Consider the following 144,179-nt stretch of genomic DNA (forward strand, 5'->3'; position numbering starts at 1 on the left):
TGCCGTGTTTAGCAGGATTGTCTAATACCAACTCCCAGCAATACGGAGACCATGACAAGTTATGTATTCCTTGACCAATATCAATTGGACAAATAATATCACTCTCTAAAGTTTTAAACCTCCCAAAATTTCTAAGTGGAACCATCAAATGCGTTAATACATTAATCTCATCTTGACTTGGACGGAAGAGACCTGATCTAGCAAGTTTGCAATGGAGAAAATTTCATCACAACCAATTGGGGCCCTATTGCCGACAATGCTACGAATCTCTAAGGAGTTTCTTGCTAGCAGGTACTCACTTGCTAAACCTCTGCAAAAAATCTCACTGTCGCAGCTAATGAATCTAGATACATAATTGATCAATTAATCATGTAATCTTTGTATTAGTCACTGCAAAATACAAAGTGATAGGGTTAATTTCTTGCTTGCTGGATTTCCGCTGGTTATTGACTCTATGCATTCCTATTACGTCGTCTAATAAATCAAGATGTTCATCTGTTCAATTGATACATTAAATTTGTGAGTGTCTCATGATGTTTTGTGCCAGCCTAATGTGTGTGTGAGAGGGAGATGGGAGGCTTCATGTGGGGAGTAAAGGACAGAAACATTGCATCTCAATTCTCAAATAAAAGACAATGGCTTTGTTTATTGAGCAACTGAAAATGTTGTTCTGGTGGATATCACTCTGTCACTCCGTAATGACATTGTGAAATCCACTAGTAGTTTGGTTTTTATCCTTGCCTTATATATATATATATATATATATATATATATATAACAAAAACAATTCACTGAAGCTTCTCTTATTTGTCAACTAAAGCTACATGGCTCCTGTCAGTATGGTTCTATTGTCTACACTTCATACTAATTAAAGGAGAACTTAAAATTCAGAATCGAGATCTTTACTGCCCAAAGATGCCAACGAGATATGTGGCAAGAGTGCCCCTCACAAATTTTTGGTAGGAAGAAATGTTTGTTTTTTTAGTTGGCAGCAGAACTCTCTCGGGCAGAGCCCTTTGGACCCCCCCTAAGGTACAAATTGGGAATGCTACATCCGGCCCTACAGCTACAGTACTAGGTTAAGTCAGGCGATATAATGGAGAGTTGGAGAGTCGAACCCTAAACATGTTAGAACCAAGGCCCTCTCCTTACCGCGGACCAAACCCCTGGGGCCTGGTAGGAAGAAATGTTATGAAGCTTAACGAGGACATAATTTAAGAAGTATGGCGTATTCACATCAACTAATACACACGAGAGCTTTCACATTATAATGGGCCACATCATTTAGTCAACCTTATCTCTTAAAGGTGTGTTGTCGAATTTTTATTGGCCCTATTCACGTTACAACTAAGCAACTTCAAGTGACAATATTTGAAACTGTGTTAAAGGGTGAAATTATCTTTTGCCTTTTCCGGTGACCTGATGGGGTGAATTGCAACAAAATAATAGTTTAGAGAGGTTTCTTGTAGTTCAGAAGGGTTTCTTGCAAAACCACAATAGTTCAGGGAGTTTTTTACATTTAACCCTAATAATAATAGTAAAATTATCTTTATATACATATATACCCATGTATATATATAAACCACTATCCATGGATAAATATTCATACCCATAAAAACTTCTATCCAAGTAGTCCATGCAACCCATTGAATTGGTCCATTACTACTATCCAAATTCATATCCTTTAAAAAATATAAAATAAAATAAATATTAAATTCCTAAATAATTACACAAAATCGTAGAGCATTTAAACAATCAATTTTATACAACAATTAATTAAAAATACACCATTTAAGCACACAATTAAAATAAACAAATAATTCAATTAAAACACATAAACAATTAGCCACGTAATCAAATAATAAATAAAATAATTAAATAAATCCTAAGACTATATTGTGTCATTTTTTTCATGTATATGAAAATGTTCAACATTCCAAAAAAAAAAAAAAAAAATGGTTAAAAAATTTGAAAAACATATGTATTGATGTGGCAATTGCTGCAAGCAAAAAATTTAATTTATGGAATAAAATCATAAAAGTAGTGTATTTTGGTAGAAAATAGTATACATATTATTTCTCTTATAATTAGTTATTTAGTGAAAATCAAAAGCTTGACCACTGGAATTACAACTTTGAATGATCAGTCACATTGGTGATGGCAAAACCCACAAAGCTTAGCAGAAAATAAACAAGGCAGAAATTAGTCTTAGAGGGAGGCAAAAGTCTCTGGTTTGACTTCCTTTGGCTGTGTGTGTGGACCTAATTAGTGGAGACGAAGACCATTTAACCAAAGTTTTAAACCTCCCAAATTAAGTGGAACCATTAAATACGTTAATACATCAATCTCATCTTGATTTGGACGGAAGAGACCTGGTCTAGCAAGTTTGCCGTGGAGAAAATTTCATCACAACCAATTGGGGGCCTTTTCTTTTCTTTTTTTTAAAAAAAAAAAAAAAGGCTGGTAATTCTATTTTGACTTTTCATATTTGGAAACTTTTAAAAATTCTTTTTATGTTTCCTTCACAATTCTCAACTCTACAAATATGAGTTTTGATTTTGAAATACTGTTATCTTATTATTTTTTCAAATGAGAATTAAAGAAATTTAATTTTATTATTTTTCACAATTAGAGAAATAATAAATAATAAATAAAATCAAAAATGTTATTTTATTATTTTATTATTTTTCAATTATACTCAAATAATAAATAAAATCTAAAAATATTATTATGCTCGAATAATAAAACTAAAAATGTTATTTATTAATTTTCAATTATTCTCGAATAGTAAATAAGATATTATTATATTATTTTTCAATTATACTCAAATAATAAATAAAATTAAAAAATATTCATTATACTCGAATAGAAAAATTAAAAGTGTTATTTTATTATTTTTCAATTATACTCAAATATTAAATAAAAAAGTTAATTTAAAAAATAAAATAAAACCAAACAAATGTTCTTACTCTCTTTTCAAAAATGTAATTGCCGAGAAGGTCACAAAGCAAATGTAATTTGAAAAGGCTCGTATTACAGCATTTTTGCTTATTGTGACTTCAACCCGTAAGCTTGATTCACTTAAAAATTACTAAATGTGTTCTGAATGAATTTCTTAACAACAGAACCATCCCAAAAAACCTATTTTTCACATAAATTTAAACTATTGAGACTTCAAACCTAATTTCTATAATATTCTTTTTTATAGCAGAAGAACTCTAAGAAATAGTCCAATAAAAAAAAGGATTTGAAGACAATATTCATCACCTTCATATATAATAAATATATATATTCTTGGAGTTAATTGACAAGGATGGAAGGTTGACAAACTCAGGAAAACCTCACCAAAAATGGCCATCCCAAAATCAACTCCTAAATTAAAGTAAAATTTACCGGCCTTTTGAATCAGTTTTCTGTTTGAAAAAAGAAAAAAACAAAAAAAACAAACACACCAAATTAGTCTCAAAATTCGTTTAACTGACAATTGTGTTGAATTCAATACACGAGGGGAAAAAATTTAAGAAAAGAACCAAATTTAATAAAATATTTTGGTTCGTTTGGGTTATTGTGGTTATCAGTCCTCTTCTTAAAATTACTGTTTGTTTTTCAAATTCTTATGAGTTATTTATGTATATTTGGACTAAAAACAATCTGAACATCTCAAATTTTCTTCTAGTTATTCGTGAATTCGAACACATATCTTTTCCAACTAAAATAAATTGTAGTGTAAATTTGAAAATTTCCATGTAAGGGGCTTCCTAAAAATTTTGAAAAGGAAGAAAAACAGTTATTATTGTGGCTTCCTAAAAATTTTGAAAAGAAAGAAAAACAGTTATTATTGTGGGGAGAACAAAAAAAAAAATGGAAATGCATATTACCTACCACCCAAAATAAATAAAACAAAAATGAACAAAATAAAGGGGGAGAGAGAAGAAAAGAATTTCCCTTCCTAATGAAAAGAGTTTGACTCCGGTGGTCTACGTCAACTTGCATTATTACTCGTGTTCTTTAAAAAATCAATAAATTTATTAAAAATCGATTAAGAAAAATAAATTCACAATTAGAATAATTAATTTTGTTAGCTTACATTGATTTGATTTTGTTATATCCGGACCACAACTGCGACTATAGTGCAAATTTCGAAAAAAAATAGGATTGCAAAAAAGGAAGACCTCGACACCAGTGTCTAAGTCAACTTGTGTTATATCATTTTGTATTATTATGGGTGTTCTTTAAAAATTCAATAAAAATAATTAAAATTTATTAAAAATCCATCTATATATAAATAAATTTAAAAAAAATAAAATTACAATCGCTATAACTTAAAAAAAAAAAAAAAAGACCTTGACTCCGGTGTCCAAGTCTCCTCCACACAAGTCTTTTTAAGTCTCTTGAGCATGATGATGATTATAAGCCCATCTGTTGCATGCAATTGAATCCGATCAAATAAAACTTAGAATCATGTTATCCTCCAATTCCAATTCCAATACCAATAATCTATTGTTTGTTATATGGTCTGTCTCACTCTTTTACTATGCTACTAATATTATTTTTACTATCTCTATACCTTATGTGGTGGCAGGGTCCACATCATCGGCATCGTCAAGAGAATTGGAACTAGAAGCTCTGCATAATAGTGGGTGGTGGGAAAACACGTCAGATGATCATTGTAAATGGACTGGTATAGTTTGCGATGAGGCTGGAAGTGTCATCCAGATTAACCTACCTCACTGGAATACATTGGAAGATAAATTGGGGAAACTCAACTTCTCTTCCTTCCCAAACCTGGTCCGACTTGACCTCAGCTGCAATATGTTGTATGATGATTTTACACTCTCTGAGTCGGGTGTGCTAGATCAAATAGGTACACTTTTAAAACTCAAGTACCTTAATTTGTCCTCTAATCGTCTCTATGGCAACCTACCTCTTTGGCTGACTAATCTGACTGAATTAGTAGAGCTTGATATTTCTTGGAACGATTTTATATTTGGTTCCATCCCCCCAGGAATAGGGAATCTAAAGAATTTGATTTATCTTGACCTCAGTCACAACCGTCTCCAAGGAACAATCCCAACGGCTCTTGCCCACTTACCCAATCTGATTGAGATAAACCTTGGTTACAACCAACTCACTGGCTCCATACCTTCAAGTCTGTGTGAATTGTCCAAATTGACATACTTGTCCCTTGCTTCAAATCATATCAATGGTTCCGTACCTGATGGTATCGGGAATATGAAAGGCTTGATTGCACTAGACCTTTACTATAACAACATACAGGGTTCCCTGCCTCAGATAGCTAAGCTTCCTTCGCTATCATACCTAGATCTCTCATACAATAACCTCTCTGGCATCATTCCATTTCCCCCATCTCTTATATGCAAAACATCCATCATTTACTTGTATGGCAATCCTTTTCTTGAGAATATTGATTCATGGTACCAAAAATCTTATTCTGTTTCTTGCCATCCATCATCTTCCAAGAAAAGAATTGCAATTTTTCTTCCAATTGCAATTTTCATTGTCTCCATAATTCTAGGATATTTTTACTACTCAAAACGCAAGGTTAAGAAAACCCAGTCTCAGTCCAGAGTGACAAAGCATGGAGATTTGTTCTCGATATGGAATTATGACGGGACAATTGCATTCGAAGATATAATCGAAGCAACGGAGGACTTTGACATCAGATACTGCATTGGGACCGGAGGATATGGGAGTGTTTACAGAGCACAACTGCCCAGTGGGAAAGTAGTTGCCTTGAAGAAACTCCATCGCCTGGAAGGCGAAGTGCCAGCTTACGATAAAAGTTTCAGGAACGAAGCACACTTTCTATCACAAATACGACATCGGAACATTGTGAAACTCTATGGGTTTTGTCTACACAAGCAATGCATGTTCCTGGTGTATGAGTACATGGAGAGGGGAAGCCTTTTTTTGGTCTTGACAAGTGAAGTGGAAGCTATGGAGTTGGAATGGACTCAAAGGGTGAATGTAGTGAAAGGCATTGCCCATGCTTTGTCTTACATGCACCATGATTGCACTCCACCCATTCTTCACCGTGACATTTCGAGCAACAACATTCTATTAGATTCAGAATCCAAAGCTTGTGTGGCTGACTTTGGCACTGCTAGATTGCTGGATCCTGATTCGTCTAATCATACCGTGATAGTAGGCACTTATGGATATGTTGCTCCAGGTACAACACTGCTCTTTATTCCTTAATGTTAACTATATCTACCATTCTTTCCGTCTAATAAAAAGGGAATATAATTAACAAAATTGCGTATTATAGCATTTTTTTTTTTTTTTTAAGTTTTTGGTTACAATTTAACAGCAAAATTGTTTTAGTTGGTAAAATGTTTTCTATTCCAAGAATGATTTACTCTTCTACTAGCTGCAAGTCATTTTAGGACTTTTTAGTTGAAGGATCTCTGAGTATGGAAGAGACTGTGGTTTTACTCTCTCTACATTTTCCAACAAAATCATAAGGAAAAATTCAAAAAATCTCACCATCTGTACAAAATCAAATCTCACTATCTGTACAAAATCATAAGGAAAAACAATTAAATGTGTCTGTAACTGCTTCACTATGGATGAAACAAATTGATGGACAAATTCCATAATATTTAATTTTGAAACAATCTCGTTATTTATTTATTTATTTTTTTCTTACTGCAAAGGATAAAGTAAAAGTTGGTTTCCTCTTACATGTATATTTCTTGTTGATGCATCACTTGCATAATTCTTTTTGTTGATGCAGAACTTGCCTTCACCATGGTTGTGACTGAAAAATGTGATGTTTATAGCTTCGGAGTTGTGGCACTAGAAACACTCATGGGAAGGCATCCAGGAGAACTTCTCCAATCATTAGCATCAACATCAACTCAAAATATAATGCTAAATGATGTGTTAGACGCACACCTCCAAGCTCCAGCAAGCGGAGTGGTTGCACGGGATGTTGTTCTGGTTGCTACATTGGCATTTGCTTGCTTACATCCTGAACCAAAGTCTCGGCCGACAATGCTACGCATCTCTCAGGAGTTTCTCGCTAGCAGGTACTCACTTGCTAAACCACTGCAAAAAATCTCACTGTCAGAGCTAATGAATCCAGATACATATTTGATCAATTAATCCTGTAATCTTTGTATTAGTCACTGCAAAATACAAAGTGATAGGGTTAATTTCTTGCTTGCTGGATTTGACTTTATGCATTCCTATTACGGCATCTAATAAATCAAGATGTTCATCTGTTCAATTGATACATTAAATTTGTGAATGTCTCAAGATGTTTTGTGCCATCCTAATGTGTGTGTGAGAGAGAGATGGGAGGCTTCACGTGGGGAGTAAAGGACAGAAACATTGCATCTCAAATAAAAGACAATGGCTTTGTTTATTGAGCAACTGAAAATGTTGTTTTGGTGGAAATCACTCTTATGTCACTCCGTAATGACATTGTGAAATCCACTAGTAGTTTGGTTTTTATCCTTGCCTTATCAACTATATATATATATATATATATAACAAAAACAATTCACTGAAGCTTCTCTTATTTGTCAACTAAAGCTACATGACTCCTGTCAGTATGGTTCTATTATCTACACTTCATACTAATTAAAGGAGAACTTAAATTTTAGAATCGAGATCTTCACTGCCCAAAGAAATGTTATGCTTAACGAGGACATAATTTAAGAAGTTGTAGGGCGTATTCATACCAACTAATACACACAAGATTGTTTCAGAAGACACAGAACCAACAGTGAAAAATTAAAGGTAGCTATCAAAACCATCTCATATGCATGCTCTAACTGAAACTTAATATAAACACTATATGGGAGGCAAACTTGACAACCATGGTGCTTCTAACTTCTAAGTGTGTATCAAGCCATACAAAATTTATTTTTGCACAGTTTAACCCTCATAGATAGAGATCGAGTGAGAAATTCCCGACACAAATTTTAGGTCTCAGAGTGGTGACAACACAAAATTTCAAATTCCATGGAATCGTGTTGATTCTACGGCTGTATTTTCAAAATCTACATAAAAAGCATAAAATCGCATTGAAATATACAAAAACACACACGTGTTTATATATATATACACACACGTGAACACTTGTACAAACGTATTCAAATCAAGACTCAGATTTGGGTATAAGATTTTCAATTGCGAAAGGGTTTTATAGATTATACCTTTCTTGAAAATCTCCTTCTCCTTGTTCGATGATGAGAGCTGCAAAAGCATTTTACGAAGTACACCACAGTAGACCTTGCAGTGTTCAAAACGTCGCGTTTTGAACGATAGGGTCGATAGGCTTTCGCATTGAGTTCGTTTTATCACATCTCACGGGTGGGTTAGTCGATCCGCATAACTCTCGGTAATAAATCGGATTCAAATTGGATCGATCAAAACCATATCCGATTTATTAAGTAAATGAATCATTAAATTCGGATCATTAACGAATTCTCGAATGCCTCAATCCATATTCTATTTACCTCAGACTCGGATCGAATTAGATACGAATTCGAATTAAAATCATATTTACTAACATATATAATTATAAAAAGTATGATATTATTAGTATGTATATTAAAAGATTTATTAGTTTGTGGATGTGGGTCACTATTGTATATATAACATTATAATTTTTTTTTTTTTTTTTTTTGAATTTTTGGGTTACCTCTGATACAATTCTAATAAGAGTATTGATATATATATATATATATATATATATATATATATATATATAGATATATATATGTAAAATTATTGATAAACAATTATTTATATATATAATTAATCGGATCCGATCAGTATAATTCATATCCGATTTGTTAAGCTAACAGATTATCAGATTCGGATCGTAATCGGGTTATCGGATTTTTTGTTCAATCCATATTCGACTAATCGGATCGGATCGGATCCGGATCAACATCCGCTCCATTGACAGGTCTAATAACTCTCACCTCAAATCCTGTTTAAATTCCTTATACTGTGTTTGGCTGCAAGGTGTATTGAATATTATATATATATATACATATATATATATATTTTATAACAAAACATTTCTACAAAAACATATAGGAAAATTTTATTTTCTTTAAAAAACTATATAAAATTTCAATTATACTCATCTTTTTACTTACTAAAATAAAATGTGTTTATACATAATTTTTTTTATAAAAATATTATAATAATTATATCTCTCTTTAGGTATCCTATAAAATTTTATTATTTATATTCCTTTTATTTAAAAATAAAAAATAAAAAATATTTATTAAATATAAATTTATTTAAATCTATTGTCATAGTTAACAAGAATATAGACAATTTAGGTAAATTATAACATTTTTTATTAGTTTTCATGCTATCCAAAATATGAAATGACTTTTTTTATGCTAATTAAATGAATTTCATGTTAATCAAATGAATCCTTAAAATTTTATTTTTCTTTTCTTTAGTTCACTTTCTTTCACTATTTCCACTGTAGATTTCCATAAAACCAAAAGATCCTTAAAGCCACTCTAGAATTTATTTTTTATTTTATTTTATTTTTTATAATAATTGTCAAGTGCACTTGTAACAGAAAACTTTCTATGTGAATTATGTAATTACTTAATACATGTGAAATGAAGAACGGCATGTGTAATGCGCTAATTATAAATATTAGTTGTAATGTGTAATATTATATTTAGTCACTCAAGTTGTCTAACAGAAAATATAAAAGAAAAACATATCATCTTCCAATTAGTTCTAAAGAAGTTAAGGAGAATTTTGTCATATATCAAAATATTTTTTAATAGGAAGTACTGTATAAAATGTTTTGTGTGGACCTGTGTATGTTCAGGTAAGTACTCACACTTTTGCATACTTCGGGGCTCGAACCCCTCCCCTCATCTTGAGGAGGGGAAGTTATACCATACCATGGGGCTTGAAGCCCTTTTTAGTTACCATGCATGAAATGTTTATCCAAGAGAATGCCAAGATTGCCCACGTAGTCTCTGATCCATGAATTTGTGATAATCATGTTTTGTTTATTTAGTTTTGAATCCTGATGGCTAAAAATGTTGCGGTATTCTTTGTGGTGGCTATATTCTGCTATGAACCATGTAGATGGTTGATGTGACTGTGTGGATTGCCTGAATAAATGTGCTATGCTTCTGTGAAAATTTTGGCATCATAATTATTTAGAGCATTTAAATTTTTATTCGTTTGAGGATTATGCTCTTAAAATTATGATTCTTGATGTAGGTGTGCGGGAATCAAAGTGCAGGGAGAGAGTAAAGCGCTTTCATTGGCAAGACTCGAGGGAATGGAACTTGATGCAAATTGGTTTTTTGATAACGAATGGAAGAAGCATCGATGGCATTTGTTGGACTAGTTATATATCTGAAGTTATGGAGTTGAAGCATGTTAAATATAAAAGAGAGAACTCTGTATATTGTATTGATGTGAAATAAGATGTATATAAGAGAGGTTTATATAGGAAGAGTTATGTGTGATGAACAAGTAATTCATATATGTATATGGTAACTATACATATGGTAATCTTATACATGGTAAACCTATATATAGTAATCCTATATAAGGTTAAAATATATTATACAATATAATAATAATATATTCTAATAGTCCCCCTCAAAATCAAGGTGGATTAAATGAAACCAGCTTGAGTTTGGAAATGAGATCTTGAAAGCGGCATAACGGAAGCGATTTGTGTAATACCCCTCGATTCTAGAGTCACGGGTGATCAAGTTCGAGCACAGATCTAAGGGATACCAAACAATTAAGTATGTAAATGAACACAGAATACAAAAAGAATTTAACAATAATTAATTAAATAAGCTGAAAAAGAATTCTAATTAAAAAAACCTAGAAATACTAATTATATAATCCTCCAATATAAGTACAACTCGGGAATCCATCTAGTGGACCCCTATTAAAATCCCAACTAAAAGTAAATAACTAAAATGAAATCCAAAGCAAAACCATGAAAGGAAATCCTACGTAGTCGAAAAAGTGAGTAACTGTCTTTGTTCAGCACGAACAAGTTCTAAAACTAGAACTGTCCGATACCTGAAAAATAATAGTGGGTTAGGCCCACGAACAAGTTCTTCTCTAATTATAATCCAAACAGAGACCCGATACGCAAATACATCCTAAATAACTCAACAATAACTATCTAGTCCATAAATATATATATATATATATATATATATATATATATATATATATATATATATATATATATACACTAAAGGACTCTCACTGGATTACATAGGGGGTTTCAACCTGAATAGAAGGTAACATGCAAAACGCACCTGAAGTGGGCATGAGTACCTAAGCCTAACAGGGTATACCTCAATCTATCATAGCCAGTTATGCATCCCACTGCATATACGCGCCCTAACCATTGACTCTAAGACTCAAGCTTATATCGCTGTACCATAATTATATATTTAAATTCCATCCAAAACCATAGTAGTGCCGCTCAACTGTTCGTTGCTATGACACGAAATATAAGTAGGATTTAAATGTTATAATTAAATCTGTTTCCTTAATCCAGAATAGGTAGGAGTTAACGTTTTGATCTAATCCGTACCTAATATGCCACCGTCCCATACCGGTGCATATAATCCACAAAACAATTCAATAATTGATAAAACAGATAAAATAGTTCAACAATTTGAAATCCAGAATAGGTAGGAATTAACGTTTTGATCTAATCCATACCTAATATGCCCATCATCCCATACCGGTGCATATAATCCACAAAATCCATATAATTGATGCAATAAATGATAAATTTAGCCATCAACTAAAATCCAAAGCATGATATAATGATAATCAGAAATATAAACTGAGCACATTATATTAAATTATTCAAGAATATATCCATGTTATTCAACTTAACTTGCCAGTACAAACAACAAACAATTAAATCCTCCATAAACATTGACACTGCAATACCCCTAATTTTAAAAGGATAGTCTTACCATTTTAATTATTGTTTTATTGCATTTTTGTGTGACTATTTGCTTATTTGTTTAATTGTTTAATGGTTTTAATTATTTATTTGATTTAATTGTTTAATTATGTATTTAAATTGCATTAATTGAATTGTTTAATTATGATTTCTTGTTTTTCTTTAATTGAATTGTTTGATTTAAGTGTCTTTTGTATTTTCTTTGATTGGATTACTTTAGTATTATTAATTTTAATGTGTAACTAAGTTTAATTAAATGTTGTATTAGATTAAATTTGTGTAATTAGATTAAATTAGTAACAATTATAATGAATTAAATTAGTAACATTAATAGTGTTAAACAATAGGGTTTATTTTCTTTTAGAATGCACGTTGTGGCCGACTAAGTTTTACATTAGGGCTCTATCTCTAATTATACATGGATTAGGGTTTTTATTGTTCTAAGCCTATAAATATAATATTACGGTGGTTTAGGGTTTTACAAACATAAACAGAGTTCTATTCACATAAAACAGAGGGTTGAGAGAACGGAGACACTGTAAGGGTTGTCAAGGAGAAAAAAACAAAAAGGACCAAGGGAGTGTTGTTGTGGATTAAACTAGAACTATAGGAGGCTTAAAGGTATTCAGTGGTTGTCGGAAATTTAGAGACAACGCCGGGATTTCATAACTGAAATCACAAGCAAGTTCTTTTCTTCCTCTCTCCCGTTGGCTTGTGTTCTGTGCACCTAGATAGTCTCTAGGAGATTAATTGGACATTAATTGAACTATACATGATTATTATGTGTTAAATTGATTATCTGTAGTCTGTGGAAATTTATCTGAAGTAATTCTTGCATGTATGGTTTCATCATCTGTTTTTAGTATAAAAAGTCGCCACTGCTTTAATCTTTGTATTGAGTCTTACTGTTATAAACCAAGGTCTGGACTAATACTAGATGAGATTTAAGACACTTAAGTTCAATTTCGAGGAAGAACAGTAAGGTTGGAATGGCCGGAGACGGAGCAGATAGGCTGAAATGGAGAGAAACTGGACTGGAGGCTCTCAGAGGAGAAGAGAGCCGGCTCCATAGAAGTGGGAGCCGGCTCCCACACTCTTAGAGCCGGCTCCAAGATGCATGGAGCCAACTCCAAGCACAAAAGAGCCTGCTCCTAAGTTTATGGAGCAGGCTCTCTTAATTTTGCCTTTTCTGAAATTTTTTGACACACTGTATTGAGACTGTTTGAGGTTTGAACTATTCTGATTAATTCTGGGACTTCACAGAGGGATTAAGTAGTTAATTTTGGGTGTTATTAAGACCTCTAATTGATTAAGCTTTACCTATATGTTAATGGGACGAACAGTATAAAATTAAACTATTTTTTATGCTGTTAACGGATGGAAGGAAATTAATTGCCTGGCTTAATTTTAGCAATATAATGGGATATAGTATAAGTATAAAAGTTATTGTAAATGCATGATAGGGTCATTTATTTATTAGTTTTGATCTATGCATGCTCTGGATGCTAATTATTGAAATATTAAACATGTTTCTGCAATTACATGGATTATCGCTTAGATTTTAATTGCTGAAATATTAGACACTCTTCTGCAATTATTTGGATAATGGTTTTGTACTATAAATTGCTAAACTATTATTTATGTGTTGTAATTTACCTGGATATTGAGGATTGTATGCATCGGTATGGGACGGTGGCATACTAAGGATGGTTTAGCTTAAAACGTTAAGACCTAACCTATCGGATTAAAGGAATGGATTGTAAAATATTGAATCCTAATTGTGTTTAAGTCAGATCAATTGACTAAGTTGAAAGACTACCTAGATTAGTTGGTTGTAGTTAAGTCATATCAACTGAATAAGTTGAGTGACTAACTGGATTCTATATTGTGTATCAGTTCAATGAATAATTGAATGACATACTCTGGTTTTGGATGGACTATAGATATATGGTTATGGTACCACAAGATAAGCTTGAGTCTCAAGCTCATTGGTTAGGGTGCGTATATGCAGTGGATGCGTAGCTGGCTATGATAGGTTGAGGTGTACCCTGTTAGGTCTAAGTACTCATGCCCACCTTTAGGTGTGTTTTCGCATGATGCCTTCTATTCAGGTTGAGACCCCTATTGTAGTTCAGTGAATGTCCCTCAATGTGGATATATATAAGTATGGACTAGATAAATATTGTGAGGTATCTAGGGTGTATCTGCGTATCGGGTCACTGTATGGATTGTAGTTAGATTAAAACTTATTCATGGGCCTGACCCACTCTTATATTTCTTAGGTATCGGACAGTTCTAGTCTTAGGCTTAATCGTACTGAGCAGAGACTATCATTCACTCTATCGACGACGTAGGATTTCAATCTATATTTTAGATTTATTTTTATTTCCAGTTATTTTATGTTCAGTTGGGATTTGATTTAGGGGTCCACTAGATGGATTTCCGAGTTGTACTCTTGGAGGTTTTGGAGAATTAGATTCTATTATTCATTATCGTTTGGAGGATTTTATATTTAATATTTCTTTCGGTTTCATTATTTAAGTTTCTTTTTGTATTTTGTGTTCGTTTTAAAATATTAATTGTTTGATATTTCCCTCGGGTTTGGGTTTGGGCCTGATCAACCCGTGTCTCGGATCTGAGGGGTATCACAGACACCATGCAAATCAATATATAACTTCATGATGTCCAATTTCAGTATAATAGCATAGACTAACAAATCCTGGGATTTTAACATGTTTGTTTAATTTATTTAAAACCCCCTAACAAAACCCAGAACCACGTTTCTGTAATACCCCTAGTTTCAAAAGGATATAATTGGAAATTAATTGTTTTATTTTATTGTATTTTAGTTGTTTGTGTGGCTTCATGTTAATTGTTTAATTGCCTATTTATTTTAATTAATTGATTCCTTGTTTTATTTATTTGTTTGAATTGTTGTTTTGTTTAATTGTTTCTTTCATTGTATTTTAATTCATTTAATTGAATTTCTTGTTTTAATTATTTTATATGGTTTATTAGTTCATTTAAATGGAACGAATTGGATTAAATTAGTATTTTTAATTGTAATGTTAAATTAGGGTTTTAGTTTTTATGGATCACGTTATTGGCCGACTAGGGTTTAGTTGGGTTTCCATCTCTAATTACAAGTAAACTTAGGTTTTATATTTACCTATATATACTGTTATAAGTCTGCCAAGGGTTTTTAGAACCCTATTCGCGTACAGAGACATAGAGAGAAATAAAGAGGGAATTGTGAGAAAAACTAAGAGAACAGGGCTAGGGTTTTGGCAAAGGTCCAAGACCCGACCAAGGAGGAAGAAAGTGAGGCTATGTGTAGGCTGGAACAGTTCAGCAGAGGGCTTCGACGGTAATTAGAGTCGCCAAAAAACATAGTAAGATGACGCTAAGGTTTCAAAACTGAAATCAGAGGCAAGTTCTTTTTTTTCTCTCGCCCGTTAGCCTATGTTCTGTGCATGCCTAGGTAGTCTCCAGGGTTTTAATTAACGTTAAAACTGATCTTATAAGTATGGTTTTAGTGAATTTAAATGCTTTGAATTAAAAGGTTTAATGGTTTATACATGTTCTTGTTTTAATCATGATTTAGTTGATTTTTAAACTGGTTTTAATTCATGTTGATGTATGAAATCTGCATATAATTAATTCTGTGACATAAATTGAACCCTAGATAGTTAAATAAAACAATACGGAGGGTCTGAACTTCGCTGGAGGCGAAGAAGATGAGAAGTTTTAGAGAAGGCTCCCAAGTGAATGGAGAAGGCTCCCATGTATTGATACGTTCTGGGTTTGTTCGGGTGCACTGTTTGGACGGTTTAAGTGTTTTGAATTGTTCTAGAAATAAACTGGGGGTATTTAACATTTAATTCAAGTGTTATTAAAAGCTCTCATTGCATAGTTTATACAGTTATGCGAATAAAATGATCGATATGAAATTAAGTAACTATGCAGGCTATTTACGGATGGAATGGATTTAATCGCCTAATTTTAATTTAGCGATTTAATGGATTATGGCATGATCTTAAATCTTGTTTTAGGTGCACAGTAGGGTCATCTATTTATCAGACTTAACCTATGCATATTCTGAAATTTTAATTGCTGAAAGATTTAAACTTGTTTCTGCGATTACATGGATTAAGGCTAGGATTTTAATTGCGGAGTTATTATACACTAATCTACAATTAACTGGGTTATGGTTTTGGATTTTAGTTGCTAATCTACTATTTATAATTCTGCAGTTTATTGGTTTTGGACTTAAATTGCTGAACTAATACTTAGGTTCTGTAATTTACATGGAAGTTAACCTGGATTTTAATTGAGGAATTATTTACTTATATTCTGTCAATTATCTGGATTTGTGTGTTGGATTACAATTGCTGAATTTTTTTATTAAATTCTTTCAATTGTCTGGATGTTATGGATTATAAGCACTTGTATGGGACGGTGGCATACTAGTGATGGTTTAGCTCAAAATGCTAGAACCTACCCTATTGGAATAAGGAAATGGATTATAAAATATTAAATCCTACTTATATTTAAGTCAGATCGACTGTAAGTTGAGTGACTATCTGGATTAATTGTTATTTGTGGTTAAGTCAGATCGACTGAGTAAGTTGAATGACTACCTGGATTTATTGTTATTTGTGGTTAAGTCAGATCGACTGAGTAAGTTGAATGACTACCTGGATTTATTGTTATTCACGGTTAAGTTAGATCGACTGAGTAAGTTGAGTGGCTAACCGAATTATAAGTCATATGTCAGATCAACAAAGAATTGAATGACATACTCTGCTTTTGGACAGATTTTAAATATATGATTATAGTACCGCGATATGAGCTTGAGTCTTAGGATCGTTGGTTAGGGAGCGTATATGCGTTGGTATGTGTAACTGGTTATGATGGTTGAGGTATACCCTGTTAGGTCGAGGAACTCATGCCCACCTATGGGTGCATTTTTGCATGTTGCCTTTTATTCAAGTTGAGACCCCCATTGTAGTCCAGTGAGAGTCCTGTAGTGTGGATGTATATATATTTACGGACTATATAGATATGGTTGAGATATCTAGGATGTATCTGCGTATCGGGTTTCTATTTGGATTGTAGTTAGAATAAAATTTGTTCGTGGGCCTGACCTACTATTATTTTTTTCAGGTATCGGACGGTTCTAGTTTTAGAGCTTATTTGTGCTGAGCAGAGACGGTCACTCACTCTTCTAACTGCATAGGACTATTATTTATATTTAGTTTTGGAATTTCCTTATTTAGTTTAGTTTAACTTTAGTTGGGTTTTGAATAGGGGTCCACTAGATGGATTCCCGAGTTGTATTCATGGAGGATCAGTTGTATCAGAAGAGTTTATATATTAATGGAATTTTATTCTGAGGTTTCAGTTTCTGGATTATCATTTTAATTTCTTTTCAGAAATTTTATTTATTTCTGTTTATCTTAATTGTATTATGTGTTCTTTTTAGAAATTTTATTTATTCCTGTTTATCTTAATTGTATTATGTATTCATTTATTACCAATTCGTTTTGATATCCTCGGTAATCGGGTGTGGGCCTGGCCAACCCGCATCTGGAGATCCGAGGGTATCACAGTTTCAGCCCATGGAGTTCAAAATTTTCCAAAATCACACCTGTAGGTGTGTTTTAGCAAGGGAGACGGCTCCCCCCTAATGGGAGCCGACTCTCTCACTTAGGGAATCGGCTCCTTCCTTTAGGGAGTCGGCTCTCTCTCTTACAGAGAGCCGCGGGCTAAAAATAAAGGGAGTCGGCTCCATCCCTTGGAGAGCCGGCTCTGTCCCTACTTCCCATCATCTTCTTCACCTCCGACGATGATTAAACCTCTTTGTAATGTTTTGTTTGGGTTCCCAGAAGTCTGTCTATGTTCCATAACTATCCCAGAAACTTTTTAAAACATAGTATGCATTATAAACAACAATTAAAGCATAATATGAATTAATTTATACAAGAAATCAATTTCAATTAATCAACACATAATATAGTTTAAAGTCTGAATTAACATGCATACTTAATCAATTTTAATGTCCGTTTAGTTCCTGGAGACTATATAGGCATGCACATAACACAGATCAAAGGGAAAGAACAAGAAATAGAACTTGCCTTCGGTTTCAGTTTTGAAACCTTAAACCATCTTCTCTAGTAATTTCAGTGACTTTAGTTGCTTTCACCGATCTCTGTTGCTCCTGGTTCAACCCACGAGCAACACCCCTTCGTTCTCTCCTTGGCTCAGCCTTTGTCTTAGCCAAACCCTAATTTTTCCCTCTCTCTGTTTTCTCTCGAACCTCTCTGTTCGTAAATAGGTTTTAACCTTATACAGACATATAATGGTATATTTATAGGCCAACTTAATTCGATTCACATGAGAAGCCGGAACAGAAAAAGAAAATATATAACAAAATAGATACATGTATATAAGTCGGCGACTTCATAAAATATATATAAAACCCTAAACCATATAATACATATATATTAAATACTGACACTAACGTAATCATCAATAATAAATAATAATTAATTAAATAATTTAGTTAAACAAAACAATTAGTTCAATTTTCACATAAACATACATAAATGAAACAAATAATTCAATTAAATAAAAACAATTACGATAAATAATTCAATTAAATAAAAATAATTACATAATTAAGCAAATAATCAAATAATCAAATAAAAATGCAATAAAATAATTAATTAAAAACACCGAGACTATCCTTTTAAAATTAAGGGTATTACAATTTGGTGAAGACATCATGTGAAGTGATGGACCGCAATTGTAAGGTCTTCTGAAGAAGATGATGACGAACAAAATAACAGTCAATCTCAATATATTTAGTGCACTCATAAAAAACATCATTATGTGCGATTTGGATTGCACTCCTATTATCACAATAAATGGGAGTGGCAGTGGATGAAGAAACTCCCATGTCTTGAAGGAGCCAACGCAACTACAGAAGCTCAGAAATAGTATTAGCAAGAGCCCTGTATTCAGCTTCTGTGCTAGATCATGCAACCGCAGTCTGTTTCTTGCTGCACCAAGAGATAAGTGAATCACCAAGAAAGAAACAATAACCTGTAGTGGAACGACGATTTGTAGGATCTCCTGCCCAGTCTGCATCTGAATAGGCCCGAAGAATAAGCGATGATTGGGAAGAAAAATGCAGTCCATGAAACATAGTGCCTTTGAGATAATGAAGGATGCAATGAATAGCAGCATAATGAGTGGACTGAGGGGCATTCATGAACTGACTAACTATGTGGACGGCATGAGAGATGTCGGGACGAGTGACAGTGAGATAAACCAAACTACCTACCAATTGGCGATACAAAGTACCATCTCGAAGAGATTCTCCATCATGTAGATTAAGTCTTGTATTGCACTCAAGGGGGGTATCAACAATCTTGCTGTCAGTGAAACTTGATTTCGAGAGAAGATCAGATATGTATTTCGCCTGAGTAAGATAGTAACCATCTGTAAATGTAGTTATCTCAAGACCAAAAAAATAACTGAGAGGTCCAAGATCCTTCATCTCGAACTTACGATTGAGAAACTATTTAAGCTCCTGAATGCCCATCAAATCATTGCCAATAATGGTCATATCATCAACATAAAATAAAAGGAGAATGATACCTTGATTGGTGTGTCGAACAAATAAGTTAGAGTCATATGGACTAGCAGAGTAGCCAAGACGAGAGATAGTCTGACTGAATTTGGCAAACCAAGCTCGTGGTGCCTGTTTGAGACCATACAAGGCACGTCTAAGTCTGCGCACCTTATTAGAATGATGAGGAGAACCTGGAGGAGGCTGCATGTATACTTCCCTGAGTAAATTACCATTGAGAAAAGCATTCTTAACATCCATCTGAAAAAGTCCCCAATGACGAGAAGCTGACACGGCAACAAGAGTTTGAACAGAGAAAAGACGTGCAATAAGAGAAAATGTCTCCTCAAAATCAATGCCATATTCATGTGTGAACCCTTTAGCAACAAATTGAGCTTTGTAATGCTCAGCAGACTCATATGAATGAGTCTTGATCTTGTAAACCCATTTGCGTCCTACAACAGACTTTCCAAGAGGCAGATCAACTAGATCCAATGTATGAGTTTTGGATAGTGCATCTAACTTTTCTTACATTGCGTGCTGCCATATGGGGTTAAAAGATGCCTCACGAAAAGTTTGAGGTTCATGTAAGATAGCAAGAGCACGATAACAATGAAAATCACTAAGATGTGCAGGTAGATTTCTTACCCGAGTGGAATGAGGGTGAAGATGTGTGGTAGGTGCACTCTCAAGAGTGACCAGATGAGTGGGACTCAGCTGGTAAAAGGTTGACTATATCAAATGATTCTGGAGAATCAGGAAAGAGATCTACAGAGGTGTCAAATGGGGGAAGAGGAAAAGCCTGATCATGAACACCACTAAACTTAGATAATGTATAAAACAGTTTATGCTCCCAGAAAATGACATGACGAGAAATTTTGAGGCGTTTATCAACAGGATCATAACATCTGTACCCCTTTTGTTCAATTCCATAACCAAGAAAATAACAAAGTCGAGAACGTAGTTGTAACTTATTGTGCTTATAAGGTTGAAGAAGAACAAAACGGGCATACCAAAGACTCTAAGATTACTGTAGTCGGGAAGTTTTCCATAGAGACGTTCATAGGGTGTTTGATTTTGTAAAAGTGGTGTAAGAACATGATTCATGGTATAAACAGCAGTAAGAGATGCTTCACCCTAAAAAGATGAAAGCACAAAAGCAGAAAGAGTGAGTGAACAAGTTAAATCTAAAATATGTCAAGTTTAAGTTCAGCTCGACCATTCTATTGAGATGTGCCAATACAAGAAGTGTGAAAAATTGTACCGTAATGTTGAAGAATTTTTTGAAATTCATGTTGTCGATACTCTTGAGCATTATTAGACCGAAACATTTTGATTGGTTTGGAAAACTGAGTAGCAATCATTTGAGTAAAATCACAAAATATTTTAAGTAATTCAGAATGATTTTTCATTAAAAAAATCCATGTGAATCGTGAAAAATCATCAACAAAAACAACAAAATATCGTGAGCCTCCCATAGTAAATATAGTCGAATGTCCCCAAACATCAGAATGAATAAGATCAAATAGAGCAGAAGCAAAAGACTCACTTTTATTAAATGGTAAAGCAGGCTGTTTTCCCAATTAACATGAAATACAATCAAAAGACTCAAATTTAACCTGACCTAATAAACCCGTAGATGCAAGGGTTTTGACACGAGATAATGACGCATGACCCAAACGAGAATGCCATAACTCAAGATTAGGAGAGGTGGATCGTGTAGAGGCAGCAAAAATAGTGGTAGTAGGCAGATGTAATGAAGAAAGTTCAAACAGTCGTCCTATCTTATGGCATGTCCCAATGATCTGTCCTGTCCGAGGATCCTATACAACACAACCATTAGAAGAAAATGTTATGATCAATCCAAACTCAGTTAATTGTCTAACAGATAAAATATTAAGAGAAAGATTTTGAACAAGATAAACATCGGGCATAGATAACTGAGATTGAGAAACAGTTCCTATGTGACTAACAGCCATAGTGGAACCATCGATTGTGTATATGACAGGAGAGTGAGAAATAGAGTCTGAGATATGAGTAAGGTAGGATCAGGTGTTATGTGATTACAGCAAGTAGAGTCAAAATACCAAGAACTATGTTTACCTGGTGTAGTAGAAAGAACAGTGGAAGATGCACCTGGTTGAGAACTGCCTCAAGGTCAGTGGCAAAGAAAATAGATAAGGCAGGTGTAGAGTTGCCAGAAGAGTTATTGACTAGAGTTGAAGACGGTGGTGACAGATATTCGGTGTTTGCCACAGTTATAGTGGAGAGTCGAGCACGAGTACGATAAAAGTCAACGTTATGCCCCGGAAGCCGACAGAAAATACAGTAAAGACCTGAATAGTCCTTTTTGTTGTTGGATTGCAAAGAGCCAGATCGATTGTTTTTGTTGAGTCCAGTAAAGCTAGACTGACTAGTATTTTTGCTTCCATTTTGTCGGAAAAATGAGGTAGAACGAGCTGGTGCTGACTGAGATGGCACTGTCTGAGGAGCTGAAGATGGTGTGGCTAAAACAGTGATAGGATTCTAAGAACGATGAGTTTGTAAGCTTGTCTCTTCTCGAACAAGTTCATTGAGAGCTTGATCAAGTGAGGGAAGAGGTGAGCGATGGAGAAGTTGACTACGTACTGGTTCAAAATCATCATGAAGACTCATCAGAAACTGATAAAACCAGATCTAGTTGTGATACTCGAGAAATTTCTTTGCTTCAAAAGGATGTTCCCATGTCGGTTCGGAAATAGCTAATTGATCCCATAAGCATTTCATCTGAGAGAAGAATTCATTAATTCGCTAACCTGATTCTTGTCTAAGAGTAGAAAGTTGAACCATTAATTGAAATTAGCAAGCCCCATCAGAACCAAAGTAGTGAGAGACAAGCATGTCCCAGATCTCCTTGGTTGTCTCGTAACTCCCAAATTCCATACCAATGGAAGAATTGGATGTGTTACGTAACCATGTAATAATCTTGTGTAATACCCCCATTTTTCAAAATGATAAAATTGGAATTTAACGTTTATTTTTGTGCATTTTTAATTGATTTTTGTGTCTATTTGCTTATGTGTTTAATTATTTTATTTCTATTTGATTTAATTGTTAATTGTGTATTTGAATTGTTTTTACGTGATTAATTATTCTATTTAATTAGAATTAATTATTTAATGGCATTATTTGTTTTATTTGTATTACTGGATTTAATTAAATTATCTGAATTGTTTTTATTATTTGTGTGTCCTTGATTTATTAATATAGAGGTTCAAATTTTTAATTACGTTAATAAAGTCTTTAGGGATTTCATAACTGAAACTGTTAGAAGTTCTGTAGGTGGAAGCAACAAAGTTTCTAACGAGGGTTTTATCCTATAGGCCGACTAGGGTTTAATTTAGATTAGGGTTTCTGTCGTGGATTAGCATTGGAATTAGGTTTTATCTGTGCCTATATATATATGGTTATAGTCTGAAGGAAGGGTTGGAAAACCCTATTCACGTATCAAAACACAGAGAGATACAAAGTAAAGGTTTGAGAGAAACAGAGCAAGTCTGTGAGGTTTCCGACTGAGGCTTCAAAGTCAGACCTAGGAGAAGGGAAGAGCAGAAGTAGAAGGAGGCTAGACAGTAACTCGGTGTTGCCGGAACAGTGGACACGACACCAGGATTTCAACTGAAATCATAGGCAAGTTCTTTTCTTCCTCCTTCCCTTTGGCTTGTGTTCTGTGCACCTAGGTATGCTCTAGGGTTTTAATGGATCAATAACTAAATTGTGCATGTTTTTATATGTCAAATTAATCATATTTTTACCTTGAATTAGTTCTGTGATGATTTTTGGAAAGTTTGGTTACAGTACTTGTTTGTATAAGCATACTATAATCGGTAGGTGTTAAAGGATTTTAGTAATGCTATTTGGTATGAATAATGAATCTGGATGATACTGGACATACTTGGGACATTTAGGTTCAGGTTTAAAATAAACAGAGAGGATTGGAAGCAGCCGGAGTCGGGGACGAAGGTCGTAGAATACACAGAATCGCGGACGGCTCTCAGAGAGGGAGAGAGCCGGCTCCAGAAGGAGGGAGCCGGCTCCCCCCAATTGTAGAGCTGGCTCTAGGAGAGGTAGAGCCTGCTCTACCCTCTTGGAGACGGCTCCAGGAATTCTTGGAGCCTTCTCTTTTGTTTTTTGGAGACTTCTCTCTTTTTTTAGAGCCTTCTCCTTTTTTTTAGAGCCTTCTCCTTTTGTTTTTGGAGCCTTCTCCTTTTTGGTTTTAGAGTAGTCTCTCACGAGGATTGATTTTCTGAAGTTTTAGGTGATGTTTGGATGTTTTTAATTTGGTCTGAACTGTGTGGTGAGCATACTGGGTTCTTAATACTAATTTCAAGTGTGGTTAAAGCCTCTTGTTGCATAGTTTATGTCTTTACACTAAAGGATGGACAGTATAAAACTATACAATTTAACATACTGGTAACGAGTGGAAGGAATTGAATTGTTCTGAAATTTTGGGACTTCACGGAGGGATTTAATGGTTTATTTTGGATGTTACTAAAACCTTAGATTGATCAAAGTTGGCCTCTGAGTCAGTGGGACAAACAGTATTAAAATAGTAAATTTTCTATACTGTTAACGGATGAAAGGGGGATTAAGGGGGATTAATTGCTTAACTAAATTGTAGCAATTTAATGGGATTTAGGATGTTTATAAAACTTATTTTTAAATGCATGATAGGGTCATCTATGTATTTTTTTTTATCTATACATGCTTTGGGATGCTAATTGTTGAAATATTAAACTTTTTCTGCAATTATTTGGATTACTGTTAGATTGCAATTGATAGAATAATGAAATGTTTTCTGCAATTATTTGGATAATGGTTTGGATTGTAAATTACTAAATTATGATTTATATATTGTAATTTACATGGATATGGAGGATTGTATGCACCGGTATGGGACGGTGGCATACTGGGGACGGTTTAGCTCAAAACACTAAGACCTAACCTACCGGATGGAAAGTATAGATTGTAAAATATTGAATTCATTAATATGTTTGAGTTGAATCAACTGACTAGGTTGAATGACTCCCTAGATTAACTGGTTGTGGTTAAGACACATCAGCTAAATAAGTTGAGTGCTTATCTGGACGGTATTTTTGTATGTCTCTTATTGAATAAGTGAATGACATACTCTGGTTTTTTGACGGACTTTAGATATATGATTATGGTACCACGAGATGATCTTGAGTCTCAGACTCGTTGGTTAGGGTGCGTATATGCAGTGGATGCGTAGCTGGATATAGTAAGTAGGTGTACCCTGTTAGGTCTAAGTACTCATGCCCACCTTTGGATGCGTTTTCGCATGATATTTTCTATTCAGGTTGAGACCCATATTATAGTCCAGTGAATGTCCTTAGTGTGGATATATATATACTTATGGATTAATTAGATATTGTAAGGTATCTAGGGTGTATCTGCGTATCGGGTCTCTGTATGGATTGTAGTTAGATTAGAACTTGTTTGTGGGCCTGACCCACTATTATTTGTCAGGTAACGGACGGTTCCAGGTTGTAGATCTTGTTCGTGCTGAGCAGAAACGGTTACTTATTCTTCCGACGATGTAGGAGTTTTCTTCATGGTTTAGCATTGGAGTTCTTTAGTTATTATTTTTCCAGTGTTGGAGTTTATTAGGGGTCCATCAGATGGATTCCCGAGTTGTATTAAAAATGGAGAAGTTGGATGTATCAGAATAATTCTTTATTTATAAAATTTATTTTGAGGTTTCAGTTTTGGTTTATCATTCTAGTTTCTTTTCAGCAGTTTTATTTATTTCTATTTATCTGGATTGTATTCTGTGTTCATTTATTGCTAATTGGTTTGATATCCTCGGGTAGTCGGGCATGGGCCTGGCCAACCCGCATTCGGAAATCCGGGGGTATCACATCTTGTGATTGTTACTGTCCTAGTCTTCAACACGTGTGGCATAGGCATTTGATGTCCTGTTGTGGCTTGAGTAGGTGTAGTACGATCTACAGTGACATAGGACTATAACTTACGACCTTTCAAAAAACTGTGCATAATTTGACTCCAAAAAGAGTAATTGTCACTATTAAGAATAACTGAAATAGGGTTGGTTACCTCATTTTCGGCCATTTAAAAATTCCAAATGCAAAAGCGGACTGTGAATTCGGAATCAGCGTGAAAAACTGGGCTGAATAGGTATGTTCAGAAAAAAAAATTTGACACTAACGCTAAGGTGGCAACGATGACGTAGCACTAATGACATGGCACTGGATGATGTGGTAGCTGACATGGTAGTGCTGGCGTGGCTTGTTGACGTGGCTTGCGCGCGTGGATCTGACGCACCTGAGCGCGTAGCGGTGCATGGAGGACGAAAAAAGCTGGTTGAACCTTCTGGCGGTGCATGGGGGAGCGTGTAAGGTGTTTTCCGACAATTTGTGGTGGTGTTGGGATGATTTGAGTGTTGTATTTCACCTGGTATGCTCAGAAGTGCGAAAGAACTTGCTGAAAACTCAAATTCTAACCCCTAACAAGATGTATGCTTGATAAACTTATTGAAAGTCATCAAGTAAAATATATATATATATATATATATATATATATATATATATATATATATATATCTCTGTTGTGGAAATTTCACATCTTTATAGATAAAATATACATATAACAATGATTCAATGAAAATGAACAACAACAACAACGAATAATCAAATAAAATACTTTCACAAAATTGTATAATACATCAATTGAACAACATAGATATAATGATGAATAAGAACTCAACATGATAAATAAATGAGATTAAAATAATAATAGAAATTAAGAATGAAAATAACAATAATAAAATAGGTAAGAAAGAGCTGGCCTGAGTGTTGAGGCATGTGTAAACACATTGACCTAAAGTTGATAGTCCTCCCCTTCGAGCGGGTATTGGTAAAACTAGTCAATTTCAAGATACAACCCAATCAGCTCGCAGTGGTGTCTCCTCCATGTGCACGACCACAGGAAGACTAGGTCCAAGTCTATATAATTCTAGTTGCTCATAAACTCAATATTTAAATAACTCTCGAAGGAAAAAATAGAATAGGCTTACAACCCTTACAAAAGTGTCACTCTATGATCTTGCCAAATATTCAAAAAGTCCTATAGATGTTTTATATATAGAGTATATATAGGGAGTAAAATATGTAACCGCTAAGGTATAATAATGATAGAAATAATATACACCATAAGTATAATTTAATTAGTGGAATAAAATCCCATTAAACCATAATTAATACAATATAATTATATTTTTATTAAAATATTCTCAACAATCCCCAACTATTTTAATAAAATAATAAGTAAAATATTTATACTATGCAATCAGCGTAGGTGCTTTGTGGGCTTGAACCTACACTTAGTGTGATAGTCTCCATTTGAGGAACTTGAATGAACTAAGTCTTGAATTCGGTTCCTTAAACCAAACCTTAACATACCACACACATAGTATTGACAATAGACTTGGTTTAGCAGGTTAGCGCGATTAATGGCCTTGCACTGGTATCTTGATTCTCATGAAAGCTCTAGGGAACAGCCTAACTCCCACAGTCGCGGCCTCACGACAACTTTCACTTAGGTGAATCCTCCAAGGATATATGTGACCTATACCTTGCGAGAGTATGCTCGCCTCGAATTCATTTAGAGCAAAGCCCTTCCTTAACATCACATCACAACACTGATGCCATAGAGATGAACAGGAAAGAATCTCCTCGGGAAACCTCCTAAAATGAGTGTTATTAATGACTCCCTTGGGGCTTAGGCCCATCGCCCTCGACATATATTGGATTATGTCCTAATAAGACACTTGGTCTTTTTAATTTTCTTTCTTTTCCTTCACAACCCAACTCTTGAATTTTTTTTTTTTTTTTTTTTTACTTCACTTCACTCCACCACTTCCTTCTTTTTCTCTCTCATTTTCATTTTTCTTTTTCATCATTTTCTTATTCTTCAACCCACCACTTACTTCCTCTTTTTTTTTTTTTCCTGTCCAATAATTCATCACTGATAATATCTCATTTGAAAAATCAGAGATGAATAATTTGTTAGCGCTTCCAGATGCATTTGCTTTTCCATTATGTTAGTTGCAACATTGCAAAGTAGCAAATTAGGAAGTGGTAAAATTGAGAGAGATGCAAGCACACACAAATACAAACACACACACATCGGATGAGAGAACCCGGGCAAGCCCGTGCGATCTCCCTCCACTACACAAAACTTTAATTTTATTATTTGTGACCAACCAGACAAGCTCACCTGCCAAGGTCAAGGTTATATTACAATATACTACACCTCGTATTTTTTTTTCCCTTTTACTACAGTAAATATTTACTTTAGTGAATAAATATGTTGGTGATGCTTAATTAGTTCTTGTGCTTTCTGCTACAAGCCTCTTGGAAGATATTCAACCCCACCTCATGAGGAATCTGATTGTTGATCATTGTTACTCGCATATATTCTTCCAATCATATACTTTGTTCTTTAGCTAAATGAATTAATTTAATAACCCATTGAATCTATATTTTTTTTTTTTAAGAGAAAAACCCCATCATGTAGCGGCACCTGTTCACCGCTCCATGTTGATAGATTAGGTAATTCCCATTTTAGTTTACTACACCAACTCTGCTTCTCTGCATGTTTAGCTATCCAGTATCTATACCCAAAGACTACTTCTATGTGGATGGACAATATATATCCATGAATCTAATTAGCTCCTTGAAATATATAGCTTTACACCTTCCTTGATTGGAATTTTCAGTTCTGCAATTCTCTCTTCCTTTTTAAGCAGGAAGCATCCACAAAATAGTCATCTTCTATCATGTGAACTCTGTATTGGCGATGGGAATTTTGTCCTTTCTTTTTCCAGGTCGTCTTCTTCAATAGCTAGATTTTGGTTGTATTTTCGAGTTGCTTCAGTATTGTACCTCGTGAAAATAGAAACATATTGTGTGAGAAACCAATATATCATTGAAGATGCAAGAAACTCCTTCTATTCTTTCTCTCTCTAGAATTCTTACACCTCAACCCGAATCAAGATCCCCCTCCTCTTCATTCCAACTCCTATTTATAGATATTTACAAGATATTTACAAGATATTTACTAATTGCTGGACCTGGGCCTATTCCTCAGTAAGCCCTGGTCACTCTTGATGGGCTTACTCCCGCTCGGCCCATATGGCAGTGTCTTTTTATGGGCTGACCCAGCTGTTCGGACTGAAGGTTGTGTTTTGCGAGTCGGACCTGGCCCATGTCATCCAGGGCCTCCTCAACTGCCCCCATGATTGCCCCTTATTTAATAAGGGGTAATTATTGATGGCGTCTCATCATGACGCTGACGGCTCGAGATAACCACGTGGGGGAGCGAACGGTCAGATCCAGAATCAATGTTCCGGGGTTCGAGGGATTTCTTGCCTTCCCGACGCTTCGGCCCTCGGGCCCCCTTGCCTATATAATGCTCTCGAATTCCACTTCACTTCCCTTTACCGTCTCCATCATCAGCCAAATCTCCCTCTTTCTAGAACTGTGCTAAGCCTTTTCCGGTGAAATCCTTCGAGAGTCATTCTCCCAGCGATCTTGCAGTCCTCCGAGGTTAGTTTCGTTTTTTTTACTTTCGGCAGGCTTCCATTTTCCCTCTTTTAGATTCTTCTTGCACTTCCACCATGGTTGTAGATCTGGGTGTCCTTCGCATGAGACTTAGGCTTCCTGACAACATCGTAGTTAGGGTTTGCCCCCAAGACGTTAATATTACGACCGGCGCCGGCCTCCTGCCCGGCGAAGTCTTATTCACAAACCTTCAACTGAATGTTGTTAGGTTCCCTCTGCACCCTTTCTTTAGTTATGTCTTCAACAGATTGGGGATATCCCCTCTGCAGGTCAACCCCAACTTCTTTAGGATCATATCTGTTATGCTCTTATTGATGCGTGACAGAAATCTGGACCTTGACCTCATAGACCTCCTTCTGTGCTATAAGGTCAGTAAGATCCGTACTAACGAGCCCTTCTACCACCTCTACCCGTTCGAGAAGATGTCCATATGCACTGACACAATAAAATCTGAAAAGGGTTGGAGGGATAGCATAGTGGGTATTAGTGGGGCTTGGTCTTCACCGGCTGCAGAGGATTACCCTATCCCGAGCGCCTTTGGTGTCTGCTCTGTCTCCTCCTATAAAAAATTCAAATCCCATAAACACGACTGCCCCTGTGAAACATGCGTTCCTCGTTTTTGCACTTACTTATGCCGCTCCTTGGGAATACCTTGTGATGACTTGAGCTACAGTGTTTGCAGGGATAGGATTAACTACTTGAAGAGATACGTTCTGAACGATATTCCTTCCTGCTCAGATCTCCTCACTTCAGACAACCTCTTTGCGCTCTCATCACTCGGCTACAATATGAGCAGACTGCAGATTCCCTCTTTTGGCAGGAGGAAAAATACTCCCCCAGTCATTCCTGCTGCTGGGGCGACCTCCTCTCCAGCGTCGGCTTCTTCTTCAGCCACCATATCTGACACTGTCCCGAGCGCAGTGGCTACTAACCCGGCGGCCAGCGCCCCTGCGGCCAACCAGAACGCGCCCTCCCCAGCTACCATAGCTCCTGCTGCTGCGGGGGGCGGTCGGGACAAAGAGCGAGGCAAAAGGCCTCATCCTGACAGTGAAATCGACCCTGAGGAGGAGCCTCTTATTAGAAGGACCCGAGTCTCTGGGCCGGGTACTCTCTTGCACCGAGCGATCAGAGCTCCTTCTCAATCTGGGCCTCCTGCAGCTGGTGGCTCTGCTTCTGCTTCAGGCCCCCCTTCTATCCCCAGCTTGCCGCCATGGGCCCCTCGGTACACTCGAACGGATGGGACGTTCGTGAAACCGAACGAGACCATGCTGAAGGATGGCCAGACCGCTATGGCCTACTACAGGAGCATGTGGACTCCGAAGGACATTGAGGCGGCAAAGGGCCTTTCCCAGAAGGACGTGTTCAGTCGCTTTCCCCAATCTGCTATGGAGGTGACTTTTATTTTCTAACTCATGAATTCTCTTATATTACTTGGTCTTGCCTTCTCCCGTTCTGACTATTGGTTTAACCGTTCTTATTGTGCACCTATGCAGACATTGTTTGGGATGATGGCCATGCAGAAGCAGGTGGAAATGGGGAACGCCAGGGCCCGAAAGTATTCTGACAGCCTGGAGGTGGCTAATAAAGAGAACGACCTCCTTGCCATGAAGAATACCGAGGTGCTGGTTCGGCTTGACAAAGCCGAGCAAGAGAGAGATGTCCTGAAAAAGGAGAATGATTCCCTTCAGGATGAGAAGGACGCCCTCCAGCTCGAGAAGAGCGTCTGGCAGACTGAGCAGGAATCACTCAGAGAAGAGAAGGCAGAACTCCAACGTCTTCTAGCTGATGAACAGTCTGCTCGGATGGCTTTTGAAAAAAGAGCTCTGGACGAGCGTACCGCTCTGATCGACGTTATCAGCAGAGTGGGTGGTGGGATGCTGGCCCTTCATGCTCGGTTCTCCAGGGTCGGTGCTCTTCGGTATGCTCAAGGATTCCGGGAAGGCTTCGCCGACCGGGTTCCGGATGAGGGACAGACCAGCTCCACTCCGGATGAGGTAGACAAGGATCTGGGGATCGAGCCTCTGGGGGTCTATGTCGACCCAGAACCCACCGAAGCGGAGCGTATATTTGATGAGTGCCAGGACATCGCATCCTCAAGGATCATCACAGCTCCTCCTACCGCTCTGCCACTGACCGCTCCCCAATCGTCAACCGTGGCTCCCTCTGTAGCCACTGCTGACGCTGAACCCCAGCCGAACGACTCAGTTATTCACCTGGATTCCCCACCTCATGAAGGTGAGGCGGCTGATGGGGCCGAGGAGGCGAGTCGGCAGGACCAGGATGCTGTTGGTACTGAGGCGTCTAGCTAGGGCTCCTTCGAATTCTTCCAGTTCATATCTTCTTGTAATGATGGACACCTCTCTTTTGTAAACTAAATGTTCAATATTAATGAAATGGCCGAACTCTTTTTCTCTATGTGTTGTGCTCTGTTCAACTTATCTTCAGTACATATATATCTTTTCTCTCTTTTTCTTTTTATACTAGTTTTGCTGTGTGTTTGTACGGCAAGTGCCTGGCGCTCGGCTAGAATGCCACTTGCCACTTGGCTTTAAATTTTTAGCAAGTGTCTGGCGTTCGGCTTATAGTGCCACTTATCTTGCTTAAGTGCCTGGCGCTCGGCTAGAATGCCACTTGCCACTTGGCTTTCAATTTTTAGCAAGTGTCTGGCGTTCGGCTTATAGTGCCAGCTGCCACTTATCTTGCTTAAGTGCCTGGCGCTCGGCTAGAATGCCACTTGCCACTTGGCTTTCAATTTTTAGCAAGTGTCTGGCGTTCGGCTTATAGTGCCAGCTGCCACTTATCTTGCTTAAGTGCCTGGCGCTCGGCTAGAATGCCACTTGCCACTTGGCTTTCAATTTTTAGCAAGTGTCTGGCGTTCGGCTTATAGTGCCAGCTGCCACTTATCTTGCTTAAGCGCCTGGCGCTCGGCTAGAATGCCACTTGCCACTTGGCTTTCAATTTTTAGCAAGTGTCTGGCGTTCGGCTTATAGTGCCAGATGCCACTTATCTTGCTTAAGTGCCTGGCGCTCGGCTAGAATGCCACTTGCCACTTGGCTTTCAATTTTTATAGTAGAACATTGGAAAAGAAAATTCTTCTCTTCTTTTTTTGTAAATTCCGGTAACTTGCTCATTCATATGTATTTGATTAACAACAAATAACATCCAATTAAAACCAGAACTTAGCTTCTATTGATAGTACCTCTTCAGAGACGTGGCGTTCCAGGGCTTGTTGACCAACTTTCCCGCCATGGTTTCCAACGTATATGCCCCTTTGCCAATGACTTCTGCAATTCTGTATGGGCCTTCCCAGGGTGGCATCATTTTTTTGACCATCCCCACCTTTCTTTTCAGAACCAGATCGCCCGGGGCAAAATCCCTGTGTTTTACTCTCTTATTGTGACTATTCGCCAGCACTTGCTGATACGATGCTAGCCTTATAGCCGCTGCGTCCCTCCTTTCGTCTATCATGTCGAGGTTCAATCTTAACATCTTGTCGTTCTGATCTCGACTCCATGCTAAGCTTCTGATAGTGGGGACTAAATGCTCAACCGGTATAACTGCTTCGGTACCATACGCCATTGCGAACGGGCTCTCCCCAGTCGGCCGCCTTGGGGTGGTTCTGTAAGCCCATAGAACGTTCGGGAGTTCATCCAACCACTTCCCCTTATGATCTTCCAGCTTCTTCTTAATGCAGGCGAAAATGGTTCTGTTTGTGATTTCTGCTTGTCCGTTAGCCTGAGGATGACTTACTGCAGCCAACTTCTGGTTGATTCCATACTCCTCCAGCAGCTTTCTTACTTGCCTGCTGTCGAGGTTTGTGCCATTGTCCATGACTATTGTTCTGGGAACACCGAAGCGGCAGATAATGTTGTTCCAGATAAATCGTCTCACCTGAGTCTGAGTCACGCTAGGATACGGTTCTGCCTCCACCCATTTAGTGAAATAATCCGTGGCCAGTAACACATACTTGTTCTGAGCTCTTGCAGTTGGCAGAGGACCGACCACATCCATCCCCCATTGCGCGAAAGGCCACGGCGAGGCCATTACGTGCAATTCTTCAGGTGGTTGGTGGATCATTGGTCCATATCGTTGGCACTTATCGCACCTTCGAGAGAACTCCTCCGCATCTCTTGACATGTTTGGCCAAAAATACCCTTGTGTCATTGCTTTATGCGCTAACGATCTTCCCCCAGAATGATTGCCACACACACCCTCATGAATAGCTCGCAATACCTGCTGCGATTCCGCGGGGGTGACACATTTCAAGTACGGGCCAGAATAGGACCTTCTGTACAGCTGGTTCCGCACGATGGCGTACTTGGCAGCATTCTTTTTGAGTTTCCTAGCTTCATCCCTTTGCATAGGCAAAACGCCATCTCGAATATAGGTAATGATTGGGTCAATCCAACTCGGTTCATACGGTATGACGTTGACTTGCCAAGGGTCCGAGACCATCGGTTCTTCGAAAATGGACGGCTGGGTCACTATTCCCACTGGAATCACCCTCGCCAATGTTTCACCACAACTTGAAGCACTGCATGCTAAACGGTCTGCATCTGCATTCTGTTCCCTCGGCAACTGTATGAATTCAATCTTTGCAAAGTCCTTGGCTCTACGCAGAACGGCAGAACGGTATGCCCCCATCATGTCATCCTTGGTTGCGTACTCACCATTTACCTGCCGAACAATCAGCTGCGAGTCACTATACACTGTCAAACTTTTGATCTGTAGCTCTTTGGCCAACTTTAATCCATTTAGCAACGCCTCGTATTCCGCTTCATTATTGGTGGCTCGGAACTCAAGTCTGAGTGCTTGGCTCAAGGAAGTACCTTCTGGGGTTTGCAGTTTGATCCCAATCCCAGCCCCCGTCGGGTTAGAGGAGCCATCCACAAAAAGTTTCCAAGAGCCGCTTCTAAGGTCCTCTTCCGTATCTTCGGCATCACATTCTAGTAGGAAATCGGCCACCGCTTGCCCTTTAATAGCTGTTCTCGGCTCGTACGTTATGTCAAATGAACTCAACTCTATGGCCCACTTTGTCATTCTGCCCGAGAGCTCTGGCTTGTGCATGAGCGTTCTGATTGGGAAAGTTGTTAGAACAGCTATGGGGTGGGATTCAAAATAATGCCTTAACTTTCTTTTTGCATTTACAAGTGCAAGTACCACCCGTTCGGCCTTTGAGTATCTTTTTTCTGCCTCCATCAGTGTCTTGCTTACATAAAATACTGGGTATTGCACCCCTTCCTTGCAACGAATCAGAACGGCACTCGTCGCGACACCAGATACTCCAAGATATAGAAATAACTTTTCTTCCGGTTCTGGGGCTGACAGGACTGGCGGATTCTGCATATATTGCTTCAAATGAGTCAATGCCTGTCGTTGCTCATCCCCCCAGACCTGCCTTCCATGGCTCCGAATCGTGTCAAAGAATGGTTTGCAGTGGTCTGACAACTTTGAAATAAATCGACTTAATGCAGCTATTCGTCCTGTTAGGGCTTGCACCTCTCTGATCGTCTTTGGCTCGGCATTCTTAATCAAAGCCTCTGCTTGAGCGGGGCTAACTTCGATGCCCCTGCGGTTGACCACGTGTCCCAGAAACTGCCCGGAACTCACACCGAACGAGCACTTGGTCGGATTGAGCCTCATCCCATATCGCTTTAGTACATCAAATACATCTTGCAGATGCTTCAGATGATCATCCTTTTTCCTACTTTTCACCACCATGTCATCAATATAGGCTTCGACAATCTTACCCATTTGATTCTTAAAAACTTTGCTGACAAGTCGTTGATAAGTTGCTCCCGCATTCTTTAATCCAAAAGGCATAACCTTGTAGCAGTACGTTCCTCGCTCGGTGACAAAAGAAGTTTTTTCTTCATCTGCGGGGTCCATAGGAATCTGATTATAACCTGAATATGCGTCCAGAAAGGTTAAACGCTCATACCCCGTGGTGGCATCCACCATTTGATCAATCTTAGGCAACGGGAAACTGTCCTTCGGGCAGGCTTTGTTTAAATTGGTGAAATCAATGCATACGCGCCATTTCCCATTTTTCTTCTGCACCACAACGACGTTGGACAACCACTCAGGGTAGTGCACCTCTCTGATAAATCCCGCATCAAGCAGCCTATCAACTTCTTCCGTTATGATCTGATTACGTTCTGGAGCAAATCTTCGCTGCTTCTGTTTCACTGGTTTGAAATTAGGATTGACATTCAGGGAATGACAGGAGACGGAAGGACTAATTCCAGGCATGTCGAGATGACTCCATGCAAATACGTCGACATTGTGGGATAAGAAATCCACTAGCTCTTGCTGCTCTTCTCTGGTCAGTCTTATACCCACTCTGGTAGTTCGTTCTGGCCTGGACTGATCGATCTGCACATCCAGAAGGGGCTCCTCGGTCAAGTCGGCTGACTCCTCCACCCTATTCTGCTCGAGTGGAGGTTCCTGTAATTGCTATCTGGGGCTTGTCGACCGGACGGGCGCCTTTCCCTTCCCTGCATGCTTTAGTGTGACGGAATAACACTCTTTGGCTGCGACCTGATCCCCCCGAATGTCTATCACTTTATCTCCATCGGGCCCGAGGCACCTCATGACCTGATGCAGAGTTGAGGGTACACCTCGGACTCTGTGAATCCATCCTCTTCCCATCAGGAGATTATACGAGGGGTGAATTTCCACAACCACAAAAGTTTCCATAAGAGCTCGCTCTGCAGCTTGAACTTCTACTTCCACCATCCCGACGGGTTCCACCCTCTTCCCATCGAACCCTAATAAGGGATTTCCGGTGGGCTTGAGCCTCTCTGGTTTAATGTCGAGCCTGTCAAATGTGTCCCTTGGCATAACATTCGCACTGCTCCCAGGATCGATCAGAACTCTGCGCACCAAGCACTCTGCCACTGTCAAACTGACTACCAACGGGTCGTCATGAGGCAGTTGGACACGCTGCAGGTCTGTCCAGTCGAACTTTATCTGCATTGACGGGCTCTGTTGGTGTAGAGTGGTCACATTGCCGACCCTTTTCTTCATCTGTGCCTGCCGCAGGCGCACCCGTAGCAGCTCATCTGGCTCTTCACTAGGCTCGGGTCGACCATGGATAGCATTGATTATACGAACTGGTTGCGAATTGTGGGAGCTTTGTTTATGACTCCTTTTTATTTGTTCCACTGGTCGATTCTGCTCCATCGCCGAGCCTTGAACATAACTCGCAAACTCCCCTCTAGCTATCAACATCTCCACTTGCCTCCTCAGGTTCCTGCATTCGTTAGTCTGATGTCCGAAATCAGAATGAAAAGCACAATGTTTAGTTTGATCCCTCTGTTCGAGGGGTTGTCTAATTGGCAGTGGTGGATGAAACTTGTCCTTGTTCTCCTGATATAACCTCGCCAGAGTGACCTTCAGCGGAGTAATCAACTCTTCCTCCCTGGACCTTTTTTCGGCCTTCCAAGTGGTCTGACGTTGCGGCTGAGCCTGCTTCTGCCTGATCTTTGCCTTGGACTTTTCCTCGGTCGACACAAGCGACGTTGTCCGAGCATTAGCTGCCTCCTCTTCTTCGAGGCGCACAAAGCCATCGGCTCTCTCATTGAGTTCGTCCATGGTAGCTGGCGTATTCACTACCAGACTGGTGTGAAACGGAGTTCCGCGTGTCATGGCTAACTTGAAGGCTTGAACTGCCGTAGTAGGATGGCATTCGATTACCATACTCTTAGTGAGATTAAACCTGGTAAGAAAGGCCTGGAGCCGTTCATCCTTGTGTTGCCGCATCGTGAACAGGCTCGAGATGTCCTTCGGCGGGCGTTTGTTCCCATAGTACTGGCTTATGAACCGATCGCACAGGTCCCTGAAACTGCCAATGGAGCTCCTAGGCAAGTTTTTGAACCAGCTGAGCGCCGGTCCGGCCAAACTTGTAGGGAAGCATTTGCACATTAAAGAGTCGTTTTCCGTGTTCAGGGCCATTTTCAACTGGATATGATACACATGATCGATCGGATCGGTTGTTCCGTCAAACAGAATAAAGACTGGCATAGCAAACTTCCTTGGATGCGGCGCATTCAAGATCTCGTCGGTGAATGGTGAATCCACCGTCCGAGCTGCGGATCGGAGAGCTTCATTCTCTCTCTGGAGTCCGGCGGTAGCTCTGTGAGTTACGGTTCTGCCCTCCGAACCGTGATGAGTGACAGTAACCATGGAGGGCCGGTAAGACGGATCGAACGACCGTTCCTCTATGAACTCTCTCTGCCAAGGCGACGCTACTCGACGGCGATCTACCTCCATCACTTCCTCTCGGTCAAACCTTTCCCGCTGCGGATCAACGTGAGTCGAGCCTTCGTGATCTTCAACTCGACGAACATTTGGCGGCGAATTGTCCATCATCCTTTCATCACGGTGGTGAGCTGACTGATTGTTCTCGTTCTGATCGCCTTGATGCGCGATACTAGATGGAACACCTCCTTCTCCGACCGGAAGCGGATGCGAGACTGCGGGTATTTGCCGATGCTGCAATCCAGCTTTCAATTCTGCATTTTCTTTTCTGAGAGCTTCAATCAAATTCATCAACTCTTCAAGCTTTGTTTGCTGGACAGCCTCCATCGGATTGGAGCTTTCACCTATCATTATTCCCGAACGGAGTAAAGGCATTAATCTCAAGCTCGCGAGTAGATCTAAGCTTCGTGAGTAGGAATTTTTAGATCTGGCTTCTAATTCTCCGAATTATGCTCACTGTTTACAAGATCTGAATTGCCTGGACTCTAAATCCGTCAGATCCTGTCACAATCGAGCAACTCGCGGTTGCGTAGATCTGAAGTCACTCCTGCCAAAGCTTCAAGAATCGTAATTCCTCCAGAGTAGGTCACAATCGCTCAGATCTGGATTCAAATCCGCAAGATCGAGTCTCGATCAACCGAATTGGTTTGAATCCATTCGATCCTCCTCATTGATCAACCAAACTTTTATGCGTTTCCCACAGACGGCGCCAATTGAAGATGCAAGAAACTCCTTCTATTCTTTCTCTCTCTAGAATTCTTACACCTCAACCCGAATCAAGATCCCCCTCCTCTTCATTCCAACTCCTATTTATAGATATTTACAAGATATTTACAAGATATTTACTAATTGCTGGACCTGGGCCTATTCCTCAGTAAGCCCTGGTCACTCTTGATGGGCTTACTCCCGCTCGGCCCATATGGCAGTGTCTTTTTATGGGCTGACCCAGCTGTTCGGACTGAAGGTTGTGTTTTGCGAGTCGGACCTGGCCCATGTCATCCAGGGCCTCCTCAACCATAGATTTTAAAAAATTCGTATAATGAAAGTAATGAGATGAAGAATTTGTATATAACGAGTGCACCATTAGCAACTGCATATAATCATTTCCTTCTTTAAAGATATGCAATGAGTTTCTCACTTTATAATGGTTAAAGAATTATATAGATAGCATTAAATTTTCATTCAATTAAAACTGCCATATAACCTAATTTAAATGATAACCAAATCCTTTTCCATTTATTTATCAATTTTGATAGCCATTTCAAAAGTCAAATCCCTACAAAGTTAACAAACATAGTTCCCAATTTCTAGTCCTCTTGTTATTTTTCTGTAAATACAAAATCCCATGGATATTTAAATGGCAATATGATATCCAGGACAACATAGTCATCTGTCGCCACTATGTTAAATGGTGGAATACTTTCAAATTTGACAGGATTATTGGGTATGTCAAAGATGATTATCCCAAACAATCCTCAATCCAAGTTACTTCACAAAAACATGTCATTCCTCCAACAAAGCAAGTCAGTCAACAGAAACAGCCTTCCCCTACTGGTTCTACTATTTCCACCAAGTCCCGGAAACATGCTCCATAGTCAGAAATAGAAGAGCTCAAGAAGATGGCAGCCTCACTGACTGATCGCATCCAAGAGTTGTCTAAAGATGAAGAAGAAGCAGATGATGCTTCCTCTGCTGCTGAATCAAGTCACCTAGTAGTCAATTTGTATAGCGACTCTGTGTTCCAAGATAGTCAAAATCCATACCAAGATCCATTCAATTGAAAATTGATATGGAAGAAAAAGTCACTATTTGGTCAAAGTTACTATTTGCTACAGTAAAAGTCAAGAATGCTACGTAACTAGTCAAAGTCACTATTTCTACAGTAACTGTCGGCAGAATCACTGTTTATACAGTACCCCGACAAGACACTATTCATCCACAGTGAAAGTTACTATTCATCTACAGTAAAAGTTGTCGAAACCAAAAGTCACTTTTCAAAAAGCCAAGATTCACGCTAAAGCATCCTCTAACAGTGCAGGAGCCCGGTTATAAAAGCAGTGCTCAGTCCCATTGCAAAACAGGCTTCATTCGAGAGATTTCAGGCTTCATTACATTTTCTCAGTTTCAAATTATAATCTTCAGTTTGGTTTTATTTATCTTTTTTGAGTGTAATACTACATCAGTATGCTGTATTTGTCAGACTACTATCAGTAATTTGTAAGTTATTTTCTGTTATTCTCTGTTGTAATATAAGCTTTATTTCAGTTTCATTTACTTTCATATTATATATCTATATTTTGGTCGCATATTATATACCTATATTTTGGTCGGTTATACATCGCCTTATTTATCTTAATGTTTTATCTGTTTTAAGTTAACGTGCGCTTTCCCTTTGGTATCAGAGCCACACCTTAGGCTTCTCTTTTAGATTTGGACCATTACTAAAATAACATCATCAAGATGTCAAATATTATTACAAACCAGTTTATGTTAATTCAATTTCGTAACATCTTTTTAAATATAATTTGCAATGCAATTAAAGTCAAAACTAAAACCATCAATCAGTTACATGGTTAAGCAATTAGTGAAAAGTAGGTATTAAAACCAAAACAACGGCTAGCTACACAAATTAACATGTTAATATATAATTATATATATATATATATATATATATATATATATATATATATATATATATTTTAAAATGAATAGAAACATTTCCCTCGTCAGTTTCAATTTTTTTTAAAAATTCATTGAATGAAATCAAGAGTGATTTATACTATATGCCACTTGCATGCATGGTCAGAATGTAACATACCAACATTAAATAGAATTAAATATAATTTAAGAAAATGTAAATAACTCAGTTACTATAAATAATGGCCGTTACTAATTTTACTCATAATAGATTAATAGGTAACTCATTATTTACAATAATGAAAGAGTACCAACACATAAATAGAAAACATAATATAATAGTATTGTCGTATTATATTAAAGTAAAGACTAACCATATATGATAACACCATTCATATACGAAAAACAGTCACACAAAATGAATGCAATCCTTTTAAAGAAAATTCTATACCATGGATCAAATATACTAATAAGTAACTTGCCTAACCCATGTCAATTTTTTAGAATAAGAGTATGTAAATTAAACTAATTACCATATATATGGAGATGTATACCCAAAAACATACTACCACAAATAAGATTAATAATACTTTATAAAGAATCGACAAATATTAAATCAAATAAGGGAATACACATATTAAGGAAATATCAACTTTAGATTGTTGTGAAAATTTCACATCTTTCTAGATAAAATATACATACAACAATGATTCAATGAAAATGAACAACAACAACAACGAACAATCAAATAAAATACTTTCATAAAACTGTATGATACATCAATTGAACATCATAGATATAATGATGAATAAGAACTTAACATGATAAATAAATGAGATTAAAATAATAATAGAAATTAAAAATGAAAACAACAATAATAAAATAGGTAACAAAGAGCTGGCCTGAGTGTTAAGGCATGTGTAAACACATTGACCTAAAGTTCATAAAACTGTATGATACATCAATTGAACATCATAGATATAATGATGAATAAGAACTTAACAGGATAAATAAATGAGATTAAAATAATAATAGAAATTAAAAATGAAAATAACAATAATAAAATAGGTAACAAAGAGCTGGCCTGAGTGTTAAGGCATGTGTAAACACATTGACTTAAAGTTGATAGTCCTCCTCTTCGTGCAGGTATTGGTGAAACTAGCAACTCCAAAATACAACTCAATCAGCTCACAGCGGCGTCTCCCCCATGTGCACGACCACAGGAAGACTAAATCCAAGTCTATATAAGTCTAGTTGCTCATAAACTCAATATTCAAATAACTCTCAAAGGAAAAAATAGAATAGGCTCACAACCCTTACAAAAGTGTCACTCTATGATCTTGCCATATACTCAAAAAGTCCTCCTATAGATGTTTTATACATAGAGCATATATAGGGAGTAAAATATGTAACCGTTAAGATATAATAATGATAGAAATAATATACATTATAAGTATAATTTAATTAATGGAAAAAATCCCATTAAACCATAGATACCATGTTAAATATAAAAGAGTTCTAACTCTTTATATTGTATTGGTGTGAAATAAAATGTATACAAGAGGGGTTTATATAGGAGAAATTATGTGTGATGAACAAGTATGCCATATATGTATATGATAATTATATATATGGTAATCCTATATAAGGTAAACCTATATATATGGTAATCCTATATAAGGTTAGAATATATTATACAATATAGTAATAATATATTCTATCAAAGCATAAGTTTCCTGCAACCTCCAAAAGTTTAATATTTTGCTTACTATGGATTGTTAGTTTTGGGTACCTATTTTGTAATTATGGGAAGTCTATGAAGTGCTCGACTGAATAGGCCAAAACAATATCACTTTTTGTAGATCTGTAACTTCAAATTTCTTATGTGAATGGAAAGAAGATAAAACTACTGATATCTTTCTTGTGGTTGATCTTGGCTTTATTGAGAAGCTCTCACAAAAAATGTTTCTATCTTCGTTTTTATATTTAGCCTTTGAATGTGTTTTCCTTGTCTCCTCAAAATCTTCAATTAAACTTTCAAAATTAAGCATTTTTAAAAATTCATTTTCAATTGAAATCAAAGTTATTCCATTTAATCTTTCTTCTGACATAGTTGATCGCAAGTAAGATTTTAATAACTTTGATTTTGAAAAACTTCTTTTTGCATTGACTAAGTTAGTATTATCCTCATTTTCATCATCTTCAAGGCGTACATCATCAACATCTTCTTTGTCATCAATAGCATCATGACCAAGATCATTCGCTGCATCTGCATATTCCTCCACAATATTTCCATTATCATTCAACTCCTCGACATCATTTTGTTGTTCATTAATTGAAGATTGTGGTTCTCTAACAATGAACCTATCAAGTGCTTCTCTTTGAGTTTGAGTCAACTTCTCAAATTTTTTTTTTTTTTTAGGCATTTTTCATGTTCAAAAATGTATTTCCTAGTGGGAGCCATTTTAATAGTCCAAGAAAAGTTTCAGAGTCAGAGCCCGGGTACTCTTGCAGACTTGCAGCCTTGCTGCAACAAATCAACTTAAATGCTAGATTTACAAACACAGAACACGTGGAATATGAAAATGTATATGATCAATACAACAGAAAATTAGTCATATATATATATCAATCACTTAAACTAATGCTCGATTAGCAATTTAGCAAAGCATAAAGTTTAATTTTCAATACAATATAAAATTAGTCATATAAATATATATATATATATATATATATATATATATATATATATATACCAAGAAGAGAGATAATTAAACAAAGATCAAAGAGCAATGAGACAGAAAATAATAAAGTGAAAAAGTTTTCTTTTATTCACTTGTCAAGTCCGCCTTTCAAACGCAAGCTCACGTGATCTATATATAGCTTCAAAAATGGGCTTCTTCTATAAGACCATCTCCAATGCAAAATGTCATTTTTGAGTGCCAAATCTATATTTTGAGATGAGATACAGTGTCAAAATGCTATATTTTAGCAATTCTACTCCAATGGTGCATTTCATCCAAAATGCTATTTTTTGACACAACAATCATTATTTTTCAACTACCATTCCCACTACAATTTTCAACAACCAATTTTTTTTTTTTTTTTTTTGAGTGTTTGCATTTTATTTAGCTTATTTGTCTTATTAAAAATAAATTTTGAGAGGAACTAAGTGTCAAAATGTTATCTTTTAGCAATTCTGCTCTAATGGTGCATTTCATCCAAAATACTATTTTTTGACACAACAATCATTATTTTTCAACTACCATTTCCAACTACAATTTTCAACAACCATTTTTTTTTTTTTTTTTTTTTCTTGTGAGTATATTTTATTTAGCTTATTTGCCTTATTAAAAATAAATAAATAAAAACACTGACATATATATATATACATACAAGCACAATAGACACACACACACACATATATATTCCTGAATGACATATATATTTATATATACACATACAACAGACATATACATATATATACACACAACAGTGACATATATATATATATATACAAGCATAACTGACATATATATATACACAAGCCTAACACCAAATTGGCAGCCCAACACCAAATTGGAAGCCTATGCGAGAGAAAAGAGGGAAGAAAGCAATAACAGATTTGGCAATAGTTATATGTTGTGTTATATTTTGGCAGCCCATTTGGCAAAGTTATATTTTGGTTGCCCATTTGGTATATTATTGGAGAGTCCATTTTAAACTCACATACTATATTTTGAAAATAGCAACCCCTTGAAGTTGCTCTAAGCTAAGTAAGGAGCTTCTCTTGTAAACTAGATAATGAGCTTCCTTTATAAGCTAAGTAATGAGCTTCTTCTATAAGCTAACTAAGAAGCTTCTCTTGTAAGCTTATATTTGGGATAAATATGAGTGGATCTCACTTACATAAATATATATAACACTTCCCCTTGGAGTCCACATCTCTATACTACACTAAGAATATGCCTCGTTAAAACTTTATTAAGAAAAATCCAAACTAATGCTTGATTGGCAATTTACCAAAGCATAAAGTTTAATTTTCAATACAACAAAAAATTAGTCATATATATATATATATAATCATCAAACATTCAAACTAATACTTGATTAGCAATTTAGCAAAGCATAAAGTTTAATTTTCAATACAACATAAAATTAGTCACATATATATATATATAAACATTATTGTCTGGTACAAAACAATTATCAAACTAATATATGCTTCAAATTATAGGGAAAAAAAGTGAAATTTACCATTGCCATACGACTCCAATCAATGGAAAAGGGATCCTTCACTCCTTGGTCTCTAATCACTATCAGTAAATCAACGTGCATGGGGTATAAACTTTGACCATTCTCTCTCCTTTCTGTTCTCTCTCACCTTTAGGTTAAAATAGTATTTCATATTTTCCTCCACTTAGATTGGGCCTAAGTTTATAAAAAAAAAAAAAAAAAAAGTTACAAGTTGGCTGGCTCAATTGGGCCGTATGGGCTGCATTAAAAAGAAGCCAGATTAAGCTGTATTCTCTTCCACTCAGATTGGGCCTAAGTTTAAAAAAAAAAAAAAAAATTAAGTTACAAGTGGACTGTTGTAGACACTCCATTTTTCCCAAACTATATGTCGGGAAATTTCGATAAAATTTAACTAAATGTTTTATTTCTGTCATTATTTTATACATATATACATATATATTCAATAGATAAACTTGCTGGTGAAGCTATGAAATTTAGAGAATGTGACTGCAGAATTATAAAACAAATGTCACCATTACACCCAAATCATCCCAAAAACTTTGTACACTTGGCGTCGAATTCGTAGCTCCACTTTTCGGCGCTTGATCAAGAAAGGGATAAAATCGTAATTTTACACCTCCGGCACGGCACATTCAAGTTTCAGTAGAACTTAAGGGGACACCAGTTTAATCTTCAAATAAACAGATTATACTATTGTGTGCGAAGTGCATCAAAGCATAGAGTAAGTTAAGTAAATAAATATTAGTAGGCATGTAATGGTTGCCCAGTATCATGGTCTGGTACCCCACCTTTATATAGGTTATAATTATTAGGAATGAATGGTTGATAAAGAAAATAAATATATGAAAACATTATTAAGCATATAACTTACGACCACACCTGTTATGTGTTATACTTTTAAGTATGGAAACAAATGAACATAAGGATACAGGTAATAAATGGTATATATATATATATATTATATATCAAGTAGAGTCCTGAAAATTAGATTGCGGCTCAAGGTAGGCAAGAGTACTATTATGCTCTCCTGTCAACTTGTTTAGAAAGAGGTTATACTCTAAGAACCCTGAATGTCATCAGACTTGATCAAGCTCGTGCACATTATACCATGCTGGGCTTTGGTCATAAACCCTTTATTTGACACTTACTTTGATAATTTAATGTGTTCCCAAAATCCTAGTTTAGGTTATTTTATGTTTGAGCCTGTCATGTTCACTTCAATTCTAGGATCTGATTTTATGATGTATTGACACTCACTTTACACCAAATTTAGAAATTACATTAGGTTGGATGATAAAATGATTCCAGTTGGTGTTTTAGATAAAAGAGGTTATAGATCTATGGCTGATTTTTTGATTTCTAAGTTCAATTTTAATAATTGGAAAATGATGATAGGCAAAATGAAATTAGGCGAGGTTGAAGATTCTAGACAACTAATAAATGATAGGGCATAATTGTTTTTTTTTTCTTCGTTCCTGAAATGAAATGGAACATGATCAATTTAAAATTGCATAATTTCTCAGTGAAGGAGACTCTGCGTTCTCGTTTCACTAAGTCTGAAATGTCTGCTAGTTTAGTTTATTTATTGTCGAGACCAGTCTGTTATGATGATGGTGAAAAGATTTCATTAATTGAAGGGATTAGTAGAGATAGATACACTAATCACACAAGGAAAATCATTCAAGAAGCTTTTCCTAGAAGTCAACAGTATGATTCAATAATTAGGGAAATGATGGATTTGATCTCTAATAATTTCTTTCAGGAAACTGAATACATACAAAGAGGTTCAACTAAAATGAGGAAAGTTATAAGCGATTGATTTGTGTAAATGGTTTAACTTAAAATTTCAGAATTTGACTGATGCCAAGTATGAACAGTATTTTCTTATGGCAAAGAAACAATTGCCTTGGCTATGCGACACTGGAAAGGAAACTAAGGAATTATTAAAAGTGGATTCATCACTTTCCAAAATAATCATTGAAATTATATTTTTCAAATAAATAATCATTTCTAAAATGTCGTATCTTTTCAAAATTAATATTTTTGCTTTAAGTCAAAGGTTTACTAAAAACAAGTTTTTCAAATCTCCTTAATAATATCAGTTTATCAAAATCTCCTTAATAAATGAAATTGATTTTTTTCAAATCTCCTCAATAATCTCAGTTTTTCTTGTCATCATCAATTTGCAAATATCATTTATAAATACGACCTCAGGGAGAGGGAAAAGGGGTCGGCTTTTCATTTCACAAACACACATTGCTAAATTCTTCCTCTTAGTTCCACCAACCTTTCGCCGCTTTTTGTTGGCAATCCAAAGAAATCAAAAGGTAAAAGCAAAGTCGAGTACCAAAAAAATTCCAAATTGCTTCGTTTATTTTGATCTTTATTTTTTCTATAAAAAAAAACTACGAATTCCATTGCATATATTGCTTTCAGTTATGTGCATATTTGTTTACTTCGTGAATATTGTGGCCATCTGACACCTTCGTTGTCACATTGGTCTTTTTTTTTTATATATAGAATTTCTACAATAGTTACATGACACCTTAATTGTCATGATAGCTATAGTTGTTTTATTCATCATTTTTTTCTTCAAGTATTTGATTTTTTTTGAATTCTACTGATACAATTGTTTCATGACACCCTAGTTGTCATGTAAGCCATAATTCCAAACCATGAAGACTGTCACAGGGCCATTAGAACTTGGTGATACTCTCAAAGGCACAAACCTTATTTACTCCTTTGAGACATGGTTATAGATTCACAGCCTGGGTTATGCATTGTTTTACACACACACACACACACACACACACATATATATACGTAGTATATTATTGATTACATTTTTCTAGCAGCTAATTAACTTTGTTGCGGATCCCATTGACAATAATGTAATAAGTCCATCTTTCTACAATTGTTAACCCATGCTTCCTTTTCTTTCAGTAAAAGGACATCCCATTCCATAGTTCCATTTAAAGTATTTGTTTCTTACAATCAGACTTCCGAAACAGATACCAATGGAGTTCACTTCTTTTATTTTAAAGCTCATATGATCAAATATATGTAATATACATCAATTATGGCTTATCAAAGCACCCACTAAATATATACACTATGTGATTAGAGATTTAACTTGAGTCCTTAAAAGAACTCTCACTGATTCTTAATCATCTTTTTAAAATTAAATCTAAATATCATTTCCTTCGCCAAAAATAAAAGAATCTCTTCAAAGCTCTTAAAAAAGCAAACCCTATATATATATTTTCAAGTCTCTTTAAGAACTTTAAGTTCAAATTTTCTAAAACCTATATGTTTAACTATATATATATATATATATATATATATATATATCTCAAAGTCTTTTTTTAAAAAAAACACGTGCTTACGAAAGCATTGATCTTTTCTCTTGTAGATAAGGATAAGCTTCAAAAGCCATATTTAGGCATCTTTAGATGCTATATATATATATATATATATATATATATATATATATATATATTTGGAATGCAACATAGAAAGTAAGTTAACCATGTTTCTACGGGTGTCATGGGTGTCTAACACCTTCCCCATGCACAATCAAATCCCCGGATTTTTAATCTAGTTTTTCGTAGACTAAAAAAATGGATATCAAATAAAAATATTTAACTATTTTCTTAAGACCGTAGACACCCTAAGGTGACCTAACACACCAATAAAATCCAATGTTAAGTGGCGACTCTAAATAAATAATAATTTGACCATAGTCACTCTGTCGTATTAAACTTCTTTTCTGACCCATTAGGTGTTTAGTATGACCCTGAGAGAGGCCAGAAAAAATCCGGGCACGACAATTGTATTAAAAAGAAGCTGTATGAGCTACAATTCATTTTATAAATAAAATATTTTTCACAGTATATATACTATATATACAGGCTCACAAAAAAATTTGGGGGCCCCCCAAAATTGGGGGACTATGTGGTGGCACCACCTAAGGGCCGGCCCTGGACGCGTGGCAATAGCCATAAGCCAAAACGGTTACCTTTCCCATTATATAGCTAATAAAAAAATAAAAGAGAATATTGTGTTTAAGTAAGGGTATAATAGTAAAAGTATGTTAATCATTAAAAAATAGGGAAAATTACATATAAATGGAATCAAAGTTCCATATTTACTTAAAGACTGAGTCAAAGTTCCATATTTCTCTAAAATGGATTGCTGAGGTGGCACGTGGTTTTTTACTGTTTAGAAAATTGTGGTGCCTAAAATGCCCTTCCCTAACAAAAAAGTAGTACCTTCAGTGTAAAAAAGTAGTACCTTCAGTTCAAAAAAGTAGTACCTTCGGAGAAAAAGTAATACCTTCGCGGGTGTTTAAAAAACATGGTACCTGGACGCCAAAAAGTAGTACCTTCAGTTCAAAAAAGTAGTACCTTCGAAGAAAAAGTAGTACCTTCGTGGAAGGGTATTTTAGGCACCACAATTTCTAAACAGTAAAAAACCATGTGCCACCTCAGCAATCCATTTTAGAGAAATATGGAACTTTGACTCAGCCTCTAAGTAAATATGGAACTTTGACTCCATTTATATGTAATTTTCCCTAAAAAATAAAGGGCAAATTACACAAAGGACCTTTCGGGTTTTCAATTTGTACATATAAATAGAAGATGGCCACAATATAACATAAAGGCCCAAATTAACTGTTTGTGATTAGTGGATTGATATGAATTTATATTTTTGTCCTTAGAGAAACACTATTTGTTTAATGAAAAAATTTAAAAATTTTTGTGTATTGTTAAAGTTACAATTTTACCCCTAAAAGTCCATCACAATAGACACAGACCAAATTGCAAAAATCACAAAACTATCTGTAACAAACCAATCACAGACCCAAATCCAACCACAAAGCCACAAATCATTCCGACCTCATCACAGCCGAGTGGCCCAAGTCCTCTGTTCCAAGCTCGCCGGTCCGTCACCACCATTACCACACAGCTCTCCATCGTCTGAGCTCAGCCTCGCTCACTGCATCTAAGCTCGCCGCCGCTTCCATCACAGCCGACATTCGCCACAACCAAGCTCATCCCATCCGAGCTCGCCGCCGCCTCCATCACAACCGACATCCTCCATGGCCGAGCCCATCAAAGCCGAGCTCGCCGCCATCATCCTCGAGGTCACAACCAAAGCAACAACCAGCCCATTGCCGTCACAGCCAACCAATATCCACCTCGGTGTGCACAAACTGTCATGCACTGTCGCAGTTCATCTACAGTCGCAGCTGCTGTGAGTCATCCACAACGATTCAGTTCTACCCTCGTTCAGACCCACCGCTGCATTTCACTGCCGAGAGTCCTTTTGCATTTTAAACCCATTTCATACCCCTCTGCAACTTCACACATCAAAAAGGCAAAAAAAAAAAAACCATTTTGTATGTGTGTGTATATATATATATATATCCGGTGGTGGTAATCGGCAAGGAAATAGTGGCAACGGCGGTAATGAGGAACGGCGGTGTTGTTGATGATGAGGTAGAGGTTTGTCGGTTGTGTTGTACGGCAGTAAAACAACTTTGGGCTTTCGCCGGCGGTGCTGATGATGGAGTTTCTGGCCCTCACCCTCCGGTAAAGTGAAGGACCAGAGATTTGGTCAAGGACCGGAGATGGCAGAAGACTACTATTGCTGAAGCGTGTTACGCGTGGAGGTGCCAACATCGGAGGTCTGTAAGATCTTCCAATTGCAGCATTGTCCTGTTCTAAATACATAAAAAAAACCTATAATGAATTCCAAAATTGCTAAAGAGAGAACCAATTCAACAATTCCATCTTTTTCACATGCTTCAAGGCCCTGGCCCTCATCTCCTCCACCACCCCAAGCACTTAAGAACTCCTAAGGGTTAAGGTCCTGGTCATTGTGGAGGGTTGTACCCAGGGGCAAAAATAAAACTTCCTAATATATATTATCTTTTAATTTTTTCATTAAAAATAAATACTTTAATTTTAAGGTCAAAAGTGTAAATTTATATTAATTTTTTGTGGTCAAATGGTTAATATGGACCTTTTTGTAATATTGTTATAACTTCTATTTACATGCATAATATAGAAACCTCGTGGGTGGTTTGTGTAATATGCCTAAAAATAAATGTCTGATAGGGGCGTTAGAGCAATTTTTCTCCAGGTTTAGTCTGATTGTAATAAAAGCAAACCTAGAGGGGTGTCTCTCTAATTGCCTATTAAAATTCATTTGAGTTTTTGATTTGGAGGGTTTCAACTTTTAAAAATTCACCTAGTTGAACTTTGAAAACGGTAAGTGTAAGTGCAAAATTTTAGAAAGAGGTGGGTTTGTATCAGTTAAGTTATTATTAGTACTTTTTGCATTCTCAAATAATATTCGATTCAATACTTCATTTTTCTCTTGGACGCGGGTGTAAATGAATCTTTTCAATTTTTTGCACTTACATTGGACTATGATAAATTTTGATTGGCTTACATGATAATTTTTTTGGAACAAGGAAAAATCTTTTCATTGGATTCGATTATCCTCATGTTCACCCTACTCTCTATAACGCAAAACCAATTTTTTTTTATTTTTTTTTAATTTTTTATAAGTTGTAACGCAAAACCATCAAAACACATTCTCTCTCTCTCTCTCTGATTCAATCTCTCTTTCCCTCTTGGATTCAGTCATTCTCTCCCTATGTCTGACTATGTTTCCTCTCTATTTGCTAGGGAGGAGGGAAAGCAACCAAGAACAAAAGGCCCAAATTTGAAAGCCCTGAGTTAATGAGGAAGACCCCTATTGGATGTTATTAGGGTTTCACACATAATTGAGAAACATAACAGATAAAAAAAACACAAACACATAGGCGGAGCCAATTAAGGCCCAGAGGGGACACGTGCCCCCCCTCACTTTGTTACAACTTAATATACATAGGTACATATTTTTGGTATATGCATATACTTACATGGTAATTTTAAATAGTGTCCCCCCTCAAATTTTCAAATTCTTCTAATTTCCTTTTGAAAAAAAAAAGTTACATATATCGCTCCTTCAAGAATACAATATATTTTTCCTTTTCTAATTTTTGTTTCCTTTTTCAAAAAATTTATTTTTTCACTTATGTATAATTATGTATTTTTGTATTATTTTAAACTTATTCCTTTTTATCGATGACATTTGTGATTGTATTTAATTAAAATATTATTAATTAATATTTTGATTCTTATATTTGTAACTATATTTTTTTTACAGTATTTATTTAGCATATTATTTTACAACTATTTTTTTTCTTATTTGTCTTTTTTATTTTAAAAAATTATACTTCCTATTTGTCATGTTTATTAATTTTTTTTTTTATAACAAGTGCATTGTGCCCCATCTGAAATAAAATTCTGGCTCCGCCCCTGCACACACAAGCAAAACGAGATTTACATGGTTTGACAAATTGCCTAGTCCATGGGCGAAGAACAATTAACTTTACTTCAAAAAAACTTAATTACACTCTCTTTTCTTCCTCACATAATCTCAATTAATTTTTTCTCTCTAAACTCACCTCTATTTATAAAGTCTTCAAAACTCAATTCCTTATTGGACAAGTATTCCCCAACTTGTCTATAAGGAGTTACCTTATTCGTTAAATTATTCCCAAATCTTCAATCTTTTCCCCAAGTCTTCTGGCTTCCAAAATCAATTTGGAAACTGTTTCCCGGAACTTCCAATAACCCATCGTCCAAGTTGAACTCGTTCAGTCATTTGAATCGGTTCAACTTTGGCAGTAGATAAAGGTAAGCCATCGGTTCAACTTTGGCAGTAGATAAAGGTAAGCCAAAATCAGTAAGTTCAACCTTTCAAATAATTCACTTGCTTTAACATAGTTCCATCTCAAATAAGAATCTCTTCATAACTTCACCTTAACTAAATATTTCTCCATTTCAAATAAAGCTCCATTATAAAATTGAGAAACATTCTAACAAGATAAGGCAACCCTTGGTAACTTATCATTTTGTTCTTCCCTAAAATTTTCTCCACCTCAAATAAAGCACCATAATAAAATTAAGAAATATTCTAATAGATGAGACTATCCTTAGAAACTTATCATTTCTTTTTTCTTAGCTCATTTTATTCTCCAAAATAAGTATGGTATATTATGTAAAAATGTTATTTATCACTGTAAAAATGTTATTTATCACTTCATTAATTTTTATATAATTTTATAAAGAAGGTATATCAGTAAAAGAATATAAAATTTTAATTTTATTAAATTAGTCGACCAAATTTCAAATGGTCCAAATAATTAATTAATTTCTAGTATCCTCACTCATCCTTCGTTCAGTCTTTTCCGCCCATTTTTCTACAAACGGCTAAATCAAATATTCCTCTCATAAGGGTATTTTTGTCCTTTTACAGTAGGTTTAATTAGTAAAGGTAAAAGTATCATTTTGTTGCAATATTTGTAGAGGCCCCCGTCTTCCACTGTTATACGCGCCATTCCGTCCCTTTTGCCCTCCTCTCATCATCTCTGCGGATTCCCCGTTTTCTACATCACTGCAAGGTTGCCCCACATTCTTAGAGGTATCTCTCTCTCTCTCTCTCTCTCTCTATGTATATATACACACACTGTCATAGTATCTATTTTGTTGTTGGTAGCTAGGGTTTTGTTTGAGATCTCTCATGGTATCTGTTATTTCTCTAACTAGGGATTTGTGTGGTAGCTTTTTATTCTCTAACTAGGGATTTCTGTGCTATTTATGTATACTTCCCCTAGTGTTACTGAATCAGTGCTCTTAGGGTTTTATATTCACTGTAACTGACTTCCAAATCCATTTCATAGATTCTTAGAACAGTGGCCATGAAAGAGAAAGGAAAATCAACCCATAAAGAAGGAGACAAGCATGAGTCTTCAATCACAGATCTTCCGAGCCCTATAATCTTTGATATTCTACTAAAGCTCCCTGTAAAGGGTATTCTAGTTTGCAAGTGTGTCTGCAAAAATTGGTTCACTATAGTTTCTGACCCTCAATTCGCCAAGCAGCAGTTTGCACAGGCAGAGCCCTGTGCTCTTCTTCGGACCTTGGATTCAACACATGTTCCAGACTCAAGAATACTTTACTTGGTTGAGCCGAAAGACTGTCATAATTTCGATCTTGGATACTGCATATGTGAAGACGAGGCTGATTTCAGATGCGACCGTCATATGGAACTTGACAACAAATTGAAGATCCCATTGCGCAATGCCGAAATGGTGCTCAGTAGTGAAGGGGGTGATGCACAAATGGGTTGCCGCCCTAATGGCCCAAATTTCAAAATTGTGAATTCGTGCCATGGTATGCTCTGTTTGTCTGAACCGGAGTCTAATGAACCTGTGGCTGTGTGTAATCCAGTCACGGGTGAGTATATAAGCCTTCCTATGACTAAAAGGGCTGAGGAGAAAACCCAATATTTTGTTGAGTGTGGGTTTGGTTTTAGCCCTCAGACTGATCAATACAAGGTGGTTAGAATGTTTGAACGGTGGAGTGGTGATCCGGTTATGGGTATGGCATATTTGAACACAGCTGCTTCGGGCCCGATAAATTATAGTAACGGGATTGAGATATACACTCTCGGCACTGCAGGATCATGGAAAAGCATTGGGGATGCTCCCTTTTTATATTCTAGCCTAGCGTTTTCCACTTATCTGAAGGGATGTATCCATTGGCTGATCAGTCTTGAATTTAGTTCTACCGATTATATGTTTTCTTTTGGCAAATCTAGTTCTACTGATTATATAGTTTCTTTTAACTTTGACACTGAGCAGTTGCAATTGTTTCCATCGCCTCCTCATGAATATGATAATTCTGATGAAGATGATGACATCGGCATGGTTGGATTGAGTACAAAGCATAATGTGTCCATGGGAGTGTTGGAAGACTGTCTGTGCATATGTGATGCGAATTATGATCCCATTTACATATGGGTCATGAAGGAATATGGTGTTCGGGAATCTTGGACAACGTTGTTCTCTATTGATAATCAACTTGATCAGGGGTGGCCTTATGGTTTATATCAGCCAATAAATTACCTGAAAAATGGGGCAGTATTGATGTTTCATTATCTTAAATGTGCTGTGGTTTGTTATGATCCCGAAAGACCAACATTAAAATATCTTACGATTCATGGTGCTGAATCAAATTTTGAAGCAATTGTTTATGTTCCCAGTCTCATTTCACTTAAGGACGCCATCATTGGAGATAATGTTGTCGTGCTGAACGTCAGTTCAAGGTAAGGATTTGCTTGTTCGCAATTTACATTCACTCTAACCGTTCAATATATTTATGGTTCTCAATGATGATATCTGATGTTCACTTCATAAACCTCATCACTAATGTACTCTTGGAAATTATGGGAAACATATATAAATCTTTTTTCTTGCTAATTTTTTTCCCCTTTTGTTTGGAACTTGCATTCAAGAGCATTTCTTTTTAAGCAGTCATTTTGTGTGTGGACTTGATTTTCTTGTCTTTTTAAGTTGATCATCTCTATTGATAATGACATATGGGTAATGAAAAATGAGCTGTTGGCTTTTTTCTTTTTCCTTTTCTTGTTCAGGTGTGGGGTTGTGTAGGAATGAGTTGAGGGCCTGCACAGGGTACTAACACGGTTCTGAGAATGAATTTATAGTTAAAAGTGGCTTAACGGTTTTGGTGTTTTGTCTAGATTTTGTTAATACTGAAACTTAAATAACATCACTAGTTTTCTACTATACTGAAATTCAATGTAACTTGTTTGTAATCAAGAATGTTGTTACAATTGGTAAGAAACCTTATAGTCCACAGCTCAAAATCATTAGTCTATGGTCACAGCGTTCACAAGTTTTGCAACTGAAAATGACTCATAAACTATTATGTTCGACTAGTCATTGTGTCCTTATACTTCCTAGACATGATACATATACATTTGCCCCCAAAGAAAAATAATTGACCGAGTCTCTGATTTTACACCCTTTTGAGAGGTAGTTCAACCTTCTTAAAGCATATATGATTACTGAAAGATTAAATTAGAAATGCATGATGACTGATTGTGTCATGTATTACTTTTCAAGTGTATAGCATATAGAATGTTAGTGTTTGGATGTGGAGATTAGCTTCAAATTTGGTTATTGCTAATGCATATGTGCACGCACAAAATACCTGGCATTGGTTTGGGTTAACTATTCTTTACTTCGTGAACACTTTCACTTGACTTGTAGACAAACTTTATTGTTATGAAGCAGTTGGGAGCCTGTTTGTTTGTTTGTTTTTTTAAATGTTGTATTTGATTCATTCTTGTTTGGATTTTTTGTACGTTTTAATTTAATTTGATTCCATTATATAATGTTTTCTGTATAGCTTTTTTAACTTATTATTTCAAGGTTGGCTACCTAGGTGTTCATACGATCTTGGCATTGGTATTGTTTGGTCAATAAGATTTAGGTTGACACTTGAATCTATATTTTTATTTTGTTTTCAGTTAGATTTTTGAATGTTCATTAACGTCAACTTAATTACCTCTTGTACCTGGAAACAATCGAAATTCATGGGTATAAAGGTAAATTTGATAATCATATATGCTGTCACCCAATTAGGTTCATGCATTCATCAATTAGGGTTTCATGTAATTCATGTTTGATTCTGACAAATCCATTTTTGTTCAGATATTTGTGTTTCTGGAAACTACGAAGTTTGAAGAACCTAAGTATTCAAGTGCAGGGAACTTCGATTGATCAAATGATTAATGGAAGTTCATTGGATCAAAACTCACTAGACTGGTTTAGATTGACAGACTCTCTGCTTTGTAGAAAACCGGTTTTCTTTTCTGTTTAAAACTCTCAAAACCCTAATTTTTCTAGGTGCCTATGCTATCTATTAATATATCTAGTTTTCATCATTAGGCAAGAAAGAGTGCATGCATTTTATAGCTATTTTATACAGTGTTTCTGAGAGTATTCTAGCAATCTCTTGTTAGAGTATTTTTTTTTCATTCGGCATTCATAATAGAGTGGTGAGGGAATATATTGTATGTTTGACCTCATTGTTGTTGTCGCTACAACGAGTTCATGACAAGCAAAGATACTTTACAAGGATCAGATTGTACGACTGGACCAGTGATCAAATTTTGAGAGAAGCAGATGGTGCGAAGAGCAGATTGATTGACAGAGTGGAATAAAGGCCCGAACACTCGAGTGGAGGGTTTGACTACAGTTTGTGTCAGGAATTAACTAGAGGTTTCAGGGTCTTGGAACTTTTAACCTAGTTGTGAATTTCCTTTCTTGTATAGTTGGTTTGATCTGATATGGACTAGGTCCCATGGATTTTCCCTCTGGGGTTTCCATTTAAAATATCTGTGTCTATTGTGCTATTTACTTTGTTACTTTGCAAGATTGATTCGTTTTATGTTTGGATGCATGATGGATTGAGTAGTTTAATTGCTATTGTGGTAATTTAGTTTTCGAATAACTATCAAATTTAGTCAAAATTCAGAAATTAGTTGAAGTTAGTGAACTTAGCTTTCAAGTTCTGTTCACCCCCTCTAGGTCTAGATTATGGCCCTTGCTACTCTACATGAAAGCCTAGTGTTATGTTACTATTCTCATGTATGCTTATTCATATAAATGGGTACTGGTCATCTGGATATATAACTTTATGGCTCTTTACCCCATGTATAGTTTTGTTAAATATCTTAGATTTGCGGTACCTCGTTTACCAATTTGTTTTATTTTTTCTTTTCATTTTGATGATACTAATTTCTTTCTGTTCATGCCTTCATAATGCACGATAACACATCCTATTGACGTGTACGGAGAAAACAATACGTAAAGTATGTCAACTTATTAAAAATAGTTTTGGAAGAAAAAATACGGTGACAAAGTGTGTTCCTAATTCTTTTTTCTTTGGGATATTAAATATCTTATTAATTTTAGCAAGAACAATAACTCTTTTGATTGTGCCTTTAATCCTGTGATGTGATGTGTATTCTTTATTAACGTCTTCTCTCTTCTTTCTCCTTCTCTTCTTCAACTTCTACATCAATAGGTGTTAAGAGCTCTTCTGCGTCATGCATCAACTAGTCCAAAAAATGAAAAGTAAAAATAAAATATAAAAAAATTATTTTTAAATTGTGTCATTGATAGTAACCCGTTGGGTTGTTCATATCAAAGTGGAGATGAAATTGTATTATCTTATAAAACTAGCAACTTCTTTTATCAATGTTTCAATTCATAAAATAAAAAAAATAAAAAAATAAAAATACTGCAGTCATGTAAATAAAAAAAACCTATATTTGGTTCTTGAATATAATAGAAAAGGACTAAATTAAGTTGCAAACTCTAAAGAGAAGTTTTCTGATAAGTAAGAGGAAGTTCACTGAGAAGCACCTAAAGGGCTGCATCCCATGTATACACGCACAAGAAGAATATGTATTTCTATCAAAATGCAACAAGAGAAGGAAAAACAGGCCTCATTGGTTCCTCTAATTTAGAATAGTATAATCTTACACATTTTGTAAGAAATTGTTTAATTTCTTCTAAGTTTGCAATATATTTATAGTTCAAATTGAGAATTGTGCATATTGTATTTCTTACATGTATTATATATTACATAACGTGGTCAAAATGCTATAGTATTTTTTGGAAATACTTTGGAAGTTCAATAATGGGTTCATTAAGGTGGGCCAACTGGGAGCTAGAGACAATTCTAGCAACACTTTTAAGAAATTTGATACTTGACTACTTGAGTTCTCTAAGCTGAGGAGATTCTAGCTCTTGTGGAAAGTCTTGATGGTGCTTTTGGATGTAGGGCCTTGGCAATGTTTTATATAGGGAATTCTGATATTGTTTTTAGATGGGTGGCATGGTAATCCATAGGCTAATGGCATATAACCATTTGATAATAGAGGTTGTTGACCTATTCACAGTTTTTGAGATGGTGATTAGATGGATTTAGAAGTTGATGGATTACCGGGCCTGACCCGAGAGCTTGAAGACCACATGGCCCACACCTACTATTGGAGACGTGGGAAAGAAAGATAGAATTAGGGATTTTTGTTTATTTATTATTATTATGGGATATTTTAGCAATTTAGGGTTTTATTTATGGTAATAGGTTGATTAGGGTTTTTCTTCGATGCCTATTTATATGTTGGTTTAGACATTGTGAAGGGCAGCTTTTGATGATTATTATTGATATTGAATTTTGAGATTATCGTGATTTCTTCTCCCTCTGAATTCTTCTTCTCTTCTAATTCCTCTTCCCTCTATTCTTCTTCCCTTTTTCTCTCAATCTCTTTCTGATTCTACTTGAATTCTAATTTCGAATTGGCCCTACCCGCTCCTGCATCAGAAGTCTTGTAACAATTAAATGGATGCTTCAAGGTTTCAATGGCCTCGTGTAAGGCCACTGTGACCCTCAAGCTCCGAACAGGTACGGGAGGCTCAAAGTAGTCTATTTTTGTTGGTATATCTTCTATTAACAACACCGCCCCGCCCCCCCCCCCCCCCCCCCCCCCCCCCCCCCCCCCACTTTTAAAGAAAGAGATGTAATAACTCTTCAGGCAGATTTATTTATTATTTTTTTTATTTATTCTTGTTGTTTGCAACTGTCATAGTTGAAAATTTTCACAAGGATTTCTGACATGTGGAAAATGTAGAGAATCATATCTGAAATTATTGATTCACTTTCTAAGATGATGTTTTAAAATCTGATGATCCAAAAATTCTTCTCATGTTCTTCGTTGTGTAGATACCTAAATGTTGTCTGACGTCCCTTTATCTTTAGATTGTTGCTGTGATTGTGTGGATTGCGTGAATAAATGTGCTATGGGGTAGTCTTTTGTGAAAGTTTCGACGTCATAATTATTTAGAAGATTATGCCTCTTAATATTATGATTCTTGATGTAGGTATGCTGGAATCGAAGTGCAGGGAGAGACTAAAGCTCTTTCATTGGCAGAAGTCAGGGAACCGGAACTTGATTCAGATTGATGGTATTCTGATAACGAATGGAAGAAACATTGGTGGCAACCTCCTAAAGTTTGATATTTTGAATCGGAGCTGTATCTGGAGTTGCGGCGTTGAAGTATAAGTTTGCTGCAACCTCCTAAAGTTTGATATTTTGCTTACTATATATATCTGGTGTTGTGGTTATGGGAAGTGTATTAAGTGCTTGACTGAGTAGGTCACAACAATATCACTTTTTGTGGATCTGTAACTTCAAATTTCTTGTGTGAATGGAATGTATATTAAGAACTAAGCCAAGATGTTAAAACTAGTGATATCTTTATCATGCTTGATCTTAAGCTTTACTGAGAAGTTCTCATAAAACTGTAAATGATCCTAGCTGGTAGCTGTGGAGAACTTTTAAAGAAAAATGCTCCAAGGCTTTCATCATCTTGCATTCTCCTCATGTTCACCTACGTCCAGACTGTCCGGTGCCCACTGCCCACTTCTCTCTATGGCGAACCATCAAAACACATAGGGCCTGTTTGATATGCGTATTGTTTGATAAAAACTGTTTTGTTTTATACAGTGCTGAAACATTTCGTGCATGGTGGGAAAAAATCGAAACATCAATTTGGTGATTTTGTATGTTTTCACATTGTAGCGTTTGGTACTGTAGTAATGAACAGTAAAAAAATTACACTAATTATGTTTTTATGTTTTTACTTTAAAAAATTTTGAAACATATGGACGTTACTAACACATGCTTTCGATTATTATTCAAAATATTTTATAACAAAACACTAGTTTTGTTTTGAATTAAAACAAAACTATATATCTCTAGAATTCACTCATTGTATATCTCTCTCGTTGTCTCTGTTTCCTCTTTATTGGTCGCCGACTGACCAAGGAAAGCAACCAAGAACAAAGATCCCAATTTTAAAGCCCTAAATTAATGAAAAAGACCCTAGTTAGATGAGATCCCAAGTTAAAAGCCCTAAATTAATGAAAAAGACCCTAGTTAGATGAGGTAACCATCGTAACTTAACATCATTTTATTCTCCAAAATTGAACCGAAGAAAGGAGGGATGTGGAAAATAAGTATGGTATATTATGTAAAATGATGCTACTACACTTGATCAAATTTTGTAAAATTATATAATAAAGGTATAATGATAAAATATATATATATATATATATAGCACTACTTATTTTCATTCCTCTTATCAAACAATCAAATGTGTCATCTCATTTTACTTCTCTCCATTCAATTTATACAATTATTAAAAGTACAGAAAGTTTCAATTATTTTTATTTTTTATAATGCATTTTAATTTTTTTTTTAATATTATTTATTTTAATAAATATATAGAAGCATAAGCTTTCTTTGAACAAGTGTTTTTTTTTTTTAATCAAAATTCCTCTCATGCTACTCTTAAAAACTAATAATAAAAATGCTCCCATTAATCTTCATCTTTTAATCATTAAAAAAAAAAAAAAAAAAAGTTCTCATACTAGAATTTTGCGGAATTTGGTTAATTATGTTCTAGGCACTATTGAAGGAGAGTAATTTCTCACCAACTTTTTGCAAGTGTTCTCGAAATTGGATGCAACATGTCTTAAATGGATTGAATATTTTTGTTAGAAAGAGACATTCCTGATTTTAATGGTCTTGTGAAACCAGAAAGTAACACACTTCTCTCAATAACCAATAGGCCAGTGGCCTAGCGGTACTAGACTCTTATTTTTCAAAGGAAGGTTCAGAGTTCGAGTCTTAGAAGAGACATGTGTATGTGAGTACCAACTCACACTTCTCTCAATGGTTATTTGTGGAATAATCAATATAAAATTATATAGTTTGATAATTTATTTATTTATTATTGTTTAATTATATTTAAATTTATTATTATAAAAATATTTAATTAAATAATAATTTGCAAATGGTGAATACAATGTTCCTCTTATGAGGATATTTTTGTCCTTTTAGAGTAGGTTTAATTTGTAGTAAATCATTTTGTTACTCCAATATTTGTAGAGTGGTCCTCACTGTCTTCGACTGTGATTTTGGAGTGACTCGCTCGACTCAACACCTGCGCTCCTTTTGCCCTCCTCTCACAATCTCTGCGGATTCCACTGCAAGGGTGACCACATTTGTAGAGGTATCTCTCTCCCTCTCTCTCTCTCTCTCTATATATATATATATATCTCATAGTATTTATGGTGTTGTTGGTAACTAGGGTTTTGTTTGAGATAATTTCTCTCTCATAGTATCTATTTTGTTGTTGGTACTATGCCATGGTTCATGCTATCTGTTATTTCTCTAACTAGGGATTTGTGTCATATACTCTAGCTATTTGTGTATAATTTCCCATATTTTACTGAGTCGGTGCTCTGAGGGTCTCTGTCACTGACTTGCAAATCCATTTCATAGATTCATACAACAGTGGCCATGAAAAGAAAAAGAAATACAACCCAGAAAGAAGGGTATTCTAGTTCAATAACAGATCTTCCGAGGCCTATAATGGTCGATATTCTACTAAAGCTCCATGCAAATTGTATTCTAGTTTGCAAGTGGGTCTGCAAAACTTGGTTCAGTATAGTTTCTGACCCTCAATTCACCAAGATGCAGTTTGCGAAGGCCGAGCCCTGTGCTCTTCTTCGGACCGTGGACTCAACACATGTTCCCGACTCAAGAACGCTTTACTTGGTTGAGCCTGAAGACTGCCATAATTTCAATCTTGGATACTGCATGTGTGACGACAATCCCTGTTTCAAATGTGACCGTCATATGAAGCTTGACACCAAATTGAAGATCCCATTGCGCAATGCCGAAATGGTGCTCAGTAGTAGTGAAGGGGGTGATGCACAAATGGCTTGCCTCCCTAATGGCCCAAATTTCAAAATTGTGAATTCTTGCCATGGTATGCTCTGTTTTTCTGAACCGGTGTCTAAAGAACCTGTGGCTGTGTGTAATCCAGTCACGGGTGAGTATATAAGCCTTCCTATGACTAAAAGGGCTGAGGAAAAAAACCAATATTTTGTAGAGTGTGGGTTTGGCTTTAGTCCTCGGACTGATCAATACAAGGTGGTTAGAATGTTTGAACGGTGGAGTGGTGATCCCGTTATGGGTATGGCATATTTGAACACTCCTCCGGGCCGATAAATTATGGTAAAGGGTTTGAGATATACACTCTCGGCACTGCAGGATCATGGAAAAGCATTGGGCATACTCCCTTTTTATATTCTGACCTAGCATCTTCCACTTATCTGGAGGGATGTGTCCATTGGTTGATCACTGTTGATTTTAGTTCTATTGATTACATGTTTTCATTTAACGAATCTAGTTCTACTGATTATATAGTTTCTTTTAGCTTTGACAATGAGCAGTTGCAATTGTTTCCATCGCCGCCTCATGAACATGATGGATCTGATGAAGACGATGACATCAGTATGGTCAATTCGTGTGTGAAGTATAATGTGTCCATGGGAGTGTTAGAAGGTTGTTTGTGCATATGTGATGCTTCTAGTCATGATTTCATTGACATGTGGGTTATGAAGATATATGGTGTTCAGGAATCTTGGACAAAGATGTTCACACTTGATAATCAACCTGATCAGAGGTGGCCTAATGGTTTATATCAGCCGATAAATTACCTGAAAAATGGGGCAGTGGTGATGTTTCGTCAATTTGTTAAATGTGCTCTAATTTGTTACGACCCTGAAAGGCCAAATATTAAATATCTTAAGATTTGTGGCGCTGAATCAAAATTTGAGGCAATTCCTTATGTTCCCAGTTTAATTTCACTTAAGGACGCCATTGTTGGAGAGAATGTTGTCGTGCTGAACATCAGTTCAAGGTAAGGATTTGATTGTTTGAAATTTACCTTCACTTTAACCATTCAATATATTTATAGTTTTTAATGTTGATATCTTATGTTCACTTTTTCATATATTTCATCACTGATGTACACTGGGAAATTATGTGAAACATATATAAATCTTTTATTGCTATTTTTTTTTCCCTTTTCTTCGGAACTTGTTTCAAGAGCGTTTCTTTTTAAGTGGTCATTTTGTGTGGACTTGTTTTTCTTGTCTTTTTAAGCTGATCATCTCTATTGGTAATGACATGTGGGTTATGAAACATAAGTTGTTGGCTTTTTTCATTTTTCCTTTTCTTGTTTGGGTGTGGGGTTGCATAGGAATTAGTTGAGGGCATGCATAGGGTATTAACAAGGTTTTGAGAGTGAATTATGGTAAAAAAAAAATGGCTTAATTGTTTTGCTATTTTGTCTAGATTTTGTTAATGATGAAATTTAACAAACATCACTAGTTCTCTACTATACTGAAATTCAATGTAACTTGCTTGTAATCAAGAATGTTGTTACAATCGGTAAGGAACCATATAGTCCACTGCTGAAAATCATTAGTCTATGATCACAGCGTTCACAAGGTTTGCAACTGAGAATGATTCGTTAACTATTATGTTCAAGTAGTCATTGTGTCCCTAATACCTTCTAGACATGATACATATACATTTTCCCCCAAAGAAATATTATTGACTTATCTCTGATTTCCACCTTTTTGAGAGGTAGTTCGACCTTCTTAAAGCAGATATGATAGCTGAAAGATTTAATTAGAAATGCATGATGGCTAATTGTGTCATGTATTACTTTTCTAGTGTATAGCATATACTTGTTATTGTTTGGATGTGGAGAGATTAGCTGCAACATTTGGTTGTTGCTAATGCATACGTGCACACACAGAATACCCGCCATTAGTTTGAGTTTACTATTCTTTACCTCCTGAAAGCTTTCACTTGCCTTGTTGGCAAACTTTATTATTATGAAACTAATATGAATATTACAAACAGTTGGGTGCCTATTTTGGTTTTGTTTTAAGAGTTATAATTGATTCATTCTTGTTTGGATTTTTTGTATGTTTTAATTTAATTTGATTCCATTATATAATGTTTTTGTTTATGTAAAATATGTACAATTCAAGAGAGAGAGAGAGAGCTGATGGATATGAGAGAGAGTACAAAAAAGAGAGGCGCAGCCCTCTTGTTCTCTTATTTACTATAACCCTAAACATAAAAGGGTATATATAAAATACAAGAAAGGCCTATTTGCATATTGGCCACAAACCCTATATATAATTACAATCTGACCCCTACACTAATATGTATTTACATATGCATGTTCTAACAGTTTAGCTTTTTAAACTTATTGTTTCAAGGTTGGCTACCTAGGTGTTCTTCAATCTAGGCATTATTGTTAGGTTAATAAGAATTTTTTGTTAGTTACCTTTTGCCCATGTAAACAATCGAAATTGAAGGGTATAAAGGTAAATTTGATACTCATGCAGTCACCCAATTAGGGTTCATGCATTCGTTAGGGTTTCATTTAATTCACGTTTGATTCTGAAAAATCCATTTTGATATTGATATTTGTATTTCTGGAAATTCCTAAGTTTGAAGAACCTAAGTATTCAAGTGCAAGGACCTTTGATTGATCAAATGATCAATCAAAGCTCATTGGATAAAAACTTACTAGACTGGTGTAGATTGACGGACGTTCTGCTTAATCACTCGAGTTTTGTAGAAAATCAGTTTTCTTTCCTGATTAAAACTCTCAAAAACCTAATTTTTCTAGGCATCTATGCGATCTATAAATACATCTAGTTTTCATCATTTAGCAAGAAAGAGTGCATGCATCGTATGATTCGTATAGCTATTCATTGTTGTTGTGGCCACAACGAGTTCAACACAAACAAAGATGGACTGCACCACTGATCAAATTTGGAGAGAAGCAGATGTTGTAAGGAGCAGATTGATTGACAGAGCAGACTGAAGTCCTGAACACTCGAGTGGAAGGTCTGACTATAGTTTGTGCCAGGAATTAACTAGAGGTTTCAGGGTTTTGGAACTTTTAACTAGTTTTGAATTTCCTTTCTTGTATAGTCGGTTTGATCTGATTTGGACTAGGACCTGTGGTTTTTCCCTTTGGGGTTCCCATGTGAAAAAATCTTTGTGTCTATTTTGCTATTTACTTTATTACTTAGCAAGATTGTTTCGTTTTATGGTTGAGTAGTTTAATTGTTATTGTGGTAATTTAGTTTTCGAATAATAATCAAATTAAGTCAAATTTCAGAAATTAGTTGAAGTTAGTGAACTTAGATTTCAAATTCTAAATACCCCTCACCCCCTCTAGGTCTTAGATCATGGGCCTTGCTACTCTTCACGAAAGCCTAGTGTCATGTTACCATTCTCAGGTATGCTTATGCATATTGATGTGTACTGGTTATCTGGATGTTTAACTTTATGGCTCCTTACCCCATGCATAGTTTTGTTATCTTAGATTTGTGGTACCTTGTTTTCCAATTTATTTTAATTTCTCTTTTCATTTTGATGATACTAAATTCTTCTTGTTCGTGCTTTCATAATGCACAATGACTCATCTAATTGATGTGAACGGAGAAAACAATACTTAAAGTTTGTCAACTCATTAAAAATAGTTTTGGAAGAAAAAATATGGTGACAGTGTTCCTTTTTCTTTTTTTCTTTGAGATATTAGCTTGTTATATTTGAAACTTATTTATTTTTATTATTATCCTTTTGTTTGTTGTCATTGATTTTTATTGAATTTACTTGCATTATTTGCCAAACCTTTGTTTTTTTTTTTCTTCTTTTCTTTTTCTTTTTTATGTAAGTTAAGTATTATAAACAGCCCTCAAAGGGGAGCGCAACCCAAGAACCACACAAGGGCCAAAAAAGGGCCCCTAGACACTCAAAGTATCCCCAAAGTCCGCTATCTCCCCTATAGATTTACACATTCTCCCCCAAATCCAAAAAAATAAAGTTTTAATATTTGCCAAACTTCAATAATTTACCAAAAGTTATTATTGTACAGAGAGCTGGTGACTAGTGTATAGAGTTCTAGTTGACAATGGGCCTCATAAAGTATTCAGAAGATATACTTAAATTTTTAAGGTAATTTAATCAAATAAAGTGTCTACTAAAAAATTGAAATGCATAAAAGTGAATTGATTTCATTTACAAAGAGAGAGAGAGAGAGCGAGAGAGAGAGAGTTATTTATATCAAGAACAACCTTATGACTGTGCCTTCAAATCTGTGATGTGATCTGTATTCTCTCTTATTTCTCCTTCTCTTCTTCATCTTCTACATCAATAGGTGTTCAGAGCTCTTCCATGTCATGCCTTGATCTGTATTCTGTCTTCTTTCTCGTTCTCTTCTTCATTTTCTACATCGATAGGTGTTAAGAGCTCTTCTGCGTCATGCATCAACTAGTCCAAAAAAAGAAAAGAAAAAAAAAAAGTTTTATCTTGACATCGTGTCATTGATAGCAACCTGTTGCATGGTTCATATCAAAGTGGAGATGAAACTGTATTTTCTTATAAAACTATCCACTTCATTTATCAACGTGTCAATTCATTAAAAATAAATGTAGTCATGTAAATAAAAACAACATATAGTTAGTTCTTTAATATAATAGAGAATGACTAAATTAAGTTGCAAACTCTAAAGAGGAGAAGTTTTTTGATAAGTGAGAGTAAGTGACTGAGAAGCACCCAAATGGGGTGCATCCCATGTATACACTACAGAAGAAGAATATATATTTCTATCAAAATGCAACAAAAGAAGGAAAAAAAAAAAAAAAAAAAAAAAAAAAAAAAAAAAAAAAAAACAGGCTTCAATTGGTTCCTCTAATTTAGAATGGTATAATCGTACAAAATTTGTAAGAAATGGTTAATTTCTTCTAAGGTTGCAATATATTTATAGTTCAACTTGAGAACTGTGCGTATTGTATTTCTTACATGTATTATATATCGCATAACGTGGTTAAAATGTTAATAGTGTTTTTTGGAGATACTTTAGAAGTTCAATAATGGGTTCATTAAGATGGGTCAACTGGGAGGTAGAGACAATTCTAGCAACACTTTTAAGAAATTAGATGCTTGAGTTCAATAAGGTGAGGCAATTTTAGCTCTTCTGGAAAGTCTTGAGGTTGTTTTTTGGATGTGGGGCCTTGGGAATGTTTGATATAAGAAATTTTGATACTGTTGTTAGATGGGTGGCTAATGGCATATGACCATTTGATACTAGAGGTAGTTGACCTATTCACAACTTTTGAGAAGGTGATTAGATGGATTTAGAAGTTTTGTAACAATTAAATGTATGCTTCGAGGTTTCAATGGTCTTGTGTAAGGCCACTGTGACCCTCAAGCTCTGAACAGGCACGGTGAGGGTCAAAGGAGTCTATTTTTTGTTGGTAGTGACTATTTTTGTTTATTTTTTGTTGGTAGTGATTGGAAAATTTTCTTTTATTATGGATATCTCTATCCTCCCTAATAGCATTTTTATATCTTCTATCTTTAGTACTCCGTATTTGATTTCTCGGTCCCCCTCTTTCTTAAAAAAAGAGAAGTAATAAAACTATTTAAGGCAAGTTTTTCTTTCTAGAAACCAGTGGTGTTATTTCAATTGTACTTTTGTAATAAAGAGTATAAAAAATTTAGTAGAAGTTTATTATTATTGTTTTCTTTTTCTAACTGTCATATTTGAAAATTACCACAAGTAATTGATTGCTGACATGTGGAAAATGTAGAGAATCATATCTGAAATAATTGATTCACTTTCTAATGCTCCAAAACTTATCTCATCTTCATTGTGTAGATGATACCTAAATGTTACCCAACATCCTTTATCTTTAGATTATTTATTTATTTATTTGTAATTCTTCTTTGTGTAACATTTTGAGTAATTGGATATTAATATTCTTCATTATTCTACTGCATAATAATGTAGATTGCTTGCTTTTTTTGGTTAAATGTATTTACTAATGTGGTAGCTGCCTATAACCATGCAGCAGGGGCAAAACTTTATATTTTATATTTAGTCACTCAAGTTGTCTAACAGAAAATATAAAATAACATATCATCTTCCAACTAGTTCTAAAAACGATATGGAGAATTGTTTAATATGTCAAAATAAAAAAAAAAAATTTATGTGAAATTTTTTTTTTTTTTTTTTTGTTGATGTTGCTGTTGATATATATATTTTTGGTTCAGGTAAGTACTCACACACGCTTTTGCCCACATCGTGGCTCGAACCCCTCCTCTCTGAGGGTGGGTAGGTTATATACCATTGGGCTAAAAGCCCTTTTCGATTACTATGTGTGAAATGTTAAGATTGTCCATGTAGTCTGGTCCATGAATTTGTCATAATCATGTTCCGTTTATTTAGTTTTGAATCCCTTTTGAATATTCCCCTGCTGGTTAAAAATGTAATGGAATTCCTTATGGTGGCTATATTATGCTATGAACCATGATTGCTTTCATTGTGTGGATTGCTTGAATAAATGGGCTATGAGGCAGTCTTTCGTGAAAATTTCGACACATAATTATTTAGATCTTCTAAATTTTTATTCCCTTGAGGATTATGCTCTTAATATTATGATTCTTGATGTAGGCATGCAGGAATCAAAGTGCAGGGAGAGACTAAAGCTCTTTCATTGGCAGAAGTTACGGAAATGGAACTTACTTCAAATTGATGGTCTTCTGATAATGAATAGAAGAAGCATTGGTGTCATACGCGGTGATGCAAAAATGTCTGCTAAATTTAATGGACTAGTAATATTTTGCTTACTATGTTCTGGTGGTTTTGGGTATTTTTTTTTGAAAGGTCGGGTACATTTTTGTTGTAATGGGAAAACCTATCAGAATGCTTGGGCACAACAATATCACTTTTTGTAAGGACAATTTATATAGAAACCCTAAGAGTGGTATTAGCACTCTTCCATTCACTTTAAAAGAGTGCTCAAAGCAATTCCTACAATTCCTGCAATTCCTGCAATTCCATACACTTGGGCTTAACACTATTGTAGTGGGCTAGGAATGAGGATCATCTTTGGGCCCAATTCTTCCTTGAAGTATCCGAATTTCAGACCCTAGAGTCAAGAGAAGAAATCAAAGCAATTATCAAACCAAGGCAAGAGTCCATAGCCTCTCTCATGCTTGAGAGACACTGTGCCATAGCAAAGATAAGGAGTAAATTGCAACGATGACAATTGCAATTTCTCAACTCATCGACGAGCCCTTTTTAATTCTTTGCAAATAGAGAGTTCATCTTCTGTTACCGAATTAGAACTAATGAAAATACGGTTAATCCATGATTCATTTAGGTCCGCATATGAATACCCATCATATATGTGAACCAACCTGTATAATTATAGTACACCCCAATCTATCTCATTAATTGATTTGTATCCATCATTCACCTTATATACGTAAAAAAAAAAAAAAAAAAAAAAAAAAAAAAAATTTAACCATTGTCAAATACATTCCACACAATTACTATATAGCACATACAAAATCCCAACAGCGTGTCTATTGAATGTGTTTTCTGGACACTGCTACGTTTCTAGATGTCTTAGAATAACAAAGGGGAGTTTGTTCCACATTGAATTCGAATGAAAAAGTAAATGGGTATATATGAATTGAGTATTAGTCCCAACTAATAACTTAAATTTTTGGATTAAATCGCGTAACACTTGGTCACAAAAAGAAATGAAAACTCATCCTAATGAAAATAAATAGTCCCTTCAGTTGCCTAATTGATTTATATTTTACAGGATTATCACAACTTGCTTCTTGTCTGGATTTAGAGCTACTGTTTTATCACGTGATTCTTTGGTATATTTAGATTAATAATAATAAAAAAAAATGGCCCCTCTAATTGCCTATTAAAGTTGTTAGTATGAGCTTTTAATTTTGAATGTTTCAACTTTTGACAATTCGCCTTAGGTGGACAACGACAAATTTTGATCCTGTTACAAAACAATTTTTCGGGACAAGGACGCATATTTTTCTTGCATTCGGTTATCCCAATGTTCACCCTACGTCCAGTGCCTAATCTCTCTATGGCGAAAAAAAACTCTTAATTGAAAGGGTTGCAGTGATGATTTGTATCACTAACTTATTAAATAAAAATAAAAATAAAAATATTTTTATTTATATCACATAATATAATTAATTGATGACACAAATATCAAAGTTTTAAAAATTTAAAGAAAGGAAAGCAAGAAATCTATTTAACCCGAGTTCACATAAATCTGGCTGAGGCCCATATGCGGAGTTACAACATTAAGTCAATTTTGGGTCATGTAATAGCTCAGTTTATTATAGAGGACATTTAAGATATTCTGCCTTTTATTTTTTATTTAAAAAAAAAAATAGTTATAGGGGGTAGTTTTGTAAATACATAATGATATTGGGTGAAAAATGATTGGAGGTGAAATGCAAATTATGCAAGGAGGTAAGTTGTTCACTTTTGAAACTACATGACTAACTTGCTCGCTTTTATACCACAGGGATATTGCAAGTTATTCACTTTTGAAACTATAGGACTAACTTGCTAGCTTTTATACCATTTATTGTGTTTTGCACTTTTGCCTTATTTATTTATATATAAGAATTAATTTCTTCCTCAAAAATGAACAATTAATTTTATTCACATCTTTTACAGTGATCTTTAGATTAAACAGCCGTATTTCAAACCCACTTATTTTCTTTCCAAATACAACAAAACCACTATCTTTATTCTAAATTTGTACAATTAATAGTACTGATTAAAGTTTAAAAAAGCAATTACCAAAAATGCATTAGAATATTTTAAAAACCTTATATGTGTCAAACCTCAATGCAGCCAAAAATTCATTTCCAAGTAATATATTTCGATTATGGAAGGAGATATATAGTAAAGGGTGTTGGTGGTTTTGCTGCATTTAAAGTGGACTAAAAGCCCGAACACTATCGTGGAGGGTTTGACTACAGTTTTTGTCAGGAATTATTTTAGGAATATTCAACATCCATCCGAACTGTTATTTTAGGAATTTATAAACATTAATTAAGGGTGAGGGACAAATCAATTATTGAGTTTTTGTGTGTAGAGGAAAATATAAACAAAAGACTACCACACAAGTTTAGTGGGGCCAAACATAAACAAAAACGACCATAAGTCAAGTAATGAGTTCTTAGCGTATTTAATTATTTGAATGGGTGGTATTCCAAACAGGCCTTAAGTATTCAAGTACTAATTTCTTTCGCTTCGTGCTTTCATAATGCACAATAACTCATCTAATTGATGTGTAAAGAGAAAACAATACTTGAAGTTATGTCAACTCATTAAAAATAGTTTCGGAAGAAAAAATATGGTGACAAAGTGTGTTTCTTTTTCTTTTTTCCTTGGGATATTAAATAGATTGTTACATTTGAAATTTTTTTTCATATATATTCTTTTTTATTTTCTCCTTGATTTTTTATTGTATTAATTTGCATTATTTGTCAAATTTCAATAATTTACCAAATGATATTATTATATACGGGGGCTTGTGATTAGTGTATAGAGTTCTAGTTGTCAATAATGTGCCTCATGAAGTATTCATAAGATATACTTTATTTCTTAAGGTAATTTAATTAAATTAGGTGTATTAAAAAAATTAAACTGCATAAAAGTGAATTATTTCATTAACAAAGAAAAGAGCAAAAAGAAAAAGAAAAAGAGAATTAATTTTATCAAGAACAACAACTCTTATGACTGCGCCTTTAATTCTGTGATGTGATCTGTATTCTTTATTAAACTCTTCTCAACTTCTACATCAATAGGTGTTGAGCTCTTTTGCATCATGCATCAACTAGTTAAAAAACAAAAGAAAATTTTTACTTAGCGTAGCTTAGGGGTGCCAAACGGGCAGGGTGGGTCGGGTTTGGATAGGATTAAATGTGGGCGGGTTGAATATGAGTCGTGATTCATATTCAACCTACTTGTAACGGGTTAAATATGAATTGGGTAAAAATAGGTCTGGTCAACACGTCATAACTCGCCAATCCGTTTTAGAGAGAAAAAAAAAATTTATTATTTTGGATAGTCTTATTATTATAGTTTTTTTTTTTTTAGATGGATAAAAGCTTGTAAAAATATGTATAGATAATTGTAAATCTTTTAATTTATTTTAGAAATTCTTTAAATTTATATTATTTTATTTTGTAACTAGACATGCATAAAGGTAAGATATTATATATATATATATATATATATATATATATATATATATATATATATTATGAAATCATCTGTTAAGTTTTTTATAGAATAAATAATTAAATGAATAAATCAGGTTGTTCTACTTTGACATACAGATGTAAACATAGGTTTCTTTCGAGCCGTAGTATTACATACACGAGAAGTTTAGGATACGAGAGAATCTTAGGGAAAGAATTTTAGAGCGAGATAGTAGGAGAGAAAAAATTTGGTATCGTGTGAGAGAATTTTAGAAAGGAAGAGGTGAATTTGAATCAAATAGAGGTTGTGAAACTGGGTCTTTTATATAATGGATGAAATATGGGTCAAAATGGATGACCCATATTCAATCCATTTAACCTTCTATAAAAATGGGTTGAATATGGGTCACTCATTTTGGCCTATATTTTTAAATGATTCACCCATATCTATTTTAAAGTAGACGGATATGGACGGGTTGGTAGGTCATGACCCATTTTGTCACCCCTACTGTCATTGATAGCAATCCATCGGGTTCTTCATATCAAAGTGGAGATGAAACTATATTATCTTATAAAACTATCAACTCAATGCATTTCGGGAAGAACCAGTTAACTCTGGTTCGAGTGGCATTTCACCTTAACCACAACTTGGTTGATTCTTCAACATCAATCGGTTCGTTTCTTTTATCAATGTGTCAATTCATTAGAAAAAACTGTAGTCATGTAAATAAAAATAACATATAGTTGGTTCTTGAATATAATAGAAAAGGACTAAATTAAGTTGCAAACTCTTAAGGAGAAGTTGTTTTCTGGTAAGTGAGAGTAAGTCCACTGAGAAGCATCTAAATGGGGGGTGCATCCCATGTATACACTACAGAAGAAGAATATATATTTCTATCAAATTGCAACAAAAGAAGGAAAAAAATAGGATTCAAATTTTGTAAGAAATGGTTCAATTTCTTTTAAGTTTGCAATATATTTATAGTTCACGTTGAGAACTGTGCATATTGTATTTTTTACATGTATTATATATCGCATAGTATTTTTTGCATGGTCAAAATGTTATAGTATTTTTTTTGGAGATACTTCGGAAGTTCAATAATGGGTTCATTAAGATGGTCACTAAAGTTGTCTAACAGAAAATATAAAATAACAACTTATTATCTTCCAACTAATACTAAAAAAGTTATGGAGAATTATGTGATATGTCAAAATATTTTTTAATAGAAAGTACCTTGTGAAATGTTTCTTTTTTTCTTTTGTGTGCGCGTGAATGTTTTCAGGTAAGTGACTCAACAAACTTTTGTCCATTTGTTATACTATTGGGTTAGAAACCCTTTTTGGTTACCATGTGTGAAATGTTGCCCCAAGAGAATGTCAAGATTGCTCATGTATAGTCTGATCCATGAATTTGTCATAATCATGTTCCGTTTTTTTAGTTTTGAATCCCTACAAGTTAAAAATTTAACGGTAATCTTTGCGGTAGCTATATTATGCTATGAACCATATATGTTGCTTTGATTACGTGGATTGCTTGAATAAATGGGCTATGGGGTAGTCTTTTGTGAAAATTTTGACTACATAATCATTTAGAAGATCTAAATTTTTATTCGTTTGAGGATTATGCTCTTAATACTTTTTTGGTTAAATGTATTTAATAATGTTGTAGCGGCCTATAACCATGCAGCAGGGGCAAAATTGTATATATAATATATTATATTTAGTCACTCAAGTTGTCTAACAGAAAATATAAAATAACATATGATCTTTGAACTAGTTCTAAAGAAGTTATGGAGAATTATGTAATATGTCAATATATATATATATATTAATAGAAAATATTATGTGATTTTTTTTTTTTTTTTCCTTTTTTTGTTGCTGTTGCTGTTTATTTATTTATTTTTTGGGTTCAAGTAAGTATTCACACACACTTTTGCTCACATTGTGGCCTGACTCCCTCCTCTCTTTGAGGATGGGTAGGTGCCCTTTTCGGTTATTATGTGTGAAATGTTAAGATCGCCTATGTAGTTCGATCCATGAATTTGTCATAATCATGTTCTATTTATTTAGTTTTGAATCCCTTTTGAATATTATTCTGCTGGTTAAAAATGTAATGGAATTCTTTATGGTGGCTATATTATGCTATGAACCATATATGATTGCTTTGATTTTGTGGATTGCTTGAATAAATGGGCTCTGAGGTAAACTTTCGTAAAAATTTCGACACATAATTATTTAGATCATCTAAATTTTTATTCATTTGAGGATTATGCTCTTAATGTTATGATTCTTGAGCTAAGCTTTACTGAGAAGTTCTTGCAAATATTACAGCTCTAACTTTTTACAAAATTATTATAGCAAGACATATTAATAGGCAAGTATTGTTTATATATTTTGTGACAAATGAAAAGTTTATTGCTCACTGTAAATGATCCCAGTATATATATATATATGTATATCACATGTATTGGTCAAGAGTTCCATTTGATTGGTAAAAAGTGGTATTACTCTTTTGTTATTTATTTATTTTTATTTATTTATTTTTTTCGTTCTCCATATAATTAATTTTACATTTTGATTTTGGTAAAACCTAATTTGACCCACAGTCCATTTTATATTCATCATTTCATTACTTCTCCTTTAAATTAGCACCAATTTTAACGGATCAGGATCATCACCTTTGCAAATTTAGGTCAAGATACGCGTAACAACTTTGTAGTTTTACTTGCCAATCGGATTTTGATACTCAAAAATGTGAAAACTGTTCTCTGTTCTTCTTCTCTGAAAATTATTCTCAAAAATTAGAAACACAAAACTGATCCAAGCGTATTCAAGTGCAAAAAAAAAAAAAGAAGAAGAAGAGGGGGAAAACCTAAAAAAAAAAAAAAGAAAGAAAAAGAAGAAGAGGAAAACATAAACAAAAGACTACCACACAAGTCTAATGGGGCCAAACATAAACAAAGACGACTATAAGTCAAGTAATGAGTTCTTAACATATTTAATTATTTGAGTAGGCGTATTTAATTATTTGAGTGGGTGAGCTTTACAGTATTCCAAGAAGGCCCTAAGTATTCAAGTACTAATTTCTTTCTCTCCGTGCTTTCATAATGCCACAATAACCCATCTAATTGATGTGTAAGGAGAAAACAATACTCAAAGTATGTCAACTCATTAAAAGTAGTTTTGGAAGAAAAAATATGTTGACAAAAAGTGTGTTCCTTTTTCTTTTTTCCTTGAGATATTAAATAGATTGTTACATTTGAAACTTTTTGTCATATATATTCTTTTGTTTTTTCTCCTTGATTTTTTATTGTATTAATTTGCATTATTTGCCAAATTTCAATAATTTACCAAATGATATTATTATATAAGGGGCCTGTGATTAGTGTATAGAGTTCTAGTTGACAATAATGTGCCTCATGAAGTATTCATAAGATATACTTTATTTTTTAAGGTAGTTTAATTAAATTAAGTGTCTACTAAAAATTAAAGTGCATAAAAGTGAATTATTTCATTAACAAAGAAAAGAGAAAAAAAGAATAGAAAAAGAGAATTAATTTTATCAAGAACAACAACTCTTATGGATGCGCCTTTAATTCTGTGATGCGATCTGTACTCTTTATTAAACTCTTCTCAACTTCCACATCAATAGGTGTTAAGAGCTCTTCTGCATCATGCAGCAACTAGTTCAAAAAAAGAAAAGAAAAGTCATTTAGGGGTGGCAAATAGACGGGTTAGGTTGAATTTGTATAGGGTCAAATGTGGGCGGGTTGAATATGGGTCACAACCCATATTTAACCCGTTTGTAACGGGTTAAATATGGATTGGGTAAAAATGAGTCTGGTCAACACGTCATGACCCGCTAATCGGTTTTAGGAAGAAAAAATAAAGTTATTATTTTGGATAATCTCATTATCATAATTTTTATTTTTATTTTTTTATTTTTATTTTTATTTTTATTTTATTAATATTATTATTTTTTACTTTAGATGGATAAAAGCTTGTAAAAATATGTATAGATAATTGTAAATCCTCTAATTTATTTTAGAAATTCTTTAAATTTATATTATTTTATTTTGTGACAATGCATCCACGAAGGTAAGATATTATATACATATATATTATGAAATTATCCGTTAAGCTTTTTATAGAATAAATAATTAAATGAATAAATCTGGTCATTCTACTTTGAAATACAGATATAAACATAGGTTTTTTTCGGGAAAAATTACATATAAATGGAGTCAAAGTTTCATATTTACTTAGAGGCTGAGTCAAAGTTTCATATTTCTCTAAAATGGATTGCTGAGGTGGCACATGGTTTTTTACTGTTTAGAAAATTGTGGTGCCTAAAATGCCCTTCCCTAACAAAAAAGTAGTACCTTCAGTGCAAAAAAGTAGTACCTTCAATTCAAAAAAGTAGTACCTTCGGAGAAAAAGTAGTACCTTCGCGGGTGTTTAAAAAACATGGTACCTGGACGCCAAAAAGTAGTACCTTCAGTTCAAAAAAGTAGCACATTCGAAGAAAAAGTAGTACCTTCGCGGAAGGGTATTTTAGGCACCACAATTTCTAAACAGTAAAAAACCATGTGCCACCTCAGCAATCCATTTTAGAGAAATATGGAACTTTGACTCAGCCTCTAAGTAAATATGAAACTTTGACTCCATTTATATGTAATTTTCCCTTTTTTTCGAGCCATAGTATTATATACACGAGAAGTCCATGATGCAGAGAGAATTTAGAGAAATAATTTTAGAGAGAGATAGTGGGAGAGAGAAATTTTGGGATCGTGTGAGAGAATTTTAGAAAGGAAGAAGTGAATTTGAGTCAAATAGAGGTTGTGAAACCGAGTCTCTTATATAATGGGTGAAATATGAGTCAAAATGGGTGACCCATATTCAACCCATTTAACCCTCTATAAAATTGAGTTGAATATGGGTCACCCATTTTGACCCATATTTTAAAATGGTTCACCCATATCTATTTTAAAACGGATTGATGGGTCATGAGTCATTTTGCCATCCCTAATGTCATTGATAGCAACCCATTGGGTTGTTCATATCAAAGTGGAGATGAAACTGTATTATCTTATAAAACTATCAACTCAATGCATTTTGGGGAGAGACAGTTAGCTCTGGGTTCAAGTGTCATTTCACCCAACCACAACTCATTCGTTGATTCTTCAACATCGTTCGCTTCTCTTATCAATGTGTCAATTCGTTAAAAAAAAACTGTAATCATGTAAATAAAAATAACATATAGTTGGTGGTGACTTTTTTTGTTTTTTTATTTGTTCTCTGCCTTCTTCATTTGTGAGGATTGGTGATTTTTGTTTCATTTCATTTTTTTTTTTTTTTTTTGGGTTAAATGTATTTACTAATGTTGTAGCTGCATATAACCATGCAGCAGGGGCAAAACTGTATATATAATATATTATATTTAGTCACTCAAGGTGTTTAACAGAAAATATAAAATAACATATGATCTTCAAACTAGTTCTAAAAAAGTTATGGGGAATTATGTGATATGTCAAAATATACATTTTTTTTTTTTTAAATAGAAAGGACTAGCTATGTGATTTTTTTATTTTTTTTTATTTTTTTTTTGCTGTTGCTGTTGATTTTTATTTTTTATTTATTTTTTTGGAGTTCAGGTAAGTACTAACACATATTTTTGTCTACATCTTGACCCCCTTCTCTTTTTGAGGATGGGTAAGTTATACCATTGGGCTAGAAGCTCTTTTCGGTTACTATGTGTGAAATGTTAAGATTGACCATGTAATTTGATCCATGAATTTGTCATAATCATGTTCCGTTTATTTAGTTTTGAATCCCTTTTGAATATACCCCTGCTGGTTAAAAATGTAATGGAATTCTTTATGGTGGCTACATTATGTTATGAACCATATATGATTGCTTTGATTGTGTGGATTGCTTGAATAAATGGGCTATTCGTAAAAATTTCAACACATAATTATTTAGATCATCTAAATTTTTATTCGTTTGAGAATTATGCTCTTAGTATTACGATTCTTGATGTAGGTGTGCGGGGAGAGACTAAAGCTCTTTCATTGGCAGAAGTCTGATAACGAATGCAAGAAGCATTGGTGTCATACGCGGTGGTTTTGGGTACTTTTTTGTGGTTATGGGGAGCCTATCGAGTGCTCGACTGAGTAGGGCACAAAAATATCACTTTTTGTGGATCAGTGACTTCAAATTTATTAGGTGACTGGAAAGCGTATTGAGAACTAGACCAAGAAGATAAAAACTACTGGTATCTTTCTGATGCTTGACCTATGCTTTACTGAGAAGTTCTTGTAAAAATTACAGCTCTAACTTTTTACAAAATTATTATAACAAGACATACAATAGGCAAGTATATATTGTTTATACAATTTGTGACAAATGAAAAGTTTATTGCTCACTGTAAATGATCCCGGTATGTATATATATATATATTTCACATGTATTGGTCCAAGAGTTTCATTTGATTGGTAAAAAGTGGAATTACCTCTTTTGTTATTTTTTTTATTATTATTATAATTTTTTCGCTCTCCAGGAGGAGAAGGAGGAGAAAAAAAAGTAGGAGGAGGGAAGACCTCAGTACCATTCTATTACCATAGGAACATTCAAGTTCCATAGATTTATTATTTTAGGAATTGCCAAACATTAATAAAGAGCAAGACAAGTCAATTATTGAGTTTTCGTGTGTGAAAGAAAACATCAACAAAAGACTATCACGCAAGTTTAGTGGGACCAAACATAAATAAAGACGATCATAAGTCAAGTAATGAGTTCTTAGCGTATTTAATTATTTAAGCGGGTGGGCCTTATCATATTAATTATTTGAGTGGGTGGGCCTTATTATATTCCAAACAGGCCCCAAGTATCCAAATACTAATTTCTTTCCGTTCGTGCTTTCACAATGCAGAATAACTCATCTAATTGATGTGTACTGAGAAAACAATACTTAAAGTATGTCAACTTATTAAAATAGTTTTGGAAGAAAAAATATGGTGACAAAGTGTGTTCCTTTTTCTTTTTTCCTTGAGATTTTAAATAGATTGTTACATTTGAAACTTTTTTTCATATATATTCTTTTGTTTTTTCTCCTTGATTTTTTATTGTATTAATTTGCATTATTTGCCAAATTTCAATAATTTACCAAATGATATTATTATATACAGGGCTTGTGATTAGTGTGTAGAATTCTAGTTGACAATAATGTGCCTCATGTCATTTTCCGAAAAAAAAAAAAAATATAATGTGCCTCATGAAGTATTCATAAGATATACTTTATTTTTTTTAAAGGTAATTTAACTTTTAGCTGGTAGCTGTAGAACTTCCTTTGGCTTCTTCAATTTTCACTCTAAACAAAATAGTTTAACTTTTAACCGTTTCAACATCTAACTCCAGATTTTCTAGAATAAAAATAGTTTTGTCTTCTTTTTATAGTTAGTACTATTTGTTTTGTTTTGTCAAAGAGTTACCATTACTCTTTGTTATTTCATTTGACTTTTTTTTTTTTTTTTTTTGGTTCCCGGGAGAATTAATTAATTTTACATTTTGGTAAAGCTAATTTGACACCAAACCGTCAATCCTTTCTTTATATTCATGATTTCTCCTTTAAATTAGCGCCAATTTTAATTGATCAGATCATCTCCTTTGCAAATTTAGGTCTTGTGTTGTTTCAACAATACAACAACTTTAATGATGAAATTATCTTTAGTGTTGTTTAAATTTCATTTCATCATTGACTGACCTACTTATGTTATCTTGCGTGTGATTGTACAAATAAAATTTTATGTTGGAATTTTTTTAAATAAAATTATTTTGTAATTTTATACACTAAGTTTTCTAAAATAGAACTTATCAATACTTAGTGGATTGGGGTTGTGAATTTATGTAATTAGTATTATGTTCATTTACCATTAAAATGTTTTGAAATTTGAATATTTTATTACGACATAGATATATATTTTATTTTGAGTTAGATGTCATAGAAACATCTAAGATCCAGTAATACTTTTGTAATTTTTTTTTTAAAAAATAGATTTAATGCAATTTTAAATATATTAGGTGTTAATTAGAATAATAAAATAAAATTTTAAGGATAAAAAATATTTAGCTCTAATTTTCGAATTAAAATCCCAAATTTCCTTCTTATGAAAAAAAATCCAAACCTGGGTTCGGAATATGTCAACAAGGCAGCCAAACACAGTATACCTAATGTGGTCAAACCTCAATTTTTCCGAGGTAGAAATTAGAATAATGTTTTCGTTATTTTCCCTTCTCACAAGGGTCAATTTTGAGTACTAATTCAACAATTTCATTGGCCTGTGATGTATTCATATCACAGGCAAGTGACTTACTGGCTACCCCCAAATGTAAAACCCTTCGTCAACACTGTCTGCAACAAATTTTTCTCACTCAAAACTCAGTGCTCTTGTCTGCTCCTTCAATGGCGGCTTCTCATCTTCTTTCTCACTCACCAACTTTTCCCAAATTCCTTAAATACCCTTCAAACTCCACCACAAACCCATTTGTTAGCAAGCCCATTATCACCTTCAAACCCATCTCAAGAACCCTAAACCTAAGGGCGGTCCTGTCCCAAAACCCTACAAAAACCCTAGCATCTGACCCACAAACTCAAAGTTTTCAGCACTGTTTCACCAAATCTGAAGATGGGTATTTGTACTGTGAGGGCCTTAAGGTTGAGGATGTCATGGAGACAGTGGAGAGAAGGCCTTTCTATCTTTACAGCAAGCCCCAAATCACAAGAAATGTCGAGGCTTACAGGGATGCTTTGGAGGGTTTGAATTCGGTTATTGGGTATGCAATCAAAGCCAACAACAATCTCAAGATTTTGGAGCATTTGAGAAAGTTGGGTTGTGGTGCTGTGCTGGTCAGTGGCAATGAGCTCAGATTGGCGCTTCGTGCCCGGTTTGATCCCACTAGGTAAACTAAATTATATGGTATATGCCTTAATATTATTATGCACACACATTTTTAGCTTGGTTTCAGAATATGGTTGTGCTTTGTGTTGGAATTTTGGTATTTAATAGTGTGTGTTAGCAGCTAAAGATTGCATCTATGTAATTCATAGAATCCGCAGAAGTTCAGAGTTTTTTGTCATCTCTCTACTGCTCGTGTTGCTTTTGGTATCAAGACTCAGACTAAGTTCATTTTGAGACATTTTTTTTTCTTCATAATTATTCATTTTGAGACATTGACATGGTATTTTTGTCTCCATGGTTGCTCGAGTGATTTGTAATATAGCTGGGAAATGTTGCAAGACGCACAATTTTGATTAGAGAAAGGTTGTTTTGAAATTGATACTGGGTTTTCGGCAGACAGGGTTTGATTAATGTTTGCTTGTTCATAAGTTGTCTGATGTACATTGGACGGTGATAAATTAAGCATCCATTTTGGACCTAAGACAGCTGTTCATTGTAAGAAGTAGTATGTATACATAAAGTTGCAAATGATAACCTAAAAAAAAAACAATGTCTTTTGTACAATGCGATTTTCTCGCTTATCAAGCAGTTTAAATTGTTTAATTCTGCATTATTTTGCAAATGCTTTTGTAGAGGATGCCATGTGTTCATTTTTATTTTTTATTTTTAAAGTGATTAAATCTTTGATAAGTGGATAAATATGATATAAGACTTCATACAGAAAATTGAAAAGAAGAAAAAAGTATTTTAAAATTTAAATGCTTTCCACTCTCAAAATTTCTAAGACTAGGGATGGAAGTGTGCAATACAGTTTTTAGAACTTCCAAATTCATTATATAGATATAAAATTGCTTCATTAGTAATACACAAGGTACAGATGCCATGTTTCTATATAAGAAAAATGAAAAAAAATAAAATAAAGGAAGAGAATAGGGATTTCTTTTTGCAGATTAATGTCATTACCAAATTGCATCTTGCAAAATATTTTTGGCAATATAAATATGCTGTATAAAAAATTTAACCCGTCTCCCTATTAATTATTTCATTCTTGGTTTAAGTGTAATTTTGGGATGTGCTTGTTAGTGCCCCATGTAGTTTTAACTTGTTGCATTATGTTTGGAAGAACAGGTGTATTTTTAATGGAAATGGAAAGCTCTTGGAGGATCTGGTATTAGCCGCCCAGGAAGGTGTTTTTGTCAATGTTGATAGTGAATTTGATTTAGAAAATATTGTATCGGCTTCAAGAATTGCTGGGAAGAAGGTTAATGTATTACTCCGGATAAATCCAGATGTGGATCCTCAGGTCAGTAGATGCCGAATTTTAACTCGTGTTATGATAATGATACGTATGAAGTCTAAGATTCAGTATTATTATTATTAAAAAAAAATAATTCCTATATGTGCATGTATGATTTCTATATTGTCATGTTGAACTGAACAATACTAGTGCATTGTCTTCTCTATCTATCAAGGAAATTTAAATTCTTCAAACACGAAAAAAGAAATAGGGGTCTGCCATTAACGTTATGAAGATTTCTTGAGCTCCAAGATAGAGACCTGAACAGCAAAACACAACTATTACTTTGGTTAATCTTAATCAATCTTGTCACTTCGTTTACTGTTCATAAACCCGATCTGTTCGTAAATCTGTTTTGCTCACAAATTAAACACAGTTCATAAATCTCATCCAAAATTTGCAGTTCATAAATCTCTTGGAGTTCATAAATCGATCCGAGTTCGTAAATTAGGAATCCTTAATTCATAAATTATCTTAGAATTGATTTTGTTGTCCCCTCTTAGCGCATTCCTTCGTTTAACTGGATCTAGTTTTTGTGAAAACATGCAAGTTTTATAAAAACATGAACGATGCAAGGAAGAGAATAGAAGTAGTCTATGCACTTGCTCATTAGTCTTTTCTAGAATTAGTAGGAATCAAAGATGCAAGTTTTATAAAAACATGAATGACTCAAGAAAGGGAATAGAAGTAGATAATAATAATGTCAATCCGCTTGCTCATTAGCCTTTTCCGCCATTAGGAGGGAATCCTAGCGGAGAATGCACTCCCCAGGATATTTATCCTAAAAAGGTCACTTTGTTCCAGTCGGACACATAATGCACTGTGCAAAATTGGGGCAAAGCTTTAAGCAATGGTCTGATTGAATGAGAGCGGAGCAATACAGGACTGATGAAATGAAACATTTCCCTTCTTTTTATGAGTAAGGCTAGAAGAGAGCCCTTTTCATAACACGAGTCATGAATTCCATTTTTAATCACTGGGTTAAGACAGTTTTTGAGATATGTGAAAACTCAAATGAATCTTGTAGTTACTCTCTCAATCCAATAGTCAACAAAAGTGAGCTCATCTCTATTGTAATGAGAGGACTCTCTTTATAGCCTTACTCTCTTTTTATAATGTTTGTGTTTCTAAGAATAATACCAAGCCAATTCTAGGCTTAATCGTACCCTTATTAAGACAGTTTTTAATCACTAGATTAAGACAGTTTTTGAGATATGTGAAAAGTCAAATGAATCTTGTAGTTACTCTCTCAATCGAATAGTCAACAAAAGAGAGCTCATATCTCTTGTAATGAGAGGACTCTTTTTATAGCCTTACTCTCTTTTAATAATGTTTGTGTTTCTAAGAATAATACCAAAGCCAATTCTAGGCTTAATCATACCCTGATAGGCACTTGAAATATGCTAATGTGAAAGGGAAATGATGTGAGAGATGTAATACCGTGCAAATGAGTATTTACATGCATGTCAGCGGGTTTAATGCATATGGGAGTGAGTGAGCTAGTGTGTGTAAATGATTGAGCTGTTGTGCATGTGTTACATTTGTATGTGAATGGACCAGTATGTGACCATGTGCAAGTGTGTGCAGAGAAATCATAATGTATGTTTGTACGTATTAAAACCCAAAATTATAATACAGACGACTGAATTTTTTTAGACTAAAGGCATAGTTAAATATATGGTGTGTTTTATGTAAATATTTGTAGATAAGTTTGAGGAACCAAACTTTGGACTGGGCTCTCAGCAAATCATTGTCAAATTTTAATGTATCTACATTTTATAGTTCTACAATACTAAGGTGAGGTTACCTTTGAAGCTAACTTAAAAATTCTTTTCTGTAAATCTATAGAACCATGCTTTGTTTCATGATAAAAGGTTTACACTGATATGCATAGGGGTTTTGCATAAGCCTTTTGACATTGATTTTTGTGATACATAATCATCTCTATTACCAGAAATATGGTACAGCCACTTACTCCTAACCACTATTTTGGTCACACACTACCAGTACAACAATCCTATGCCACTGCACTGACACCACCACAATAACTATTGCCACTTCTGCTGCAACTGCCCCCTACTGTCACCACTATTAGCTTTAATAATCAACCATCACCTAAGTACCATTTATTGCTTTGACACCCCTGCAACCACCTCGTCCATACCAGTCCACTGCCAATGTCCTGCTATATCACTACACCAGAAGCTCCTCTATCCCTATTAATGGCTATGATATGTACTTTGTCTTGGAAATTTTGCTACCTTTTCTTCTACTTTTTTTTTTTCCCCTGCAATTAGAGGTTGTTCCGTACATAAAATTTTGAAGGTATTAATTTCTCTTTGTTTTAATAGTAAACTTCATTCTTGTTTGCTGGATGCGTATGTTTTCTTAGGTCCATCCATATGTTGCCACTGGAAATAAGAATTCCAAATTTGGTATTAGAAATGAGAAGCTGCAATGGTTTCTGGATTCTGTGAAGGCACATCCAGATGAGCTGAAGCTTGTGGGCGCCCATTGCCATCTCGGCTCTACCATTACCAAGGTACCTTAACAGGACTCTGTTTTCTACTTCATATTTTAGAATATGATTTTGCAATGTTATACTAATGAAATGAACTTGGAACTAGCAGTGCTCACTATAATTTCATTAATGTTTGTCACACAATTGAAAGTTCTTGAAATTTTTTTATTCATTTATTCCTATTTCCATATGTATGACACCAATTATGATTGTATATGTGTTTAGCATTTGGTAAATGAGCAGGAATTTCCATTATATATATGATTTATAGGCTGCTGATTTGAATGTTTTGTTCTTGTGCTAAATGTGAGACATCGTATACCTCTCTTTGTGCAGAGACAAATTTCTCCCATTTTTTTGGCTTCTTTCTGTGCTAAATTAAGTAAAGGGAAAATCTTTGTTTTCAGTGCCCTGGGAAAAATATCTAAGAATAAATGCTAATTTTGAAGATGGATCGACAATGCTTGTGTTGTGTCTGTGCCCGCGTATGTGTGAGAGAGGAAAAATCATATAGGATAAGAAATGATAAGTTATAGATTAAAAAAAAAAGGGTGGTAAATTTAAAACATTGTTTAAAGTTAGTTTGTTTCAGAATTATTTCAATTAAAAAATTCAGTTTCTGTTTTTTATTTTTATTTTTGAATACTCCAATTCCTTATTTGAGAAAGACATGTCATTCTCTTGATGAATGATTAAGAAAAGATTGTACCATTTTAACTGAAAGTATCTCGTAAACTTTTAACAAAAAACAATTACCAAAAAAAAATAGAGAAGTTTTTGTAACGTAAACGAGGAGTAGCTATTGAAATTGTCATTTAACAAGTGACAACTAAAAATATTAGTATATCTGATATCATTTTCATTGGTGGAATTCTTGTCTCCTTCGTCCCGCAATACTTTAGTTTTCCCACCTTCCCACTTTCCCCGAATTTGTTCAATTCGAGTATAGCATATCTTGATAAATATTTTTCTCGTAAAACGCCATCCAATTGGAGTATTAGTATATCTTTATAATTTGTTATGTTGCATCAAGAACAACCATAATAATTATCTTAATTATTTGTTTCACAATATTTGGGCTTTCAAAAGTAAGCTAAAATGTTCAAGTTGAAATTTTATGTGTTTTATGGGGACACAAGTTATTTTTATTTTCAAACTCACTATTTTTGGGGCCAATAAATAAATGTTATGGATTTATTTATTTGTTTATTTATTTCTTTTATTATTATTATTATTATTATTATTATTATTTTTTGGGGGGGGGGGTGGGTGTGGGGAGAGGAAGAGAGTAATTAATTTTTTTCCTAGGGGTGAAGTTAGTTTTTTATTTATTTTTAAATATATATAAAATCACTATTTTTGAGGGGTCATATATATATTTTATGTATCTCCTCCATTTGGATTTATTTTCTGTTAATTTACCTCTACTTTTTTCATTATTGACATTATGCAAATTTTTTGTATCCAGTGTACTTCAATTTATTTATTTTTAATTTTATGCATCAAATTCTCCTATGTTATATGTAAATCTAAAAGAATTCCTATTATTATTTTCAGGTAGACATTTTCAGGGATGCTGCAGTCCTTATGGTGGATTACATCGACCAAATTCGAGCACAGGGCTTCGAAATAAATTATTTAAACATTGGAGGTGGTCTGGGGATTGATTATTATCATGCTGGAGCTATCCTACCTACACCCAGAGATCTTATCAACACTGTGAGACTATATATCTAATTTAGTCATACGATCATATGAAATTCATTCTATAAGGAAAAAGTGATCATCCATGGTTCTTAGTTTGATAGTGAGGATGTTATTTAGTGGGGTAAATATCATGTTAGTTCTTGATACACAGCTAGTTTTGTTTTGCAATACTTTTGTATTAGATAACATTATTATCCAAGTATTGTCGAATGACTTCTGAGTTCTGTCCTCAACACAGTATTCTAATGAGTATAAATGCCACATTCTAAGCTTGGGCAGTACTATTTTACATTTAAATGCCTTAATGGGTCTAAGATGATGGGTACTTGCAGTTGGTACACCACCCTATCAATTGGCAGAATGGTAGTACCACTTGGGTCTGAAAGATTAATATATTTGTATATATTTATATTTATAACGGAAGGTGTCCTCATCGCTTTAGGGGTGTGACTAATCTCTTTGGAGACCGCAATCACCCCCAAACCACAGGTATTGGGTAAGCCCAGGGGATGGGAATTTTAACACTCCCAAGAATTGAACTCATGACCTCTGGGTCATCATGCCAGAGAGGCCTTATGCCTACTCGGATACCGTGTGGGGGTTCAGTCCGAAGAATTAGTAGCCAATATCATCATTCAACTACTTACAGAAGAGAAGACCTAATTTCTCTCCTTCCTAAATTCAGAAAGATATCAAAAGAGATTGTTGTATTAAATTATTGCCTATGATAAACGATAATTGGAAGCCTTCAGATTTAGTTATTCTATTTTATATGTTTTTCATGGTATTGCAGTGCATGCATACATATTACATTTTTTTTTTTGGTGTCTGTGTTTTGTGTCTGAACAATGAAAGAGATTTTATTACTTGACACTTTTAGTTTGTAATTCTTATGATGATAAGGACACAAACTGTAATGCATTGATCATGGCACTCATACATGTGTCTGGTAGCTCCAACTCACCAAGACGCACAAGTCATTTATGGTCTTGTGGGTTTGTGTGCCTTGAAACAAGTATCAGCATACGCAATGATAGTCTCTGGCCTGTATTTTGAAACTAAATATCTACATTTTCTGAATATAGTGATGCCTACTTGCTGGAAAGATTTTTGTGTTAGCAAAGTTGAAAGTCTAGTGGTATTTCATCTCCTTCCAAAGTGAAAGGTAGAGACTTCGAGTCTCCCCAAGAACATTGTGGGAGTTCTTTGCTAGGACATACACAAAAAGAAAAAAAAAACGAAGTCCTTAAATCTTTTTTATGTAACAAGCCAATTGACAACCCTTATTGGATAGTTGAGTTGGCATAGAGACTTTGAAGTATATCTCTGAAGTCTTGTCATCAATTCATGTAGGCTTTAAGCTTCTGCCTTGGTCTTACCTCATACCATGGTTTTGGGGGTGATTGCAGGTATCCAAAGGATTTAATCCCGCTCCTAAAGGGAGAAGGGAAACCATTTATTAAAGCAGTTGACTAATGTTTTTACCACCCAAAAGTCTTAAAGAGGAAGTTGAATTCCTTAGTCAAATTGAAATCAGGATTTATTCTGGGTTCACTCAACGCTGATAGAGATGTTTAAATGATGATTAAAACCTTACCTCCTAGTGTTGCAGGTATTACAGAGATTCAGAGGAATTTATTCTTTGGACTATCTGATGTTCACCATCTTTTCTCTTTATGGATGGTTGCTGCAGGTACGGGAACTGGTCCTTTCACGAAATCTCAACCTCATCATTGAACCTGGGAGATCTCTTATTGCAAATACTTGCTGCTTGGTAAATCGTGTGACGGGGGTAAAAACTAATGGTACAAAAAATTTTATTGTCATTGATGGCAGCATGGCAGAACTTATCCGTCCTAGCCTTTATGATGCTTATCAAGTAAGATTTCTAGTACCATTAGCTAGTCTTATTGCCAAATATGCTGGCTTTTGGGAATGGTGTTTTTTGCACATTCCATGTTATATTTTTTTGGTTTACTTTTGAATATAAAATTTGGATAATTGACATTTTCTCCCTCATAGAATTTTTTTCTGTTTTCTTTGCTCCATTGCAGTGGTTGTAGCCAAATACTTTGGTTCCTAGAAGACTCTTCTTGTGGCATTTTTGCAATGTTTGACATGTTGACAAATTGATGCATTTCCTTGTGGAGCATCATATTGAAAATTTGAAACAACAATAAGAGTTCCATTTTGTTTTGATGTAGCCTTTTTGGGGACTAATATGCATGTTGGGCACCAACACTTGTCCAAGTGTACCTTTTTAGTGAGAGACCTGATAATTACAGCCAGTCTAGGTGTCAACTATATTACATGGACTCGGATTCATGTGTTGGGTTCTGGAATGTGTCTAAAGTGTCGGTTTATCAAAACTCTAAACCCAAGGACAGCTAAATATTCATATTAGTTAATATTTTCTTTTATTTTCTAATGTGAAATAATGTTTTCACTTGTTTTTATGGCAGCAAATGAACCGAGCTGTTCATGAACAACTCGGGCTCAGCTCTGGCTTGTTCGTTAAGTAAACAAGCCAAGTTCGAGCTCATTTTCCAGGTTCGTTTAGTAAACGAGCCGAGCTTGAACAATGTTAAGCTCGGCTCGTGAGCAGGCTCGTTTGCATAAATATATATAAAATTTTATTTTTTATATGTAAAAACATAGCCCATCCATATAAATTTAGTCCAAATACATGTAAATCTTTAATTGGCTCAATTGGATACATGTAAATCTTGAATTGGCCCCAAATGGAAGCCCATCTTGCACCTAAAATCCCATTCAACTAAACAATACAATGGCCCAAGTTATGGTTTCATCTAAGCCATTGGATCTTTTATATACATGTTAAAGGTGAAAAGGTCAGATAACCCTAAATAGCCGCAGCAACAAGACGACGCTCCTCAAGCTCTGCAACTCGTGTAACTCTTCTAGCCATTGCTCCCGCCTCCCTTCGACTCCACCGAGACCAAATATAAATATTACTCTACTCTCTGTATTCCCTCACTGGTTGGCCTTTCTTCAACTCCATCAGTGACCAATGATACTTTGCTCTCTCTCTATTCCCTGTTGGTGGAACCAGAAATTGGTGGAGAAGATGAAGATCTGATTGGTTAATGGTTGAAGATGGTGGCAATCTTTGTGTCTGAAAACTGTTTCTTATATATATATCTTACCCTTCCTGCTTCAGGGGGCCATGGAAAATGCTTCGTTTGATCGATATATATATATATATATATATATATATATATACACTCAAGAGCCCGGGCCTAGCCGAGCTCATCAAAAATCTGCCGAGCCGAGCCCGAGCTAGGCCTAGCCAGGCTTGTCCGAACCCGACCACACTTAAAATTTAGGCGAGCCGAGCCCGAGCAACCTAAAGCTCAGCTCGGCTTGGCTCTGCTCATTTGCAGCCCTACTTGTTTTGAAGCAAAAAAAACAAAGTAAAAGAGTTTTATATATAATAATAAAGTGTAAGTATTTGGATATGCGTGTTTGGTGCATGCCTAATTATGAATGTCAAGGCACATATCCCATACCTATGTTCTGAGTGTTGCGTGTCTGGTTACGTTACATGGACTCTTCAAAAGTGGGTGAAGTACCCGCGTCGGACACACAATATTGGGACATGGGTATGTGTCTGACATTTGCGGTTGGACATACACCTAAAAAAACACATCCAGTTATTTAATTTTATTATATTAATTATTGATTCAAAACGAATGAGAAACTTATATTAGACACTACATAAAGAAATTATTTTTACTCTAAAAGATAAAATAAAATTATTAAATAATATTGATATTCATCAGTGTCCCATGTGTCCTTTTGTTTGGGATTTGACAAGTTCGATGTGTGGATACATATCCATACTGACACACGTGCCCGAGTCTAGGTAACATAGGCATCCGATGTGGGTAGTTCATGCATTTTTGAAGAGTTCTTGTAGCATAGGTTAGTAAATGGCTTTATTTTTTTGACAAATTTCTGATATTTGCAACCCTAATATGCTGTAGGAGTTGGTGATGTTTCTGCTGTTTGTTTTAGTAAAATGCTAAAATTCATCCTATATAAATTTGTCCTGTTCTGAAGATAAGCCCGTCAAGCTTTATTCATTTGCAGCACTGTGTTTTACATAAGAATTTCAATCAAATATAAACCAAAACCCAAACTATCACTTCAACATTGTTCTTTTTTGAAAGCTTGTTTTTTACTTCTGCAATACTAAATTGGTACTAATTACATATATCCTGTTCTGAAGAGAAGACCAGTAAACCTTTATCCCCCTGCAAGTCTGTATTTTACATGAGACTTTCTATCTAATAGAAATCCAAACCCACCTATCCTTGAAAATTCTGTCATTTTTCTTTTCCAGATAACTTGTTTCTTTCTTCTCATCATCTTCATTTATGAGTGCAGCACATAGAACTAGTTTCTCCTTCACCATCTGAAGCTGAGATTTCTACTTTTGATGTGGTGGGCCCAGTCTGTGAGTCAGCAGATTTCTTGGGAAAGGAAAGGGAACTTCCCACTCCAGCTAGGGTATTGCGTTGTACCACTTTTTATGGGATGGTTACAGCAATACTATTATTCTATTGTTCACTGATCAGGAGTTTTACTTTTCAGGGAGCTGGCTTGGTAGTTCATGATGCAGGTGCTTATTGCATGAGCATGGCATCAACTTACAACCTCAAGATGCGCCCACCTGAGTACTGGGTATGCCATTTGACTTCATATTGTATTCACCAACTCTCTAAGTGCCCGAATTCTTTTCCATTTTCAGATTCCAACTCTTTAAAGGGACATGCAATTAATGCATTATTCCTTCTTAAAATTCCAAAACTACCCATTTCAAGTTTAAAATTTCATATGGTAAGTTGTGAGAAGTGTTCAAAAGTTGAGGATAGTTTGTGAAATATAAAATCTTTTTGGATTGACATTTTAATTGGGAGATGAATTTTGGGACTACCAAAAATGGAAAAGGGACAAGAGTTTTTGGATGGGGGAGTAATTGTTATTAATTTTAAATATATATTTTGTTATTGTTAACGCAATGTCAAGAACAATTTTCTCATCATATTGAATGATCAAATTAAATTCTGATAATTTTAGACAGACATTTCTGCATTATCAGTCATAGGGAGTGTAGTTTTATCTAGGTGTTGGTTTTGTTTATTCGAAGGACTTCAAAATTAGAAAACCTTACTAAATTTAAGAGTTTTAAGTTTATTGAATATTAGAGAAAACATGAGGGAGATAGCTTCTCTCTCTCTTTATTTATTTATTATTATTATTTTTTGTCCTTTTCCTTTTCCTCACTAAATCCAAACCAAATAAAGCAACAACAAACAATCAAAAATAAAGCCTTTCCCAACTACTTGAGCTCTGCTATATGAATCCTATATGAATCCTATTTTCCCATTCTACTCTACTTAAGACCATACGCTTTGGTCAAATCACATGTCATCATACCTTTTCTTATTACCTCTATCCATATTAATTTTGGTCTTTTTCATTTTCCTAGCATTACTCTCAACATGGATCATGTTATTGTTCTTTACTGTTGCACTTAGTGATCATCTTTGCCCATGTCCACACCATCTTAATCGAAATTTTTTTTCCCCCATTTTAACTCCAATGGTTGCTACTTCAACCATTTCATGAATTTGTTCATTTTTAATTGTATCATTTCATTTTTAATATAATTTTTACATTTTTTTCACAATCACTTTGTGCATATGTTATTTCTTAGATGCCCCACATTCTTTCCATTAAATAATGATTGGTCTGATAACTTTTTTGTAGAACTTTCATTTCAATCTTAGAGGGACATGTCGATTTCACAATATTTCAGACACTCCCCTTTATTTCCCATCCTGTCTTGACTCTGATTAACGTCATCTCCAATTAATCCATTGTGAATGATTGAGCCTAAATAGGGGAAATGTTCACTTTTTGGTATCTCTTGATTCTCAATCTTCATTGCATCTGTATTTGTATTTCTAGATTAACTAAAAAATTACATTCAATGTATTTAGATTTATTGTAACTTATCTTAAATCCTTCTAATTCTAGAGAGCCTCCTAACCTCCACTTTAACAATTACTCTTTCTAGTTTTATCATTTCAAACAATACCATGGACGAATAACATATACTATAAATTTTCATCCTAAATGTGACTTGTCATTTCTCGCCAATTCATCTATAACTAAGCCAAACAAATATGAGCTTAATATTATTAATCTTGATGTTAGATTAATACAACAATTGGGAATTCACTCATTGTCCTCGGTAGTCATTCTAACTATTCTTAGGCTTTCACCTTTATCATGTTAATATATTCCTTTGTGGTTCCTTCTTTTTTATTTTTATTTCTTAAAAAGAAGAAGAAACTCTCCATATTAGATCTCTCTCCACCCCCTCCCCCTCCCCCTCCCCCGCTTCTGTTTTTTCTTTTTAAGAAACTCTCCATATTAGATCTCTAGATTAGTTATCATAAGCTTTATCTTTTTCTCTTTTCTCTATAATCTATATACTTTCATTAGTCTCCTCAATAATTAAATAGCCTCAATCGACACCTCCCATGCATAATTCCGAATTGATTTTCCAGACACCCGTCTTAATTGGTGTCCAATAATTAGTACAACTTCGTATCCCCTTTTATTATTATTTATATCGATACTACAATACTTTTGTGTCACTCATCAGTATTCTCTTTGTTGTTATTTTCTTATTAAACAGTTTTGACAGCCAAGACACACCATCATCCCTCAACAGTTCTAAACCTTCAAACCAAATAAAGCCTCAAGTGAATATTTTCTGCTTGTTTATAAAGGAGAAGATGAATTTATCTTGTGAACCTTTTTTATTGACTTAACTAGCTTGAGCATTCCCTGCCACATATGATGCAAAAAAGTTTGAAGAGATGACATTTAAACATGAATTTCATATTAAAAGTTTGTTCTTCTTCCTCCGGCATGTTCCTCCTAAACTTAATTCTTCCCGTAAATGAGCACCTGGCTTTTCATTTTTCAATTTTAATCCATGGCGGGGGAAATTTTATGTTCAAATTGGCATTGACTCGTGTATATTTGACTAAATTAAACTTGCGCATATACTTTTTTTGCCATTAGTACTCTAAGCGCAGAGAATTTGAATTGATGTTTTTAGGTCGAAGAAGATGGATCAGTAACCAAGATACGGCATGCAGAAACATTTGAAGACCATATGAGATACTTCGAGGGTCTTTAATTTTGTTTGTAGCAGACGTGATTATTTTTACCGTAGCAGGGTAAGAGTCTTGAGCTTTGCTCTTATGTTTGCAGGGTCTGCTAATGCATGCCCTGGATATTGTGTATCTGAAAATTGTGCCGCTGAATAATGTATCAGTTCTGTTAAACAATCCAGTACAATCTACTTAGAGGAATGGTAAGATCAGGAAGCTGCTATTTTCTCATACATTTGAGTTACAGCTTGAGCCGTGAGAAAGTAAAGGGAAAAAACAATTGTCCATGGGCTCTATATTATTTTTGCCCGATTACGATACTTCTGACTCCAGACTTCCACAGATGATGATGTTGCATTCACTGCTTGGGGTTTGATTTTCATTTCACAGATGGGAATCCTGGTTGAGGCCTAAATTTGGTAATGTTGCTCTTTTAGATTTTGTTTTTGGTTTTTTTTTTTTTTTTTTAATTTTTAGAAATTGACTTTGAACAATGGATTTCTCATGTTTAATCTTAGAAATGATGACAAGCTTAAGAAAATCCTTGAAGGGGGGGCTTATTATTTAGGTGGTAAGCTTTTTATCATTCAAAAAAAAAAAAAAGGTTTTCCCGGGAATGCATTTGTCACTTTTCCCAGTTTGGGTGAATTTTTATAACGTTTGGTTGGAATTTTGGATTAAGGTTTTCTCTTTTCCGGCAAGAAACTCGCACCCACATGCCCTTATGAGAGAACTTACATCTCGAACTTCTACTTTGAAAGATGAAGTACCTATGGATTACAACCCATTCTTCCTTGATGAACCCACCAGACTGACTGATGCTCACACTTGGATTGAGATTGACGCTTGTAATGTCGTTCCAATATCTTTGAGATTAGGTTGGGGCTCCTATGGAAACCTCACTTATGCTCACTTGGATTGAGATTGATGCTTGTAATGACGTTCCAATATCTTTTGAGATTAGGGTGGGGGTCCTATGGAAACCTCACTTATGCTAACACTTGTATTGATATTGATGCTTGTAATGGCATTCCAAAATCATTGAGATTAGGGTGGGGGTCCTATGGAAACCCCAAACATGCGTAGGGTGTAAATCTTTTGGTCATTCTACCAGATATTGTCCCCACTACTAAGCATAAACAAGAATGAAGAATGAAGGAGAATCTGTTTCAATGAGTGGGAAGCAGTTAGAAAGGTAAGCGGAGAAAATGATATTTATCTTCCTAATAAGGAGAAAAACTTACTTGTGCCGTTGCAGAGTGGCATACGGACTGCCCATGCGCGCGTGTATTACACGAGTAGTAGTGAACGGATGGATGTACCTATTGCACAGTGCAATGGTTGTAAAAAAGTTTTTCCCTAATAAGAGAATGATTACATGGTCAAGCCAATCACCACCATATGACACATCTATAATTAAAAAAGCTTATTAAAACTTACATGATGCATTTGCTATTGTGTCGCATGGTGATTGATCCGTACCAAAAAAGCTATAACTATGCTTTATTGTCAAAACGTATTTGGATCCTTTACTTCTTGTGAGGTATCTTCAATCACATCTTCTAATTGACTTGGTTGCACATCTCTCAAACGTATTTAAGGGGCCTAAATGAATTCAAGAGGACTCTTCCGACATGGAAAAGATTTAAAATTCTTGTGAGTAAATGACAAGGTTGGCCCCGATGAGAGGCAACATGATTTCGACAGAGGTCCAACATGAGGTGAAAAAGAAAGTAGAACTATTATCATAAGTGAATTAAATATATTTTTTTTAAAACCAATTTTTACTAAAACTGAGGTTTTCATCTATACGACTAAACCCTAGTGATATTATTTTGAGAGATTAAGGGTGAGTGTATTTACCGATTAAAAATAAGGAAAAATAAATATATATATATAAATGGAGAGTTTTTGCGTGCCATACCCTTAATCTAAAAACTTGCGAATCTACAGTGAAAAACGAGCTCACGGTACCATCACTCAACTGAGATTTAGGATTTAATTGACAAGCAATATGTGGAATTCTTAATTAAGTTAAAATACAATTTAGCATTACTCCACTAAGATTTATGAGTTATATGTTCTAAATTAAAATATACGTAATCATTAATTGCACATCACCTTCATTCAATCAAAACTTTTATTTTTTCTATTTAAAAGTTCTCTCATATTTCGTTCAGCTTTATTTTATTATTTTTTATATTTTTTTTAGGTAAAATGTAAAAAAAAATCCCGAACTATTGAGATTTTGCAACTAACCCTCTAAACTACAAAAAAAAAAAAAAAAACCCCGAATTATGATTTTGTTGCAATTTACCGCACAAGGTCACTAGAAAAGGCAAAAGACAAATTTGCCCTTATTTAAAAAGGGCACAATTTAAAATAATGTGAACTTAAGTTGCTGATGTGACAAATAGAATCTCACCAACCAATGGGAGAGCGACAACATACTGATTAAAGTGTGATGAAATTAAAAAAGAGACCTTAATAAAATAAGTATACCCCGCGTAACACTTTTACCCCATATTTGAAAAAATATGCAAAAAGCACCCCTAATTTTTTCACATTATGCAAAAATATCTGACATAAATTAGTGTTCTAATACCTGTTTTGTCCTTTTACTTTTTCAAAAATGCCCTAGGGGGTATATATGCTACTAATATCATAATTTAGAGGTGTTATGTGCAAATTATCTTCTTTTTTTTTGAAACTTTTTTCTCTATATATATCTCTAAACAATTTTTTTTTTTTTTTTTTTTTTTTTTAAAAAAAACTTTGAATTTATAGAACAATGATTTGAATTTTTTGAGATTTTAGTTTACTATTTTCTACTATTTATTTTCCTCTTTATTTTATTTTTTTCGGTACCATCACTGTTAAACAAAAAAAATAAAAAAATTCCCAATATTAGCGTGCCCTGGTTTTCGGAGTTTGAAAAAAATTTGTTTTCTTTAATTTCCACTTTAGTTTTGTTTTTTATTTTCTATTTTTATCTTTACTTTTCTTTTATACTTTTATTTTTATTTTATATTTTTATCTTTACTTGTCCATTACAGGCGTTCTCCAATAGTGTAATTTTTGGTCATTTTATAAAATTATTTATTTTTATATATTTTATACAATGGTTCAATAAGAGTAATTTAGTCAGCTTAGGGTTTAAATTTGTCAGAAGGACCTATTTGCACTAGATTGAAACTTTAGGGGTATTTTTTTGCGCGTAGTCATTTTATAAAATTATTTATTTTTATATATTTTATACAATGGTTCAGTAAGAGTAATTTAGTCAACTTAGGGTTTAAATTTGTCAGAGGGACCTATTTGCATTAGATTGAAACTTTAGGGGTATATTTTTGCACGAGAGTGACCTCTTCCAATAGTGTCATTTTCAATCATTTTACAAAATTATTTATTTTTATATATTTTATGAAATGATTCGAGTAATATAGTCAACTTGGGGACTAAATTTGATATAGGAATATATTTGTACCAAATTGAAATTTTTTTGCACGTGAGGGGTATGATATGCACTGTAGGCATACTTTAGGATTATTTTCTGCACTTCACCCACGTAGATATATATATATATATATATGTATGTATGTATATACACACCTTACAATAGAGAGAAATTGAGAGAGTTTTAGAGAGAGAGATGTACAGCGAGAAAGATCGAGTGAGAGTTTTAGAGTGAGAGAGTTGAATAACGATTGGATTCATGCGTACAAGCAGATTTCTTGGTCACCGAACAGGCATGGCTGAAGCGGAAGGCAATTGCGACTGTCGGAGTAGGCAGAGCAATAATATCGGAGTAGGTTGGCGAATAGTTTACCCCAATTCCGAATGAAACCACACAAATCCAATACCACCACCCACACAAACCCATCGCCACCACCCCACAACCACCTACAAACCCACTGCCTCAACCCCACAACCACACCCAAACCTATAGAAATTCAAATAATTCATGTTAAACAACCCAATTGCACCACAAAACCCAATCCCGCTACCATCATCACCTCTACCAACCACACCAAACCTATAAAAACTCAAATAATTCATCCTAAACCATACATTGTCAAACTCAATTAAACCAGAAAACCCACCCCCATTACCACCATCACCATTACCAACCACGACCTTCTCTACATCGTTTTGAAGCTGAAACAATTCAGGCTAAATCACACACCATCAAACCCAATCGAACCTCATAAATTCACTGCCACTACTTCTGTCACAACTTCTTCATCTGAATTATCCCTTCTCCGCCGCTAACAACCTATACACCGTTTACACCACATTGTCGGAGCCTCTCTGTTCGTGAGATTATTGATCGTATTTTCTTGCTTTTATTTTATTTTATTTTATTTTAAATGCCGATCTATCTTCATTATTAAGGAGAAGACCATGTTCGCCCGCTCTGATTTCTGTATCTTGCTCACTTCCTCGAATCCCTTTGGCTCTTGATCGGAGATCATGGATGAGGGGAATAATGATCTGGTAGTGTTTGGGTGTAAGGTTTGGTAGTGTTCGGGTGTGTATAAGTTATTAAGGTGCCTGGGTCTTAGGCTAAAAAAGGGCATTATTTGTAATACCTCTTATTTTAAAAAGAATAGTGTTGGTATTTTAATTTATGATTTTATTACATTTTTATTTGATTGTTTGTCTAATTGTTTTGATTATTTTTATTTAATTAAATTATCTGTTCTAATTGTTTAATAATTTAATTTAATTATGTGTTTTCTTTAATGTATGCTTATGTGGAAAATTTAATTTAATTATTTGTTTTCATTAATTGTTTAGTTAAGTTATGAGATTAATTTAATTATAAATTTTAATAATGTTAAATTAGGATTTTATTCTTTTATGAAATAATGCGTTGGCCGACTAGTATGTAGTTTAGTTTTCCGTCTCTGATTATGATTGGACTTAGGTTTTATAAAGGCCGATAAATATACTGGTATAAGTCTGCCAAGGGTTTTAGAACCCTAATCCCATAATAGTGGAGGCAGAGAGACAGAGCAGTGAGGTTTGAGAGAACAGAGAGAACCAGTAGGGTTTCAACTGTAGATTAAAAGACGGACCAAGGAGGAGGGAAGGTATTGGTTGTGGATTTAAACCAGAGTAGTAGAAGGTTGACAGTGAACGTCGTTAGGAAGACGACGTTAAGGTTTCAAGACTGAAATCTCTAAGGCAAGTTTTATTCTTACTCTCTCCCCTTGACCTGTGTTCTGTGCATGCCTAAATGATCTCTAGGATTTTAATCGGACATTAAATGAATCTTGTATGCATCTTAAATGTTGAATTCATCTTCTAGATGTGTTTAATTTGATCTGGAACAATTCTTGTGAATTTAGATTACATGGTCTGATCTTGAAGCATATAGAATCGTTAATTACTTTCATCGTTGTTATTAATGCAAACTGTTTTAAATAAATGATTGGGATGCTACTGGATACAGTTTAGACTTTTAGGTTCAGTATTAATGAAGAACAGAAGGGTTAAAAGTGGCCGGAGACGAGGCAGAAGGGGTAAAACAGGTTCAGGGCTCTCAGAGGGGGAGAGAGCCGGCTCCATGAAAGTGGGAGCCGGCTCCCTCAACTAAAGAGCCGGCTCCAGGTGATGGGGAGCCGGCTTCCCCTTGTATAGAGCCCGCTCCAAGGTCTAGGGAGCCGGCTCTAGGTGTGGATGGAGCCTGCTCTCAAGTTTTGAGAACAGGCTCTCTTGCGTTAGTGCATTTTGGAAGTTTTCTGGGCACTGTTTGAACTATTTTGTTTTCCCAAACTGTTTTGGGATTTTATTAAAACCTCATATTGCATAATTTATACCTTTATGCTAATGGATTGAACAGTATGAAAGTTTAAACAATTTTGCATGCTGTTAACGGATGTAAGTGATTTAATTGCTTAATTTTATTTTAGCAATTCAACGGACTGTAGCATGATTTTAGACCTTATGTTGGATGCACAATAGGGTAATATACTTATCAGTCTTTAGCTATGCTTACTCTGGATTCTAATTGCGGAACTATTAAATTCTGTTATGTCAATTACATGGATTAATGTTTTGGATTCTAATTGCTGAACTATTAAACTCTGTTCTGTCAATTATATGGATTAAAGTTTTGGATTCTAATTGCTGAACTATTAAACTTTGTTCTGTCAATTACATGGATTAATGTTTTGGATTTTTATTGCTGAACTATTATATTATGTTTTGTCAATTACATGGTTGTGATAGATTGTATGCACCGATATGGGATGGTGGCATACTAGGGATGGTTTAGCTTAAAACGCTAAGTCTTACCTACTTTAGATAGGGGAATGGATTATAAAATTAAATCCTACTTATATTTAAATCAAATCAACTGAGTAAGTTGAGTGACTAATTGGATTATTTATTATTTGTATTTAAGTCAGATCAACTGAATAAGTTGAGTGACTAACTGGATTAGTTGTTACTTATGTCAAATCAATGAACAATTGAATGACATACTCTGGTTTTGGATGGATTTTAAATATATATTTATGGTACCACGATATGAGCTTGAATCTCAGGATCGTTGGTTAGGGAGCGTATATACATTGGGATGCATTGCTGGATATGATGGTAGAGATGTACCCTGTTAGGTCCAAGTACTCATGCCCACCTCTGGTGCATTTTGCATGTTGCCTTCTATTCAGGTTGAGACCCTCTTTGTAGTCCAGTGAAAGTCCCTTAGTGTAAATGTATATATGTATAGAACTAGATAGATATTGTTGAGATATGTAGGATGTATCTGCGTATCGGGTCACTGTTTGGATTGTAATTAGAATATAACTTGTTCGTGGGCTTAACCCACTATTATTTTTCAGGTATCGGACGGTTCCAGTCTTAGAGCTTGTTCGGGCTGAGCAGAGACGGTCATTCACTCTTCCGACAACGTAGGATTTCTTTTCATGTTTTAGTTTTGGATTTTATTTTTCGTACTTTACTTTTTACTAGGATCTTGTTAGGGGTCCACTAGATGGATTCCCGAGTTGTACGTATTGAAGGTTTTGGGAAGTTTGGATTATATTAATCTATAACTTTCGAGGATTTTATATTTAGCTATCTTTCAGCTTTTTAATTTATTTCTTAATTCTTTTTTGTATTCCTGCTTGTTTACATATTAATTGTCTGGTATCCCTCGGATCTGTGCTCGGACTTGATCACCCGTGACTCTAGAATCGATGAGAATCACATTATTGTCCTTTAATGTGCATAAGGGTATTTTAATCATATAATTTTAAAATGTTGTCATGAACAGTATTATTTTAAAATAGTGATCACTAGATGGGGTCATTTGCAACTTTTTTACATAGTTCAGGGGGTTTCTTGCATTTTTGGTAGTTCAGGGGTTAGTTGGAGGTTTCCCCATAGTTCAGGGGGATTTTTTGTATTTTACCATTTTTTTTTTCCCTTTATTTGTTTTTATTATTGTAACTAACAACTGTAATGAGGAATTTTCTTCTTCTTTTTTTATTATTATTATTTTTTTTATTTTTAATTTTAAAAAACTAATATAATATGTTGAAGCAAAATTCAACACGACCTGGGATGACACCGTTTCCCTGCAAAGAAAAGAGATGAACCTTGACTAACACCAGTGTGGTGCCTACAAAGAGCTCTCCAATGATCAAGTCAGTCACCAGAGCTCTGAAATAATTGGAGTAATTTAATGTATTAAATGTCTCATACCTATTAAATGGAAAGGCTTCGTATTTATAGATGGTGTTTTATTTCACATCATTGCAAGATCCCATAAGATTTGTTGGCGAGCTTATCCGCTGCTTGAATTTTAATTTTTTCTCACCTTACCTTTATCTTATCAACTGATTATCGTTAGTTGTGCTACTTTCTCCCAAATTCCCTTATCAGTTGTTCCTTATTTCCTAGTTTAGAACGGACTAGGAAATACTAATTTAATTTTTTTAGCCCTAGGTTACTATTCTCGAGGTGAAAAGTACCTCGGGGGTGCTATCCCTGAGGTGAATAAATTGTTTTTTTGGCCTCTGGTTACTATTTCTGATATGAACAGTAAGGTGGATTATTTACTTTTGCCTCGGATTACTATTACCGAGATGAAGTAACACAGATACCAAATCAAGGTTCTATTTCGTAAGGGTGTGGGTTTAAACCCTTCGATCAACAACTCTTAATGATGTAGGCTAGATTTCCTTTGGGGATCCAACCTGCTATTTTTATTTTTTATTTTTATTAAATAGATTTTACGAGCTTCACTCAACTCGTCCCTTTAGTAAGGGAATAAATTTTATGAGCATCACTCAGCTCGTCCCTTTGATAAGGGAATAAATTTTACGAGCATCACTCAGCTCAAGCCTTTAGTAAAAATATAGGTTTTTCAAGCTTTACTAGTCTAATCCCTTTATTAAGGGAACTTGGTTTCTTATTTGTTTTATGTAAATCATAACACATAGAGTCATTCACAAATAACTGAAAAGATAATATTTTCTGGCATAAAAACTTTTGAACATGACGAATCATCCATCTTATTGATGAAATGAAATGTGAGGGAGCTATCTTCCCTCCAAAGTCCCTAACTAGCATGCCCCCAGTCTTTATTTTTTACGACTTGATGAGACCCCTTCTAGTTGGGAGGCAGCTTTTATCACGTTAGCCTCATGAGCCAAGTTCAATTCACCGTCTCGAGTCTAATAATCCAGAGATAATCCTAATTTCCTCAATTGGTTGATGCCCTAGAGGGCAATTATCGTGGTTGGTACCTTCATTGTCTCCGATAATGAACCTTTTCAAATGACCCATTTGAATTAGATTCTCAAACCGATTCTTAAGGTAAAAACAGTCATCCTTAGTGGCCCCATGGTCCTGATGGAACTAGCAATACTTATCATGAGTTCTTTTTACTGGATCGGATTTCATCCTCTGTGGCCATTTCAAAGACGCATTATCTTGGACTTATAAGAAGATATAGTTTATCGTCGTATTCAGGGGAGTATAGTCGGCATACTTATTTGAGTCCTTCTCACGAGGTGTCCTCTTGCTTGAAGAAGGATTTCTTATATTTGGTTTCTTTCTCATCCCTGGTGCTTAGGACTGACCTCTTCTTGTCTTCTTCTTCCTTTTCCTCTAGTGCATTCATGACGTCTTCAACATTCATGTGCTTTTGTGCTCTGACCAACAACTCTAACATGCTAGTAGGGGGTTCCTTTGCTAAGGAGAATAAGAATCTGGAGGTTTGCACTCCTCCCATGCAGTCAGAGCCACATTGTCATCTACCTCTTTTACCTGCAACATCTCTTTACTGAATCGGGTAATGTATTCCCATAGCGACTCTCCCTTTTTTTGCTTCATAGTGAGCAGGTAGGTGTCCGGCCTCCTATGCCTTTGTCTTGCAATGAAATGGCCTACAAACTGCCTACTTAGTTCTTCAAAGATTAAGATAGTTCCTGGCTTTAGCTTGTTGAACCATACTCGTATTAATCCTTTGAGGGTAATGGGAAAGGCTCGGCACATTATTTCATCAGGAACAGTGTGTAGATCCATAAGAGCTTGGAAAGCCTCTAGGTGGTCGAGGGGATCTTTGGTCCCAATGAAACTTTCAATCGAAGGCATCTTGAACTTGCTTGATAGGGGGTAGGAAGACAGCAGGATTGAACGACAAGTTGGTCCTCGTCACCAAGACATATACGGCGGCATAACCTTTTCATTTCACAGCTTTTTGCGTTGAGATCTTGGATTTGTAGGTTAAAGTGGGTGACTTCCTCTGTCTTTTCCTTGATGCAGGCAGTCGTGTCTGCCCAAGGTTGGGAATTCGCAAAGGAAGAGGAAGAACTAGCTCTCTATATCAGTTTCCAACCTGGCTCTATTCTACCTCATCCTCAGGAGGAGGATTATTTTCTTAGTCCTCCCCATTTTCTCCCCCATCATTCAGATTAGGAGGATCTGGATATGCATCAAGCATTTCTCGTTGGAGTGGTGGTCTTGCCAGGGCAGCCAGGCATTGTGAAATCATTGCATTTTGTTGGACCAACTAGTCCAGTCCTTGGTTCAAGGTTTGGACTTATCGTTCCAATGCTGCGACGTGTTCTCAGTCGTTTGAGGAGTCTAGATGTTCCCCAAGCAATTCCCCTTGACCGGGACCCTACAACGATGTTCCCTCGCCAGTGGCCAGCTCGAATCGCAACTGAACCATGATCTTTCATGAAGAGAACTTTTTGTTCCCACAGACGGTGCCAACTATTGAAGCGAAATTCAGCACGACCCGAGACAACACCATTTCCCTACAAAGAAAAAAGATGAATCTTAACTGATACGGGTGTGGTGCTTGCCAAGAGCTCTCCAACGAACAAGTCAGTCACCGGAGCTTTGAAATAATGGCAGTAATTTAATATATTAAATGTCTCATACCTGTTCGCTGGTTAGGCTTTGTATTTATAGATGATGTTTTATTTCACATGGTTGCAAGATCCCAAGAGATTTGTTGGTGACCTTATCCGTTGCTTGAATTTTAATTTTTACTCACCTTACCTTTATCTTACCAACTGATTATCGTCTATTGTTCTACTTTATCTCAAATTCCCCCTCATAATATAAGTAATTTTTTTTTAAATATGTTTTGTTTTAAAATAAATAAAGCCAAAAAATAAAAAATTTACTCTGTATGTTTAATATGTAATAAAAAATGCAAAATAGAACTTGTTTTCAAAAGGGCTTTTAATGCCCTTATTTTATGTTTCCAATTTATTTTACAACAATTATTTTTTGAATTATTAAATATTATATGAATTTTGAATATTGTACCGTCGCTAAAAAATTATTTTATCGTGTTTAATACGGTGTCCATTGAAGCAAATTTTTTATCCTGCACACACACACACACACACACACAGCCCCCTAGATATTTCATTTTTGAATGTCTTATTGAGTGCCGTGACTCTACGTCAAGGCGTGCAGAAGAAGGGGAATAAATAGGTATGTGGTCATTCATGAAGACATGAACCCACATCCCACATCTTCTTACCTCAGTGGAAACATTTAAATCTACGCTTTACTTACATGCATGCCTTTAATTAGACAACAACCGACCATGGTTGACATATTATTATTTTTAGTTGTTTCGTCAATTCAAATCATCTATCTGGAGAGAATATATATATGTATATATATATAATGTATAATATATACACAAACATAGAAGATGTTCCAAGCATTGTCCTTAATGCAATGTGACGATAGAACCTTTCTTTTTCTAACCCATATTCTACTCAGACTCAGAAGGTTTCATTGGTTCTCAAATCTTGACCCAAGAAAATAAGAGGGAAAATATTATCCAGAGAGTAAAATAAACAAGGGATTTTAGCAATTGATGTGCAAACAAATGAAAAAAGAACCAATTTGGAATCGTTTTTTCCTAGCAAACCTACCCAAAATGTTTGACTTTGCATATATTCATATGGTTTGTTCTTGTTTTCATTGTGGAATATATACACACATACACTATTAAATTTATGTAGAATATGTATGGATTTTTTTATTTTATATGATAAATTATTTAATTTAATTAAAAATATATACACAAGGGACAAAAAGTATTGTTAAACAGTCACTACTTTACCATCAATTCTCACAAACAAATTCCTATTTATATCTATATTTATACTACTAGTAAATGTAAATAGAATTTTTATAACTTTTTAAATTTGTAAATGTATATTATTTATTTTAAAATATATACCTGTGTAGAATTTGTATACATTTATTAGCAATGCATTTAAAGAGAGTGTCACCTGATTATTTTATTTTATTTTTCTGTTTATCATCTTTCAGCTTTTATAGTTTAGGCCTGTTATGCATATAAATCACCATCATTCTTGTTTATTTTGTTATTAAAAAAAAAAATCTTGTTTATTTTATTTTTTATTTTTTTATCTGGCAATGGTCGAAAAGTTAGGAGTTAGTATGGGTTAGAGATCGAGAAGAGAATTGACCCTAAGAGTATAGGGTGTGAATACTTAAAGTCTGGCCTTTTACTAATCGAGCAACATTGTCATCATCATTCTTGTCTTAATCTCATATAAATTGGGTTGGTCACTGAATTGTCCCTCCAATATTTTCTATTATATGTTATTTTACTTACTATATCTAATTTTTTAAAATAATTTTTTAATAACCTCTTCTCTTGTTATTTTTTATTGCTCGGTGTCTCTTACTTTTTTTTTTTTTTTTTACAACTAATCTTCATCACTCAACTGATAGTCTCTAAGTCATCGTGTGTGTATATATATATATATATATATATATATATATATATATATATATATCCAACCGAATAATGCTTGCCTCAGGCCAAATAAGAAGTAACTTCCTTCTTATGCTGAGGTGGCCTAATAAAACTTCAATATGTGTTAAAAAATTTTAAGTCAAAAAAAAAGAAAGAATGACTGCAGATAATAAAAACCCATCCCTTTACTCTCTCACACCAACTCTCATTGCGTTAATATAATAAGAAAAGAAGTATCCCTCTCTCACTGTAAATATACATCTACACATATCTCTATATGTGTGTGTATATATATTTTTTCTATGTGTTGAAGCTTCTCTTATATTAAGATCATTGCTTAAAATCGCGAGATCAAATTTAAAATCAAATAAAGTTATATTCTATCTCTATCTTTCTCTCTCTAAATTTCAGTATCGTTGATTGATTTATAATTTAAATCGATTAATGGGTGTTGTCTTCATCTCAGGGAGGAAGTAGTTGACCATTCTACTACGAGAAACATTTGATTTCGTACACCTCCACTCGTGTTAGTTTCGGCAATGTCGTTTTAAGGCTCCGACAATAAGTTCAGCTCCAAATCCATGAAGCCTAATCGGAATCGGACCGATTCCATGAAATGGGAGCTCGTACGCCGACGGCCTTTCCATCATCGTCGGACTTTATTGGAGAGCCTGTTAATACTTCGAGATAGGAGATAACTTGTACAGTTTTTATTCCCTGTAGTCATCTTCTTCTTCATCTTCTTTTTTATTTTTTTATTTTTTTTTATCTTACAAGTTTAATACATGTTGAAGTTGTATTGGGCAACCTCATTGTAAGAAGGAAGTTCCTTCTAATTATGCAGCCTAAGGCAAGCATTGTTCTATCCAAACCACCTAATCTACTCTCTTTAATTTTTTCACAAATGGGAGTTACACCTAATATTTTTCTTGTTTCCTTTTTAGGGTCCAACACTCGGGCCCATACAAGATAATTGGTTTAATAAGAGTCTTACAAAATTTTCCTTTTAACCTTTGCATTATTCTTTTATCACATAATATTTTTAAATATGAAGATTAATATTATATTTGTATTTACCAAAGTTTAACTTCAAAAATTGTTACCACGGAGGATATTTGTAAGTGATGGTTAATATTTGTACTTTTTAGCCGGAAAAACTATTCAAGGGATCGCAAAGAGGAGACGAGTTACAATTGATGACGACGCTTCCACTATGTATGATGAAGAAGGGATTTATTTCTTAATACCAACTGGCCAAGAGTTGGTTGGAGGGAGTGTGAAGGTTGTTAGAGCAAAAGGTTGATCGTGAGTGATTTTGGAGATTCAATCAGAGTTGATGATGACATGAAAATGATGGTGTGAAGGCACAAGCCCATGAGGAACAAGTTTTGGGACATGCCAAAGAGTGGGTACTAGTTCTCAAGATGGGGTGAGTGTGATAGTATGGAAGGATGAAGGGGTTTGCTTATTTTGGTAAGTATAGAATTGAGGTGATAGAGTGGATGGGTAGAGTGGTAGTAAGTTGGTGAGTGTAACCTTGTGTTGATGGAAGGAAGGAAGATTGTAGAAGATGAGAGAAAATAAACACTTGGATTGTTGAGGTGGAGAGGTCTTTAGCTAAGGTGGAGCAATGGAGGAGCGCGTTGATAGATATAATTTGAGTTATGAAGTCTGAAAAATAGATGACGTTGGCTGGTTGGTAGTGAAAGGACTCTTAGTATATGTATGCCTAAAAGGGGGTGCTGGTTAAAAACCAGAAGTTGCTTTTCTTTCTTACTCTCCCCTAGCAGTGGGAAAGGTGTCTATCTATCTGTTTAGTTTTGGTAGATTTCCCCCAACGCATAAGATCGTCCAAGACATCAACTAGAAAACACTCGCCTTCATATATGGGATGTTGGCTTGCATTGAAGACATTTAGTTTGACCATCATGTTGCAAAATGAGATATCTATAATGCCCGATCGACAATTTATTATGGCATTGACGGTGGCAAGGAATGGTATATCTAGGATGATTGGGATATGGTTTGTAGAATTAGGCATCGATTCGGTGTCAATGACTACAAAGTCAACTGGGAAGTAAAATTTATCCACTTTGATGGAATATCCTTAACAATTCCCCGAGGTTGTTTTATAGATCTATCGACAAGTTAGAGAACTACTGATGTAAGCTTGAGATCGCCTAAACTTAATTGACAGTAGACCGAGTAAGGAATAAGATTAACACTCGCTCCTAAGTCTAAAAAAGCTTTATAAATTTCATGGTTCTCGATGACATAAGAAATGGTGGGAGCATTGGGATCCTTGAACTTTGGAGGAGTGTTATGCTTGATGATTGAGCTCACTTGCTCGGTAAGGAGAACCTTCTTTGGAGCTTGACTTTTTAACTTTTTCTTTTGAGTACACAAGTCCTCAAGAACTTGGCATATGGTAGAATTTGACGAATTGTGTCAAGAAGAGGAAGATTGATTTTTAACTTGTTTAAAAATCTCTATCATATCATTTATTTTTCCTTGTTGTCTCCCGAAAGAAGAATAATCCTTTAAAGCTTGAGGAAATGGAGCCCTAGGCTCATATGGTTTCTCTATTGGTAAGGGAAAATATGATGATGAAATTCTCTTTTTGTCATGATCACTTTCTTTGGATGGAAGAAGAATGGGTTTGGGAATGGGTAGTGGACAACTGTTACAGGGTTTGGACCTTGACAAGCCCCCTGACAGCCATGGGATGTTATCAACGTGCATTGGGGGTGCCTAATGGCATTTTCGTAAATATGGCAAAAAGTGAAGTTTGGAGTTTTGGTTCGGGATCTTTATGGGAGGTACCTTGAGTCCATAGAAGATGGTTGGCATAGACGACAGTCGATTTGGATGTCGGGAAGGGCCTGAAAGGCTATTATGACTCCTCAAACATATGTGATGTTTACTCTTGTCAGAGTGCTGACATTGCTTAGAACTATACTAGGGAGGGGTCTGTTGAGCACACCAGTTGGGCTATAGCATGGCTTTCTTAGAGGGATTAGCCAACGTACATGGACATATGTTGCACCACTCCTAGATGGTTGAACAAGAGGGGAGCATCCAAACTACCGAAAGACAAACAAGTGAGCAGCGACGCGTGCGGGCGTCCAGGCGGGCGCGCGGGCAGGCGTCTAGCTCGGTGTGCACCCGGGCATACAGCCGCGTGCTCATGGGCGTGCAGCCGCGTGCTCACGGGCGTTTAGGTATGGCGCGCACAGATAAGCAACAGCGTGCCCATCGGCGGGGAACAGCGGGCTTAGGAGCGTGCATCCAGGAGTGCCCTCAGACGTGCACACAAGCATGCATGGCTTGGCACTCCGTGCACTCTGAGACATTTATATGTGGGTGATGATTAGTGGGCTTGGCACGGGCTAGGTTCACAAGGTTGGCTCATATGTTGCTTAAAGTATGGACCACACAAGTTATGGCTTATGGAGTTTTTCGTTCATGGAGTTTTGTCATTTGAGCACGTTTGCTCAAATTCTACTTTTTCGGACCCGGCGGGGCTCTTTTGGGGCACTTTTAGGGTTTTCCTATAAAAGGGGGGTGAGACATTTTATTTTTGACCTTCTCCTCTCTTCATGCACGACCAGCAGCTGCTATGGCAGCCCAAGGGGGGTTGCCACCCTTCTTCTCTCAATTAAACCTTTTTCCCTTTGTTAAAAAGTTATAGAGCCTTTGCGTTTTGTATTTGTATTAATGACGTGCATCTTTCACCCTTATTAGAACTCGTTTTTGGCCAAATTTTGAGTTCGGGTTTGAGGTCAAGTTAGGATTTTGGTAGGTCCTCTTTGGAGTTTAATGTTCACCATGTTGTCCCTGACAAAACCCCGAAGTATCGTCAGATTCGGAGTGGTTTCATTTTGGTGGCTTTTGAGATTTTCATCTCAAATCGAGGTAGGGGGTGTCTTAAGTTTATATTAATGTTGTATTGATTGTTTTATCAGCATATACAACTGGTGAGCATGCTTTTATTCAAGATCTAGAATTTAATTTAATTATTTTCTATGTTTAAAATTTAATTCTCATGATGGTAGACACCTTGGAATTAAATTGTGACATGCTAGTAAATTAGGCCTTAGTATGTTTATCAACATATATTAAATTGGGAGCATTTGAATAAGAATTGCAAATTTTATTTAATATTTATCTTTTATGAAAGTTTAATTCACATAATTGTATCAAGCATGAAATCAACTTGTAATGTGATATTAAAGTAAGCTTTGGTGAGTTCCTTAACATATGTTAATTTGAGGATATTTGGAGTTTTTTTAAAAATTTAGAGAAAATTAATTAATTAGCTTAATTAATTTTATTTTACTTGTTGTAGTCACTTAAATTGATTTTGGGTAGAATATATGTGAAGACCATGTTATGTCCTTTTACATATATTAATTTGAGCCTAATTGGAATTTATTTGAAATCTAGAGACTTTTCATGTCAGGATGATAATCTCATGAAATGTAGTGCAATAAATTACCTTGTGAGCATATTACTAATTAGATGTAGAATTAGTACTTGGGGTATCTTAAAATGGTAATTGGACTTAGCATGATATGTGATATCATTATCTTGAATAGCTTGTTTAAATATATCTTGTGTAGGTGTATAGTTTGTTAGAATATCACAATTGTTTACCTTGAAAGCTTGTTACTAAATTGAAGCTTATTTAGTACTTATAGCTTAGGAGGGTAATATGGTTCAATTGTTATAAAATATTCTTGCTTTGTGTATAAATTGTATATTGAGGAAATGACATGTCATATGCTATTTAGACTTGAATTCTAGGACATGGTTTGTGTGGATTCAACCTTACTTGTGCATGGAAAGTGGTAACTTGCATTTTGATTCTGTATAAGTTTTGAACTTATTAATTTTGGAAAACTTGTGAGGACATAATTTAAGTGATGGCTAGGGTTTTGCTCTAGTATGGAGACAAGAGTCTTCTAAGTTGTAAGTGCGCACTAGGTGGTACCTTGTGCGTCGTAATTACTCGAAAATACTTGCTTGGTCTAGTGACCGCATGTCCTAGTCTTTCCACTATTTGATTTCGCATTTAAATTCAAGTTGTTAATCATAGATTACTTGTAACTTGAGAATTGATGCTTGCTTTGGATATTTGAATCCTATTTAGTATACTTGAACTTGTATGTTTGCTCCGTGAGTTTAAATTTCATTTAGTATATTTGTGCTGTATATACTTGTCTTATGTGTATTTTGTTTAGCTTAGTATACTTGTGTTTGTATACTTGTTTTACGAGTACTCTATATATGTCAACTACTTGTGTATGCGAGTTGGATATTGCTTATCTTGTTTAACATGATTTAAGGTACTTTAACATGTATGCTTGTATGTCGTGTATCATGTTTTAATACGGTTTAGTGTACTTGAGCATGTGTACTTGTATGCCGTAGTTCATTTCGATTGCATGAGTAGCTTAGGATGATCCCTGAGTCTCACTTGACATAAACGTTAGGTGGCATGAGCCCCTTTAATATGTTTCACCTTAAGGTGATAAAATTGTAAAATACTAGGTCGATGCATGCTCATTTCCTATGAGTAACTTTATGTTATTCACCCCAAAGTTACTGGGGATTTGTTTCAGGTACGAAGGCTTGGTTCGTGATGCTCATCATTCCTTGGATGACTTGTAACTTTTAAAATTCTTATTTCGTGCAAATGTTAGCATGAAATGTCATTTTGTAGTTTTATATATCAAAACTTGTATCCTTGATTCCAAATATGTAATGTGTACCTAAGTACACTTTTTAGATGCTTATTTTGTATGTATGGCATGAGGCCAAAGGCCATAAAATCTAAAGTTTACAAATATGTTTTTAAAACTTGAGATTTTAGTACTTGGTACTATTTGTCAACTTTTTTTAAAAAAATGTGTCAACCGATTCGAAACTTCCGGGGGTCTTGTGGGTGTATTTTAAGATTGTATTTTCAATTTAGGCACTTTAAAAAGCTCTCGAAGCCCCATTTCCTATCCTTTGGTAGCGGCTTGGAAAGATTTTAAAATTCTTGACCTAATTTTCTTGGGGGTATTATGGGCATTTTACAGTGCATTTTCTTTGTTTCAGTCTATGTTGTCGGGTAGAAAACTTGATTTTTGGGGGGGGGGGGGGGGGGTTCCTTCTTCGTATTTTTCCAGAAAAATTCGTTTGATGGCCCGTTTTTGCTCTCAGTTGCGGACAGATCCTGTAGCAACTTTTTGATCCTCTTGACCTCTTCTGATCTAGGGGCATTTTGGATATTTCACAGTGAGTTTTTTTCGTTTTCCTTCACGTAGTCGGGTAGAAAACTCGATTTTAAGGGGGGGGTTTCTTCTTCGTGTTTTTCCAGAAAAAGTCATTTCGGCTCTCAGTTCTGGCTAGAACTTTTCTTCCCCTAGTATGTCATGGTGCTTGTCGGGGTGCTCGTGGGGTGCTCGTCTCGACGTCGTGATGTCGACTTTTATTTTCGCTCGTTCTCCTTTGTCCGAACTCTAAATCGAGTGAACTTTTTTTTGAACTTGACTAATTTTTCGCTATCTTTCCAACGAGGTGCTTGATTGCACCCAAATCTTCCTAGATAATTACCAGTTTACCCTTTTAGCCTTAAGTGCTCGTTTTTCTTCATTATGCCGTTTCTCCTTCGTCCAGACTCCGAATCATGCGATTCTTGAGTCCATATTGATTAGTTTTTCATTTTTTTTCCAGCGGTGTGCTCGGTGGCACCCGAATCCATAGTTTTAGAAATAACTATTTTGCCATTGGGGCTATTTTTGCTCAGTTTTTCTTATTTTTCGCTTCCGCTACTTTTTTGAGTTTCGTGACTTCATGGGAAGTCATGGATATGTTTCGGGAATGATATATATTCTAGGGACGTCATTTTCATGTAAAATGACTATTTTGCCCCTAGGGGCTTTATTATTATTTTTTCGATCTTTTGGTTTCGCGTTAGTTCTCATTGAGTTCCCCGACCTTATGGAAGGTCATCAAAGTGTCTTAGAGGGGTGTTGTGCCTTGGGGGACCATTGTCTTGTTTCTTGCTTCTGCATTCTGGATTCGTTATCGGATCTTCGTTCGGTTCATCACAGGACGCGCTGACTTAAAAACCAGGGCCGTCACATAACATACCTTAGAACCCTTAACAGTGAAGTGCGAATTTATAGTAGGATTTCTGGGTTGATTCACGTAACAGTGGTCAATTCATTGTTATAGTGCTCGAGCCTTGGAAGCAAAGCTCGAGTCATGGGTGGAAATCTCGAGCCTTGAATGAAAAGCTCGAGCCATGGATAGAAAGCTCGAGCTATCAGGGTAAAAGCTCGAGTCTTACCTGGGAGTTTTCGTAAACATCGTGTAAATGGACCTTAATTGATTTTGAGGGGTCCCGAACATTAAATGGGGACTAGATATGAGTTTAAATAAACTTTAAATAAATTTGATCATAACGATGCATGCTATTTGAATGTTTTAAAGAATGAATGGATTTAATCTTTTTAATTTGTTCTAGCAATTGAGATTAAATGTTTAGAATGAATTGTATTTGGAGAATGCTTACTTGATTGTGAAATAAATTATCAGCATGTTTAAGATTCAGTTGGTGTGGAATACATAATGTAGAAAGCTTAAAGAAATTATAAGTCATTCCTATTTTGTGATAGTATGATATTTTGTTATTATATTAATTTATAGATTATTTGATGTATTACTTTATTTGTTACATCAATTATTGGATTGTATGGATGTAGTGCACCAGCATGGGATGGTGGCATTGTAGGGACGAATTAACTTATCAGTTAAGTCCTACCTATTTTTGTATAAGGGAATGAATTAACTAAAATGTTAAGTCCTACTTATATTCGTGTCAGGTCAACTGAACAAGTTGGATGACACATCGTGGTTTACTTTATATTGGATATGATGGATGTTTTATATATATATATATATATATATATATATATATATATATATATATGTGTGTGTGTGTGTGTGTGTGTGTGTGCCATAATATGAGCTTGAGTCTCAGGATTAGTAGTTAGGGTGCGCATATTGCTAGGGATATGCAGCTAGCGATAGTGTAGTTGTGTACCCTGGTAGGTCTAGGTACTCATGCCCATTATATGTGCGTTTTGTATGTTACCTACTATTCAGGTTGAGGCAACCCTATAGTCTAGTGAGGTTCCTTTAGTATGTATATGTATTTATGGACTATGTAGTTATTGCATAGGTTAACTATAGATGTGTAGTTTCTCCGGTCTTTGTTTGGTTTGTAATAGAAAAAACTTATTCATGGGCCTGACCCACTATAATTTTTTAGGTGTTCGTCAGTTTCAGACATAGAGTTTGTTCGTGCTGAGCATAGACAGTCCACATGATTCTTCTGATTCTACGTATAATTCTTCTTCATTTGTTTGTTTCGGATTATATTTCATTTCAGTTATTTCTGTTGGGATATTATTAGGGGTCTACTACATGGATTCCCGAGTTGTAATGATATCGGAGGTTTTGGATATTTCATTTGGAGGATTATTTCTTTATTAATTTAATGATTTATTATTTAGTTTCTTTCCACTTATTTATTTATTCTTAATTCATTTTGTATTCTGTATTCAATTAAATACTTTAATTATTTGATATCCCTCGGATCTTTGCTTGGACTTGATCACCTGTGGCTCTAGAATTGAGGGGTATCACAGTTGGTATCAGAGCACTCCAAGTTCAAGTGTCTCCAGGAATCTATCGTTTTAAGACTTCCGCATAGCGTAATCTTTTATTTAGAGCCTAAGCTTAGGATTCATTGTATTCCATTATGGTCCGCTTAAATCGTACTGATGTCTGTCTTTCTATGCTAACAGAATAGTTAACGCTAGAAAAGACGGGACAATCAAAGAAACAGGCTGCGAAGGGGATTGGCGCGTAGACCGCAGGATTTCCTACGGTGTCAACAAATGAAAGAAGAACAACAACTACCTAGGTTTCAGAAGGAGGAGTAGGAGGAAGATGGTTAGTTGCACATTGAGCAAGAGAACGAACAACAGACTCAGGAGTCACAGGATCGGGGCTACAATCAGGGCAGGGATCCAGTATATCCTCCTCACATAAACGACCTCATTGCTTGAGCTATAGAAGTAGGTGTAGCCGCTGTACTTCGGAATCAGCCACAAGTTCAACAGGCACCTATACTAGCACCAGGGGTTTAGACAGATCCTTGGGAGAAGACTAGGAGTTCTTTTACAAAAGGAAGCCCACCTAAATTCTTAGGCTCCACCGATGCGAAAGTAACGCACCAATGGAAGAAGGATATCGAACGACATCTTCACATGGTTAAGTGCACAGAGGTTCAGAAGCAGATGCTTGCTACCTTCAAGCTTATCAGAGATGCACTCCAGTGGTAGGAGTCAGTTACCACCGCAGATGAGAGGACTTCATTGACCTATGATCAGTTCAGTGCTCGTTTCGATGAGAAGTACTTTCTATATGTAGTTAGGACAGCTATGAAGAGAGAATTTCTTAATCTAGAATAGGGGACCATGACAATGGCAGAGTATAAACAGCAGTTCACGCGCTTGTCTCTTTTTGCTTCAAATAAGGTAGATACCGAAGAGAATAAACGTGCTAGCTTCATTAATGGGCTTATGTGGTCCATTAAACGATCTATTACAGGCAGTCCAGCCTATACTACTTATGCTCAGGTGGTAGACGTCGTTCTATAGGAGTATTAGTTGACTGTGGACTTCAGTCAGGCTAGTATTGAGAAGCGGGGTGACATAGACTCTGATAATCAGCCAGCTAAGAAACGAAAGGCAATGGGCATCGACACAATGATAAGGTCAGATTCCAGGGAGAAGCACAAGGTTGGTTCGGATGCTTATAGAGAGGGGGCACCTATTCAGAGGCAGTAGAATGGGGGACCACAGGCAGGATAGGGTCAGCCACAGGCTAGCCAACAGAGGAGGAAATTCGGCACCTTCCAGAGTAGTTGCTATACTTGTGGAGAGCCTGGTCACAATTCTAGGCAGTGTCCTAAAGCAGACAGGTTTAGCATGTGCAGCAGGGACAGAGGGCACCATTACCTTTACCCACTCCACAGAATTCGCGCATTCAGGGACAGACTTTCCCGGCTTTACCAGCACCACCACAGCCACAGGGACATGCACCGTAGCAGTTGCATTATGGCAGGGTGTATAACCCTAAGCCACATGATGTTTAGGCACCTAAGGCTGTTGAAGGTATGTTTCCTATTCATAATACATATGATCGTGTTTTATTTGATACGCGTGCTACACATTCATTTGTGTCTAAATTATTTGTTGTATTATCTAGGATGACGATACGAATATGCGATAGACCTCATGGTATTTCTACACCTATAGGCGTTACCGCTATTTTACATGAGAGTGATAGGCCCGCGACACTAGATATTGGTAGACTTAGATTTCTAGCTAATCTCTTGGTTTTGGACATGCATTCTTATGATGTGATACTCAGGATGGATTGGTTATCTCACTACCATGCCCAAGTTAATTGTTATGATAGGTCTATTATTTTCATTATACTTGAACATGATATGTACGTTGTCGTTATGCTACGTTTTAATGGGGTTTCTAGCACGTTTTTGTTTTACATTGAGGAGGAGACCGAAGAGGAGGTTACTGTATCATTGGACATCATACCAATTGTACAAGAATTTTTAGATGTTTTTCAAGAGATTTCAAGGTTGCCACCTAGTCGAGAGATAGACTTTGTGATTGACTTAGCTCCAGGCACTACGCCTATTGCTAGGGCACCATACAGGATAGCCCCAGTGGAGATGTAAGAGCTGAGGGATCAGATTCAGCAATTGCTCAGTCAGGGTTTTATTCGTAGGAATACTTCACCTTGGGGAGCACCAGTTTTGTTTGTGAAGAAAAATGATGGTTCACTTCGCTTGTGTATAGTTTACAAGGAGTTGAACAAGATTACTATTCATAACAAGTACGCTTTGCCCAAGATCGATGATCTTTTTGATTAGTTGAAGGGAGTTACATACTTCTCTAAGATTAATCTGCTTTATGGATATCATCAACTTCGGGTTAGGGAGTAAGATGTTCCTAGGACAACGTTTCTCACTAGATATGGTTCTTATAAGTTTTGTGTCATGCCTTTCGGATTGACTAACGCACTAGCAGTCTTCATGGATTTAATGAATAGAGTCTTTAGGGCTTATTTATATCAGTTTGTCTGATTAATTTATTTTAAGTCAGAGGACGATCATGCTAGACATCTTTGCACAGTGCTACAGACGCTTCGTTAACACCAATTATATGCCAAGTTCGAGAAATGTGAATTTTGGTAGCGAGAAGTGAAGTTTCTTGGTCATGTAGTGTCAGAAAAGGGAATAGTGGTGGATCTAGCCAAAGTTTTAGCAGTGGTAAAGTGGGGACAACCTACTATACCTTCGGGGATTCGGAGTTTTCTAGGATTGGCAGGATACTATCATAGGTTCATTCAGGGGTTCTCGAAGATAGCATAACCAGTCACTCATCTGACTAAAAAGGGTGTACGGTTCGTATGGGATGAACACTGTCAGAAAGCTTTCGATGAGCTAAATGACAAGTTAACTTCTGCACCTGTTCTATCTATTCCACAGAGCGGGATAAATTATCTTGTGTACACAGATACTTCTTTACAAGGTCTTGGGTGTGTTTTGATGTAGGAGGAGCGACCAATTTCGTATGGATCTCGTAAGCTTAAGTCTCATGAGCTTAATTATCCAACACATGATTTGGAGTTGGCAGTTGTGGTCTTTGCCTTATGTATTTGGAGGCTTATCTATTAAAAGAGTCCTTCAGATTATTTAGTGATCACAAGAGTCTACAGTATTTGTTCACTTAGTAGGAGCTAAATATAAGATAGCGCAGATAGTTAGAATTCGTGAAAGACTTTCATTTCTCTATACAGTACCATCCAGGGAAAGCGAATGTAGTGGCAGAACTCAGTCGCCGACTCTGTGAATCTTATTGCATTATTCGCTACTGAGTGGAATACTTTGAAGACAGTTAATGAGTTGTCCGATGCTTTTATGGCGTGCATGGTAGTTACAACTTCGATTATTCACAAGGTATTGAAAGTACAACTCACAGATCAGTAGTGCATCGATAAGGTTGCAGAGATAGCTTCTCGGGATGTTCTATTCTATCATATTGGGACTGATGGAGGCTTGAGGTACAAGAGGCGGTTAATAATACGTTCTGCTGATGAGTTGAGGAAGGATGTGATGACTGAGACTCACCCTTCTGAGTTTTCTGTTCATCTAGGAGGAGACAAAATGTATCTGAATATGAAGTGGCAGTTTTGGTGGGTAGTTATGAAGAAGGACATTGCTATCTTTGTCTCCAAGTGTAGTACTTGGCAGATGGTCAAAATTGATCATTAGAGACCACCAGGTTCTTTACAGCCACTGCCTATACCAGAGTGAAAATGGGAGAGCATTTCTATAGATTTTATGGAGGGATTGCCTAATTCATTTAAGGATCACAATTCTATTTGGGTCATCATCGATAAGTTGACCAAATTAGCTCATTTATCGCCTATTCACGCTGATTACACTTCAGAACAGTTGGCGAGACTTTACATTTTAGAAATTGTGAAGTTGTATGGCATACTATTATCTATTATATCGGTTAGAGATTCGAGCTTTGTGTCAGGATTTTAGAAGAGTTTTTAGCAAGCTTTAGGTATAGAGTTGCATCTTAGTATTGCTTATCATCATTAGACTGATGGATAGACCGAGAGGGTTAATCAGATCATGGAAGATATGTTTCGTTCTTGTGTCCTTAACTTTAAGGGTCACTGGGAGGACTATTTGCCACTTATGGAGTTTGTGTGTAACAATAGTTTTCAAAAGACTATTGGTATGGCACCGTTTGATGCACTATATGGCCGACCTTGTAGATCTCCTGTTTAATGAATGGAGGTTGGAGAGAGTAGATTTTTGGGTTTTGAGTTCATGAAGGATAAATCTGAGAAGATCCCTCTTATTAATGATCGTATGCGCACTACCTAGAGTAGGCAGAAGAGTTATGCAGATCACAGTACTCGTGCATTGGAGTTTCAGGTGGGAGATCAAGTTTTACTCAAAATGTCTCCTATGAGGGGAGTAATGCGCTTTGGGAAGAAAGAGAAGTTGTCACTACGTTTCGTCAGTCCTTTCATGATTACTGATCGAGTTGGAGCTGTAGTTTATTGGTTAGCACTTCCAAATCATTTAAATCGAGTCCACAATGTGTTCCATGTTTCCATGTTGCGAAAATTTCTATGAGATGAAGATCGTTATCAGCATATTGATGTTAGTGAGATTGAGTCGCAGCAGGATGCAACCTATGTTGAACCACTGTATCGTATTGTAGACCGTAGGGATCAGATTCTTTGCAACAAGGTCATCCCTTTAGTGCGTGTCCAGTGGAGTCATCATAATGAGGTTGAATCTATTTGGAAACGTTAGGATGTCATTCGCTCAACGTTTCCAGAAATAATGGATGAAGGTAAGGGCGAATTTTGAGGACGGAATTCCTTTTGTTAGGGAAGAAGAATGTAATACCCCTAATTTTAAAAAGATAGTCTCGGTATTTATTTAATTATTTTTATTACAATTTTATTTATTTACTTGATTATTTGGCTATTTGATTACGTGTTTAATTGAATTTGTAATTAAATATTTTATTTGTATTAAATGATTAGTTGAAAGTATATGCTTAAGTGTTTTATTTAAATTGATTGATTTAATTGATGTGGTTATTTATTTATAATTAATTGTAGATTAAATGATTAAATGCTTATTTTGTTTTGTTTTTTTTTATTTATTTTGTTTTATGGTTATGGTTAGTAGTAATGGGCTAACCAACTAGGTTTCATGGACTACTTGGATATGAGGTTTAGTGGGTATGGATAATTACCCATGGATAGTTGTATATGTATATATATAGATATTTATGTATATACATATATATATATATATATATATATATATATTTATATATAAAAAGGAAAGTAGTTTATTAATTAATATTATGGTATTATTGGTATTAATAAATAATCTGATGTATGTATTTTTATATATTTATATAATAAGGATATACATAATTATATGTATACGTAACATATATTTAGTTACTTTTTTACTATTTTATATATAGATTAACTTTTATCTTTTTTCTTTTCTTTTTCTTTTAATTATACTTGTATTGGGAAAAGGATTAGGGTTATTTATTTCCCTACAAATATATAACTAGAGTTAGTAAAAGGGGGTTAAAAATTAAGTCATGTAGTATATTTTGGAGGAAAAAGGCAGAGAGTTTAGAGAGAGAAAGAATGAAGAAGAAGGAAGAAAAAGAGGAAGAAAAAGGTTAAGATTTTTATCAAATCCCTAAAGGCAAGTTCTTGTTCTACACTTCTCCTTTTGATCTATGATCTATATATCTCTAGTATAATTTTAGGGATGTTTAAAGAACAATTAAAACTGAAATCTATAATTTAATTTATCTAGAACATAGGTTTTATGAATTTTGTTCATAATTATTCTTGTTATATGAATTGATAAATTCATGGATTTAATCTGGTTTCTTTATGGATTTCTACATGTTATAATAGTGAAACTTCATGCTTGTGTGTTGATGGGACTTAGTAACATGCCTTAGAACCCTTAATAGTGAAGAATGGATTTACAGTAGGATTTCTGGGTTGATTTGCGTAACAGTGTTCGATCCGTTGTTATAGCGATCGAGCCTTGGAAGCAAAGCTCGAGCCATGGGTGGAAAGCTTTAGCCTTAAATGAAAAGCTCAAGCTATTGATGCAAAGCTCGAGCTATTGACGAAAAGCTCGAGCCATGGATAAAAAAGCTCGAGCTATCAAGGTAAAAGCTTGAGCCTTACCTGGGAGTTTTCGTAAACATCGTGTAAATTGACCTTAATTGATTTTAAGGGGTCCCGAACATTAAATAGGGGCTAGGTATGAGTTTAAATAAATTTTAAATAAACTAGATCATAACAATGCATGCTATTTGAATGTTTTAAAGAATGAATAGATTTAATCTTTTTAATTTGTTCTAGCAATTGAGATTAAATGTTTAGCATGAATTGTATTTGAAGAATACTTACTTGACTGTGAAATAAATTATCAACATGTTTAAGATTCGGTTTGTGTGGGATACATGATGTAGGAAGCTTAAAGAAATTATAAGTCGTTCCTATTTTGTAATAGCATGATATTTTGTTATTATATTAATTTCTGGATTATTTGATGTATTACTTTATTTGTTACATCAATTATTGGATTGTATGGATATAGTGCACCAGTATAGAATGGTGGCATTCTAGGAACGAATTAACTTATTAGTTAAGTCCTATGTATTTTTGTATAAGGGAATTGATTAACTAAAATGTTAAGTCCTACTTATATTCGTGTCAGGTCAATTGAACAAGTTGGATGGCATATTATGGTTTACTTTATATTAGATAGGATGGATGTTATATATATATGTGTGTGTCATGATATGACCTTGAGTCTCAGGATCAGTGGTTAGGGTGCATATATCGCCAGGGATGTGCAGTTAGATATAGTATAGTTGTGTGCCCTAGTAGGTCCAGGTACTCATGCCCACTATATGTGCGTTTTGCATGTTACCTACTATTTAGGTTGAGGCAACCCTATAGTCTAGTGAGGTTCCTTTAGTGTGTATATGTATTTATGGACTATGTAGTTATTGCATGGGTTAGCTATAGATGTGTATTTTCTCCAGTCTCTGTTTGGGTTGTCGTAGAAAGAACTTATTCGTGGGCCTGACCCACTATTATTTTTCAGGTGTTCGTCAGTTTTGGACATAGAGCTTGTTTGTGATGAGTAGAGACAGTCCACATCATTCTTTCGATTCTACGTAGGATTCTTCTTCGTGTGTTAGTTTCGAATTATATTTCATTTCAGTTATTTCAGTTGGGATATTATTAGGGGTCCACTAGATGAATTCCCGAGTTATAATGATATCAGAGGTTTTGGATATTTCATTTGGAAGATCATTTATTTATTAATTTAAGGATTTATTATTTAATTTCTTTCCACTTATTTATTTATTCTTAATTCATTTTGTTTTCTGTGTTCGATTAAATACTTTAATTGATTAATATCCCTCGGATTTGTGCTCGGACTTGATCACCCGTGGCTTTAAAATCAAGGGATATCACAAAACTCTAAACAATACGATAGAAAAAATGACTTATTCTTCTAAGGCCTTGTGCCTTTTTTATAGAAAAATTAAGGTTATGGCTTTTAGGTCTTCTGGCCCATCTGCAGTGAAATTAGACTTTAAAAAGATAATTCCCGTAACTTAGAAATCTCATCTGTTATGGAGAACTCGAGCTTTAGAAGTAGAGCTCGAGCTATTTGGCACGGGCTCGAGCTTTCTTGAAATATGGCTCGAGCTTCAAAGGATGGTGCTCGATCTTCACTTTTGTATTTAGTCAAATTTCTTCAACTATTTTCCGAAGCGTCTTTTCCATCAACACTTAGAATATTTTTGGGTTTTCTTCCTTTTAACATTGCTCGATCCTTTCTTCCTAGGGCTCGAGTTTTAGGTACAAAGCTCGAGATTTTGGCTCAGGGCTCGAGCTCTGAATGACAGTGTTTGATCCTTTGAGGTCTGGCACGAGGCCTTGGGAGCTTGGCTTTCTCTGAAATCAACTCTTCAAATTTTAACGCCTTAAGCTCGAGCTTTTAGGTAAAGGCTCGAGCACCCCTATTTTGTAGGGCTCGAGCTCTGGAGGTCAAAGCTCGAGCTTTAATGCCTTGGTTGATTTTCTTCTTTTTTTGAAGAGCTCGAGCCTTAGAATTGAGGCTCAAGCCTTGGCACTTGAATTCCTCCAAACTTCACCATTTAAGCTTTCGGCTTGCATTGAATGACCGACAACGACTCTATATGCTTCGATATCAGTCTTTTCATCATAAAGTCTTAGCTTTTACCGTTTATTTGGGATAATACCTATAAACACATAATAAACATAAATCAGTCTAACAATGGATATACGTATCACTTCAGGTCTTAACATACGTATATTTAGGGGCTCGAATATGCAATATTCAGCGCTCATCAAAAACCATAAATAACCATTTCTCTGGGCAAAACTCAACTTCAACATCCTTGATTCAACTTTATAAACATGCTCAGGTGATAAAAATGCAACTCACAAGAATATATCAATTATATTAGCATATATCAGAGGGCTTAAACTAGAAAACATCAACTAATCATAGGTCTAAGACATCAAAATCTACTGTAGCAGAAATATATATATAAACTGAGTTTCTACTGTTGTAAATTAGTAAAACAAACTTGCTTCGACCTCTGGAAACCTCAAGAATGGCCTTAAACTTGGTTTGATCCTTTGAACCAGCCCTCTACACTAGCAAACCAATAACACACAACCATGTATATCATCTTCAAATTCATACTCACACTATATGGATCTCTGAGATGAATTAGCTCACAAATTGTTCTCCAATCTTAGGAATGTTCATCGTTCTTAGTTTCTCGAGAGTGTCGTAATGTAACTTATAAAGATGCTCACCAATGGCTTAAGAGGCTCATTGTTGTAACAATATATATATAGGGTACAATGAGCTGAGATCCTACCTTGATGTGGAAATACATATGGCATTGTTAACCAATCATTGACTAGAGAATATTATGACTTTTTTGTGTGAAAGGACCACAATGCCCCTATCACCTTTTCAATATTTGTCCTCTAGTGCACCAACAAATGACAGATACTATACATATATATATATATATATATATATATATATATATATATATATCAGTTATATAGATCAAGCTTGGTCACTAAGAAATGTATAACAGACCTCATTCTCTAAATCTAGGACCACTGGCCATGTGTTAAACATTGTTATTCATATGCAATTTAACCAAAATACCCCTGAATTGGATACTTATCAACAAATACAGAATTATGTTGCTGCAGTTGTGTATACTCAAATAACTTGAATTTATGAGGAATATAATATAATGCAGTATCCCAGGCATATATATAAATGTCACATACATATGTGAAATGACTGTAATGCCGCTAATAGTGACTGAAACCTTAGAAAACATGGTATACCAGTAACAAGCCTGTGTTTGGTCTGTAACATGGTATGTAATAAAATGTACCTTCCTTAGTCAGTTTTAAATGAGTTCTCTCATATTTAAAATGACTAATATACCTCTGCACATCACTTTAAAGGCATGTGCACACCAGACTCAGTAATATATCATAAAGATGGACCTGTGAGTATCTTTTTGACATTTAACCGGGCAAACCCTAGATTAAAGTTGGGATAAACAATCTCCCCCTTTTGCCTTTGAATGTCAAAAACCAAAAAAGGGTTTTTTGTCATTAAAACAATTAAATAGAAGCAATGTATCGTCAAAAATAGTCCCCAAAACTGTAATAAAAGCATAACATAGGATATATACATCCTTGTTTTAGGTCCATTTCTCCCCCTTTTTTTACATTGAAAGTCAAAAGGTGAAAGGACCAACAATGAAAATCAATAAAAAGGGTTAAAGACAACCTTGAGAAACTCTCTGAGGGTTAAAGACCTCTGTGGAAGTAATGGCTTGGTCATGATATCTGCAAGTTGATACTCAGTAGGGAGATAAGTGATATCAATTAGCCCCTTTTGAACCCTATCTCTAAGAAAGTGGAATTTGATGTCAATGTGTTTGTTTTTACAGTGAAGAGTAGAATTCTTACTGATAGTAATTACACTCTGATTGTCACAGAAGAGCTTTGGAGGACTTGAGAATTGAAGGCCAAGGTCTAAAAGAGTTGTTCTCACCCACATCAATTGGGAACCAGCTTGAGAAGCTGGAATATATTCTGCTTCTGAGTTAGAAAGAGACACAGTATCTAGTTTTTTACTAAACCAAGAGACCATATTACTACCAATGAGATAATAGCAGCCTGAAGTACTCTTTCTATCAGGTAAAGAACCACCCCAATCAACATCTGAATAGGTTATAATAGGTATAGTAGGTGAATGAAGATAGTGAAGACCATAGGAGAAAGTTCCTTTGACATATCTAAGGATTCTCTTAGCTAATTGAAGGTGAGTAACCCTTGGATACTCTAAAATTAGGCTACTAAGACCACTGAATACATAATATCATGTCTTGAAGCTATAAGATACAACATACTTCCAATGATAGACCTGTAAAAAGTTAAAGGAACATATTTCGTGGTACAATAAAGTGTAAGCTTGGTATTTGGACACAGTTGTGCAGACAATCTTACTATCAGCTATATTAAAATTTTTGACGAGCTTAGAACGTATTTTTCTTGAGAGATAAAAATACCATAAAAAGGTTGGTATATTTGGAGGCCTAAAAAGTATCTCAAAGGGCAAGCATTAACATTTCAAACCTTGTTTTCATGAGGTTTTCAAATTCATAGGTTAAACAATAGTTGGAACCACACAACAAGATATCATCAACATAGATTTGAAGTATATGGAAGTGGTTTTTAGAGGACGTTACAAGAAGAATGTCATCCACCTTGCCTCTGTGAAATCCTTGGCCAATTAAAATGTTATAAAGTTTATCATGCCATGATGTAGGAGCTTATTTGAAGCCATATAAAACTAAACTAAGCTTAAACACATATGATAGATTGGTTGTATTTTCAAAACCTTCAGGTTGTTTAATATATGCTTCTTTTGTGAGGTCTCCATTTAGGAAGACAGACTTGACATCCATTTGATACACCTTGACTTAGTTATGGCAGGAAAAAGATAACAACATTCTAATGGATTCCATTTTGGCTACTGGAACAAAGGTCGCATTATAGTTAATCCCTGCTTATTGATCATAGCCTTTACACAGAAGTCTGGCCTTGTTTGTGATCACTGAACCCTTCTCATTCATTTTGTTTATGAAAATTCACTTAGAACCAATGGCATTCTTGTCTTATAGTTTAGGAACAAGAGTCCAAGTATCATTCTTCTGAATTTGATCAATCTCTTCTTATATAGCCACAATTCAATCACTATCATTATTTGCCTCAAGATAGGTTTTAGGTTCAATGGAGGAAAGCATGGCAAAGTGACTATATTTTTCATCTTCTTCTAAGGCAAGTTCACTAAGTTTCTTCTTAGCTCTGGTTTGAACACCATCCTTAGGGTTTCCAATGATGTTTTTAGGTTGAACATGCTTCTACAAAGTGGGATAAGTAATTACTTTGTGAGTCACATGCTTTGAGTATGAAGAACTTGCTTCATTTGACCCTGCTGGTGAACAAGCATCTTCAAGGACAATGGATTGAGGACTTTCATCAAATTTCACATATATGGAATTAACCATCTTGGAGGTTCTGAGATTATAACAACTGTAAGCCTTGCTCTTTTTAGAATGCCTTAGAAAGATACCTTTCTGAAACTTTGAATCAAACTTCCCCAAACTGTCAATGTGATTGAGAATAAAACATTTACTTCCAAACACATTAAAGTAATGGATAGTGGTAGGCCTTCCAAACCACAACTTAAATGGAGTATTGGTTGAATTAGGTTTGAGAAGCATTCTATTGATGATGTATACAGCTGTATTCACAACTTCAGCCCAAAAACCCTTTGTTAAGTCATTCTCAAGAAGCATTGTTCTCCCAATTTCTTAAACAGTTCTATTTTGCCTTTCCACAACACAGTTTTATTGAGGTGTAGCTACAGTTGAAAACTCGTTCTTTATACCTCTTATATCATAGAAACTTTCAAACTCTTTAATTATGAATTCAGTACTAAAATCTTCTCTAAGCTTCTTGACAGTACAACCCTTTTCATTTTCAACAAGATCAACAAACTTGATGAAGTGTGTGATAGCTTTAGACTTCTCTTTCAAAAAATAAACCTAAGTTATTCTACTGAAATCATAAATTAGGAGCATGAAATAATTACTTCCACCAATACTTGTGGTTCTAGTAAGGCCACATAAGTCTATGTAAATCAAATCAAATGCCTTTGAAGTGTTCACCTCATTAGAGGAAAATGAAATCCTGGTTTGCTTCCATTGTTGACAGGTTTTGCAGGTGTGATCCTCCTTGAACTTCAAATTAGGTAAGCCCATGACAGCTCTGAACTTCAGAATCTTTGAAATATTCCTGGAATAAACATATCCAAGTCTTTTGTGCCACATAATACTTTCATCAATAGCAGAGAAATTGCATGGAACATCTTCAATGATCATGTACATATTTCCTGAAGGCTTGTAGCTGAGAAGAGTAGTTTTTATATACTTTGATCAATGACCTTGCACTTGTCTTTGTCAAAACAAACTCTGCTGCCAGAATCAGAAAGATGGCTCACACTTAAACGATTGTGTTTGAGTCCTTCAGCATTTAACACATCTGTAATCTCAGGGAGTTCTTCTAACTTTGAAATGGTGCATGTCCCAACAATTTTAGCCTTCTGATTGTTCCTAAACATAACATTTCCTCCATCAATTTTCTCCAGAGACATAAAATTTGAGTTATCACTTTTCATATGTTAGAACAACCACTGTCAACATGCCATTTATCATTTGAATTGCATGCCTTAAAAGGCTGTATATACCAACATGCTTATAACATTCAACTTCTTTGGTATCCACATCATTTTTGACTTGATGAGAGCACCTTTGTCTTTAGCCTTCAATGACTGATGCAAATCAGATTTCTTCACATAGGTAGGTTGTATCTAGTTTTCTTCAAGGTTGGAATGATACAATTTCTTCTATCAATCCTTAATTTAGTCTAAGCCTTATTTAAGAACTCATATTTGGATCTGGTAGGTTTGACTACAGTGAATGCAACATATACTTTACTAGTCACAGATTTGACAATGGCTGTGTGAGTTTGGTTCACCTTTCCTACAATGTTTAAATTATAACCAATGTATGTTCTCCCAACTTGTTTTGTGGAGTTCTTCCAAATTTCAAACATTTTCAGTGACTTTTCTTCAAGGGCAAGAGGAAGTTCTTCTTTGCATTTTCTAGTACTCCACATTTCATCCTCACTTCTGAGTTTTGAAACACAATACACGGTTAAGGATATAGAACACAAGATTAAGAACTTGACCTTCACATGCTTGATAAGTAAAGCCCTGAATATTTGTAGTTTTATGTTTAGTTTCTTGATTTGAACCTTCTGAGAATCACATTTGACATCAAATCTTTCACATTCAACCAGAACCTCTTTAATATAATCATCATCATTTTCTTCTTCTACATTGTTATCTTCAGAATCTTCTTGTTGAACAATGAATAAGCATTCATCTTTAGGTATCTCTCCTTTATCTTCTTCAGGAGTTGTATTCTAATCAGTGATCAAGGCCTTTTTCCAAACCTGCTTATGTTGTTAAAAGTTTCTGGTTTCCTTTGGTTTTGGCCTTTGTTTAAAGAATAGTTAGCAATGAAGTATCCGGGCTTTCCACGGCCATAACTAGTTTGATTTCGTGCTTAACCTTTTTTCTTGAACCTGAATTTTCTGAATTTATTGGCAAGATAGGCTACTTCATCATATTCTAGGTCATTATCATCAGATTTTTGTTCACTTTCTTCAACAACTTCTTTTGCCTTAAGAGCTTCTTATCTTCTATGTTGAGTTGGGGCCCCAATTCTCATTTCATAAGCTATGAGTGAAGCTTGTAAATCATCGATCTTCTTCTATGATATGTCCTTGCTTTCAAGAATGGTGACCTTTGCATTGAACCTAGGAGTTAAGGACCTGAGAATCTTTTTACATGCATCAGAGTCCTTCACATCTTCACCAAGGGCCTTTATTTTGTTGACAATTTTATTGATCATGAACAAATACTCTGATACAACTTTCCTTTCTTTCATCTTGCAACTTTCATATTAAACTGTCAGAAGTTGAATCTAGTTCTCCTTGATCACATTGTTTCCTTCATGAGCAGCTTTAAGAGAGTCCCACATTTTTTAAGCTCTTTTACAGTTCTTGATTTTAGTGAACTCTTGTTATTTGAAACCACAGAACAAGACATGTTTAACTTTTCAATCATTTGATAGAGCTAACTTATCATTTATAGGAGGCTCATTAAGGTTAAGAGCCACCACACCAATAATGGTGGCATGCTGGACATCATATGATTGTGACATTAGAAAAGATTCCATTCTTGTCTTCCATGAATCATAATTTGATCCATCAAACCCCGGGGCTTTGTTGGTAACTTAACCTTCATCCATAACTTCAAGATCATTTTTGTAGGTTGGTTAAAACCTTTGAATAGCAAACCAAAGCTCTAATACCAATTGATGAACCAAGATAGGGTGAATTGGTTCTTTTACAAAACTTCTTCCAACACTTAGTTAATTTTTAGGTCTTACAAGTGTATTGGAAAGTTATTTGATCAAGTGTATACAATCCACAACCACACAACAGTGACATAAGATGTTTACAAGGAAAACTCCTCTCAATAGTGTAAATCCATTAGTTGTAATACAAGAAGAAACACACTCGGCTGTCTCACTCTCTGCACATACCATAGCTCACGTACATGTGCTCACAAGCACTCCCACTGTCTTAAGAAACCCTGCTTAGACCCTGTAAGCCCTCACTTCTTACCTAATATAAGTGTAAAATAATAATACTCAAGCTATTACACAAGATAATGATGATTACATAACTCAAAGTATCAAATAACAGCTACAAATCCTCATTCTGCAGATTATGTGGTCTAAGGGGTAAAATTGGAATTTCGTATCAAAACTGACTAAAACTTGGTTTCCATGGCTTTATATCTTCAATACACATATGTTCAGATGATGATCATGACGATAATAACAATATATAATAATAACAATACACAAACACGCCTTACCTCGGCAGGAAACCCTAAGTGCTAGGGTTTGTGAGTTAAAAACCATAAATAACCATTTCTATGTGCAAATCTCAACTTTAACAGCCTTGATTCAACTATATAAACATGCTCAGGTGATAGAAATACAGCTCACTATGACGGCCCGAATTTTGAAACCTGGTAAGTCAGCGAGTGACCCGAAAACTGAACCGATAACAAGTCCGAAACGAGGAAGCAAAAAAATAGAAAAGGTCTCTAGAGATGAATAGCATCCCTAAGACAACAAAGTGACTTCCTAGAAGTCACGAGACTCGAAAAGGAAACAAAAGCGGAAGCAAAAATCACATCAACCTCCATGGTTAAAGTGATAAAAAAGAGAGTCAAAAAGGATAATATATGATATACTAATCATATATGGACATTCGACAAGGTTCTAGACCTTAACGGAAAAGATGGCACAAAACAGAATTATCCAGTTAAGAGATACCGTGACCCTATTTCACTAAAACTATCATAACTCATACTATAGTTGGAATTTCTATGTGTGGTTGGTAACATTGAAAAGCTGACTTTAAAATCTTGAAAATGGACTCAAGAATGACCTAATTTGGATAAGAAATAAGTGAGATATGGTTGTTCAAAGTCTCAAGGCTAAGTCTTAAGGAGGATCAGCTGCCCGAACCTACATCTTTAGCCGACCGAAACTGCATGTTCAGCCAGCCGAAACCCAATGTTTGGCTGATTGAAATGGATTGTGAAAAAATAAATTCACTGAAAATGCCTACGAAAGGCTATCCGCCGACCGACAGCCCTTGTCAGACGACTAATGCACCAGATAGTAGCAAAAATAGAATGCTGCAGAATGTGGAAACTTGGCTCGGTCTGTAATACCCCTAATTTTCAAAAGGATAGTCTCGGTATTTTGTTTAATCGCTTTCTGTTAATTACTTGTTTTCTGTTCATATTGTTTTTGAATTATGTTTAATTGACTTTTTAAGGATTTGACTTAATTGTGACTTCTTTGAATTATGGTGTTTTAATTTATTTAATTGATTAGTTAATTGTATTTTTGTATTTTAATTCTTTTAAATGCTTAATTGATTTACATTAGGGTTTAGTTAACGTTTACTTTAGGGTTTTGTTTTAGAAGTCAAGTCTTGGTAGCCGACGTAGATTTAATTAGGATTTTCTATGGGCCGGCTAGGTTCACTGTAGGGTTTGGATTGAATTTAGGTTTTATATAAACTTATAAATATACGTATTAAGTTCTGCCTAGGGTTTTTAGGAAACCCTATTCACGACAGTGGAGGCAGAGAAGGAACATAGGAGGATTACGGCCGTTTGCCGGAGAAATTTACGAAGACGACGTTGGGATTTTTAACCGAAATCTCAAAGGCAAGTTCTAATCCTAACTCTCTCCCTTAGGCTCGTGTTCTTTGCATCTCTAATACAATTCCAGGGATATATAAAGGTTTAAAATTAAACTGGGTTTGCATGTCTGAAATAGCTAAACCTAAATGTGTTTATAAGTTGGTTATTGTTTACTTTGAACTCTTTCTTGTGAAACCCATGTTTTACTCTATGTTTTAATTGATTTTAATTAAATAATTAAGGGTTTAATCAACGCTGGAACACCTTGGGAAAATATTAAACTTAATCTGGTTCGCATGGGTGATCACTTGAAACAGTATGATCATGAGTGAGTAGTTGTTCCGGTTTAGGTCCTTCTTGCATAAGTTGTAGTCTAATTGATGTTGGTTGATGAATTAAGAGTTTAACTAATTCTGGAACACACTAGACCTAGTATTAGATACCTAGGTGCTTTAAGAATGGAGGGCAGACGAGCAAAATGTCAGAAAATAACCGGCGTTGGAGAAGACGGAGGCTGGGAGGAGTGGAGGCGGCTCCACCCTTCAATGGAGGCGGCTCCATTGAAGTGGAGCCGGCTCCATATGTTATTGGAGGCGGCTCCAATAGGGTGGAGGCGGCTCCACTTATTTTGGAGCCGGCTCCAATGTGGTTTTTCCATTTTTTTTAAGTTTCAGCGAGAGTTTTGCTTAGGTACTTGGATTTTAAAGGTTCCAGTTTAATTCAAAGCCTTAATGGGGGTTTTCATAGGTGTCTAAGAGCAAATTAAATCTCCCAAGAGCCTTGTTAATGCATAATTAATCACCTTGTATTATAGTTTGAACATTATAGAATTCTTGCACAAGTTAGTATACTGTTTAAATGTGAAGGTACAAAATTGTTCAACATGGTTTTAGCAAATTTGTCGAGATTGATTTTATAGATTTAAATCATGTTCCAGTGGTGAAATATAAGCATGTCAGATTACAGAATTTAGTATATGCTTATAGAGGATAAATTGATTTATACATGTGATAAATGTAATATCAATTCTTGGATAATTATGTAGCGGTATAAACTAAACATGTTCAAATATATATTTTGATTATGATTAGCACGGATTAAAGGATGTCTATACTTATTCTCTGTGCAATAAATTATGAGAGAATCAGGCAACGGTGGTATAAGACAAGCATGTTAGTTTACAAAGTTCTATTATGCCTCGTATGGAATTAATTAATGTAAACAGTTATTTAGATTTTGCCAATTATTATGGAACAATTGATGCCTACATGTAATATATTATTATCAATTGTGGAATTTATGGATTAGTTGGTATTTACATATATACTTGTATTGTCAACTACTGGATGGATGGAATGTATGCACCGGTATGGGACGGGGGCATACAAGGGGGATTAGCTCAAAAACCGCTAAGTCCTACCTATTCTGGGATTAAAGAAATGGATTGACTAAAGGTGAAATCCTATGGGTTTGTAGTGTCAATGGATTCTGGATGGATTTTAGATATATTTTTATGGTACCTCGATATGAGCTTGAGTCTCAGGATCGACGGTTAGGGAGCGTATATGCATTGGGATGCATAGCTGGCTATGATGGTTGGAGGTGTACCCTGTTAGGCTTAGGTACACATGCCCACTCTGTGTGCGTTTTGCATGTTGCCTCTATTCAGGTTGAGACCGGCCTGTAGTCCAGTGAGAGTCCTTTAGTGTGATTATATATATATACATACAGACTATTAGCTATTGTTGAGTTGGTTAGAATGTACATGTGTATCGAGTCTCTGCTTGGATTGTAGTAGGATAGAACTTGTTCGTGGGCCTGACCCACTCCTATTTTTCAGGTGTACGTCAGTTCCAGGCTTGAGCTTGTTCGTGCTGGGCAGGGACGATCTTCCATTCTACCGACGATGTAGGATTTCTTTCCAGATCTTGGATTTGGGTTTTATCTTTCTTTTTACTTTCATTTAATGTGAGATTTTTATTAGGGGTCCACTAGAGATGGATTCCCGAGTTGTTCAAACTATGGATATTTGGTTTATCAACTTTAAGTATTTAATTATTTAAGGAGTATCTTTTAGTTTCTTTCCAGCTTTAAACTTTCATTTCTTAATTCATTTTGTATTCCATGTTCGCTATAACATATTAATTGTTTGATATTCCCTCGGGTTTGGGCCTGGGCCTGATCAACCCGTGTCTCGGATCCGAGGGGTATCACAGTTGGTATCAGAGCACTCCAGGTTCAAGTGTCTCTAGGATGTTTTCGTATTAAGTCTTCCGCGTAGCGTTCTCTTGAATAGAGCTTAAGTTAGGATTCATTGTATTCCTTATGGTTCATATAGAAATGGTACTGATGTCGGTCTTGTCGTGTTAACAGATGGTTAACGCTAGAAATGGACAGAACATGCAAGGAACTAGGAAGGAAAGGAGAGCGGCACGTAGGCAACAATATCTCCTACAGCGTCAACAAATAGAAGAAGAGCAGCAAATGCCAGGGTTTCAGGAGAAGCAGGAGGAAGTTCAACAGACTCAGGGTCGGGACAGAGATCCAGAGATTCCTCCTCACCTCAATGACCTCGTTGCTCGGGCTATAGAGGCTGGGGTAACAGCTGCACTCCGAAACCAACCCCAGATTCAGCAGGCACCTGTACCAGCACCAGTGGTTCAGACGGATTCTTGGGGAAAGGCTAGGAGCTCTTTCACAAAGGGGAGTCCACCTGTGTTCTCAGGCTCAACCGATGCGAGAGCAGCTCACCAGTGGAAGCAGGACATTGAGCGTCATCTTCGTTTGGTTCAGTGCACGGAGGTTCAGAAGCAGATGCTTGCTACTTTCAAGTTAGTTGGGGATGCACTACAGTGGTGGGAGTCAGTTACCACCTCAGAGGAGAGGATGACATTGTCTTATGATGAGTTCAGTGCTCGCTTTGATGAGAAATATTTTCCCTATGCCGTCAGGGCAGCTATGAAGACGGAGTTTCTAAGTCTGCAGCAGGGAAACATGACAGTGGCGGAGTATGAGCAGCAGTTCACATGCTTGTCTCTCTTTGCACCGGAGGAGGTGGATACAGAGGAGAAGAAGCGCAACAGTTTTGTCAAGGGACTGATGTGGTCTATCAAGAGAGCTATTACAGGTAGTCCAGCCTATACTACCTATGCTCAGGTGGTAGACGCCGCTCTACAACAGTATCAGTTGACTGTGGACATCAGACAGGCTCGTGGTGAGAAGCGGGGAGATAAAGACTCTACTAATCAGTCAGCTGAAAAGGGGAATGGCAATGGTCACCGGCAGAATGACAAAGGCAAGTTCCAAGGGCAACAGCCTTGGAAGAAGCACAAGGGTGGTTCAGATACTCATCGGAATGGGGCACCCATTCAGAGGCAACAGAATGGGGGACCACAGGCAGGACAGGGTCAGCCACAGGCTAGTCGACAGAGGAGGCCATTTGGTACTTTCCAAGGTAGTTGTTACACTTGTGGAGAGTATGGTCATACCACCAAGCAGTGTCCTAAAGCAGGACAGGGACAGGGACAGGGACAGTATGTGCAGCAGGGACAGAGGGGGCCAGTGCCTCTACCAGCTCCACAGGTTCCACGGATTCAGGGACAGACACATCTGGCTTTACCGGCACCGCCACAAACTCAGGGACAGGCACCACAACAGTTGCATTATGGCAGGGTGTATAACCCCAAGCCACAGGCTGTTCAGGCACCTCAGACTATTGAGGGTAAGTTTCCTATTCATGGTTTATATGGACGTGTTTTATTTGATACGGGTGCTACACACTCATTTGTAGCTAGGACTTTTGTTGCTTTATCTGGGATGAGGACGAGGGTATGCACTAGACCTCAGGGTATTTCTACACCATTGGGTGATACAGTTATTGTACATGAGAGTGATGGGCCTGTGACACTAGATATTGGCAGACTCAGATTTCTAGCCAATCTATTAGTCCTGGACATGCACACTTATGACGTGATACATGGGATGGATTGGTTGTCTCACTACCATGCCCAAGTTGATTGTTTCGTTAGATCTATTATTTTTACTATACCTGGTCAGGATATGTACGTAGTAGCTATGCCACGTTCTAAAGGAGGCGGTAGCACCTATTTGTTCCATGTGGAGGAGGAAAAGGATGAGGGGATTACTGTGTCATTGGATAACATACCAATTGTACAGGATTTCCCGGATGTATTTCAGGAGATTCCAGGGTTGCCACCTAGTCGCGAGATCGATTTTGTGATAGACTTAGCTCCAGGCACTGTGCCTATTGCTAGGGCACCCTATAGGATGGCACCGGTAGAGATGAGAGAGCTGAGGGATCAGATTCAGCAGTTACTCAGCCAGGGTTTTATTCGTAGGAGTACATCACCTTGGGGAGCACCGGTTCTATTTGTGAAGAAGAAGGATGGTTCGCTTCGTCTGTGTATCGATTACAGGGAGTTGAACAAGGTTACGATTCGTAACAAGTATCCTTTGCCCAGGATTGATGACTTGTTTGATCAGTTAAGGGGAGCCACATACTTCTCCAAGATTGATCTGCGTTCTGGGTATCATCAGCTGAGGGTTAGGGAGCAGGATGTTCCTAAGACAGCGTTTCTCACGAGATACGGTTCTTATGAGTTTCGTGTTATGCCGTTTGGGACGACTAATGCACCTGCAGTGTTCATGGACTTAATGAATAGAGTCTTCCGGGCTTATTTGGATCAGTTTGTTATTGTCTTTATTGATGACATCTTGATCTATTCTCGGTCGGAGGACGATCATGCTAGACATCTTTGCATAGTCTTGCAGACGCTGCGTGAACACCAGTTATATGCCAAGTTCGAGAAGTGTGAATTTTGGCAGCGGGAGGTGAAATTTCTGGGTCACGTGGTGTCAGAAAAGGGGATCGCAGTGGATCCGGCCAAGGTTTCGGCGGTGGTTGAGTGGGGACAGCCTACATCACCTACAGAGATTCGGAGTTTTCTCGGTCTGGCAGGATATTACAGGAGATTCATCCAGGGGTTCTCCAAGATAGCTGGACCACTCACTCATCTGACCAAGAAGGGTGTACAGTTCGTGTGGGATGAACACTGTCAGCGAGCTTTTGATGAGCTGAAAAGGAAGCTGACTTCTGCACCGGTTCTGGCTACTCCGCAGAGCGGGATAGAGTATCTTGTTTACACGGATGCATCGTTGCAGGGTCTTGGATGTGTATTGATGCAGGAGGAGCGACCGATTTCTTATGGATCTCGAAAACTTAAGCCTCATGAGCTTAATTATCCGACACATGATTTGGAATTGGCAGCAGTGGTCTTTGCCTTGCGTATTTGGAGGCATTATCTGTTGGGTGAGTCTTTCAGATTATTCAGTGATCACAAGAGTCTACAGTACTTGTTCACTCAGCGGGAGCTGAATATGAGATAGCGCAGATGGTTGGAGTTTGTAAAAGACTATCATTTTTCTATACAATACCATCCAGGGAAAGCGAATGTAGTGGCGGATGCACTCAGTCGCCGACCTATTGGTAGTCTTTCTACTCTATTCACTACTGAGTGGAATGCTATGAAGAATGTAGATGAGTTGTCAGATGCTTTTATGGCTTGCGTGGTGGTTACACCTTCCATCATTCGCAAGGTTTTACAAGCACAACTCACTGATCAGCAGTGTGTCGACAAGGTCACAGAGATAGCTTCCGGAGAGGTTCCATTCTACTATGTTGGGGCTGATGGAGGTTTAAGGTACAAGGGACGGCTAGTGGTACCTTCTGCTGATAATTTGAGGAAGGATGTGATGACTGAGACTCATCACTCTGAGTTCTCTGTTCATCCGGGAGGCGATAAGATGTATCAAGATATGAAACGACAGTTTTGGTGGGCAGGTATGAAGAGGGACATTGCTCTTTTTGTTTCTCAGTGTAGTACTTGTCAGATGGTTAAGATTGATCATCAGAGGCCGCCAGGAGCTCTACAGTCACTACCAATTCCGGAGTGGAAATGGGAGAGCATATCTATGGATTTTGTGGAAGGGTTGCCAAATTCTTTCAAGGGGCATAATTCCATATGGGTCATTGTGGATAGGTTGACCAAGTCAGCTCATTTCTTGCCTATTTGCACTGACTACACTTCGGAGCAGTTGGCAAGGCTTTACATTTCAGAGATTGTGAAGCTACATGGCATTCCATTGTCTATTATATCGGATAGGGATTCGAGCTTTGTATCTGGATTTTGGAAGAGTTTTCAGCAGGCTTTAGGTACGGAGTTACACCTTAGTACTGCTTATCATCCTCAGACTGACGGACAGACTGAGAGGGTGAATCAGATTATGGAAGATATGCTTCGGTCGTGTGTTCTGGATTTCAAGGGCCACTGGGAGGAATATTTGCCACTTGTGGAGTTTGCTTATAACAATAGTTTCCAGAAGACTATTGGGATGGCACCTTTTGAGGCGTTATACGGTCGACCGTGTCGATCACCTGTTTGTTGGATGGAGGTTGGAGAGAATCGATTCTTAGGTCCTGAGTTCATTCAGGATACCTCTGAAAAGATTGCTCTTATTCGAGATCGCATGCGTACTGCCCAAAGTAGGCAGAAGAGCTATGCTGATCGTCGCACTCGTTCTTTGGAGTTTCAGGTTGGGGATCAGGTTCTTCTTAAAGTATCTCCTATGAAGGGTGTTATGCGTTTTGGGAAGAAAGGGAAGTTGTCTCCGCGGTTTGTCGGTCCATTCATGATTACGGATCGCGTTGGAGCTGTCGCTTATCGGTTGGCACTTCCGGATACTTTGGATCGCGTTCACAACGTGTTTCATGTTTCCATGTTGCGGAAATTTCTGCGAGATGAGGATCGATATCAGCATATTGATGTTGGGGAGATTGAGTTGCAACCGGATGCAACTTATTTAGAGCCACCGTGTCGTATTGTCGACCGCCGAGATCAGATTCTTCGTAATAAAGTTATTCCTTTGGTTCGTGTTCAGTGGAGTCATCACAATGAGGCTGAGTCTACTTGGGAACGGGAAGATGTCATTCGCTCGCAATTTCCGGGAATTTTGGAAGAAGGTAAGAGCGAATTCCGAGGACGGAATTCCTTTTGTTAGGGGGGAAGAATGTAATACCCCTAATTTTCAAAAGGATAGTCTCGGTATTTTGTTTAATCGCTTTCTGTTAATTACTTGTTTTCTGTTCATATTGTTTTTGAATTATGTTTAATTGACTTTTTAAGGATTTGACTTAATTGTGACTTCTTTGAATTATGGTGTTTTAATTTATTTAATTGATTAGTTAATTGTATTTTTGTATTTTAATTCTTTTAAATGCTTAATTGATTTACATTAGGGTTTAGTTAACGTTTACTTTAGGGTTTTGTTTTAGAAGTCAAGTCTTGGTAGCCGACGTAGATTTAATTAGGATTTTCTATGGGCCGGCTAGGTTCACTGTAGGGTTTGGATTGAATTTAGGTTTTATATAAACTTATAAATATACGTATTAAGTTCTGCCTAGGGTTTTTAGGAAACCCTATTCACGACAGTGGAGGCAGAGAAGGAACATAGGAGGATTACGGCCGTTTGCCGGAGAAATTTACGAAGACGACGTTGGGATTTTTAACCGAAATCTCAAAGGCAAGTTCTAATCCTAACTCTCTCCCTTAGGCTCGTGTTCTTTGCATCTCTAATACAATTCCAGGGATATATAAAGGTTTAAAATTAAACTGGGTTTGCATGTCTGAAATAGCTAAACCTAAATGTGTTTATAAGTTGGTTATTGTTTACTTTGAACTCTTTCTTGTGAAACCCATGTTTTACTCTATGTTTTAATTGATTTTAATTAAATAATTAAGGGTTTAATCAACGCTGGAACACCTTGGGAAAATATTAAACTTAATCTGGTTCGCATGGGTGATCACTTGAAACAGTATGATCATGAGTGAGTAGTTGTTCCGGTTTAGGTCCTTCTTGCATAAGTTGTAGTCTAATTGATGTTGGTTGATGAATTAAGAGTTTAACTAATTCTGGAACACACTAGACCTAGTATTAGATACCTAGGTGCTTTAAGAATGGAGGGCAGACGAGCAAAATGTCAGAAAATAACCGGCGTCGGAGAAGACGGAGGCTGGGAGGAGTGGAGGCGGCTCCACCCTTCAATGGAGGCGGCTCCATTGAAGTGGAGCCGGCTCCATATGTTATTGGAGGCGGCTCCAATAGGGTGGAGGCGGCTCCACTTATTTTGGAGCCGGCTCCAATGTGGTTTTTCCATTTTTTTTAAGTTTCAGCGAGAGTTTTGCTTAGGTACTTGGATTTTAAAGGTTCCAGTTTAATTCAAAGCCTTAATGGGGGTTTTCATAGGTGTCTAAGAGCAAATTAAATCTCCCAAGAGCCTTGTTAATGCATAATTAATCACCTTGTATTATAGTTTGAACATTATAGAATTCTTGCACAAGTTAGTATACTGTTTAAATGTGAAGGTATAAAATTGTTCAACATGGTTTTAGCAAATTTGTCGAGATTGATTTTATAGATTTAAATCATGTTCCAGTGGTGAAATATAAGCATGTCAGATTACAGAATTTAGTATATGCTTATAGAGGATAAATTGATTTATACATGTGATAAATGTAATATCAATTCTTGGATAATTATGTAGCGGTATAAACTAAGCATGTTCAAATATATATTTTGATTATGATTAGCACGGATTAAAGGATGTCTATACTTATTCTCTGTGCAATAAATTATGAGAGAATCAGGCAACGGTGGTATAAGACAAGCATGTTAGTTTACAAAGTTCTATTATGCCTCGTATGGAATTAATTAATGTAAACAGTTATTTAGATTTTGCCAATTATTATGGAACAATTGATGCCTACATGTAATATATTATTATCAATTGTGGAATTTATGGATTAGTTGGTATTTACATATATACTTGTATTGTCAACTACTGGATGGATGGAATGTATGCACCGGTATGGGACGGGGGCATACAAGGGGGATTAGCTCAAAAACCGCTAAGTCCTACCTATTCTGGGATTAAAGAAATGGATTGACTAAAGGTGAAATCCTATGGGTTTGTAGTGTCAATGGATTCTGGATGGATTTTAGATATATTTTTATGGTACCTCGATATGAGCTTGAGTCTCAGGATCGACGGTTAGGGAGCGTATATGCATTGGGATGCATAGCTGGCTATGATGGTTGGAGGTGTACCCTGTTAGGCTTAGGTACACATGCCCACTCTGTGTGCGTTTTGCATGTTGCCTCTATTCAGGTTGAGACCGGCCTGTAGTCCAGTGAGAGTCCTTTAGTGTGATTATATATATATACATACAGACTATTAGCTATTGTTGAGTTGGTTAGAATGTACATGTGTATCGAGTCTCTGCTTGGATTGTAGTAGGATAGAACTTGTTCGTGGGCCTGACCCACTCCTATTTTTCAGGTGTACGTCAGTTCCAGGCTTGAGCTTGTTCGTGCTGGGCAGGGACGATCTTCCATTCTACCGACGATGTAGGATTTCTTTCCAGATCTTGGATTTGGGTTTTATCTTTCTTTTTACTTTCATTTAATGTGAGATTTTTATTAGGGGTCCACTAGAGATGGATTCCCGAGTTGTTCAAACTATGGATATTTGGTTTATCAACTTTAAGTATTTAATTATTTAAGGAGTATCTTTTAGTTTCTTTCCAGCTTTAAACTTTCATTTCTTAATTCATTTTTGTATTCCATGTTCGCTATAACATATTAATTGTTTGATATTCCCTCGGGTTTGGGCCTGGGCCTGATCAACCCGTGTCTCGGATCCGAGGGGTATCACACGGTCCAAACCTAGTCTTATACATGTATTCCTAGAGTCCCAAAACTGATTTCAAAAGGCTCCAAGGTTTCATACAAACATCCACAACATGGAAAATCAATGGAAATGTTTGAAGCAAGCTTGAATACACAATTTGGCACAAAAACGCGTAAATTTTCAAAAGATGGCTCCTAGGCCTAAATTTGGAGTTGTGTGAGTTTACGAACATGCCAACAAACGTAATATACATATTGAAATGCGTTGCTATGGCTTACGGTTTCATTACATGTCAAAGACCAAAAATCATGTTCCAAAGGTCCATAATTTACAAAACTACATCAAAATATAAGCATGCTAAACATTTTGCATGCATTCAAAAGGTGTATGTGTCCATGACACAAGTCCACAACATACTAAGGATGGTGAACATCCAAGAAGAAGGTCTCATTTCCTAAAAAGCCACGTTTCAACTAGGGTGAGTAAACAATTTACTCCGTTGGATAATGCACATGCGTATAATTTAACGTTTTAACGGTTTTGCAAGTTAATATAAACGGATACACGTGGATCATGCCACCTAGCGTTTAAGTTCAATATGGAGCTAAGGGAACATCCTAAAGCTACCTTTGAAACTATATAATATAATCCACGAAAGGTACCACCATTAGGTGAAATTAGAACCAACAAAGACAACAAGAAGTTATAACAATTTAGTGTTATCAACTTGAAACAAAATGCGAAATCAACAATGCAGTTATACTTGGACATCTTCGTCGGATCAAACCAACGCAATTATTTATTACGGGTTACTAACCCACAAGGAACCACCTAGTGCGCACTATATGGGGTTAACTCATACCTTCTGCACTAGAGCCGTACTCTAACCATGTCACCAAATTGACGCCCTAAGTTTCCAAAATCAACAAGTTATACAACAAGTATACTAAGTATATAATGCACTAACCATATTCCATGCACAACCAAATAGGGATTCACATAAGTCATGCCCTAAGTCCTTAAGCTACATTGGCAATTTCTATAACAAGATCACAGTGTGAGTTCCACTAAGCTACAACAATGTTGTCAACACTTGAATTTCATTTACACTATTACAAAATGATTTTCATATCCATGATTTAGACATTAATATAATATCGAATACATAATTAAATTATCAACCACAATAATATAGAAGTTCAATAATTACACAAATAAAAATCACATGATTTCAAAACATCATTAAATAAAGTAAGCTTAACATAAGTTAAAGACCAAGTACAAGCCTTATATACCCTAAGTTAATTTCATATTATGTACATCTATATACAACCCTAAAATTTGAAATTAACATGCAAGCAATGTATATCAACTCCAAAAACACATAAGACACAAAGGATATAAACATATGACATTCCCTACCTCACTAGAGGATTGTTCTTCTAGAATCCAAGGCAATGAAATCAAATGGGGAAAAGAAGCAAAGGTGTTGTAGAGATGGAAGAGAGGTAACTTTTTTCTTCAAGGTAGAAGACCAAAAGCTCAAAGAAAGGAGCTTGAAAAGAAGAAATGGAGGCTAGGGTTCTAAGGTTCAACAATGGTGGCTTTGTGAGGAAGATAACATTTCACAACTTTTCCCACTAACTTAAAACCCTTGTAAGCCAAACACACCATACCAAAACTACCTCTCTCTCACACACACACATCCACCCTTCACTTGTCACCTATCAAAGGCCCCTCACGAGACTTAATCGAAGCCTTATGCTTGTCACCTAATTAGGCTTCCAAGTGTATCCAATGGAAAGTCAACAAATGGACCAATGGGAAAGTGCTACTTGTCACTCTTTTCCCTTATTTGCAAGTTAGTTCCTCCACAAAATATCTTAAAGAATAATTGCACAAAAGTTTCTAAGGCAAAATATCTCAAAAACATAATTACACAAAGTACCACGAAAAATAAAAGTGTTTCCGAAGAAACCATACATCCGTACCCTTGGAAATAAAAAATAAATGAGCATACTTTACAATGAAATTAAGACATACGCGGGTAGTAAAAGACAATATAATGCAATGCATGTGGTGCTAGAAATCAGTTCCGAACACCGAAACCTACCTCGTGTGTAACAAAACCCTAAGGTAAAGCAGAAAAAGAATAAATCAAATAAATAAAGTAAAAATAAAATAAAATAAAATTTATAAATGAATGACAAAAAAATTGGAAAAGGAAAAAGAAGACTTGGTCTTCACACTCACAGTAAGATATCAATTATATAAGCAAATATCAGAGGGCTTAAACTAGAAAACAATAACTAATCATAGGTCCGAGACATCCAAATTAACTACAGCATAAATATGTATATAAACTCAGTTTCTACAGTTGTAAAATAGCAAAACAAACTTGCATCAGCCTCTAGAAACCTTAAGAATGGCCTCAAGCTTGGTTTGTTCCTCTGAACCAGCCCTTTGCACCAGCAACCCAACAACACACAGCCTTGTATATCATCTTCAAATGCACACTCACACTATATGGATTTCTGAGATAAATTAGCTCACAATTAATTCTCAACCCTCAGGAATGTTCATTGTTCTTAGTGTCTCAAGAGTATGTCACAATGTAGCTTGTAAGGATGTTCACCAAAGGCTTAAGAGGCTTATTGCTATAACAATATATATATATATATATATATATATATATATATATGGTATAATGAGTTGAGATCCTTCCTTAATGATGAAATACATATGGCACTGTCAAGTAATCATTTTCTAG

At 35.6% G+C, this 144,179-nt stretch overlaps 6 protein-coding genes across 8 annotated transcripts; 5 read left to right on the top strand and 1 right to left on the bottom strand.

Moving 5' to 3' along the window:
- The first annotated feature begins 4,378 nt into the window (after window positions 1–4,378).
- On the top strand, window positions 4,379–7,422 carry LOC132300620 (MDIS1-interacting receptor like kinase 2-like). Its single transcript, XM_059797795.1, has 2 exons — window positions 4,379–6,193; window positions 6,758–7,422. Exons 1-2 carry the CDS (start codon window positions 4,462–4,464, stop codon window positions 7,126–7,128), a joined length of 2,103 nt encoding a protein of 700 aa, XP_059653778.1. The 5' UTR covers window positions 4,379–4,461; the 3' UTR covers window positions 7,129–7,422.
- Window positions 7,423–19,019: 11,597 nt separating this feature from the next.
- Window positions 19,020–19,544, bottom strand: LOC132301646 (uncharacterized mitochondrial protein AtMg00810-like). The gene has a single exon (XM_059798885.1). The coding sequence runs from the start codon at window positions 19,542–19,544 to the stop codon at window positions 19,020–19,022; it is 525 nt and encodes a 174-aa protein (XP_059654868.1).
- Window positions 19,545–25,879: 6,335 nt separating this feature from the next.
- LOC132301647 (uncharacterized) lies at window positions 25,880–31,904 on the top strand. Its single transcript, XM_059798886.1, has 3 exons — window positions 25,880–26,015; window positions 30,182–30,651; window positions 30,754–31,904. Exons 1-3 carry the CDS (start codon window positions 25,880–25,882, stop codon window positions 31,567–31,569), a joined length of 1,422 nt encoding a protein of 473 aa, XP_059654869.1. The 3' UTR covers window positions 31,570–31,904.
- A 20,897-nt stretch (window positions 31,905–52,801) lies between these two features.
- Window positions 52,802–59,644, top strand: LOC132300622 (F-box protein At3g07870-like). Its single transcript, XM_059797796.1, has 3 exons — window positions 52,802–52,957; window positions 53,217–54,643; window positions 59,295–59,644. Exons 2-3 carry the CDS (start codon window positions 53,235–53,237, stop codon window positions 59,374–59,376), a joined length of 1,491 nt encoding a protein of 496 aa, XP_059653779.1. The 5' UTR covers window positions 52,802–52,957; window positions 53,217–53,234; the 3' UTR covers window positions 59,377–59,644.
- A 1,736-nt stretch (window positions 59,645–61,380) lies between these two features.
- On the top strand, window positions 61,381–69,022 carry LOC132300623 (F-box protein CPR1-like). Of its 3 annotated transcripts, XM_059797798.1 has the most exons (3): window positions 61,381–61,490; window positions 61,961–63,188; window positions 68,820–69,022. In XM_059797798.1, the coding sequence occupies exons 2-3, from the start codon at window positions 62,653–62,655 to the stop codon at window positions 68,899–68,901; spliced, it is 618 nt and encodes a 205-aa protein (XP_059653781.1). In that variant the 5' UTR covers window positions 61,381–61,490; window positions 61,961–62,652; the 3' UTR covers window positions 68,902–69,022. The 3 variants fall into 3 exon arrangements, 2 of the variants coding, with proteins under 2 accessions (XP_059653781.1, XP_059653780.1); XR_009480514.1 differs by lacking the exon at window positions 61,381–61,490 and having other exon boundaries at window positions 61,501–63,188; XM_059797797.1 differs by lacking the exon at window positions 61,381–61,490 and having other exon boundaries at window positions 61,518–63,188.
- An 11,791-nt stretch (window positions 69,023–80,813) lies between these two features.
- LOC132300624 (diaminopimelate decarboxylase 1, chloroplastic-like) lies at window positions 80,814–94,339 on the top strand. The gene is made up of 8 exons (XM_059797800.1): window positions 80,814–81,367; window positions 82,495–82,669; window positions 85,056–85,205; window positions 86,742–86,903; window positions 88,585–88,770; window positions 91,302–91,424; window positions 91,509–91,598; window positions 94,054–94,339. The coding sequence occupies exons 1-8, from the start codon at window positions 80,871–80,873 to the stop codon at window positions 94,132–94,134; spliced, it is 1,464 nt and encodes a 487-aa protein (XP_059653783.1). The 5' UTR covers window positions 80,814–80,870; the 3' UTR covers window positions 94,135–94,339.
- The last annotated feature ends 49,840 nt before the right edge of the window (window positions 94,340–144,179 follow it).

This window comes from Cornus florida, unplaced genomic scaffold, assembly GCF_030987335.1.
Source record: "Cornus florida cultivar Cherokee Brave unplaced genomic scaffold, ASM3098733v1 CherokeeBrave_3.0.0_Hap2_Chr03, whole genome shotgun sequence".
Classification (NCBI taxonomy): domain Eukaryota; kingdom Viridiplantae; phylum Streptophyta; class Magnoliopsida; order Cornales; family Cornaceae; genus Cornus; species Cornus florida.

Coding starts and splice junctions, on each gene's coding strand:
- LOC132300620 (XM_059797795.1), top strand. CDS start 4,462: ATGTTATCCTCCAATTCCAATTCCAATACCAATAATCTATTGTTTGTT. Junction 6,194..6,757: donor TTATGGATATGTTGCTCCAG/GTACAACACTGC, acceptor TTGTTGATGCAG/AACTTGCCTTCACCATGGTT.
- LOC132301646 (XM_059798885.1), bottom strand. CDS start 19,544: ATGAAGGATCTTGGACCTCTCAGTTATTTTTTTGGTCTTGAGATAACT.
- LOC132301647 (XM_059798886.1), top strand. CDS start 25,880: ATGGCACTGGATGATGTGGTAGCTGACATGGTAGTGCTGGCGTGGCTT. Junction 26,016..30,181: donor GCTGGTTGAACCTTCTGGCG/GTGCATGGGGGA, acceptor TCCCGAGCGCAG/TGGCTACTAACCCGGCGGCC. Junction 30,652..30,753: donor TTCCCCAATCTGCTATGGAG/GTGACTTTTATT, acceptor GCACCTATGCAG/ACATTGTTTGGGATGATGGC.
- LOC132300622 (XM_059797796.1), top strand. CDS start 53,235: ATGAAAGAGAAAGGAAAATCAACCCATAAAGAAGGAGACAAGCATGAG. Junction 54,644..59,294: donor GTGCTGAACGTCAGTTCAAG/GTAAGGATTTGC, acceptor TTCTTGATGTAG/GTATGCTGGAATCGAAGTGC.
- LOC132300623 (XM_059797798.1), top strand. CDS start 62,653: ATGTTTTCATTTAACGAATCTAGTTCTACTGATTATATAGTTTCTTTT. Junction 63,189..68,819: donor GTGCTGAACATCAGTTCAAG/GTAAGGATTTGA, acceptor TTCTTGATGTAG/GCATGCAGGAATCAAAGTGC.
- LOC132300624 (XM_059797800.1), top strand. CDS start 80,871: ATGGCGGCTTCTCATCTTCTTTCTCACTCACCAACTTTTCCCAAATTC. Junction 81,368..82,494: donor GCCCGGTTTGATCCCACTAG/GTAAACTAAATT, acceptor TTGGAAGAACAG/GTGTATTTTTAATGGAAATG. Junction 91,425..91,508: donor AACTTCCCACTCCAGCTAGG/GTATTGCGTTGT, acceptor TTTACTTTTCAG/GGAGCTGGCTTGGTAGTTCA.